The following is a 142591-nucleotide window of genomic DNA, read 5'->3' as shown; positions in this document are numbered from 1 at the left end:
TTGTATCACAGATTGAGAAACTAGGTTCTAGGTATCCATTGTAAATAGTTACCCATGATGTTTAGACTGTACACTATTTGGGGCAAGTCCTGTCTTCCTGTGTTTAGAAAACACCTGCCTAACATGTATGGGGAGCTAACACAAAAACAGCTCTCTCCACAAAAATCTCTTAAATAAAACTACTGCATATGCACCAAACCAAATGCATCATCTTAAATAGAAGTCAGCATTATGAGTTTGTTTTCAATCAAATTCAGCCCTGGTCTACACTTATCGGGTGATTCGGCAGCAGTCAACAGGCATTACTTAAGCTATGTCTGCGCAGTGTCTTCACTACACTGATGCAGTGCTGCACCACTTGAGGGGGTGGTTTTACTGCATCAACTTCTGAATCAACTGAGCGGGTCTCCACTGACCACTCAGTTGATCCAGATGGTCCATCTGACAGTGGCAACTTTGCCACCATCAGTGTAGACATACATTCATACATCTGACTTCAGTATCTTAAGATACTTAGGGCCTTTAGTCTGTTTTACCAGATAGGTAAGCTTAGGAGGAAAGAAAAACTCACATCTCTGAATCACTGTCATCCAGCAAGACATTGGTTGGAACAGTGGTCAAGTGGGTGAAACGTTTGGAAGATATCAAATCATCACATATATAATCTTTCAATGCAGAGCCTGAACATGAACTAGTTGTCATTGCATGTTCATGCGCATTAGGCTGTTGTTCTTGCTGAATATATATTAGATCTTGGGAATCTTCAAAGTGGTCAAAAGCTGAAGTCTTGGCTTCATTGGTATCAGTCATTCTGAGCTTTCAATTTGTTCTAAAATAAAAAAATTAAAAAGATTTACACACTTAAGAATGAATATGTCCTAGATAATATTTTATCACCAGATTGTTTTTTGTTACAACTACATTACCTTAAATACATAAATATTTCCACATCTGAGAGACTGATTCAGGAAAAATAGGACATCCGAAAGGCTTATCAGTATCTTAATTTTCTTCTATTAACTTCAAGCTATTTTGTATTAGAGTTCAGAGTAACTATCAGCTTTCAGCTGTGTAGGGTATAATTTATTTTCTTCACCCGCAGCCAAATAACTAACATGCCATATTGCATGCAGTGACTAGTCTGAGAAACATTAGTATTAAGATGAGAAGATGGACATAGCCCATCTTTAGGATTCTGCAAAATTATTACAAATACCCTAGTTCTAAGACAACATTACAACAAACATCCCAGTTCTAAAACATTTGTCCAACAAAAAGTGTTTTATGTAGTACCCTGAAGGTGTTTAATAACACAAATATCCTTCCTACCCTTTCCCAATATTGAGCATGTAGGTGTTTTGGAGGGGTAAAAAAGTCTTTGCAGATAATCACCTGTTGTATTGCCCAGTGACATTTCAAAAAAAGTTGTACTATTTAAAGAAGTGTGTACACTTAATATTTAGCTATGTGTTCAAAAGAGTGCTTTGCAAACATCCAATTAGACTTACAACAGCACTGATGTAGAAAAGTATTCTTGTCCTACAGATGAAAAAGAATGTTAGAGGTGCAAAGTTGTGATGCCACAGGAGGGAGCCATATGGATAATGTGGTTGCAATCCCTGCAGATAAAGGGGAAGGAGATGTAGGGAGTAGAACCTGCTATGACTAGTTTAAGACATTTAGGGAATTTTATTAAATCTTATTTAAGATTCCCTCCCCGACAAGGGACAAGAGTAGAAAAGTACAAGAAAAGCAAATGCTAAATCAGTTAAGGTCAAATGGTGTTTTTCTTCTGGGACAGTACTTTTTACTAACTCTTGTTACAAATTAACTGGGCTATCACAATACTAGAGATTAATACTGGCAGAGTGTTTGCTACTAGATGCATCTTTTAAAAAGTGTAAATTTCATTTATGAAGTTGAATAAACGATACATAAATTTAACTACTTCTAGTACTCAAGGCCCTCAGAGATAAACACTGCAATGACCTTATCAGTAGATAACTGTTTTTCAAAGAAAAATGACTTTCAAATTATAGTAAAGAAACAATATTCCCCAATGGTACTGCAAGCTTTTTTAACTCTACTAGACAGGCAAGATGAAAGAAGGGCAGATAGAATGATGGTATAGTAGGCCAGATGGAGCACCTGAACAAAGTGAGGGAGTTGATACCATTTAGTTTAAAAATCGGACTAGGTTTGACATCTTGTTTGTGTCTCAGCTAACAGACTTTTAAGCTTTTTGGGGTAGGATTCATCTCCCACTGCATGTCTGTACTGCATTTAACACAATACTCCAGCCCTAACCCAATTAGATCAACTGTGTACAACTGCACTGTTATCTTTAGTAGAACTGATCCCCATTGTTAAGCATGGAGTTCATAACTAGTGAAAGATGTTTCCAGAGAGTCAAACATTACTTTATTTGTATTGCATTACCTAGAGGCCTCTATTGGAAATAAGGACCCCAATGTGCTAGGCACTGTACTCATAACAAAATGATGGTCTCTGCTTCAAGGAGCTTAACCCAAGTACAAGATGAGGTACATCAAGTGAAAGAGAGAGAATGGTCATAAGGTAACAAAAATAATGGGTAGTCACAACACACCAGCTGCTTAGCTATGGTGCTTTTGATAAAACTTACCCGCCTATACAAACATGCAGCAACACAAGACACTCTTTCCTGCAGTTCCACAACAGTTTTCTCCCCGCACTGGTTGAATAGCCTGATCCCTTTGCTGAAAGCAACTAGCTGGATTACCCCTCCTGCCATAGAAACAACAAGGTTAAAAGTGGAACCTTTGAGAGGAGGGGAGAGGAGTCCCCGTCCCGCTCAAAAAAATATTTCTGTGGCTATCCCAGGGTTTGTGTTTCCTCCCGCAAACTGGTAACTGCTTCCGAAAAGTGCTGCTGTCTATGGCTATCATTCTTTCACTGTTACAGCACCAGCCAGCCAGGATCTCACCGTGTGCACAGCACTCCATGTCACCCGCCTGTCAGCAGCATTTTGCACGTGGGTCAGGCACGCGAGAGCCAGGACTTGCCGCAGGTTACAGTGAGCCCAGGGCAGAGCAGGGAGCAGAGGAACCCAGCGCCCTCTGCCCGCCCCAGGCGCTGGCCGCTTAGGGCACTCGGCGAGGAGGCGCATTGGCGCCACGTTGAGGAGACCTTCAGCCAGGCCGGTTCCCCTCTTCTCCGACGTGTTACACCGGCCCCAAGGCACCTGGCCAGGGCCGGGGAAGCCCCTCTCGTGGAGTGAGCCGCGCCATTAGCAGGAGCCGAGACGAGGGCGCCTCAGCCCAAGTCAGAACCGTCCCCCTCCTTCCCGCCATTGCGCTGTAAGCCAATGGGGGAGCCCGCGCCACCCCACCCCCCCGGGACAGGGAGGGACCAAGGTCATACAGGCCGCCCGCCCGCCCAGCCCCGTAGAGAGGAGCGGGGCTACATCTAGACCCGCAGCTAATCATGGCCCTCCCACAAAAGACGCCACGGACCCTCCCGCTGGCTCCCCGGCCGCCCCCGAGGGCTCCCGCCCAGGCCAGGGGCCCAGCGCCACGGATGTAGAAAGCGGCCCAGGCTCCAACACACTCACCCGTTCTCCCCGGACCTCGCTCTTTGTGAGGCTACGCCAAGATGGCCTCAACTCCCAACCGCCCAACGACACCGCGCCTGAAAAGGCCCGTCAACGGCTGTTTGGCTACTTAAATAGCACACCCGCTCTCGCGAGAGCTGGCTGGCCTGATGGGAAGAAGGGAACAGACGGCTGCCCCTGGGCGCCATCTTGGGAGAGGCATCGAGGATTTCTGTTTTTTCTGTTCTCCGCTCCCCAGACGTTGTAAGCGTGGCAGTAGACGGGCGGCGCGGGAGAGCGTGCGCGCGCAGAGCCCAGCTGGCAGAAGACAGGCGGCGCAGCCTTTCCCCAGGACTCTGGTAAGTGGAATGAGCGGCCGCTGCACGCAGCTGATTATTATACTATAGGCCAGGGGTGGCCAACCCACAGCTCGCCCCATGCGGCTCTTTGGTCATACACATGCGGCTGGGGGCTCTTTGCATGCCGCCCTTTGCTGTTTGTTCTTTGCCGCTCTTTGCAATTGACAAGCTTTTCGGTGGAGGGTAAGAGACAGGGGAAACTGACAAGTGACATTAACAAGCTTCCTCTGAAATTGAGGGATCAGCTGGAATTTTCGGGGGAGGGTAAGAGACGAGGGGAAACTGAAATGGTAAATACGGCTCTTCGTCTCTGAGTGGTTGGCCACCCCGCTGTAGACACTGGCTGGGGTAGCGCAGTTACCCTGTGTTGGGCGCTTCCTTATCCCCGCCCGGCCAGGAGTGCTGTTGGAGTCCAAAATCCCTGGATTTGGGGGAAAGGCTGGTAGGGCAGTGACATCGCTAGTGCTTCAGGGTACTACAGGAAAAGCCTGGCTAGTTCGCCACCCTTCCTGCATCCCGTTAATTACATGCTTTACACCCTTGTCCCTAGAAGGGGAGCTCCCCTCTTGGCAAAGGTTTAAAGGAGTGTGTGTGAGGCTTTGATTGTTACTAAAAGTTTGTTCTTTCTCCGAGAAGGCCTGTGCTACACTATGTCTATTAGCAGAGGATGAAATGGAACCGGGAGACTACAGCTGTTAATGTAAAGTGAATAAAGTACATTGTTGTGTGAGGCATTAACCTTACTGTCATAAGATTGCCATTACTGTCATTAAAATTACTGTCATAAGAACAGCCACACTGGGTCAGACCAATGGTCTATCTAGCCCAGTATCCTGTTTTCTGACAGTGGCCAATGCCAGGTCCTTCAGAGGGAATGAACAGAACAGGTATCATCAAGTGATCCATCCTGTCACCCATTCCTGTCTTCTGGCAAACAGCAATCCCTGCCCATTTGGTTAATAGCTATTGATGGACCTATCCTCCATGAATTTATCTAGTTCTTTTTTGAACCCTGTTATAGTCTTGGCCTTCACAACATCCTCTGGCAAGGAGTTCCACAGGTTGACTGTGCGTTGTGTGAAGAAATACTTCCTTTTGTTTGTTTTAAACTTGTCTATTAATTTCATTTGGTGATCCTAGGTCTTGTGTTATAAGAAGGAGTAAATAACACTTCCTTATTTATTTTCTCCACACCATGTCTTGGCATGTTTGTTCATTTATCCACTGACTTGCAGAACTGAATAATTCTCATTTGAAACTTTGCTTTTATGTTTTGTAGAGAAGGGGTTGCTTTGTTGCTTTCCAGCTCTGATGAGTTTATTAATCACTTTTTAAAATGCCCTTTAGGTTATTCCCTTTAGGTTATCCCAGGTCCTTGGAACCCCTATTGCTTGGATTTCTACTAGTGACTTGTTTACACACACACGCACACACTTTTTAAACTCATTTAACTACCGATATAAGCTATATTAACACTAAGGTGTTTATTGGTGGAAAAGCATCCATACTAGGCTTTACATCAATTTAACTATATTGATTTCTAAAGTGATATCGTTAGTAGGTAGGAAAAGCATGTAGACAAGCTCTAGGTAGTTGCCCCTGCACTTTGTACCTTAACGTTGAGCAACCTCTGACTTGTTCTGATAAATTTGAAGCTAACATACAGAAACTGATCAATCAAGCGAACAAAAACAAAGATTTTCTGTGCTGTCAGGGATCTTATGAAGACAGGATGGAAACAATATAATTGAGAACTTTTGTAGAGATAAAAATCCTGCCTGACCCTTTAACTTCCTGTCTCCTTACCCTCACATCCTCCTTTGACCAGCAGCTCCAGATCAGCTTATTCTACATCACAAAATTCCTCGTCTAACCACTACTGGTGTTCTTCCATACTACTCATCTGGCCCTCTTCCTTTCCCTGCTTCCCAATGCTTTCTTGCCTGCCAGTCCATCAGACTATTCTCTTCTCTAAGACCTCTCCTTCCTCTCTCCCTTCTCCATTGTGTCAACCATTGAATCTGTCCACTCCCCACAATCCTTGACTCATTCAACCACCTCCCCCATTGCAAGGTTCATCCATCCAAGCAACCTCAAACCCTGACTGATCCCCCCCATACCTGTTTCTTGTGTTCCTGCTCTCCCCCAGTTGATCATCTTCACAGAAGTCCTGTGGCCATGCAGACTTTCTCCACTACAATTGTACTGTCTCCTTCTACAGCTCTGCCATCTCCCTATCCACCCAGGAGTACTTCTGCACCCTCATTGAATCCTACATGCAACCCAGATGCTTCTTTGCCACTTTTGACTTGCTCCTTAAACATCACAGTCCCCTAGCCTCACATCCCTCTCTGTTTAGAAAAATCAACAAGCTTTGACAGGACATTCCCATCAACCTTCTCCTTTTCTTCAGTCACTGGCAGAAAAGTTTTGTATCTGCTCTCCTCTTCTAACCTCTCCATCTGTTCCAGTAATCCCTTCCCATCCTACTTCCTGGTCTTCCTTATGCTCACCCTCTCACCCCCTCTCTCACCTGTCTCCTCCACCTCTTTCTTATCTAATATCTTCCCTTTGTAATTCAAGCATGCCTTAGTGCAGTGTTTCCCAAACAGTGTGCCAGGGCGCCCTGGTGTACCATCAGGCCTGAGCTGGTGTGCCATGGACTTTTTTGAAAAAATATTTGAAAAGTTCTGAATTGGCTCATGAATATTCATGAGTTCGTTTGGAGACTATATGATGGTGTGCCTCAAAATAATTAAAGGTATCAAGGTGTGCCATGGCAGAGAAAAGGTTGGGAATCACTGGCATAGTGTTCCCTATTGTAAAACCCACCCTTGTTTCCACTTGTCTCTATTGCCCAATCTCTTTTCTTTCCTTCATCTCCAAACTCATTGAACCTGCTATCTTCAACTGCTATCTGGAGTTTCTTTCCTCCACTTTGGTCCTACACCCTCTCCTATCCAGCTTGTGCCCTGTACACTCCACTAAAATGTCTCTCACAGTTTCCATGGACCTCTTCCTGGCCAAATCTGAGGGCATGTACTTCACCCACGTCCTCCTGGACCTTTTGGCTGCCTTTGATGCTTTGATCATGCTCTTGGTGAAATCTTGTCATTTTGTTTTTTGTAACTCCATCCTCTTGTAGTTCTCCTCCTATTAATCTAATAATTCCTTCAGCGTTTTGTTTAATTGGTCCTCATCTCCTCCTGACCACTACCACTCCCTTTGGGGATCCTGCAAGATGCCATCCGTGGCCTCCTGCTTTTCTCACACGCACCCTATCACTACATGGTCTTACCCAAAAAGCCCAACTATGACTACCAACCTTATGCTGATGACTAACAAACCTACTTCTCTATTTTGGAGCTGTCTACTGTTGTCTCAGCTAAAATCTTGGTCTGTCTTTGACAACTCATGTTTGTCCAGCTGTCTTCTTAAAAATCATCATGGCAAAACAGATCTTTCTAGGAGTCACCTTTGCTATTGCCCACTCTCTAGATCTACACATCCAGGCTGTGTCTAAAATTTCTCCCTACATTTCTGAGATTGACCTTGTCCCTCAATCCATACTGCTAAAGCTCGTGTCCAGGCTCTGTTTCCTTGTGGCTTGACTATTGCCACATCTTCCTTTCTAGCACTGATAAATGCAATATTGCCCCCTTTCAAGTCCATTCAAAATGTTGCTACTAAAGTCATCTTCTTGGTTAATTGCAGTAACTAAAATTGCAGTAACTAAATGCCCGCTCACACTTTTTTCATCCCTCTGGATTTTTTCCCACCACCTCAAGCACAAGATACATGTTTTTACCTTTTGAGGCCCTTCCTGGCTTAGTATCACACTACCTATCAGTGCTAATAATTATTGAGGTCTCAACCCCTGACCTCAGTACCGGGTTTATAATAGCGCCAGGGTACTATCCAGTCTCTCTGCTCCAGTCTCGCTGCTCCCGAGGGGCCGAAGTGATCCCTGCTCCAGGACCGGCCGTGCTGCTGGCTCACATGGTCAGCTTCCAGTGGGGCAGTGATGGGGCACGGGGTGCTAGGTGGTGGGGGAGGTTTGTGTGTTTGGGGATGCTGGGCATAGGAGGTCTATGGGGGGCGCTGAGCAGTGGAAGGGATCTGTGTGTGTGTTGGGGCGCTGGGCAGTGGGGGGGTCTGTGTGGGGCACTGTCAGTTATGGTGTGTGGCTATGGGTGGGGGGTGTGCAGGGTGCTGTGCAATTGTGGGGGATCTGTGGGTGGGGGTGCACTGGGCATAGCAGGTCCAGGGGGTGCTAGGCATAGGGGTCTGGGGACTCTCAGCAGGGGTGTGTGCTTGGCATAGGGGTCAGGGGAGAGTGTTTCTGGCGGAGCGGGGGGGCGCTGGGTGGGGAAGCGTGGTGCAGTGCGGGCCACCCCCTGAGGGTAAGGGGCGTGCTGGCAGCACAGGGCCAGGCAGGCCAGTGTGCGTCTCATGGCTGCCGGTTCGTAAACAAGGCCCTTGCGCTGGGCTGGGCGAACCAGAGCTGCCTCGCTGCACCGTGCCCCACTGTCCCCTCACTCCAGAAACCAACCCCCCCAGCACTATGTCCCATTGCCCTTATGGGGATCCACAAATATATTTGGCACCAGGCCCACAAAAGGTTAATGCGACCCTGAAGGAAGACGGTAAGGGAGTCATCATTCAGCAGCAGGAGGAGATACAGTTCCTGATCAGTTACTTTCTGCAGGGTCGGAGGGGAAAACATTTCAACTGGCTTCTCAGCAGAAGCCCAGCCAGTCAGACACATCCAGCGTCACAAGGGTTTTGCCCACTCAGCTAGCCATCCTCGAAACAGGTTGGCTACTGAAGTCAAGGCAGTGGTAAGGAAGAGAAAATTGAAAAAAAGTGAGTGACTTTATTTTTGCTACTTTTATTGAGGTGAAGAATATAGTTTTTCATGTGGCTGGAGAGAAAGCACTGTTCTGCTTCCTTCTGATTTCCTTGTTGTGTGATGAAAAGGGAAGTGATCTAAAACCCAGTGATGTCAATGGGAGTCTTTCACTGATGTCACTAAGCTTTGGATCAGCCCGGATGTAAGCAGCTTTCTCCTTTCACTTGGGAAATTGTTGGTATAAAGTATGCTCATCCCCCTTTTTCTACTCTTCAATCTTTGCCATATTCCTGCCACAACTCTTTAATCTTTGCTGTGCCCTCTATGTGTTTGCAGACTCAGGAAGACAATGGCACATGGGCTTACTTTTGAAAAGGAATATTGGTAACTATAAAGACTGGAAACATGTTTTTTAATGAAAACTTGCATTGTACAGAAATGGATGGCTAATGCCCCTGTACTCACTGGGAAAAACTCCTACTGGCGGGTAGGCAAGTAGACTTTTTTCAAGCCCCACTGTATGGATTTCTGAGACTTGTTTCCTCTTTGTGGGCAGAGGGGCAGATGTGACTAAGGAGTTAATGATTGCTATTGTTGACTTACAAGCTGGACCCTGACCACCTCTTCCTGGTGGCCTGCTCCAATCCCTTGCTTGTGTGCTGTAGTAGGACTGATTAAACTGTGGCTACTTTGAACTTGTGAACTGTGAGCAATAAACTGTCCTGAAAACTTAGCTTCAGGTAGTTGCTGACAAAACAATTGTTACATACCAGGCTACTGTAGGAGAGGTACCTCACTCTCTCCAGCTGTTCTCCATCTACAGAAACACTGCAGCCACTGATTTCTTTTGTAGGGGAAAGCCTTGGAATCGTGCCTACCCAGAGGTCCAATTTGACCTCACAGTGAACCGGTACTTTTTTTTTTGTTTGGAAGGTGTGTGTGTGTGTGTGCGCGCGCGTGTGCGTGCGCCTGCAGGTGGAAGACTGCCATTTTGAGCTCCAGAATCTCAGCTCTCATAGAAAAACAAAGCCCCAATCTTTGGCTCCATATGGCAGACACTTGCCCATATGCAGAGCCCCTTGAAATCAGGGGTCTGATTGTATGGAGCAGTTGCAGGTTTGGGGCCAAAGGCCTTATGGGCTACAGAGCTCTGAATCCTCTCTAGAACTGCATGCTATGCACGTTGTCATTCCAAAACACATGAGGCAATTAGCATTATAAGCACATACATTGCAATCTATCATTTGAAGCAACTTCTGTAGAGTTTATATATTCTTAACTTAAATTGGGAAAAAAATAAGTTGCATATCAAAGATTGGTCTAAAATTGTGCAATGCCTTTTTAATCACTAAACCACTGCATTTGTTAACAGATCAGTAAGTCTTTGCACCTGGTGTACTCTGATGTCTTCAGACGAGAATTTATAAATCATTTGTCCAGTTGACTGAAAGAAATACAAAATGGCCAAAGTTGAAAAGTTTGCTCTTCATGTCCCAAGTCTGGAGGAACTTTCTGGGGGTAAGTAAAGCAATTTATAGTGTTATGGAAATTGTTGCAATAAGAAATGACAAATAACTAAAGTTTTGTATTGTGCTTTTCACCCATGTCCCAATAGAGATAGGCAGAGGTTGGATTTGACCTCAAAGTTTTTCCCATCTGAAATTATTGTAAGCCAGCAAACTGTGTCTGTGTATCTATCCCATAACCTTCAGCCCTGTGGTAAGGACATTTGCTTGGGAAGCAGGAGACCTCAGGATTGATTGAATCCCATCTCTGGAGCAGGAACTTGAACTAGCTGAAATGAAAAATCAGTTATTCACTCAGGGCTAGTCCCAAAGCACTTAACAAACTATGCAGACCACACTGAGTGTTTCTGCCACCAGCATGTTAAAACTACACCCAGTGGAAAAGGGTTGGGAAATGGTGCTCTTTATTTAAGGTAGTGAATTTTTTTTTTTGCCTTACATCAGTTGAAACTTGTGCAGATTGATGGTAAAGCTGTGCAAAATATTTACACTAAGGGCTTGTCTACACTAGCACAAATGCAGAGCTCTTCCTTTTCAGGGTGTGGGAGAAGGGTGAGGAAAAAAACATTCACTACACCAATTCTTCATATCCCACAATATTGGTTCTCAATTGTTTTTCTTCCAACTGGAACCCAAAATCTACTTGTGGTTTCTTGCTAGACCCACCTGCCCCCCCATTACTTGACAGCTTCAAAGGATTGCAAGATTGGGGTCATGGCAAGAGAACCCCTGGTTGAGTGAGAGTGCTATTTTTACCCACTAAGTGCTCAGATTGGAGCAGTGCCAGGGTCACAGCCTCTTGGACCAGTGCTGCCCATACAGCTGAATGCTTGACAGGGAGGAGTGAGGAGTTGCAAAAGGACTGAGTTGGGGGAGTGATGGAGTGGAGCACCTGTAAAGCAACCATGATGGGGGCAGCAGGCTGAATTTGTTCCTATCCCAGCAGTAGGAGAAGTAGGATGGAGAGCAGAGTTTTCCTTTCCTTCCTTTCTTCCTGCTGAGCCCTAATATCCAAAGTTTTGTATTGCTTTTTTTTTCTCTCTCTCATCAACCTTTGGGGAATGACTCAATGGACATCTTTCACAGCCTCCTTACTGACCCACTCACCTAGCAGGAGCTAGAACCCCACATAATGTTGCCAAGTAAATTTTGCTGACTCATAATGGAAAATGGTTTTAACTCTACCATGCTACAAGAGAGGTAGGTCTGAAACTCTGGACAAGGGCAGATACAGGGAAATCCTTCAGGAAATGCTAAGAACAGCCTGGCCTAAGAAGAGAGTATAGGCTGAATTTTATCTTCTCTTGTTGTTGGAGATATCAATAAAGCCAAACCCTGGGAATAAGTTAAGTTTGACCGTGTATGCTTTATTTGGAGCTGAGTGGGAATGCCACCTCTTTACAGAGCAAAGTAGAAATTGCTTCTCCGTAATAAATTCTCTAATCCAGATTCATCCCTGCTTTTACTCAGTGGACATCCCATTATTTATTCCTATGTGGGGTTTGCTTTTGAGTGACTTTGCTATACTTTGGCACTTAGTGGATCTAATGTTGATACGAAACAAAATGAAACGTATCCAGGGTTGTTCAGCAATATTTCTTCCCTCTGTTCTGCATAGGAGGGTTATCTTATTCAGATATGTGACCAAGAAAAAAAGTTCCTCTTTTTTTCCCCAAGTCAGCAATTTGAATCCAGCTCAACTCACAGTGAGAGAAAATTATCTCATGATGCCTTGTTGCTGGGTGTGTGGCACTTCTGAAAATCAGGCAGGTGCCTAAATGTGCATTTATTAAGAAGCCTAGTTTTAGGGGTCTATTTCTGAAAACCTTGGAGGGGGTGTGTGCGTGTGCGCGCATATATATTTTATTTTATTTTTTGTAAAAGGGAAAAATAGAAGCTTCTGTCCTTGAGCAATATGACAGGATAGTAGAAAAGGACTTTTTCCTCTCTCTGAAGCCCTGGTTCAGTGAGATAATTAACATATGTGTAACTTTGAGCTTGTGAGTAGCCTCATTTAAGTTAACGGAATTGCTCATGTGCTTATAGTGACACCTGTGCTTATTTATCTTGCTGAATTGGCATCTTAAAGTATGTGTGTTATGTGGTGTGTTTTCTTGCCAAACTCTAGCTAATTTCTCACTGTTAACAAATTATTTTACTCTTTTCTAGTCCTGCAGAATGGGCTTAAAGAGAACTTTGCTGATGTCCAGGTCTCTGTAGTAGACTGCCCTGATCTGACTCGGGATCCCTTCAGTTTTCCTGTTAAAGGTAACATACTGTTCTAACCGTAAGCCATGACTCTACCAGTATTTCATAGTTGATTCTTCATAATTTGAAATTCTTGAAAATGATGGCCAAGGAAGGGTGGTCTTGGGGGTAGGCCACAAGGCTGGGGGACCTGTTTCTTATTCCTGGCTCTGCAACTGGCTTAATGTAGAGCACTTGAATGACTTGTTCTAGTCAGGCCACATCACTCTTCCTCATCTGTAAAATGAGTTTAATTAACAGGCTTAATTCACTAGTGTCTGTTAAGGGCTTTGACATCCTCAACTGGAAGGGGCTATGTACATGCCAAGTACGATCTTACTACTCGACTTCATTCTAATAATGGGCTCAGTCCCTATTTATTTAAACTCCCACCTTTGCCCTCACACAAGATAGGTGAAAGCATTTATATCTATACCTTCTGCTGTCTTTGCATGATAACACTACAAACTATATCTCATTGGAGAATTGGTGTTCCTTGATTGTTGCCCAGTAGATTTTGTGTGTTTTGTGTGAGTAGTAGTATTTTTTACTTAGGAAAAAAATGATGGTTTTTAAAGAGTTCCTGGAAACTCAAAGGAAGCTTTTGATGAACTTGATGTACTTTTCTGAGTACAAGCACATGAGCTCACACTACTACTCACACACTACTTTTTTGTTCAGAAAACTTTTGAAGAACAAATCATTTGTCCTTGTCCTATTATACTTCAAGTGCACAGAGAGAATTTTAGAGAGATTCGCTTGACAAGCTAATTGGCCTTGTTCTTGTTCCAGGAATCTGCGGGAAGCCTAGAATAGCGGATGTGGGAGGTGTTCCTTACCTTGTGCCTCTTGTGCAAAAAGATAAGGTGAGTTGATTTATAGTCATGGCTTTTTAGTGCACTTTCCAAAGAAAGAAGCATATATAGTCGCATTTTAAAATACTATCCTGGAGAACACAGACCAATGAATGTTGTAGGATTCCACTTGTAAAAATAGGCTTGCATTCCGAAAGCATTATGGGCCAAACCCTGGCCTGTGCTGAGCATAACATGTCAGAAATCCCACAGCAGAAGATGCATGCAAAAATTGTTTCTCTTCTGGTACTTAAATACCATGTGGCTGTTTCTTCAAAAGCTATTTGTGACAAGAGCCAAGGAGGGATGTTGGAGGGAATTACCTAGAGACCAGGGTATGATCTGTATGTTTATGTATTGTATGCTACCTGTTTATGTATTGTATACTACTGGCATCTAGCCACAGCCATCCATACTGATTATTACTATTCTTTGTAAAAACAGACTGCGCATGGGGCCTGTGTGTGGGGCTGGTATAGCCCAAAGTTTAGTTCACATTAATACTTGCTAACGTATTCTCTTTTAGTAGAGCATGGGACCTGCCAGAATCTGATGCTATGTGATATCACTTAAGGATATTTTCAATTTTTTGCTTTAAACAATGTCACTTGCATGGAGATCAGTAATTTGGGCCTTAGAAAGGATGGGGCCTGGCTTGTGCAAGAAGACTTCAGTCCAGCAAATGAGTGGATATGTGCCCAAGCCATGAAGTTTGAACTTGATCAGATGAGATGGCAGTGCTATTCAGATTTGTGTTCAAACCAATTGTGTTCAAACCAATCTGTACAATAACTAATAATGACATTTGGATAAAATCATCAAGAAATTGCAGTGGAATGTAATTAGAATGAGAATTACAAGGCAAGAAAGTCAAAGGTACATAAATGTGTGTCTTTTGTGCAGGTTTATGACCTGAACATTGTTGCAAAGCAAATAGAGTTGCCTAGAGCATTCATTCTTGGAGCTGGAGCTGCATCCTCTAGGATTCTTGGAGTAAATGCTGAGGTTAGTAAACATTAGCTTGTAATGTATAAATATGCAGCAGTTCTCAAAAAATAGCAAACATTTCTACATTTATAACTTCTTGGTGTTTTCTGTTTACAACATAATTATCATTTAACATTTGTCTATAGCACTGTAAGTTTGTACAAAGATAATAAAGACAAGGTCCCCTGCTATGAGATGCTTATTACTTAGATTAAAAAAACACATTTCATTCTTATAAATTCTTCAGGGAAGCATGTGGTTATTATGGAGTTAATGGAAGCATCCCCTAATTGTTGCTATACTGAAATTTGTTATTAGCTGGTCACATTTTTAATGCCAGAGAGGAGGAAAAACATAAAAAATGTCTGCCAAACTGTTGAATGGTAAATTGCTTTAAAATTACCCAGTGTTAGTCCTTATTTTAAATATTACAAAAAAAAAATTGTGTTATCATTCAAGACACTCTTGTTTTAAGACTTAAGCTGTAAGATCAGATAAGGATCAGAAGTTAAAAAATGATTTATTTGATGTGGCCTATGTGTTGAAATAAAGAATGCAGCTTTGATTTGAGGTGAATTGAAAACTCCAGTGTAATATGAAAAATGTTCAGATTGCTACATCTAAGTACAAAGAAGAGTACGTGACTAAACAAATTTTTAGGTGCCTGAAATAAAATCAAAGAAGAAAACTAAATCAATTGAAAGCTGACATCTTAATAGTCTAATACAGAGAATTTAGCTCCTGGTAGTAAATATGGTAATTCAGAAACTTTCAAATTTGCTGCATGTTTTTATTATGTAAAATAAATAGGAAAATATTTTTGTTTTTATATGTAAGTAGTCAAATTAACCATTTAAATTATTATAGACCCTGCCTTACAACAACATTGAGAGTGATATTTTGGAGATATTTTGTCTAACTCTGCTTCCATTGAAGTCTATGGAAGGTTTTCTTTTGAATGCAGTGAGAGCACAGTTAAGCCAACAATATGAACACTGAAAATCCCACCTGAAAACTCTGTCATTTCAATGCTGTCTAACAGAAGCTGAATGCTCAGTCCTGTTCAGCATCATTAAGTTGGGCCCACTGCAGCGATACATTCAGTTGGTTGCCTCGCTGAGAAACAGTCCCATTTAATGTTCTGTTATTTATATAGGGACTTGGATCCAAATCACTAGATAAGAGAAAATGCCTTAATACATGTGTTTCGTACTTAGTACATTTTAAATTGAGAGTTTTCCTTTAAAATAGTTATGCATCTTGCTAATTTTTATGGACCTGATCCTGAGAGGTGCAACTTCTATTGTAGTTCTTCTCAGGAGTGGGCCCTAACTTGGGATGCTTACCTACCGAGTAATAAAAGTCAGCTGACTATAGTGGTTCTCAACCAGAAGTCTTCCAGGGGATACTCAACTCTTCTAGATCAGTATTTCTCAATTTGGGGGTTGCGACCCCCCAGTGGAGTCTCGGGATGGGTTTAGGGGGGGTCAAAGTGCCAGACCAGCATTAGGGGGTAGAAAGCCGGGCACTTGCTTGGGGACCCATGCCACAGTGGGCCCCACAAAGCTAAGTTACATGTTTCAGCTCCAGGCAGCGGGGCTCGGGCTCTTTTATAATAATATGGTAAAAATGAGAAAGTAAGCAATTTTTCAATAATAGTGTACTGTGACACTTTTGTATTTTTATGTTTGTTGTTTTTAAGCAAGTAGTTTTTAAGTTAGCTGAAATTTGGGGTACGCAAGACAAATCAGACTCCTGAAAAGGGGTACAGTTGTCTGGAAAGGTTGAGAACCAGTGGACTAAAACTCAGCTATTTTACATGCTCTTCTTTGCAGTTTATCCCGATTGTTCAAACTGAGAGTGACCAAAAATCTTCTGTAAATGAGAGTTACATTGCTCAGATTAATCCTGCAGATGGAGGATGCCTGCTGGAGAAGTACTGCAACACATACAGTGACTGCGAATTTGGACTGCTGGCCAACCTGTATGCCAGTCAGGGCCAACCTGGCAAGGTGCATATTTGGATAAAATGTCACTTCTGCAGTAGGCGATCGCTGAAGTTAAACTTCTTTGTTTCAGGCCTGCCTTTTCTTTCAGGGGGTGCTGATATTAATATTAATGCCAAAATTATATAACACAAATAATGTCCTATACAAGAAAATGAAGTTGATGTGAGGGACTGAATTTCCCAGAGGATTGTTACTGGGATATGGAACCTATCACCCTTAAATCGCCCATTGTAATCCAGCCCAGATTGGTAATTATGAAAGTTATTGTCATCTAATGCTAGATTGATCTGTGTAAACTGAGGTTTGTGGTCTTAGTTCAATTCCTGGTGGACGAGCGTCTCGCTCAACACAACTGGCACAGGGTGGCCTCAGCAGAGAAGCAAGGACTGAATGGTACCTGGAAATTGAACAACCTTTTTATCCCTAGAGAGTGTGTTCCTTCATGACAAGATTGAGGCCTGCTGGTTGGGTGAGAGAGGGAAGCTTATACCTTTGCTTCATGTGCTGTGCCTGTCGTGTAACTAAATAAAAGACTTCAAAAAGAAATAAATTCTCACATGCACAAAACAAAACTTGTTGAATATTTTAAGAATGCAAAGGAAGCAGCGCTTGTGAGAAAACTTACTTTAACAAAGAGTTTAGGATACACACTTGAGAGTATTTCATAGCAGCTTTGAAATACATGATGTATGCAGTAAACATTCACAGAACATTACAGCACATGATAGGCAAGATGAACGTATGTCTACTCTCCAGGTCATTGAAGTGAAAGCCAATGGAAGAACTGGGCCGCATAACTTTGTGACCTGTATGAGACAAATTGTAGAAAAATCCTATGGAGATAAACCCGTGGGGATGGGAGGAACATTTGTTATTCAAAAGGGGAAAGCAAAGATTCATATCATGGTAAGTTGCTCTTGATTCAGGCTCTTTATCTTTCTAAAAAACATGCGGGACGGTTCAGCTATTCCTTACAATTGTAATCACAGTTTGGCTAATGTTGTTCTCAGAAAAAAAATCTATCCATATTGGTTGAAGAAAACATGCCAGAATCCTGTTAGTTTCAGCTGTATTCAAATACAGATGTAGCTGACATAATTCTGATCCTAGTACGGAGGGCATCTTAGAAGTTGCATTTTCCCAACGTGATAGGACAAATTTAACATGTGGATGCAAGTTACCTGATTCTAAGAATTCCTCATTTGGTACCTGAGGAATGGCAGTGGAGGTAGCCATGGGGTAATTGCTTGTGTTTCTGAATAGAGAAACAGGCGTGGATATTGCTTTTGCTGGTTAAGAAATGGGGCGCAGAAAAGAATTTAAGGCTAGTGAAGGAAAGTAGCTTAGAGAGAGAAGTTTTGGTCCTAGTATCTTCAGTCAACTGATAATGCTTTTCTTATAGCCCCCAGAATTTTCTGCCTGTCATTTAAACACTGATGAGGATGTGAATAATTGGCTCAAATTTTTTGAAATGAAGGCTCCCTTGATTTGTCAGCCAGTACTAATTTCCAGAGATCCAGTAAGTCTGTTTTGTTTGTCTGAGTAATTAACTTGGCTTGTAATGATTCTGTCTTGGATATATTTATTTTTATTTATATTTTCTGTTCAAGAATGGGAATTGTATATGGATTATATTAAAGTTTATGAATGGTGTTGGAATGGGTGGCTCAGGGGACTGGTAATGGAACATAACTAAGCCTTTCACTTTTCACTGGCTTGAATAAAACTCAGGTCAGTTGTGACTGAATGCTGATACTTGTTCAGTGGTAAGAGTGAAATGTTTGGTCCCAGTCCAGTTCCTAGTGTGTAGGTGTCTGCATCCCAAAACCAGCAGCCCAAGTTGCATTAATTGGACATCTAGTTGGCAGTCTCAGAAGAGAGACCAAGGAATGAATGGGCATGGAGACTGTATTATCCTTACCTTCATATGATCCATTCAGAAATGGGCTGGGACACTTTGGCAATACTATGTGGGGAAGTTTATATTAACACTGCACTGTATTTATAGTGTGGGCAAATCAAAGCCTGACAGATGACCTCCTGAGGTCCCTTCCAACCCTAATCTTCTATGATTCTATGTGCTTTACTCCATTGGGTCTCTATTTGGCAGCCTTTGGGCCAGTGCTAAATTGCACATAGCTTCCCAAAAGCTAGTGATGAGTACTATAGGCATGGATAGATATCAACAGCTGTTAATGGAATAGTCTTCTGAATGAAAGCATCTGACATAAAAGTGCTTTTTTATAATGATTAAGGCCCTATTTGAATTGCGGGATGATTGTCAAAAAGTTACAGCTGAATTGCTGAAAAGCCATGGAAAATTGCAGAAAAATATTAATGGACCTTATTATTTGCGGTATTAAAGTCCATTATTATTTTTCTGCGATTTTTCCACTGTCGGCCACATTGACTGTCACTGTCAGCCTGCACACATCGGAGGCTTCCGCTGTCAAAATTGTGGTGGAAGCATAATATTGTGGAATCCCCAATTTCCACTTTATTGCAAGTTAAGTAGGGCCTTGCTAATGATTGTTTATTATTTGTATTAAATTAGTGCCCAGGAAAAATCAATCAAGAGCCTGTTGTGCTAAGGACTATTTGTTTGTATAAAGACTGTCTCTGTCCTAGAGAGCTCACAATTTAGAGCGTGACAAAATGCAACAGGAAGAAAAAACAGACATAAGGATAGAGTGGGAAGATGAAGTAACTATAAAATGTGTTTGTACAGTGCCTAGCACAGTGGGGGTCCTGGTCCATGATGAGGGCTCCTGGGTACTACGGTAATACAAATAATTAATAATAAAATGGGCACATTTTGCCACCAACCTAACTGTTAGTTCTCATCGCTCTAATTTTGTAATATAATTACGTATTAGATCTCTAGGAGGCAAATAGCATTGCTCCAATGGGAACCTCTTTATTTAGGCAGCTGGTGTGCCAGAGCCCAATGCTTATCACACAGGTCATTATCATCTTACTGTTTGTTACCTATGCTTCGTCCTGTTACCTCTCAAAATTGGGCCAGGGACTGTCTTTTTGTCGTGTGTTTGTACAGTGTGTAGCACAGTGGGGCCCTGGTCTCTGATTGGGGCCTATAGACGCTACTCAAGACAAATACTTGAGCCTGGCTTAGAACAACTTGACCTCATGGATAACTGTTGTGTGTTGTAGTGTAGAAGACTGGGAGTCAGGACTTCCAGATTCTATTGCTAGTTCTATCACTGCCTCAGCGTGACCTCAGGCAAGCCACTCTCACTCTGCCTCAGTTTACCGGTCCATAAAATAGAGAGAGTCCTGTACTAGGCTACCTCACGTTGCAAGTCTTAAATAAGTAATGTTTCTAAAACTCTTTGAGACCTATGTAAGAAAAGTACAATATTAACTGCAAAATACTGAAGCATTATTTAAATACTTTCTTTAAAAGAAAATGCTGTGCTCACATAACACACATTTTTCTGTCCCCCAGGGGTTTGATCTGCGATTGGAGCACACCCATTGTTTCAGTCACCATGGTGAAGGAGGACACTACCATAATGACACCACGCCAGAGTGTGTGCAGTATCTGGGTTATTTTTTGCCTGCAGAGCTTCTTTTTCGTATTGATAGACCCAAAGAGTCTCATATGGTTGGGAGAGATTAAATCCATGGATGCAGACTTCATTTGGAATGTAAGGATAGCAATGAAATTTTTAAAATGAAATATTGGATTTGATTATTCTTTTATTCTTTTAAATGACTTTTCAAGAACAAACATGAAAGAAGGAACATATTCAACGTTTAGATTGAAATAGTTATCTGAGTTCAGACAATTACAAATTAATTTGATCCTAACGTTGGAAGCCAAATAGTTTGTATTAGTGATTTATTTTGTTCCATTTTGCTTACTCTAGGCAGGTATTACTAGGTGATTGTCACTGGCTATAGAAAGCCATCACTGAATTAACGAGAGCGCCACATTCTAAATGGAAGAGGGAAAGAGATGCCAGACAAGAACCATGTTGTAAACTACACTACAATTCAGACTCTGATATTGGCATGGCTGCATGCCATTCTAGCCATATGTGCCATCATGGTTATATATGGGTATTGAGATTGCCACTTATTTTAATCAGTGATTACAAGGGCTTGTTTGAAATAAGAGGAAGGTGCTTGTAGTTCCAGTAATGTAACTTCTAACTCAACAGAACTACAGGATGCAATCATACATCTACAGGAGTTGGTGGCAATACTCCCATTGATTTCACTGAGCGCATGGGAGGGCCTATGGGTATGGAAATGCAAACTTGTCAAAGAGGGACTTTGTTCATTGTTAGTGGTGCTTACAAGCTAGCTAGCTACTTATTAAGTCTAGGACCATTTCTAGGGTTGTAAATGTTCATGTTACTATCATACCTTTTGTGCTCTATTCTTTTCTCATACCAGTGTAAATTAGGAGTAACTTTACTGAAGTGAGTGGAGTTACACTGGGTTGACTGGAGGGTCAGCCCCTCTTTGTTTCTAGTTTTGAACAAGGCTGAAGTACAGGAGCACTTTGTCAGCATTCTTTTTTTTTTCTTCATACTGATGATAGTTGTATCACTTGTCCTGCCAATAAAGTTTTACTGAATTGAATTGAAACTGTTTTACTTGCTGTCAAGTGGGAAATCTCTAAGCTGTGAATAAACCCTGATTAGGAGTTTTATTTTAAAATTTTATGAGTCTTGTTATATTTTTCTTTGTGTCTTGTAGCAAAAACACAATACGAAAATGTAGATGTGAAGTGTATTTAATATATTTATAATATCCTACCTGCTATGTGCTAAAAGTATGACCTATGTATAAATCACTAACATGCATATGACTTAAAGCCAAATACTCCTCAGCTTCTGACATATGCGGACAACAATGCATGTAGTACAACAACACGTATATGATGTGTTAATTGAAATGAAGAAAATACCGAACATGTATTCTAGACCTTTAGAGAGTACAGGTAGCTGAAAAGAGAGTTGGTGAAGCTGTCAAGTAGCATTTGTAAACAATTTTCTAGCAAACCTGCAGCAGTGGCTGCTGAAAACTGCTTTGCATAGCATTAACTCCTACTCTGTATCTTGTAACTCACTTTCCCCTCTGAAGGACAAATGACCAAGTATGGCCATTGATGTATGGCTATGCTGCTGCTAGCATGGGTGTTCATGAAATCTCAGGGCCTCCACTTTAAAGTGCTCTGGGCTATTTGTGTTCATGGCAGGAAGTCCCTACAGATCTGGGATGGGCTGAAAATGCCAAGAAACAGCACCAGTCCACTCAGCACAACTACTGCTTGCTTCCCGTACCCCAGCAGTGCGTCTACAAACTTAAGTCAACTTATGTTAGGTCGACTTAAAGCCACCGCAGTAATTTAATGCAGCAGTTCACGTCCACACTGTCCTCTGCCTGGCGATGGTGCACATCGTCATCAGGAGCGCTTCCACTGACTTAAGAGGGGCAGTGTGGCGGACTGAGAACCGAGGCTCTCCCTGCCACGCGCAATGCCCCCATACCGTCCCGGAGCACAGCTGTTCACTCCAGGCTTTCAGCTTCACAGGGGGGAGCTCTGTGCCTGGAGCCTGGGCAGCTGCTGGGCTCCTGAAGGGAACATCTAGCCGGGGGGAGCCCAGCTGGGAACAAGGAGCCAGAACTGACCTGCCGCCGGCTGACAGCCAGAGCTGTGAGCTAGGCGGACAAGAATGACAGCTAACAGTGATAGACGTAACCTGAGTGTCTACATGGAAACGGTCTCGCCCTAACTACACCCACATAAGCCCTAGGCCTCTCGTGGAGGTGGAGTTATGATGTCGGTGCAGCAGGACCCCTACAGCGCTGTAATACACTGATGTAATGAGGTGGACATAACCTGGACTGGTCAGCCTAACGCTACAGGGGAGACTAGGCCTCCGTGTGTTGAAACTTAGATTTCCCTTTCGTGCAAAAAAAGAAAAAAAAAGAAGTGAGCGCAGCCTGAGCCGCTGGTGCTTTCTGCAGGAGGGGGCAGAGCAGCCCCCGTCCCCTCCCCGCTGCAGCCAGCGAGCTGCCAGGTGCTGTGCTGCAGGTGGCTGCAGGTGGGTGGGTGCCTGAGCCCAGCTGGCAGAGGGTTGCAGCCGGGCGCTCGTGCCCAGGCAGTGCCTGACGTTGCCATGACAGCTGACAGCCTCGCTCTGGATTGTCTTTCCCTGCCGCAGGCGGGCCTGGTTGGGGCTGGGCAGCTGCGGCGGAACGAGGCGGCCCCGCACACACAGGCGCAGAACGAGGCCCGGGCTGCAACCTGCTCTAGCCCCGCCCGGCCCCGCAGTTCCGAACTTACCCGAGGCCCAGCCGGAAAGAACCGAACCTCCACTGCCCCGCCGGCGGCGGCCGCTGCTGCCCGGTGGCCACGCCCCGATGCCGTATGTCCCCGGCCGGTACCCGTAGTGTTTGTGCGCATGCGCTGCCGGGCCTGTCGGTTTAGGTGGGCTCCGCGATCTTCCCCGGCGCTGCCCCGCGGCCAGCGGCGCTCCGAGCCCCGGGAAGATGTCGGGGGCCCCGGCGGTGCGGATCAGCATCGAGTCGGCGAGCGAGAAGCAGGTGCAGGAGGTGGGGCTGGACGGCAGCGAGACCTACCTGCAGCCGCTCTCCATGTCCCAGAACCTGGCGCGCCTGGCGCAGCGCATCGACTTCAGCCAGGGCTCGGGCTCCGAGGAGGACGAGCCGCCGCCCGGGGCGCAGCAGGCCCGCGACTGGGCCGCGCCCGGGGAGGCCGAGGACGAGGAGGGTGAGAGAGAAAACGTGGGCGGGGGCGCCGCCGGCCTTCCTCCCCCCTTCCCCTCCTCCCCCGCTGGGACCTAGCCTCCTGAGAGGCAGCGCCGGTGCCTCCCCCCCCCCCGAGCAATGCACTAGCCCAGCCCTTAGCAAGGGGCTGACCAGAAACTACCTAACACGTGTGTGTGGGGGGGAGGGGTTTCCAGCCCCGGCACCTCCCCCTTTGTAACACTGAAAATTAAGGACCCCTGCCCCGATGAGCTGCGTGGTTTATGGACAGCCCCTGGGCCCAGCCGGCCTGCCGTGTTGGCCCTCATCCCTGCGCTGTGCTGTTTGTCTCAGCCACCTTCTGCGCAGTTATGTGGAACCGCGTTACAGTGGCTGGGGATCCTTGTCAGGCTCACCTGTGTGGGACAGCAGGTAGGATCCGTGCCATGGACGGGTTCCACTGTCATGGAAATGCCATTCTGGGCCTACACTAGACTTCGGCAGGCTACACACAGAGTCCAGAGTGCTAGTGTGATGTGCCCTGCCTCAACCTGTGTATTCTGATCACTGGTGTCTGCAGCCCAGCGGCATGGGGATGGTGTGGTCTACCTTGAATGTTGTATCAAGTACATTCTTTCCTCAGGAGCTGACCAAACTGTTGTCATAACTCTTCTCTGGGAGAAACATACTGGTCAAAGCCTAACTGTGGGTATCTGTCACTGCAGCAGCTTGTGTTAGCCTACTGTTAATGTGATCTACTGGTCTGTGCATCCAAGGCCCAGAGCAGTTCAAATCCTGAGCAAGCTCCTGTTTATATGACTTGGCCAATGCACTGGGGCATAGTTTCTCGACCTGTGGTATGTGTACCCCTGCGAGTATGCGAGACACAGGCAGGGGGTATCCAGGCAAAAACAGAGTGAAGGGGAGGCGAGCGGCAGCAGCCCACTTCCCACCCAGTCACAGCTCCCAGCTGGAAGGCAGGCGGCAGCGGCAGGCTCTTGGGGAGGCAGGCAGCAGCCCCCGCTTTCTGCCGGATCCCAGCTCCCAGGTGGAAGCCCGGTGGCAGCCTCCTGTGTCTTGCAAGCTGGGCTCACAGCTGGTTGGCAGGCATCCACGCTCCGGCTCTGAGCTAAGGGACAGCCCCCAGCGCCCTGGCTTGAAGATGGGCAGCAGCCACTTGCCCACATCCCTGGGTCCTAGCCGGCACGGAAGCTTCCTCTGCCCCAGCTCAGACTGAGCTGGCAGCCAGGTGGCAGCCGCCTGCAACTTGCCCAGGTGGCAGCCCTCCCTCCCTGGCTCAAAGCCCAGTGCCCAGAAAATGTGTCAGTTTCACTGGTCTAGCTGAGTAGTGAAATTGACAACTATGACAACCCCAGTTTTCACCAGTTACCCTCTTTTCCTGTCTCTCTCTCTCTCTCACCCTCCTTCCCTGTCTCTCACCCCTTCCTCCTCTCAAATCTATGGCAAAAAATTTGGTGCAGTGCTTTATATTCCCCAGCATTGGCATGCCGCTCAAAGCCTTGTAGCTTTGGCCAACATCACCTCTAGCCCAGGTACATACTTGAGTTGTGCACCCCTGATGTAAAGGTGGTAACCCTACCCACACTAAATCAGACATCTGTCCTATCACGGCCTTATATACTCAGCCCTTCTTCCAACGTATGGCTCACATTAGTCTGTAAACCCTGTGGAAAATTGAATTTAAGTGGTACTTATTAAAATTTTCAGAAGTTAGGGGGTACTTGCTACTTAAAAGGTTGAGAAACACTGCGCTGGGGACTCCAGAGTACAAGCTTGAGCTGAAGAACTAAGATTCTCTGGCTGGGGCTATAAGACTCTTATTCTCTCTGGATTAGGCACAGAGGAGGACGTTTAACATACTCACACTTATATAAATAAAAGACATATTTTAAAATGCACATTTTTCTGATGATTTGCAGGCTGTTTATCCTCTGTCTTCAGTTTAAGAACCAGTCTGTTTGCTACTGGAATATAAAACTTTGTTTTGTTTTTGTGCTTTAGGGTTGGTAAAGTTTCAACCGTCCCTTTGGCCTTGGGATTCAGTAAGAAACAATTTAAGAGGTTCCTTGACTGAGATGTGTGTGCTCTATGATGTTCTCAGCATTGTCAAGGATAAAAAATTCATGACTCTGGATCCAGTTGTGCAGGAGCCACTTCCTCCAAAGCAGGTACAAACTATCTTAATGCTTAATACAGAAGAGTCCATTCAACTGGGACTTTTTACATAACCACAAAACAGGTGTAGCCTAGTGCATTTGTTCTCAAACTGGGGGTCATGCCCACAGTGGTTATGTGAGGGTCGTGAGCTGTGAGCCCCAATCTCGGCCAGGCACAAGCCTATGAGCATGGAGCGCCACCAGCCACAGAGCTCTGAGCCCTGGCCCCAGGAAGGCGTGGGCTATAAGCCTCCGTGCTTCCTCCCAGCAGAGGAACGTGGAGGGAAAACGGTGAGCGGTGACACACGGATACTGCTCACCCACCCCCACCATTCCTCTGTACCCCCCTAGAAGGCTGGGATGGATTGGGGCAGAAGCGAGGAGCAATGCCAGGGCTCCCTGCATCTAGGTCACTTTCCCCACTTGGGCTGTGCTGTGAGGCAAGCATCAGGAGCTGCTGCTCTCTGCCCTTGCCTAAGGGTGCATGGAGGAGCAGTGTTGGTGGGGGGAGTGAGCAGCAACACCAGCCAGTCTGTGCGTGCAGGTCATTTTACCTAGGTGGGCAAAGGAGGGATTGTAGGGGTTAGGGTCGAAGGGGGCACAGTGCAGGGGTATGGGGCGAAGGGGGAGTGGGGAGCCCGCAAGGGCCAGGGGCAAAGCAGGGGCAACCCGGGGGGCTGGGGCAATGGGGGGCACCAATAATGGTCAGGGGGTCACACTCAGAGGCTTGCTGTGTGAAAGGAATCAGCAATACAAAAAGTTTGAGAACCACTGGCCTAGTGCAAGCCTCCCCATGCTGCCCTACTGCAATGCCTCATCTTTCAACTAGAGGGACCATTTCAAGGGGAGAGAGGGGTAGCTCAATCTCATTGATGTGTAAGGCTTGAGGTTGTTTTCAGCTAACAAGTTGTGGGTTGAAACTCATGTAAATGGCTAATGAGCATACCTGATCCTCAAGGACAATGGCTAGTGTAAACATCCGATGGCTCAGGAAGCCAGATGTCCTCTTAGTGATTCTAATTCCAATGAGAACAGCACATTTGCTTTTAGAATTTCTGTCTCATCTGCCACCTATCTGTAAGGACCCCCCACCCCTTCTTCCTCCACCCTACCCCCACCCCGAGTGTAGCCCTCGCATCCTTGATGTAGGTAGAGTGATTAAAGTGTCTCTGCATGTATGTAACGACCATTATCACTGTTTGTCTCATCCAGAGAGAACATGTCTGTATTTGTAAGTGAATAGATAAAGAATTTAAAACATACTATGTAATCGATAAGAAAGCGTATATAATTGACCACTGTAACACCATCAAGTTGAAGCTGATTTATCAGACTTCCCGGTATCATGAATAAACCTCTTCAGTATTGTCTGTGCTGCCTGATTCTTGGAGAAACAATCCTTCGTGCTTTACAGATGTATCTGCTGAGAGTGCCAACAAGCATGCCAGTTAGTGTAGTGTGATACCAGTCTGAAACTAATTTCAAAGTAAGTTACTGAATAGCCCAGCAGATGGTAAGTTTTAGTCACTACCAGTTTCCAGTAATTAGAACTGTGAAGATTTGTTTAAACATTAAAAATATTTATAACAGTTCAAAATTGCAATGTATTTTTGTATTTCCAGAATCCTCAGACTTTACAGTTAATTTCAAAGAAGAAGTCACTAGCTGGAGCAGCCCAAATCCTGTTGAAAGGAGCAGAAAGGTTATCCAAATCGGTTGCAGAAAACCAGGAAAATAAACGACAACGAGATTTCAACTCTGAGCTCTTGAGATTGAGACAGCACTGGAAGTTGAGGAAAGTGGGAGACAAAATCCTTGGGGACCTGAGCTACAGAAGTGCAGGTATGGCAAGTCACCGGTTACTGAGAATGAATCTTAAATCTTGTTTTCATTAAACAATTTTAGATGATTAATTGTAAACACAAAGTTAGGAATTATTGAAGTGGTGAAATACTATAAATAAGAGTTATGTGAGGGAACATTTAATACCCGGAGAAACATCTTGAGATTCAGATACCAAAGATGATGATAAAGCTGCATCACTTTTGGTACATTAAAAGTAGACTGTTTGGAGCACTATAAAAGGTACTTTAAGGAACAATCCTGTAGTAGGGTCAGTTAGATGAATAGTAGCTTTTTTTCATCGTTAATTTCTAATGCCTAGTTTTGCTCTGTTAATTTTTTTAAAAGATATATTGGTCACTTTTTTTATTCTTTTCTAAATTGATACACAATCCCCATATTCCAAAGTACTAACTTTCCAGTACTATAGTGTGGTTTATGAAGTATTAAATGAGTGATTATAAATGTTATTGAATGAAACATATTAGATACTATAACCTGGGAAAGAATTATAGTACAATATACAAAAGGTGATTGATTATGTGGTTGTTCCTACAAGGTTAATATTGCCCTAATGTCTTGATCTAGCAAGTAATTAAGCAAGTGCTGAACTCCACACATGCGTAGTCCCATTTGAAATCAATGAGTATACATGTGCTTAAAGTTAAGCCCTTGTGTAAGTGTTCATGGCCTAAAGGAGAATTGAGCATCACCATGACAAATTGAAAGATTCACTTTATTGTGCCATCTAAAAATCTAATCCGAAGAGTTTTAAGCATTATATGGAAACATGTTATGATCATTCTAAACGGGAAGTAAAATGTTCACGGGACACTGCACCTGCTGGCAAAATCACAGGTACCACGACATTTAAGCCAACAATTCCTCTCTCATTCTTTCCTACCTTCCTCACCCCTCAAAAAAAAGGAACAATATAGCCCATATCCCTCATTTCTTAGATCATGTCACTCTGCTGTATTTCTGAGGCCACATCTATCCTACAGTACTTACAGCAGTGCAGCTGCACCGCTATAGTGCTTGTGGTGGAGACACTCTAAGGGCTTGTTCACACTTACCTGGAAATTCAGCGGCAGTCGACGGGAGTTACGCAAACCTTGCAGAGTAGTTTGCATAACTCCCGTCGACTGCTTCTGCGCGCTGTTCACATTGCTTTGAGCCAACGGGAACAGCGTTCTCGTCGGCTCAGCGCTACACTAGTTGAGGGGGTGGACTTATTCAGTCGAATCCCTCATTGATTGAGCGGGTCTCATTGACCGTTCAATCAATCATGAAAGATCGATCTGGTGGCGGCGAATTTGCCGCCACCAGTGTAAACATAGCCTAAGCTGACGGGAGAGAGCTCTCTCATCAGCTTAATAACTCCTGTCTCCGTGAAAGGCGGTAGCTATATTGGTGGGAAAAGCTCTCCAGCTGACATAGTGCTGTCCACACCAGCGCTTAGGTTGGCATAATTTATGTCGCTCAGGGGTGTGGATTATTGACACCACTGAGCGATGTAAATTATACCAAAGTAACCTGTAGTGTAGACAAGGTTTTAGTGCTAACATATAGAGCCTCTTAAATTGACAATTATGGGGTGGAAATAAGACATTTTACTAAACTGAACATTTTCCCCCCCAAGAAATGATGTCAGTCAAGTGTAAGCAATATTGCTTGCATGATGCAAGGATGAGAAGACTTCTGATCCATGAAAACATTGTCGTGTGAAAGTTTTTAGATGTTTTCATGATACTTTCTATGACGTGCATGTTCCACTTCCCTTTTTAGGATCCCTATTCCCTCATCATGGCACATTTGAAGTGATAAAGAACACAGACATTGATCTGGATAAGAAGATACCTGAGGATTACTGTGCTTTGGATGTTCAAATTCCAAGTGATTTAGAGGGATCAGCCTATATAAAGGTTTGCCAAAAATATTTTGTATAGTTTCTGTACTATTCGTTTAGTTGGAATACAGAACAGGAGCCAAATAACTTTTTCATTTTTTTGTATAGGTTTCTATTCAAAAGCAAGCTCCAGATATAGGTGACCTTGGCACAGTTAACCTCTTTAAAAGACCTCTGCCAAAATCGAAACCAGGTACAACTATGCTCCATTCTTTAAATTCTGGTCTTAAGGATTCAGTTTGCTTTAGACGGGGAATCATATATTATGGAGAAATACTTGCTAATACCTGAAACAAACAACAAAAGGGAAAATAATTTTTCTCATTCTTGGTTTAATTGAAATTCTACACATAGATGCAAAATCAGCTTTTGCAAATGTGACCCCTTCAAAATGTACATATGGATATGATGCTGCTGAAGGTGTTTAAAACTCTTTTGATGACTCTAATGCATATGCTTAGATTCTGAAATAAAGCTGTTAATTACATACTTGTTTAGGAGAAGAGTCAATCATCTATCTTGATGTTAATTGAAAATCACTTTAATATGGGTTCAGTTTAAACCTTTTTCTCAAATTATTTTACAAAATATATATATATATATATATATATATATATATATAAAAAAATATTCCAAGTACACAAGAGGATGAACCAATGTATAATATTCGTGCTTTTGAAGGGGAGGAGCAGCAGAGAGAAAAAGAAGCAGATCAAATGGCTTCTGTAGTGCATGTAGTTCAATTTTTCCTGAAAAGGTTATTAATGGTAACTCAGTTTATTTAATATTCTGTTTCAAGCCAAAATTTAGATTTAGACATGTGATGTCAGCTCGAACCATTTACAAAACTGTTAAGAGCAAGTTTGTGATATTTTTACACACACACACACACACACGAACGACAACCCCTATTTTACAAACTAATTGGGAATTGAGGAGCTCATAAAATTACAGTAGTGTTGCAGTGCATCACTTTCTTCTTGTTTTTCAATCCATTGCAAAGCAATGTCCAATGCATTAAAGACCTTGGAATGTGAAGGCATGTTGACTTGTTTTTCATCAACGTCACTTTTGTTATGTGATTTTACACACACATACTCACTCACCTCCTGGTTGGGAAGAATAATGTTTATAACTGATCATTAAAATCAAGGTTCTACTGTAAATATAGCATTTAGTTGGTATCTATAAATTGGGAACACAGAATGTATCCCTTCAATCTTTTGCATTGCTATTCATTAAAGTCAGGAAGAAACACAGTAGGATTAAAGAAAACTACATGAAATAATCTTTGTGGAGTAAAGTTGAAGTTACTTGCTTATGTAATAAATGTTGAAATTGCAAGTTACCAAAACATTCTTTGCTAAATGGACATTTATATTCAATAAAACTGGTGCATGTTCAGCAGCAGCCACCCACTTATTTAGTGGTGTTGGATGAAAGGAGCATATTAAGCCAGTTCTCTAAGGTTTGCATTAGCTGCACATATAATTAAAGGTGTTGATATTACTCCGTAAAGTCCTGAATGGTCTGGGGCGTGGCTACTTAAGATAGTGCATAGGGAGAGGCAGTCTCTTGACCGCTGATGTCAGCTTGGATACTTTTTTCATATTTCTGAGATTTAAATGTTTCAGTGCATGGCATTTTAAGTGGGGAGTGCTAAGTTCTGGAACTAACTTTCCCATTTGCCTGACATACCAGTGATTTATGTGAATTGATGGTATGCCCTCATCTGGAATATCATAGTCAGTTCTGTCCACTTCATCTCAAATATGATTTAGAAGAGATTTAAAGGTGATCAATAAAAAGGACTAGAGGCATGGAGAGAGAAAACTTTGGGAGTTAAATCTAGTGAGGAGACAATTATAAGGGAAAATTATAGAGGCATGGAGAAGGTGAATCCAATGCTCCTATATACCTTTTCTTATAATACAAGCAGAGGAGGGCATCCAGTTGGAATGAAAGGCAATACATTAAAAACTGATAAAAGGAAATTGTTTTTTATAACACTTATGGAATCTGTGGAATTTCTTTGCCATAAGACATCAGTGAATCTAAAAGCTTAGCAGGATTAAAAAAAGATTAAAAAAATGACCTTTACAATTTCAAACTAAGACCTAAGACTTCATTCTTCAGAAGCCAGTCACTGAGTGTTGGACTTAGAAAGAAAGTTCACCCATGAACAGGTTCTTCCACAACTGTCCATTACAGAGATTCTGCACCCTCTTGTGAAGTACTTGGTGCTAGCCACTCATAGACAGGATACTGTACTAGTTAGGCCACTGGTCTGAGCTCATATGGCAATCTTTGCATTGAGGGTGTAAGGCCCATCTATTTATTCAGGCAAAAATTGTCAAAAATAAGCTTTAGGCATCTAAATCCACACTGAAGGCTTCTAAATCCACACTGAAGCACTTGCCTGATTTTCAAAAATGTTACCGTTTTGATATGCACGGGTTAATTTTACAAGTATAAACCTGTTGTTTTGAAAATACTTACTCAGTTTGCCATCTCTTTGAGCCAGGGACTGTCGTTTTAACTGTATATACAGTGTTCAGCACAATGTAGCAGGGCCTTCTAGGCGCTAGTGCAATACAAATAGTTAATAATATGCCCATGTAGGCTTGATTAGAATTCACTGGTGTTTTGGTTTTATGTTCGCTTACATAATTGAGATAATATTCTAACACTGCTCAGCTCAGATGAGAATAGTAGGCTAGATTTTTCAGTTCCACTTACCGTCTGGTGTCTTAATCATTCTCCAGCAGCTGACATCTGAATTAATAAAATGGGTTGTTTTTCAGGTGCTCCACATTGGCAGACAAAACTGGAGGCTGCACAAAACGTTCTTTTATGTAAAGAAATATTTGCTCAGCTGTCTCGAGAAGCTGTTCAAATTAAATCACAAATTCCTCACATTGTTGTGAAGAACCAGATTATCTCCCAGCCTTTTCCAGGTAAGAAACCTTGGGAGACTGTTATCATGGAGTGCGGAATTCAGAGAATTGTCTATTTTAATTCAGACTTAAACTTTGATTTATATGACTTTTAGGCAGGTCAGTTGACCTCCTTGTTCTTTACTTACACGGAATGAAGACTTGGATTAAAAGACTTCTCTGGAAACTATCTGCATCTGCTCTTTTCTGACTGAAGTGTTTGTTTTTAAAAATGACTCATGGTACACTTGTAGTATTGTTATTATTTCAATAATAGTGGTACCAACAACAAAAGTTGTGGTAGTCCAGTGCACTACCTTGGAATTTGAGGCTCTTTAACCCCTCTTCTCTCCAGAGGTAGGGCTGCGGGAGACTACAAGACGTCTGATTGACTTGTGTTAATGTACCTGAATAGAGTCTAATACCCTTCAATCAGGCTGGTCCAACAATATGGGGACTCTGAAAGCATCCTCTATGCTCTGAGTTGCCTTGAGAATCCCCCACTCCTACTGAGGGTGACCCTGATTCTCTTTATTAAGATTATTTTTCTGGATTTCTTCAAAAAAATATAATGGTTGGTGAAATGAGAATTATTTCTTCCCTGGGTGTGAAGGTTGTGGATCTCTCTAGACATCTAAACTGACTTGTGTCATGCTGGGGATGAGCCGGTGGTTGTGGTACATGTAGGTACCAATGACATAGGAAAGAATAGGCGAGAGGTCCTGAAGGCTAAATTTAGGCTGCTAGGTAAGAGATTGAAGTCCAGGATCTCGATGGTAGCATTCTCTGAAATGCTTCCAGTTCCACACACAGGGCTAATTAGACAGACAGCTGCAGGGTCAATGTGTGGATGAGACGATGGTGTAGGGAGGAGGGGTTTAGATTTATTAGGAACTGGGAAACCTTTTGTGAAAGGGAGAACCTATGCAGGAAGGATGGGCTCCACCTAAACCAAAATGGAACTGGATTTCTGGCACATAAAATTAAAAAGCTCATAGAGCAGTTTTTAAATTAAGGGCTGGGGGAAAGCTGCCAGGTGTGAAGAAGCACGTGGTTCAGACAAAGACATCCCTTAGGGGAGGATCTATTAATGGAGATTCTCTATATCCTAGTAAGGAGGAGAGGATGGAAGATGATAAAATACAGGTAGGATCTGATGGGAAATAATCAAATGACAGCGTCTCATTCAGTTACATCACATAATGGCAGGCAGCTAAAAAGTGACAATTTTTTAAGTGCTTATATACCAGAGGTGGCCAAACTGCAGCTCAGGAGCCACATGCAGGTCTTTTACAGTTAGAGTGGCTCATGGAGCTTCCTCTGCCTCCCTCTCCCTGCCTACCAGACCAGGTGGGGAGCTCAGCGCTTCTACCCTGCAGCAGGGTGGTGGGGCTAGAGTATTCTGCCCAGTGGGGAAGGGGATCTCGGATGCTAAGGTGCGTGAACTTGAGTGCCCCATGTTAAATGAAGATATTGATGTAATAGGCATCACAGAAACTTGGTGGAATGAGGATAGTGAATGGAGGACAGTAATATCAGGGTACAAAAAGGACAGAATAGGTCCTACTGATGGGGGAGTGGCACTCTATGTGAAAGAAAATGTAGTCAAATGAAGCAAAAATCTTAAATGAACCAAACTGTGCCATAGAATCTTTATGGATATGGATGATAATTCCATTGTTGAATAACAAGAATGTAGCAGGAGGGATATATTACTGACCACTTGACCAGAATGGTGATAGTGACTGATATGCTCAGGGAGATTAGAGAGGCAATAAAAAAACTTAATAATAGGGGATTTCAGTTATCCCCATCTAGAGTGGGTGCATGTCACCTTAGGACGCAATGCGGAGATAAAGTTTCTTGACACCTTAAATGACTGCTTCCTGAAGCAGCTAGTCCTGGAACCCACAAGAGGAGAGGCACTTTTTGATTTAGTCCTAAGTGGAGCACAGGATCTGGTCCAAGAGGTGAATATAGCTGAACCGCTTGGTAACAGTGACCATAACATCATAAAATTTAACATACCTGCTGGGGGGAAAGCACCAAAGCAGTCCACCATGGTAGCATTTAATTTCAGAAAGGGGAACTACACAAAAATGAGGAAGTTAGTTAAAGCAGAACTAAAAGGTATAATGCCAAAAGTGAAATCCCATGGAAACATTTTAAAGACACCATAATAGAGGCTCAATTTAAATATATACCCCCAAATTAAAAAACATAGGGGGAGGACCAAAAGAGTGCCACTGTGGCTAAACAACAAAGTAAAGGAAGCAGTTAGAGGCAAAAAGGCATCCTTTAAAAAGTGGAAGTTAAATCCTTTTAAGGAAAATATAAAGGAGCATAACTTGCCAGAGTTCAAGTGTAAAAATATAATTAGGAAGGCCAAAAAAGAATTTGAAGAACAGCTAGCCAAAGACTTAAAAGGTAACAGCAAAAAAATAGTAAGTGCATCAGAAGCAGGAAGCCTGCTAAACAACCAGTGAGGCCCATGGATGATCAAGATGCTGAAGAAGCACTCAAGGAAAATAAGACTATCCCGGAGAAACTAAATGAATTTTTTGCATTGGTCTTCATGGCTGAGGATGTCAGGGAGGTTCCCAAACCTGAGCTATTCTTTTTAGGTGACAAATCTGAGGAACTGTCCCAGATTGAGGTGTCATTAGAGGAATTTTGGAGCAAACTGATAAATTAAACAGTAATACGTCATCAGGACCAGATGGTATTCACCCTAGAGTTCTGAAGGAACTCAAATGTGAAATTGCAGAACTACTAACTGGGGGTATGTAACCTATCCTTTAAATCAGCTTCTGTACCAGATGACTGAAGGATAGCTAATGTGATGCCAATTCTTAAAAAAAGACTCCAGAGGCAATCAATTACAGGCCAGTAAGCCTAACTTTAGTACCAGGCAAATTGATTGGAACTATAGTAAAAAACAGAATTATCAGACACCTAGATAAACATGATTTGTTGGAGAAGTCAACATGATTTTTGTAAAGGGAAATCATGACTCACCAATTTTCTAGAATTCTTTAAGGGGGTCAATAAGCATGGACAAGGGTGATCTAGTGGATATAGTGTATTTAGATAGCCTCTCACCGAAGACTCTTAAGCAAAGTAAGCAGTCATGGGATAAGAAGGAAGGTCCTCTCCTGGATCAGTCATTGGTTAAAAGATAGCAAACAAAGGGTAGAAATAAATGTTCAGTTTTCAGAAAGGAGAGAGGTAAACATTGGTCCCAAGGGGTCTGTATTGGAACCGGTACTTATTGATACTGGACACTTTGTGATCAGTGTGGATACCAGTGAGACACGGTACATCCGATTTGCAGATCAATAAGGTTTAATGTGCAAGGTTTTCTGTAAATATACTAGTTAGATACAAAGCCTAAAATTAACTACAGTATATCATACTCACTAAGCCTGGAGCGCTAAGCAGTCACTAAGAAGGCTGTATACAGGAATGGCTTTCTTCAGGGGCCCCACCGGGAGTCAGTGGATCCTTTGGTTCAACCAGCAGCACTTCCCACAGAGTCAGGTGTTGATGGAGCGCCCTCCTTTATCTAAGTGGTGACGACTTATATTCTTCCATAAACAACCTTCACCTAGTTATCCTTCTCATTATCATATATGCTAATTACCTACATTGGGTTTCCACCCTTAACTACATTCCATTCTCACCATGATAATTGGGGTCGTCAAAACAACATCTGGTGATAGGAGGGGCGGAGTAAAAGCAATGAAACAGTGTACCCCCCCCAGACATTCAAGGATAACTTGTTGTTCCCATCACCATTATCTATGTGCAGCTGCAAGCATACAGTGTCTGTATTTTGTTTTATTATGTGCCGTGGTATGCAAAAACTGAGTCATCTATAAGGTTACAGAGTAGTCCTATTCATCTCTGCCAACTGGAAGATGTCGTGCTACAGGGGTCAGAATAGCCAAGCAAGCAACTGAAGCTATGCTAGGTCTGTAGGACAGTGGTCAAGCAATTCAAATTGTACTGAGCCTCCAACAGTACTGTTCAACATATTCATAAATTATCTGGAAGAAGGGGTAAACAGTGAGGTGGCAAAATTTGCAGATGATCCAAAACTACCCAAGATAGTTAAGTCCAAAGCAGACTGCAAAGAGTTACGAAAGGATCTCACAAACCTTGGTTACTGTGCAACAAAATGGCAGATGAAATTCAATGTTGATAAATGCAAAGTAGTGCACTTTGGAAAACATAATCCCAACTATACATATAAAATGATAAGGTCTAAGTTAGCTGTTACCACTCAAGAAAGAGATCTTGGAGTCATTGTGAATAGTTCTCTGAAAACATCCACTCAGTGTGCAGCGGCAGTCAAAAAAGCTAACAATGTAAGGAATCATTAGGAAAGGGATAGATAATATGACAGAAAATATCATATTGCCTCTTTATATATCCATGGTACTCCCACATCTTGAATAATGCATGCAGATCTGGTTGCCACATCTCAAAAAAGATGTATGGAAATTGGAAAAGGTACAGAAAAGGGCAACAAAAATAAGGGATATGGAACAGCTCCCATAGGAGAAAAGATTAATAGGACTGGGACTTTTCAATTTGGAAAAGAGATGATTAAGGGGGGATGTGATAGTAGTCTATAAAATCATGACTGGTGTGGAGAAAGTAAATAAGGAAGTGTTATTTACGCTTTCTCATAACCCAAGAACTAGGGGTCACCAAATTAAATTAATAGGCAGCAGGTTTAAAGTGAACAAAAGGAAGTATTTCTTCACACAGTGTACAGTCAACCTGTGGAACTTCTTGCCAGAGGATGTTGTGAAGGCCAAGACTACAACAGTTTTCAATAAAGAAGTAGGTAAATTCATGGAGGATAGGTCCATCACTGGCTATTAGCCCGGATGGGCAGGGATGCAAAACCAGCTCAGAAGTGTCCCTAGTCTCTGTTTACCAGAAGCGGAGAATGGGCGACGAGATGGAATACTTGATGATTACCTGTTCTGTTCAGTCCCTCTGAAGCACCTGGCATTGACCACTGTCGGAAGACAGGATACTGAGCTAGATAGACCATTGGTCTGACCCAATATGGCCATTTTTACATTCTTAAATATACTGCAGAGTCTCACTCTTAGCAGACTTCCCTTTTTTTCACTTGATAGAATCATAGAAATTGTATATGAAAAAATCTATTAAGTCACTTGTTGATCCCTGGGCATTTTATTAATTATATCTTGAATTACAAATTGGCAAAATAATCAGATTTTCTTTTCAGTTTTGCAGTGTGACATGATTGTTTGTTTGAATTTCTCTGAAACAGTTAACATTGATTGCAAAGCTAATGATTCTAAAAGGGGATAGAGTAGGGAAGAAAAAACTATCCTGGCTTGTTTCTACTTATTAGCATGAAAAAGTTGAGTATTTTTGCTTTTCATTTACTTTATACAGGTTTGCAGTTGTCTATTTCCTTGTGTCATTCTTCTAATGATAAGAAATCCCAAAAAGCTGCTTCTGAAAAACAAAGTCCAGAGGATCACCTATATGTTCTGGAACACAATTTGCATCAGCTCATTAGAGAGGTAATGCATTTTTAGTTGAACACTGCAGTTCTCTTATTTCCCATTTATAGTCTCTGAGAATGTCATATTACTATACCACCACCAGAGGCCAGTCATTTTCTACTCACCTACGTAAGGCAGCCTCTGTTGCATGTCTGAGAAATGTCTCCATTGTTCACATATGCAAAGCTGATCCCAGGAATTTATGGAATATTGTTTCATGGATGTAGCATCTAGGTTGGATGCTCATTTCAGGAGCATGGTCCATGCAGGCCATTCTTAAAGAACAGTTACTTACCATAATTGTGGTTCTTTGAGATCATTTTCTTTACTTCTCTGTTCACTATTCTTGAGTTTTACTATAAATTCTTGATTTTGTAGAAGGAGCTGTGTCATGGTTGATGCTGTGGCCCCTTATATCCCTTTGGGACAAGGGGGGCACAAGGACATGCATAGCCTTAAAGAACAGTGCTTAGAAAGTTCTGAGATCATATGCCCAGGATGTGTGCATCTCCTAGAGCATGGTTCCATGCAGTCAATCATGAAGAAGCAGAGTTACTGTGGACATGAGAGATGGTTGTATGGTTAGAGTAATGGACTGGGATTCATGAGGTCTTGGTTCAGTTTCCAGCTCTGCTGCCGATTTTCTGTGTGACTTCAGAGACGTCATTTAATTTCTGAGGTCTCACCAATGGTGAGTAGAGTGGGATAATTACTTTCCAGGTCTTATATATGACACTCCTACGAATGCACCCCAGAACATTAGCATTTTCCACAACTGCTTAACATTGACTCTTATTCAGTTTTTGATCCTCTATAAGCTCCTGAATTTTTGTATTACCACCTAGTCATTCTCCATTTTGTAATTGTGTATATGATTTTTCCTTCCTAAGTGAAGTACTTCTCTTTATTGAATTTCATCTTGATTTCAGACCAATTCTCCAATTTGTCAAGGCTGTTTGGAGTTCTAATCCTGTCTTCCAAAGTGCTTGCAACCCCTCCCAGCTTGGTGTCATACACAGATTTTATAAGTATATTCTCCACTCCATTATCCAAGTCATTAATGAAAATATTGAATAGACTTGGACCCAGGACTGACCCCTGTGGGACCCCACTAGATACACCTTCCCAGTTTGACAGAAAACTATTGATAACTGCTCTTTGAGTACAGTCTTTCAACCAGTTGTACCACCCACCTTATAGTAATTTCATCTACACCAGATTTCCCTAGTTTGCTTATGAGATTATCTTGTGGGATCATCAAAAGCCTTACTAAAATCCAGATATCACGTCTACTGTTTCTCCCATATCAAGTTGGGCAGTAACCCTGTCAGAGAAGGAAATTAGATTGATTTGGCATGATTTGTTCTTGACTCATTCATTCTGGCTATTCCTTATTATCTTCTGGTGTTTATAAACTGATAGTTTAAAAATTTGTTCCAGTGTCTTTCCAGGTATTGAAGTTAGGCTAACTGGTCTGTAGTTCTCTAAATCCTCTTTGTTCCCCTTTTTAAGCATAGGTACTATGTTTGTCTTTCTCTAGACCTCACCTATTCTCCATGAGCTCTCGAAGATGATTGCTAATGGTTCCAAGATTGCTTTAGCTAGTTCCTTAAGTACCCTTGGATGAATTTCATCAGATCCTATCGACTTGCATACATCTAACTTATCTAAATAATCTTTAGCCTGTTCTTTACATAGTTTGGCTAGCATTCCTTCTCCGTTGTTGTTAATATTAATTGCATTGCGTATTTGGTCGCCATGAATCATTTCAGTGAAGATTGAAGTAAAATAGGCATTACACACCTCAGCCTTCTTGATGTCCTCAGTTATTTACTTTCTCTCCCCTCTGAATAGAGGACCTACACTTTCCTTCATCTTTCTCTTGTTCCTACTGTATTTAAAGAACCTCTTATTGCCTTTATGTCCCCTGTTAGGTGTAACTCATTTTGTGCCTTAGCCTTTCTAATTTTGTCCCTACTATTTTGTGCTGCTATTTTTTTATTCCTCCTTAGCAATTCACCCATGTTTTCACTTTGTTGTAGGATTCCTTTTTGATTTTCTGGTCATAGAAAAGTTCTTGATGGAGTCATAATGGCCTCTTACTATTCTTCCTATCTTTCCTTCCTACCAGTTCTGAGTTTGTTCAAGTCTGCTTTTTCAAAGTCCTTTGTCCTTATTCTGCTGCTCTCACTCCTTGCTTTCCTTAAACTTATGAAATCTATCATCTCATGATCACTTTCACCCAAATTGACTTCCATCTTCAGATTTGCAACCAACTCCTCCATGTTGGTCAGAATCAAGTTTAAAATAGCTGAAGCAGTGTATAATAACAATAATAATAATTAATAATGACATGATATAGTAATAATAATGACATGAAGCAGTGTATTATAATAATAATTGTTAGCTGTGTGTATTAGAAGAGCAGACACTTGAGATTTGTTGACTTCTCCTTCAGTCCTCCCTTCTAAAAGCTCTTATTTGTTGCAGTTCCACAAGCAAACCTTGAGCTCTACAATGATGCCACATCCAGCTAGTGCACCGTTTGGCCATAAGAGAATGAGAATGGCAGGGCCGCAGGCTTTTGATAAAAATGACATCAGCTCCTTACAACCAAGTGAAGGGCTTCTGGAAAAGATCATTAAACAGGCAAAACACATCTTTCTGAGGCGCAGGTATGTGCACAAGCTATTCTTGATTAATGCCATCGTAAAAACTAGCGTTTTGTGTTCCACACAGGCTGTGAATTAATTTTTGGAAATGTTCTCAAAATGTATTACTATTGTTATTGCAGAATGCTTTTCTAAATTTCATTGGCTCCTAATATTTAAGATTAAAAATCCCATCTTCAAGTATGTGAGTACAGTGACACCTATAAAATACAAACACAGAAAGTTCAATACTTTTTGTAAGATACCCCTTTATCTCTACAGGATAACTATCAATACATTATAATATAAATGTCTCTGCTTTAACAAAGGCACTACATCAGTCTTTTTCAGTATTTTCCTCTGTTCACTGTGGAAAAACACATAGCTGATCTACATGCTGACTTATGTTTAAGACTCTCTTGGGGGTGCATGTAAAGTATAAACAGATACGCCTCCTTTGCAGTTCAGGCACCAAAACAGTTTTGATTTATACCCTTGTGTATGCCCAAACTGCTCACCTTATTATGCAAATAAACAAAGCTTTAGGTGTCATAAAACTTAAGTTGTAAAATAAACTTATTTTACAAGAGTACTTCACAGTGTCGGCTAGATCACACTGTCTGCTCACTTTCCTGTCCTCACTTGGAAAAAAGATTGTGGCAGTTGTAGATTACTGTGGGTATGGTTTTCCTCTATTTTTTTTTTTTAGAACTGCTCGAACCATTGACAGCCTAGCTAGTCGTATTGAGGATCCACAGATTCAAGCCCATTGGTCAAACATAAATGATGTTTATGAATCCAGTGTCAAAGTTCTAATAACTTCCCAAGGTTATGAACAGATATGCAAGTAAGTATGAAAACTGAAATATTCTCTACCTAAATAGGTAGAAGAGTTGTCTCTTAGCTACGATGACTGAGCGCATATAACATTGTGCTGTTCCCTTGAAATCCAATCCAACTTCAGGCAGACCAATGTATGCCCATTATTTGTGTTTGCTATAGGTATTCAGGTATGGAATATTAATGTGTTTGCAGAAAATGAGAGAAAATAACAAATTAAACTTTACATAGATTGAGAGAAGCTTGATTTAAAAGCAACATTCACTTCTGCCAAAACAACTTTCAGAAGAGAAACCCTAAATTTAAAAAGCTGTCTACCTTTTGTAGCAAAAATGTTCATTAATGTAGGAATTTAGTACATAGATATTATCTTTTTCTTCAAATAGTTAACTTTGACAGTATTCCTTTAGAGGAAGAGTCAAATGTTGGGCCTGATTACTAAAAGTGTCTTTAAAATGCTTTTCTCCACTTATACATTAGTAGGCCAGGGAAACTGCTAACCCTCTGAACCAAGAGCTACAATCTTGTTAAAATCTATGGGCTCATCTGTACAAAAACTGGAACTAAAATAAATCACACATTTAGTTATTTCAGTGCAATTGTGTGTGTGGATATTCAGTTCTGTAATACAAGTGTCTATACACAAACTTGCACCAAAACAGACATTTATATTTCAGAATTGTATCCCACGCTCATATTTGCACTGAAATAATTAAAGGCATGAATTGAAACTGGTTTAGTTACTTTGTTTCCAATTGCCCTGCAGGTAAATCCTCCATTGGGTGACCCTGAATTTGTTGAGATCACAGATGAGTCTCATGTGGCTTGTACTGGGTCTTCACCCTCTGCTGGCTTTGTTCTTTTAAGTTGGCAGGGAATTGCAGTTTATGGGATTCTGTGCTCTTGGAGCACTTCAGAGAACAAGAATCTTATGAGCTAGAGTGGGATTGATATTGACAAGAATAGAACTAGCTTGGGGAGAGAGGCTACATATTATGTCATCTGATCTCTGAGGATAAGCCAACATCCACTGTTCTAAGTTAACCAAAATATTTTAAAAACAGAGCTTAACAAACAACCTTTAAAGGTTTCATTTGTTATTCAAATGGAAGCTGTTTGCCCCTCAGTGTCCTAATCAAGAACATGGGGGTGTCAACATAGTGGCTTCCTATTGGATTGTTCTTTAGCATGTGTAAGATGCTTTTAAAAGTGACTTTAATTTGTAATTAGAATTTCTTTATTAATGTAGTTGTGAACTCCCAGCTTCTAGATGATTTTTCAATAAATATACAGATTGTATCTTTTTGTTTAAAAGATCCATTCAACTACAGCTGAACATTGGAATTGAACAGATCAGGGTAGTGCACAGAGATGGAAGAGTTATTACATTGTCCCATCAAGAGCAAGAATTACAGGATTTTCTTCTATCTCAGGTAAACTCGTGTTCAAGTTTGTTCTTTCTGGGATTTTTTTACTTGCATGTATTTGTCCTGTCTCTGTGATTGGGATGAACAGTAATAAATACCATTAGTGTATTTGAAACAAAAGTGTCATTTAATGAAATCAGAAAGATAGAAACTAGGTAGAAATTCCAAATATGCACACAAGAATTTCAAAATAATTTTGCAGGTTGAAGATGACTGATCAAATTCTTTATAAAGAAATGTTTGTGTATCGAGTGTGGGAACTGGTGTCAAAAATTACATGTTTTAGCCAGGTGGATGTGAGTCCAGAAATACTAACAAAAAAGTTCATTGGAAATACATTTAACTGCAAACTTTGTGCTACTCACCATGTGAGCCTTCAGAACACAGTGCTGAGCAAAGAAGCATGCTGCTTTTCTTAATCATAGGATTCTATTTACTTGGTGGGAGTCAGGTCAGACATTAAGGTATTTGTGTGTAAAACAAACTCCCATCAGTAGTGGAGCTCTTAATAGCTAGTATGCCCTTAATTAACATCACTCTCAACATGTGTCAGTGTTTCCAGCCTGACACTACTAAATCAGCTGATATTTGAATAAAGTGTGGTTTCTTAACGGTTTACAATAAGTCTTCTTGGTTTTGTTCAGATGTGACACATTGTATAGTAAAGATGCAAGCATTTCATTAACATACAGCTAGTTTGCCACCTTATAATCTATAATGTGGAACTCTCATCGGACAAAGAAAACAAGTTGGAACAGATTCTGTTGAGTGAGGTTTCATTTTCCCCTAATAAAGTGGTGTTCAAACTGGTCCATAGAGAACTGGCAGGTCACATGGCACTGGCTCCTCCTTGTTTCCAACTATTGAATTACATTAAAAGCGAGCTAAAATGCTTTTTCATATAAGTAATTGCTGTAGTTTCCACTAGAATGTTATACAGTTGTAAAGGGAAGGCGGGTAAGAGGGCGTCCATGTGGGTCAAGTATGTTTGATAACCCCAACTCTAATCTTCCCTAATTTGTCATGTAGAAATGGTTCATTACTGCTTTTCTGCATAATATCCTGTAAATGCTATACAGAAGGGGTTAGATGTCCCATATTCAAGTAAAAGAGACTAGAGGAAGGATACTTCTGAAACCTTAAGCATATACAAGTTGATTGAGTAATTTTGGAGACTTGTGTTCAAAATTAGTTTAAAAACCAGAACTTATAAAAGAACCTCACTGAAACGATACATTTTAGAGAGTCATAGATCTATCCAACTGTGTAACTTGTGCATGCTGAATACCTCTATCTTCTCCACCTCTGAATGAACTAGTAACAGGCATGCATGAAGGCAAGTTTCTACTTGCTATTATATGTATTGAGGTATTTCTTCTGAAACTGAAGGGTGCATCTGAGGTGGAAATCCCTTTTTTTTTTTTTTTTTTTTTTTTTTTTTAAATGACTAATACAGGCCAGGAAAAAATGAATAGGAGCCAGATACAATAAAAACTGTAAGGCACAAAGATAAAAAGAACCTAATCCTCTGTCTTCTTTCAGATGTCACAACATCAAGTCCATGCAGTTCAGCAGCTGGCTAAAGTGATGGGATGGCACGTGTTAAGTTTCAGTAATCATGTGGGTCTGGGACCAGTAGAGAGTATCGGCAATGCATCAGCAATAACTGTGGCATCACCAAGTGGAGACTATGCTATTTCAGGTAGAATTTTGTTGGATGATTGTAATAGAAATATATGAGAACTATAGACTTTCTAGCAGTTTGATTATAGAATCAATCCTGAGAGTTCATGGCTTCATAATATAAAAAAATATTTTGTAAACAAGCTTTTTTTTTCTGGTGTAGAATTAACATTTATGTAAAGCACTGATTCAATTAAGTCTGCTACTCATTGCTGTTTAGTACATGGGATAATCATCTTAAAGTGTTTTTAAAAAATATTGTTTTCAGATTTGTTCGGTAATAAATACAGGAAAAATAGTGTTGCATATTTAAGTTATGCTTCATTATTTGTAATGCAAGTAAATAAAGTAATTTTGCATTACACATAGTGTAAAGCCACTAGAATTCATCATTCATCAGTGCTCTGACCACTAGCCCCATGCTTCCATGTGCACTGATAATGCTGCACTGAAGAACTTTGCTCCCCTCACTAAATCAGTTTGCTTATACTGTTTTAGAGAGAGCTAGACTCCCACAGTACTTTAAAAAAGAATTGCAAAGATGTCTCTGATAGTAGATGCAACAAAAATGTTGGGAGACTTTCGTAACTGTCTCTTTAAAAGATTATATCAGATGAGTACACTGGAAAAGAATTAATCTATAAAATCTTCTTGAGAAGGCACATAAATCATAGAATCATAGAGTTGGAAGGGACCTCAGGTGGTCATCTAGTCCAACCCCCTGCTCAAAGCAGGACTAACCAGGACTAACCTTAGCTAAATAATCCCAGCCAGGGCTTTGTCAAGCTGCAGTTTAAAAAACCTCCAAAGATGGAGATTCCACCACCTCTCTAGGTAACCCATTCCAGTGCTTCACCACCCTCCTAGTGAAAAACTTTTTCCTAACGTCCAACCTAGACCTCCCCCACTGCAACTTGAGACTGTTGCTCCTTGTTCTGTCATCTGCCACCACTGAGAACAGCCTAGCTCCATCCTCCCTGGAACCCCCTTTCAGGTAGTTAAAGGCTGTTATCAAATCCCCCCTCATTCTTCTCTTCTGCAGACTAAACAAGCCTCGTTCCCTCAGCCTCTCCTCATAAGTCTTGTGCTCCAGCCCCCGAATCATTTTTGTTGCCCTCCGCTGGATTCTCTCCAACTTCTCCACATCCTTTTTGTAGTGGGGGGCCCAAAACTGGACACAGTATTCCAAATGCAGCCTCACCAATGCTGAATAGAGGGGAATAATCACTTCCCGCGATCTGCTAGCAATGTTCCTATTAATGCAGCCCAATATGCTATTAGCCTTCTTGACAACCAGGGCACACTGCTGACTCATATCCAGCTTCTTATCCACTGTTACCCCCAGGTCCTTTTCTGCAGAACTGCTGCCTAGCTCATCAGTCCCCAGTCTGTAACTGTGCATGGGATTCTTCCGTCCTAAGTGCAGGACTCTGCACTTGTCCTTGTTGAACCTCATTAGATTTCTTTTGGCCCAATCCTCCACTTTGTTTAGGCCTTCTGTATCCTATCCCTACCTTCCGGGGTATCTACCACTCCCCCTAGCTTAGTGTCATCTGCAATCTTGCTGAGGATGCTATTTATCCCATCCTCCAGATCATTAATGAAGATGTTGAACAAAACCGGCCCCAGGACCGACCCCTGGGGCACTCCGCTTGTGACCGGCTGCCAGCTAGACATGGAGCCATTGATCACTACTCGTTGAGCCCTATGCTCTAGCCAGTTCTCTATCCATTTTATCGTCCATTCATCCAACCCATACTTCTTTAACTTGCTGACGATAATACTGTGAGAGACCGTATCAAAATACGTTCCTAAGATTCAGACTTGGGATAAAGGTCAGTAGGAATTGGTGGTAAAATTTTAGGATTCCGATGCTCATTTAATTTTCTTGGATATAGTTGTTAACTGATGGTTTTCTTGGACCAGGAAAATGTAGTACAAAAGAGCAATGAAAACATGCAGGGAAAATGGGAAACCTTGAGAGCAAGCCAGAAGAAGACTTCATTAGAAGTAGCAGTGTTTTAATTTTTTTCTTGTTTAGTTACAATATGGGAAAATATGGTTAGTATACTGTGTATAAGGATATTTAATATGACTAATTAAAAAAAGTAAAGAGTTTGTCTTTATGTGTTTTCTGTTCATTGCAGTCCGTAATGGTCCTGAAAGTGGCAGCAAAGTTATGGTTCAGTTTCCTCGGTGTCAGTGCAAAGACCTCCCTAAAAGTGATGTGCTGCAAGACAGCAAATGGAACCATCTTCGTGGGCCATTCAAGGAAGTTCAGTGGAATAAAATGGAAGGACGTAACTTTGTATATAAAATGGAGCTCCTCATGGCTGCCCTAACTCCGTGCTAATAGCCTGACATCTTACTAAGGAGGACACTGGATTGCCACTAATTTGTAGTGGTATCAGTCAGGAGAGCAAAGGGAAACCTAACCTGGAGATAATACGTGAAAATAGAACGCATAGTGCATAAGCGTTCGATTTTGCAGTTCTCTACAGATACGTATCTATTGTGATTGTCAGAAATATGTTACTTGCTATGTGAAATAAATACGATTTTTTAAAAAATGTTCCTTTCAATTAAGGTTTAAAAAATACCATTTAAAATAGGACCTCTTTACTTTTCTAGTGTTATGATATCGGCGTGGAGTTCTGAAGGTTGCTATTTATTGCAGAGTCCTAAAATTGCCTTTGCTTTTGGCTACTGAAAGTAGCTAAGAGAACATCTAACTAATTCACACAATCAAAGTTCTGAAGACACTTGAGCTAAGTTAACTACACACATAATACGGCATTCTGGTAATATTTTATAGTGGTTCAGATTCAACTGGCTTTCCCAGTTTTTCTTTATAAAATGAAGCTCAGCAGCGTGTTCATTTCTGTATGGAAAAACCTCTATTCCTGTGTGACTTTACAGTTTTCCTCAGAAGACTTCTAGGCTCTTCTGAGAGATTATGATTTTTGGCCTTTAGAGAGAGTATAGGTTATGTTACCACTGAGCATTTGGGGGAGCAGTCTTAATATTCATAGCATGTTCAGTGGCTTGCTCTTCTGACTGCTAGTGGATTTTTTGGATGGAAATGGGCAAGGAAGGAGACAGCAGAGTCCATAACAAATTATTAAAGCCTCATCATTCAGGTTGTCCTTAGCGAGTGAGTTTCTGTCATGTGCCCTTCAATTGACGTCTCTCTCTGAGTCCCTACTTTTGGCATGGTCCCTGGACATCCTTTCCCCTATTATTTTAAGAAAAAAAGTTTGTTCACCCTGAAAGTGTGGGCATGTATATGTGGCAATGTAGCTATTTTAATGCATATAATATTAATACTCTTTAATGCATGTTCGTTGGCAAATTTTCTACATCCAGTAATCATGGATGAGGTCACTGACCTTGAATGGACCTACCTGAGTGTGATTCAGATGGCCCTTGGTTATTTTGACTTTCTCCAGAAGAAGGCTAAAGGAAGGGTCTTTCTGTGTTTACATCTGAAGCCAGATGCAAGAAATCCCCACCCCTCTCCTAAACTAAATTGGTTTGTATGGACTCCTTGTGTGCAAATCCCAGACTAGGCCGAAGATGGGAACTGTTCTGATGTACACCTGTTATTAAAATTGTGCTTGCAAGCTAACACAGTTCTTGTCTACCTTGGCATTGCAGTTACCTTGCGTGACATCAATGTTCACTCACACAATAGCTTTTTTGGGGTGGTTCAGGTACCAGTAAAACCACTTAGGAAAGAATGGGGGACCATTTCTGGTTGAGATTGACACCTCCCATTAGTTTTGCTTTAGGTTATGGTACAAAGCTTCTCTCTTGCCTGAGGATAAATTGCTAGTGACTTGTTTTGGCATCTATCTTTTGTATATGTTGTTTTATAATTATGTATACTGAGGTGAGTAAGTCAGTACATCTTATAAATCACAAATGTGTGAATTGAACCATGCAATGTGTTGAAAAAAAACCTTTGTTCCATATTTGTGATTAAAACTGTAATTAAAATAACTGCCTTAGAAACCCACATATTGAACAACCAAGCTGCAGCCTGTATTGTCTAACAGAGCCTACCTAAAGCAAATATGTATCACTAGGAGAAGATAGCTGAAATAGTCACTATTACCATCGAAGTAACATGTATCATAACTGATTTATGAAAGTGAAAACATTTTCTTCTTAGTCTCTCTTATTGAAGGGATATTTCACTGGAAGAAATGAAAAAATATCAATTTAAAATAGTTTATACGTGACTGAAACCTTACTGGAAGAAACATATGATTTCTTCATAACACTTAAGGTACATTTTTCCCCCTCTTTTACAAGGGCTTTACAAACACTGATTATTGTCAGATTCCACCTAGAGAAGGAAATATGCTCTCTGCTGAACCAATTGACACACTCCTGAGACCCCAGAGGCACGCTTAGAATGAGGTGGTTCTTGTTTCCCAGTCTTGTGCTCCTACTACTAGCCCATGCTTCTCTATTCATTATAAGAAATGGTGAGAGTGTGCAGTAAGTTGAAAATCATGGGACTTTCTTTGGAATTTAAATTCACATTAGGGATACCACTACATGCAGGGGTGACAAACAAGCATTCCCTGATGTCAGATTGAGGGTGGTGAGGCTACTTTATTTTAAACTAATTTTGCAGGTTGCTACTTGTCACTTTTTGAAAAAGAAAGCAAATGCAAGATAAACACGTGGGCACTACACAAAGGACTTGTGCTTAAGACATTGGCCAAGACTTTTAGATGTGGGGGTGTGATGGAGTGGCCACCCCACATAAGGCCTGGTGGAGGGTGCTGGTGCTTAACCAACTGGTCCTGTCCATGTTCTGGTACCAGCTTAACACTCTGAGCCTGACCCCAAGTTTCCTGGCCTACCTCCAGAAGCCAATTGTGGGGTTCTTTTGGTCAGGACTGCACTGGGTCTCGGGGGGGGAGGGGGGGAGGGTCCTGAGTCTCCCCTGATGAAAGGAGGGCAGGGAAGGGCCTGTGCTGCCTCCGCAGCCAGGTCCACATCTTCCGCCTCAAGGCCCTGCAGAGACTCCTTCATAGTGCAGGCAGTCCAGCATGGAGCAAGCTGGCACACCTCTTCCTTCTCTGCCTCAGAGGGCTCCGATGTGACCAGCAGCTCTTTTATCTTCATCCAGGATGTCTTCTGCAAGACATCTCAGAGCTGCTGGTCTTCTATCAGGACCTCCTTCACACCAGGAGGCTGATTTTGACGACCAGGTCCACAGCAGCTGCCAGGGGAGCGGCTCTCCTCACAGAGTCCCTGCTTACATAATCCCCATCTTGGTGTGTAGGTGGCAGAGTCCTCCTTGGTGTGCCAGAGGCTGGTCCTGGCAGGAGTCACCAAGATTGGAGACGACCTGGACTACGACCGGGGAGACTGGGTGGATCCCCAAGAGCTGGGTTCGTGCATGGGTCTCTCCACCCTTCAAACCCTGTCATGTGCTTGAGGAGGTGAGGCCAGCCTTGTCGCCCACCTCTCTGCTATACCTCAAGTGGGTCCTGGCGGAGGATGTTCCCCATCCACCTCTCACCCTGGGCCCTCCAGATCTTTTAATTGAGCCCCACCCCATGAGCCAACCCTGCCAGCCCCTCCATCCACCCTAAGCTGGCTCCTAGATCTGCAGCCGGTTTGTTTCTGAGCTGTGCCATGTACACACTCGTGCTCCTTACACTTTATTTCCTCACCCTTGTGTCCTGCCCTGACACTTAAATGGCAGGACAGTTTGCTACCTGTCGAGGGTGAGGAACCCTGGTGGGCGAGTCTGTATTCCACCTTGGTTCCATGGTCCACTGGGGATATTAGCTGGTAGCTCCTTTATGGAGCCGTGAGCACAGGCATGGAGCTGGCGCGGTTCACCCTCCATCCTGACAACTGACCTTTCTGCAGCACGAGGGAGACCCTGGTGCATGTTTACCTCGAGTGCCAGGCTGCAGCCCCTGTTCTAGCTCCTCTAGAACCTCCTCCTCAGATTCTGGCTGCATTTCTCCCCACACCTGTTCCTGTACACTCACCCCGTCCATGGCCCCATGAAATTATAGGACCTCCTCGTCAACCTTCGTTTGCACTGGTCAAGATGTCCATTTACAACGGCAGGGAGAGGATGTTGGCTGAGGAGATGCTCTGCGACTGTGGGGCCTATTTCCATTCCTCTGTCTGTTCACGCATCCAGGCAGAGTTCCTCTGGGCAGCGTCTGCTGGCTCCCTTGACACCTTCCAGGAGCAGTGGGCGCTGTCTGAGGTTCTCTGCTCGGTGTCCCATTCTGGTTCCCTTCGTTTAAACCTGTGATCCCCAAGCCTGCTCCTTTTTTCATTAGTTGTCCCCTGCATTTAGTTGTATCCTGGGTTCAGTGACTCCTCCCCTTTAGGGGGAGGGGCCTTTAGCAGTGGGCAGGCTCACATCTGCCCACTTCCTGGGTTACAAATAGTACAATAGCAGGGAGAGGATGTTGGCTGAGGAGATGCTCTGCAACTGTGGGGCCTATTTCCATTCCACTGTCCAATCACACATCCAGGCAGAGTTTCTCTGGACTGTGTCTTCTGGCTCCTTAAACGCCTTTGAGGAGCAGTGGGTGCTGTCGGGGGTTCTCTGCTTGGTGTCCCTTTCAAGTTCCCTCTATTTAACCCTTTGTCTTTCACGCCCATTCCTGTTTTCTCATTTATTGTCCCCTGAATTTAGTTGAGTCCCAGGCTTACTAGCTCCTCCCCTTAGGCTGGGACAGGGGCTGGTCCCAGACCCCAAATAGAAGAAGGCCTGAAGGGGATAAGGTGATGAGGTGAGCTAATTAACTGCCAGGCTGCACCTGGAGGAGAAGCCAGGGAGCAGGGATTAATTAGATGAGGCTCAGCTGGATGGGAACAGGAGGGGCTTGTATAAAGCCTAGTAGTCTGCAGTCAATTCTTGGGTGAAGGGAGGTGGGGTTGGGACGGGACAGGACAGGACAGGACAGGACAGGACAGGACAGGACAGGACAGGACAGGACAGGACAGGACAGGACAGGACAGGACAGGACAGGACAGGACAGGACGGTGCGCGCGCATGCAGTTTACAATTAATCCCTGGGAGTAGGGTATTTGGGCTGGCAATCAAAGGGGAAGGGGCTGGGCCACAAAGGCAGGAAAGGCTGAGTGGGAAAAGCAGCAAGGTTAAGGATAGTGCAGACCTTGGCTGCTGATCAGAGGGGTCTTGCACTGGAACCCAGATTGGAGGGCATGCCTGGGTTACCCTACCAACCAGTGGGGAAGTGGCACAGAGTGGGCAGTGGAGAGTGGACTGCATGGGATGGTTTGCCCTGGGAGACTGATGCCCTAGAAGAGGAGGAATATAGAGACTTGCCTGTGAGTGAGCCCTCTGATTGGGTGTCAAAAGTTCCATTCCTAAACCCATGGTTAGATGCCTTAATAAGACCCTGTCTCAAAAGTGCTGAGTTCCCACAGATGTCAGTGGGAACTCTCAGCTATTTAGCATTTTGTGAAAATAAGGCTTTTAATTTCAGACCCCCCAAATATGAAAATCTTGGCGGTGTCTCCTTTGTTTCTAATAGCTAAGTACATGGAATAGGCAATTCAGCCATTAGGGTTGAGATTTCCAAAGCAGCTTAATAGGTGTGTGACACCTTCTGTTATTTTTAGTGAAAGATTTCTTAATCTCCTGAATTGTTTGGAATCTTGCAGTTAGTGGGCTGGGGTACCTCCATTAGTATATATCACACCTTCCAGTTACTGAAACCCCCCAACTATTTAACAATAAAACTCTAAATATTTTAATTATGCCACTAGTAGGATGTGAGACATAATTCCAGGTTGTTTAGCTTTGCACAACATTACTGGAAACAACAGTACATGTGGAAAAATATTTATTTCATAAATGGGTTTCTGCAAAAAGGGAGATAGAGGTTAAATTTTGATTAAAATGTAGGATTCTTGTAAGTAAGATGTTTAGTAAAAATGCTACCATTTTTAAAAACTACTGCAACTACTCATTTTAAATATTCCTGTGCTGTGTGAAACCCACCCACTGCAGTATTCAGCTGGTGCATTAGAATCTGGACGTGAATGGGTAGCACTTGTAAGTGAAATTGAATAGTCCAGGGGAGAGACACTAAATCAGTACTTCTTTAACCAAACTTCTTCAAATGGTCCCTTTTTAATCCAATACTAAAAAGAAGTAACTCCCAGGTGTAGATGCCAAATAGCCTTTCTTAGTGCGTTACTGTGCACATATGCATTTCTTGAATATTCCCTGTAGTAGCTAAGGGAGCAAATTTTAGCAGTTGATGAGATGACATTTTGGTATTACCTGTATGATCTTGCCAGTCTCTTATTTTATGTTTTGTTCACTGATGTCCCGCATCAGTACTACATGCACTTGGATTGCCTTAGTGATCGACTTCACCTTAAGGCTTAAATCTTTAAGGATAAAGCCACAAAAGCGACCAAAATGTTGGCACAGCAAAAGCTGTAGTCTGTTTTGTGTTCTGTAATGTTATCAGTATTATGCTGTATGTATATATGGTCACTGTAAAGCACTTTGTGAGGAAGGATAGTATACAAACAGACCAAAACTCAATTACTTTGTGTACCATGTGGGTTTTTTTTTCTTTTAGTCAAAGATTTTCCCTATGTATTTTCTGCAAAAATAAATTTCAGGTGCACTTCTCTCTTTCAGGGGATGAAGCTCTAGACCCTACATCTCTGAAGTAATAAATGCTTGTCCACATCCATGTAGTGCACTGTAGCAGATATAAGGGACAAAAAGTATCTGTGTGATGCCCCCTGAATATGATATGTACTCAGTAGGTGCCAGTGAGGAAATTAATGCAGTATAACCTGCCCCACACAGGTAGTTAAAGCTTTTATAAAGCTAATCTATGGGTTTTCTTTTATGGCTCAGCTACTTTCTTGTTGGCCAAAACTTGTAGTCCAATTTCTAACTATTCCTGGCTTGGTCTGCTCTATTAAGGTTTAAAAGACTGGGCAGTAGGAGTGTCATCAACACAGAATTGTAGAGCAATTTTATTATTCAAGTGAATTTTATATTTTAATGATTCTGTGAATTTTATCTATGGATTATGCAAATATATTTGTGAAATAGGTCCTAAAATGGGTTCTTAAGGAATCCATTTTGAGGCACTTAGAAGAAAGGAAGTTAATCAGGAACACTGAGCATAGATTCACCAAGGGCAAGTCATGTCTGACCCACCTGATTGCCTTCTATGATGAGATGACTGACTCTGTGGATGTGGGGAAAGCAGTGGATGTGATATACCTTGACTTTAGCAAAGCTTTTGATATGGTCTCCCACAGTATTCTTATCAGCAAGTTAAAGTAGTATGGGTTGGATGAATGGACTATAAGATGGATGGAGAGCTGGCTAGAACATCGGGCTCATCGGATAGTGATCGACGGCTCGATGTCTAGTTGGCAGCCAATAACAAGCAGAGTGCCCCAGGAGTTGGTCCTGGGGCCGGTTTTGTTCAACATCTTCATTAATGACTGGAGGATGGGGTGAATTACACCCTCAACGAGTTTGCAGATGACATTAAGCTGCGGGGAGTGGTAGATAGGATACAGAGTGACTTAAACTTAAATTGAAGGATTGGGCCAAAGAAATCTGATGAGGTTCAACGAGGACAAGTGCAAAGTCCTGCACTTAGGATGGAAGAATCCCATTCACTGCTACAGACTGGGGACCGACTGGCTAGGCAGCAGTTCTGCAGAAAAGGACCTGGGGGTTACAGGGGACAAGAAGTTGCATATGAGTCAACAATGTACCCTTATTGCCAAGAAGGCTAATGCATATTGGACTGCATTAGTAGGAGCATTGTCAGCAGATGGAGGAAAGTGATTATTTCCCTCTATTCTGCACTGGTGAGGTCTCATTTGCAGTATTGTGTCCAGTTTTGTGCCCCCTCACTACAGAAAGGATGTGGACAAATTGGAGAGAGTCCAGTGGAGGGCAACAAAAAAGATTGGGGGCTGGAGCACGTGACTTATGAGGAGAGGCTGTGGGAACTAGGCTTGTTTAGTCTGCAGAAGAGAAGAATGAGGGTGGATTTGATAGCAGCTTTTAACTTCCTGAAAGGGGGTTCCAGGGAGGATGGAATGAGGCTGTTTTTAGCGGTAGTAGATGGCAGAACTAGGAGCAATAGTCCCAGGTTGCAGTGGGGGAGGTCTCGGTTGGATATTAGGAAAAAAAATTTTCATTATGAGGTTTGTGAAGCACTGGAATGGGTTACCTAGGGAGGTGATGGAATCTCCATCCTTAGAGGTTTTTAAGGTGTGGCTTGACAAAGCCCTGGCTGGGATGATTTAGTTGGGGTTGGTCCTGCTTTGGGCAGGGGGTTGGACTAGATGACCTCCAGAGGTCCCTTCCAACCCTAATCTTCTACTAGTCTAAAAGTAACAAACATTGACGCTTCAGTTGTGATTGTCTTCTACGGATCTTTCTTTACAGATATTAATCTTCCTGACAGCAGCAGCAGTTTTACACCTTAGGAATCACATTATCAATTAGTGAAATGCAGTGCAGCACAACTGCGAGTGATGGATACTAAGTCCAGCTGATACTTCAGGGAGCTGGCAAAATGTAATTACTTGAATTGTAATCTGGTTAGAACAATAAGGCTATCCCCCCAATGCTTATAGAAAGTGCCACGGGATTTTTCATGAATGCACTTGGGTAGACTTAAAGTTCATATCTCATCTGAAAGTTGGCATCTCAAGTAGCACAGTCCTCCCCACTCCATGCTGGCCTGTTCATTCAACAATAATGGGGAAAATTCCCACTTCCTGAATCCTCAACAATACTTCCTGCACCACTTAGGCAGTTTTTCAAGCAACACCCAAGTCCAGACCTGTCCTTACACTGTATTTTTGGAGTTTTAGGGGATCAGATCAAAACATGGTATGGTGGCAGGACTGCATAATGTTACCAAATGTTTTTTTTTTTCTTTCCAAGTTGCTTAGCTGGTTACATTTTTTGAATGAATTCTTTCTCATGTTTTAGGTACCATCTCTGTAGACCGCAGCAATTCTCCATAAACTTATGACATTCTTTTGTGGTGAATTTTTTTTTTTTTTTTTTTAAAAGAACAATGTTGAAACCTAAAATGAAAGGAAGGATTGTCTAGTGGTTTGGGCAGTAGCCCAGAATTTGGAAGAGCTGGGTTCAAGTCCCTGTTCTACCACAGCCCTTCTATTTGACCTTGGGCAAGTTACTTAAGGCCAAATTTGTAAAGGTATTTAGGTGCTTTAAGAAGCAGATAGGTGTCTACTGGGATTTTCAAAAGTGCCTAGCTTCCATTGATTTCAGTACATAAAATAGCAATAATAGCACCTCTGAACCTTCCAGGAGTGTTGTGAGGATGAATACATTAGAGTATGAGGTGCTTAGACACTATAACAATAGGACCATATAAGTATTCAAGATTATAGGTATCATTTGAGAAACAGACTGATCCAGGTGTCATTTTCAAGGTTTATTTCACAATATGGTATTCTTCTCTTCTTACAAAAGCAAAACAAGATAATGTTAAACTTACTTACGTAAGGAAACTTTAGTGCTTTCTGTTTCAAAAAGCCAACATTATTCTACCCAGAAGACCTGCATATATAGTAACCTTAATTCAGCACATGAATACAGACCAGTATTTGTTAATTCATTTAATATTTGCTTACAAAAAATAAAAGCAAAGGAGGCTTTGCTGTCATTTAAAACTTAAATTGTGAAAAAACACCTGTTAAGCAGCTCTCCCATGCAAGATAGACTCTATCTATTTCTAGCCTGAGTTTGTGGAAGCCATGGTGCTCTATACCTCTTTGGATTAAGTTCCATGTCACTTTTCCACCCCACCAGCAGCTTTACATTTTCTGACTGTTCTAATCATTGTCTATTGACGGTGTCATCTTCTGTACCTTTGCACTGGTCATTGTTTAACAACTTTCCGTAAGAATGTTAAGTGTGCATTAATATCATGGAACAATGTAAACAATCATAAAGACAGTGAGTGATGGAATTTCAACCATGTGGTCATTGTCTCAAATTCACTTTTGTCTCGTGATGAATTATAACAGTCTTGAGAGGCTTCAGCAAATTCCTTTTGCCTGAAGATAGCAGCATAAAGTGCAGCATATGGTAAACTGTCCTTACATATTTTTAAAATAATTTAATCCATTAATGTATAATTGTAGCGTGTTAAAGAATGCTGAGGTCTAGTGTGCTATCTATTTGTGAGGGGAAACTTGCACTAGCTGGGATACTCGTTAGCAAAACAGAAATGTCTGTTAAGGCCCTGAGCGTGTTCTCTTTATATTTCCCAGTATTACGTGGCCAACGTAGTATGGTTGGTTTTTTGTTTTTGTTTTTTTTGAGAGAGATACACAAGCTGTAGACCTTATTATAGAGCCGATAAACAGCTCAACAAAGTCAGCATTTGGTTCACTTTGACCTTGTCCAGTACAAATGGTAGAACTGAAATCTTCACATTTCCAAGGGGCTCCATACATACTGTTCTGATTCCATCTCCAGTTGAAGTTTGTCTTATTTGCAAGTCAGGAAGTTTCTGTATCAGTCGTGTTAAAAGACCGTATAAAAACTTTACCTTTTGTGGTAAACCTCCCCACTTTCCTTTACCATTATTTTCTTTTGAGGTAGAAATGTTATTTGTTGTTAAACAGTCCTTGGCTAACACTCAATGGTTTGCAGTTCAACCTCTTCAGCTGCTCTTGCTGCAAATAGAAGGATAATGTTATTGATCTGAATCAACTAGAAGACTGATATTCCAAAATTAACAAGTCAACTAATGTTAATATCAGAGCCCTTCTGAACCTTTAGACATTAGTACAAACTCGCTTAGGTATGATTACTCTGGGATCGTAAATGATTTTTAAATTTAGTAAAGGTATTTAAAAATATTTTAGTTAACCACATACAGTGCCTCTCACCATGTTTAAAAACATAAGCAATATTGGATTGTTCAAAAAGAAGACCATTAAGACCCCATAACTGTTGTGTCTAACTATACACCATCATTCCAATATTTGGCCAGACAGATAAGGGTTGCACTTTATTCTGAAGTTTGCAGAAATCTGGCTCTGCTGGAAATTCAGTACTGGCTGGTTTCCGAGGTGGGGACCTTCTCTGAACAAACTCCTGAATTCAGGACTCTCAGCAAAAATAGCATTAGGTTGCAAATGCTTTGATGGAAGATGGGGGAAATGGGTGAACTCTTAGAACTGAGTTTTATTTAGACCAGCGGTTCTCAAACTTCATTGCACTGGGATTCCCTTCAGACAGGGAATTACAACAAAAATTACTACACAACCCCGGGAGGGAGGGCTGTAACCTGAGCAGCGCCACCCATGAAGCCCTCGGGCTTTGGCTTCACCCGGGGTGGTGGGACTCGAGCTTCAGCTTCATCCCCGGGCCCCAGTAAGTCTCTAATGCCAGCCCTGGTGATTCCACTGAAATGGGTTCATGATCCACTTTGGGGTCCTGACCCACAGTTTGACAACTGCTGATTTAGACCATTTCCCTGGTTGGGGTACCGAAGCTGATGGATCCTTGGTTGGATATGATACAACAAATTATGTCTGAGGCAAATGTCCTATTTTGTGCATCTGTGCCCCGAGGGGAGTATCTTGCACAAAATGACCCTCCCATAAGCGGCCGAATAGATATTCATCTTAGGTAAAGAGGGCAATGCACACAATGAAAGTGTTTTCAGCTGCAATGGAAGTCACAGAAATATTTAAGTATGCATGAAAACCTTTTGGGGTCTTACAGGCATAGAAGAAAGAGATGGAAAAGACCACCTGGGCCAAATTCATCCCTTGTATAAATCATTGACTTTAGCAGAGTTTAAAAAAAAAAGATAATTTGGACCACAAAGCCTCAGATATTTAAACTATCTTTACCTGTCTGGAAAAAGGTCTGTATTTTTCCTGCTTAGTCACAATTAAAAAATTTAAATTGTGCTCAGATAGGCAAAAATACAACCTTTTTACCAACAGGAGGAAGTCACTGGAAGGTCTGCACTGAGAAGGAAGATGGTTGAGGGCTTGAAACTAGTGAAGGGTTGGGTGGGATCTGGATAGAGAAGGAAGCATATTTGCTGTAGCATAAGCCAATGGCATATCATCTTGGCTTGTTACACAGCCAGTACATCCATGAAGTTGCCTGAAGGTCTTTCCACCAGTTCAGAGTTGTTCTCTGTAGTACATTTCCCTGTGTTTTCTTTTTATAGTCTAATTATAAGTAGGACTTTTAACAATAGCTAGCATCCTTCATTGGCCTATATAGAGGCTTGATCTTGAGGATCAGTAACCCTCATTGAAGTCAGTGGGAAGTATCAATTCTCAGCACCTCCCAGGACCAAATCACACGTGAACAAATGTTCATAATTTAGGCATGGAAACCTCATTACTTGATGATGTCCATGCACAGAAAGTTACCTTTAAGCTTGTGTCTCTTATTCTGGAATAGATGTACAGATTTATTACAGAACCACATGAAGCAGACTAAAACTGCAGACACAGCTGTGAGAAATGCAAAGAAGACAGCTACAAAATGTAAATCTTCATAGATAATCTCTAAGGGGGGAAAAACATAACATGAAGTTGGTCATGAGTAAATACACATTTCAATGATAGAATAAAAGAACTACAGGATAGTTCATACCATAAATACTTAATACGATAGTGCCGTAGATGGTGGTTCCCAACTCTTCTGTTACGGTGACAACATAATAGCCCGCATCTCTCACGCCTACATTCAGAAGCTGTATGGAGCCGTTTTCATAAGTGTTCACTCTGTCCTTGTAACTGTTGGATATGTTACTATAACTCCCTGGTTTCCACTCCACAATTTTGTTGGTGCCCCAACTCGACACATGCTTCCACTCAATGGTGGCGATGCCTTTGCAAGAATATTCAACAGAAAGGAGAATATTTTGTGTCACGGTGGCGTTTATGTTGGATTGCGGGACAAGTAAAGATACTCCTCCTTGGGCTGAAAAACAAATGAGGTTTGGGCAGTGAGTGCCGATGCAGAACCACTGCAAGCATGATGTACAGTGATGGAAGTTTGTACATTAGAGTGATCAGCATCACAGTGGTGAATGGGGAGGAACAGATCAGATTCCAGGCTAATGCCAGGCTTAACTAATAGTGTAGCATTCCTCCTTTAAGGTACAGGGAATAGAAATACAGATTTTCCGCAGTGACTAGTGATTTTGCGTGCCTCAATCGTTGAGTGCCCGACTGAAGATACCTTGGCTGGGCCTAAGGGTGGATGCTCAGCATTTTCTGAAAACTGGGCCCCTTTAAGGTGTCTCAAGTTGGGAAGCCAGAATCGCTATTTACTTTTAGAAATCTTGGCTTTAAATTATATATATTTTAAAATTGTACAGTGTATTTAAATGTAGGGACAGAATAGCTGTTGTTTTTGCTTCTTGGTTTGTTTTCAGTTTATCTATCTTAGGTACTTACATGGCCCCATCACAGTAGTATCTGAGTGATTCACAATCTTTGTGTATTTATCCTCACAACCTGCCTGTGAGGTACGGAAGTATAATTATTCCACTTGAGAGATGGGGACTTGAGAAACTAAATGACTTGCCCAAAGTCACAAATGAAGTCTGTGGTACAGCAGGAAATTGACCTTGAGTGTCCCAAGTCTAGCACCCTAACCCTGAACCATCCTTCCTCTCTATAAACACAGAATCAGCTATAGCAGCAATTCTCAGGCTTTTCAGAGTGAACACCGCACCTTAAAACAGATTGTCATGTATTACCTCTCTTTCCATCTGTGATTACAGTGACACTTGCCCTATCAGTCATGATCAAATCACATCCCAATGGCAACTACAGTAAATGCTGACATGGGAAAATAATCTTAGGACTATTTCAGATATTTTAAGCTTCTTTTAATACAATTTAGCGGTTGAAAATGAGGAAGAGAAGGCTGCACCATGCTGGCTTTCTTTGCAACATCAGTAAGTTATTTTGCTGATCAGTTTGGGAATCATGAATCTATAGATATTTCCATGTGCAATAACTAGATGGCTCTGCTTCTTCTAAGGACTAAGATAAAACAAGCAGCAAAAAGCTTCAATTTTTCCATGGATTTGCTTCTACTTCCCATCAAGGTATGGGGTGGTATGTGGTGGAGATGCAGCTTCCTCTTAAAAATCAGATGTTTATGCAACTGGTTCATTTTAAAAGGAGCTGTTTCAGGTGAATTTCAATTTGTCCTCCCCTCTATCCCAATTGCCAGGGAAAAACCATCCACAAACAAGTTCTGTCCCGCCCTTTCCAGCTCTAATTTCCTTCTTCTGGAATTTGACAAAATGATATACTTGATCTTGTGCTCTACTGCTGCAATTTTAAAATGATTTAGCAGATCAATTCCATTATAAAAAAAGCACTGCCACATGCCCTTGGAACTGCAGTTAGAATCCATGCTAAGCAACAGTTAGGATAAATTCTTCTATCAAAGAAAACCACTTGTGGAGTTCCGTACTGTTTACACAGATTGCACCACACAGCAGTGAATCTCATTTCAGACCATCGTCAACATATCACTTGAATGTGGGTGCTATGGCTTTGGCTATTAGAACTGGATATTGTGGATTAGTGGGGGGAAAAAGGAAGCTGAGAGATCGGGAGCAGGGAAATAATCCAAAAGACCGTCAATGAAAGGGAGAAACCTGAACGTAGCACCGCCTAAAAATGACTTTGGGCTGATACTGGACAGCACATTAAACATGTGATTGTAATGTGATATAGCAACACAGGGCCAATGCAATTTTGGGCAGCACAGACAAAGGTATATTTTAGACATGGTAGGGGTCTCCTTATTACCAGAAATTGATAAACTGGAAAGTTTTCAGAGAAAAGCAACAAAAATGGTCAGAGGGCTGGAGGGATTGACAAAGGAGCTAAATATGCATGGCTCCACTAAAAGATGACAGCCTATGTATATCTGAAGGATGTATACACCCAGGTGAGAACAGAGGGATTAGTTAGGCTGCTAACAGAGGGGTTGAGTAGAAAGGAAAAATTGAGGTTAAGCGTCCTGATGGAGAGATCTGTCAGACTGTGGAATAATCTTCCTAGGAATGTGGTGGAAGCCCCATTACTGGGGACATTTAAACCAAGATGGGGCAGTGCACAAGTTATTGTACTACTCTAGGGATCAATCCTGCAGTGGCCAAGGATGGGACTAGGTCACCTACTGTAATAGGTCTGTTCCATTTCTGTAACCAGCAGTTTTGCAACTTTCCACCTAGAGGCCTCGGACAATAAGAGTTTCTCTCTGGTGTTTAAAACATACATATAGTCTAGAGCTAGCGAAGAGTCTGATTGTGCAGCCCTTACTTGCTACTGAGTAACACTCATGAGAGTATTCCCATCTTTGGGGATCAGCTCTCTAATTATGATCTGCTTGGTAGTCTCAGGCTGCATTTTCCAGCACTTGAATCTTGATTCCCATCTGTTGGAAAAGGACTGAGGCTATGTCTACACTACACATCATGATCGACGCAAGTTACATCAGCATTAAGCTGCCGCAGTTAGTATATTGCCTGTGTGCATGCATGCTTGCCTCCTTGTAGTGGTGCTGTGCGTACTCCCCAGGAGTGCTTGATTCAGTGCACCATGGGTAGGTAGCCCAGTGTGCAACCTGCCATCATCCAGCTCACTGTCTTAGGAAGTTTGGCAATGCACAAAATGAGTCACTCAGGGGTGACTGGGAGCAGAGGCTCAGCTTCCAAGTGTGCAGCTGTCTCCATCTCATAGTGTCATCTGTATCCATAATTTCTATGGCTTTTAAAAAAATCTCATGAACCCGCACAACCCTTGTTGCGATCTGCCATCTCTGACTGAAGCATGCAGCCTGTGCACCTCTGCACTATTGGCAAAAGCATTGCAAGCACAGGATGCACAGTGCTCCGGTATTTGCAGAGCCATAAGAAGAATGGAATGAGGTTGGAACATGACAATTCTTGGAGGATGGACATAGCAAGAACCAGTTCAAGGTGGCTGCTGGTGTTCACAGATTAGCTGCAGATGGTGAAGTGGCACATTTGGTGTCAAGAAATTAGCACTAACTGGTGGGATCACATCATAATGCAGGCGTGGGATGACAGTGGCTGCAGAATTTATGGATGTGCAAGGCCATATTCCTGGATATGGATGCTATGCTCTTCCCCGCTCTCCAACACGGGGGCAAAATGAGAGCTGCGCTGACAGTGGAGAAGCGAGTGGTGATTGTGCTATGGAAACTTGCAACTCCAGATTGCTACTGGTCAGTGCAAAATCATTTTGGAGTTGGAAAATCCACTGTGGATGCTGTTGTCGTGTAAGTGTGCAGGGCCATTAAGCATCCACTGCAATGCAGAACTGTGACTCTTGGCAATGTGCAGGACATAGTAGATGGATTTGCAGCAATGGGATTCCTGAACTGTGGGGAAACATGTCTCTATTTTAATACCAGACCACCTTGTCACAGAGTTCAACAGAAAGGGCTACTTTTGAGTGGTTATGTAAGCACTGGTGAATCACTCGGGAAGCTTCACCAACATCAGTGTTGGCTGGTCAGGGAAGGTGCATGATGCTTGCATCTTTAAAAACATAGGACTATTCAGAAAGCTACAAGCAGGGACTTTTTTTCCCAACTGGCAGATTACCATTGGTGGTGATGGATGCTAGTAGTGATTCTGGGAGACCCAACCTACCCCTTGTTCCTTAGCTCATGGGGTCATAGACTGGCCGCCTCGAAAGCACCAGAGAACACTACAACTACTGGCTCAGCAAGTGCAGAATGACAGTTGCATGCATTTTTGGTAGATTGAAGGGATGCTGGCATTGTTTACTCATTAGGTTGGATCTCCAAGGAAAAAAAATCCCAATGGTCATTGCTGCCTGCTGTGTCCTGCATAATATCTGTGAAGCAAAGAGGGAAAAGTTGGCACCAGGGTGGAGGGCAGAAGTGGAGTGGCTGTCTGCTCAATTTGAACAGCCAGACACAAGGTCTATCAGAGTTGCTCAGCGTGGAGCTATACAGCTCAGGGAGAATTTGAAAGAGCAGCACTTTAATAGTGAGCTACAGTGATGCCGTGCAGTGTACTGTGCTCAACCTGGCCATGCTGTTTTGGAGCCTGTTAGGAATTGTGTGATGCTTGCTATACTTGTATAATTATTACACTGTGTTTGTCACTGATCCTATGAGTTGTTACACTGTACAGTAACAAGTAAGAGGGTGCTTTTAGAACTGCTAAGCACTCTGCAGTATATGCTGTGAACTAATAAAAATGAATTATTTTCCAAATAATAGAATTTTATTCAATAACAGGACGAGTGCGAAAAAAATCTGTGCAATTTAAAGGCAAATACATTAAAAAACTTTATATTACTGGAACAGAACTCAGCAATGTCCATTTGATTGACACTCCCTGACCTGTGAAAACCATGATTGCTGTATATGTGAAGCTGTGGCTTACCTTAATGTCCCCTGCAGTGGAGCAGTAAGTATGGGGCCCCTTATGCCACGTGGAATGCTGAGGCATGGAATAAGGAGGTACTGTAATGGAGTTCTCCATGGATCACAAATGGAGGCGAGCTCATGGTTATTCAACCTGTAGGTCTACAAGAGTCTGCAGCATCTGTGTTTGCTGCTACAGAAGCCCCATTATGTCCTGGTGCATCTCCCTCTCCTTTTGCTACTGGGACTTCTGGGCCTTTCTCCCATCTGCGGTTTCTTTCTCCAGGCTATCTGCAATGTTCACCCTCCATGCCCTTTGCTCCTGGTTGGAGGGAGCACTGACTTGCAGGATCTCACTGAACATGTCATCCTGAGTCCTCTTCTTTCTCCTCCTTATCTGGCTCTGGTGTTCTGCAGGTGGGGAACCTCTCCAGGTCACAATGGCATATATAAAATGACTTTTTTGGACCTGTCTCATAATTTTTGGGGGGTCTGAGTCATGAATGGTGAACCTTTGGGTTTGGCAATGTTGTTCAGCTTCAATCCAAGAACGGACGTGAGACTGTGACCAAGAAAGGCAGACCCTGAAGTACTTTAATCCTACCAGGGTCCCCTTGTGGAAGATGGGCACCTGTCTGGTAAGTCTGCAAATACTCTGTTCCTTGTTTAAAAGGTGTGTTTTCTCTGTAATGCTTTTGTTCTGAATAAATGATACTTTGCTTTAGGAAAGTTGGCTGGTCGCTGGTTAACCCTGTCATTGCCTCTGAGAGAACAGGACTGCAGGTGTCAGAGCTGCTGAGATAATCATAGTAAATTACAGAATTCTGCAGCCTAAATCCCCAGTCAGGCAGAAATAGACTGCAGGATCCTGCTCTGAGAAAGGTGAAGGCTAGGGGCCTAAGACCCAAGTGGGATGTCCTTAAGGAGGCCACAGAGGAGTCAGAGGTGCAATTACCTTGGGAACTGTGACATATTTGGTGGCAGTATGTGTGGGATCTACGACAGTGGTGAATTTCCAAAAAGTTCCAAGAGCGATGAAAGCAAGTATTGTAGAAGGAAAAAAGGCACAAAGTGTCTCATAACCTCTTTGAGAAAGGAAGAGACATACAGGAAACTTTGGGCAGAAGGGAGGAAGAATTAGGCATGATTTTGTAGCAAGGGGGTCCTGTTAAACTGAGGACAGCCATTATGTAAGGAAACAAGCTGCTTGGAGCAGGGTGGGTGAGGAACTCCATGGTTCTGGAGAGAAGCCATGTGCAGGAGGGGGAACTTGGCTTCCCCAGAGGACTCTGTCTTAAGTCCAGTGAACTCTTCAAAGTGGCATGGAAACTGAGACAAAGAAATGCATACGGGTGTTTATTATTTTGTCTAGGTCTATGTATTTCTTGTGCTATCTAAGTAAAGAGTAATTGTGTCTAGAATCCTATGCAAAGTCTGTCTATTGGCTTTCACTGTCACATATGAAGTGGGTACTCAGGTTTATAGTTCAACTCAAGATAGAACTCTGGGAACAGATGTGCTTAAATTACAGGGGACCTTGAGGGGTCAGCATTAGTCCCAAGTACTAGGCATTTAAATTGGGTGGTCTCAGCTCTCAAGAAGGGGTGGTAGATGGGATCTGCACCCTGTGAGTGTACCCAGAGACCTCAGTAAGGAGCGGTGCCTGGACTCCGTTCAGACACAGGAGACTTGAAAAACACAGAGGGCTCAGGGAAGCAGGCCTCAAACACAACAGTCTGGGGAGCATCCAGCCAGAGAGGGAGCTCTACCAGGGCAGTGTGTGTGTGTGTGTGTGATGCTCACATTTAGTGTTACCATAAGTCTGGATTTTCCAGACAGAGCGTTTTTGTTTTGAGCCTGCTTTCTCTGTCCAGGAGAGGTTTTGAAATAACAAAAAATATTGAGTTTTTGCAGATCAGACAAGGTACAGATCAGAAAGAGGTCTGATTGGTTCACTTCCTGATTGGTCCCGCCCCTGCATTCACAACTGGTTGGTCCATTCCCCTGCAAGCCACAGGGGCTGGATCCTGACCACCCAGTCACCAGGGAGGTGCTGACTGATGTCTATCGCTGCATCCTGGGCTTGTGTCAGCCACCATGACAGGAAGCGATACTGCACCCCACCTCCAGTGAGTACCCCCTGCCATAGGTGTCCCTCCCAGTTCCCCCCAACTGTACCTCATCAGCTCTTCCCTCCTCCACCTCTCCCCACCACTTGCCCCTTTCCTCCCCCGAGTGTCCTTTTTTTGGGAACCTGAAATATGGTAACCCTAGCTCTCATGAGCTTCAGTGGAGCCATGATTTGTTCCTCTGTTAGAAATCAACAATCTTTGGCTGACACTGCCGAGTCCACATGGCTGAACAGAATGGACTGAGATTTTAAGTGCTGTCTAGGGCACTTCGATACATCTTCTGTTACAGCTAAGGTACATTGTCTCAAATTGGGCACTCCAATCACTAGTCACTTTTCAAAATCGTGGCTTACGTTTTTAAAACATGCCAGTAATCAGGCCGTCTTGCCATGCCCCACCAGGAAGTCAGATGCTGCCCTGAGAGGGAGCACCTCCTCCCTTGAGAACCTCTGCTTTAGGGAGCAGAAGGAAGCGGGCAGCATACTGAAGTTTTGCCTAGGGAGGCAATTGTCTTGTATATTTATCACATGGTCTGTCTAGTTTAAGGAAGAAGAAGAAGAAGGCAATTTCCATATTGCACATGGTTCCAAAATTCTTTAATCTGGGCCTGCCAGTAATACTTATAAGAAGGGAGAAATGTTTGCAATTAAAGTCCTATGGCAACAAGCTTTCCTTTCACAAGAAAAGTGAAATAATTCAACGTTATATTATATTAACTCTATTTAATGTTGGATTTGTTTGCAGTTCTTGCAAAAGCAAAACATATTTCCACAGGAATATCACGCCAATATACAGTACTGGCGAGGAGGTATTGCAAATATGTCTCTTGCCTCAGTCTGTAATAAAACTGAAGGCAGCAAGAGATGTATACAGATCAAGGAGTAAGATAGAGCAGGGTGTGGGTGTTATATATTCCCTAACAAAGGTGAGCTTTGATCCAGACGTCTGAGTATTATGCCTTCAGCTATTTAATTTGTGTAGTATTGTCATACATCAAGTATATCCTGCAGAGCCACGGCTCTGAAACTTCTTCACACTGTGGAAAGCTTCCTAAGCTAGAGCCCCTCTTGTGGATGCTGCCCCTCAGAGCCCTCCTGTTCATTCCTTGAGGCAGCTATTGGTGGTACATGGGCCCCATCACTGTGGTATCGGAGCATTTCATGATTTTAAGGCATTTATCCTCACAGCACCTCTGGGAGGGAGGGCAGTGCTATTATCCCATTGTACAGGTGGGGAACTAAAACATAAAATTACTCTGAGAGGAAGCCAGTGGTAGAATGGGGAGTTGTACCAGGGTCTTCCGTGTCTTTGGCTGATGCCATAACCACTGGGCCATTCTTCCCCTCTCATAGCTAGGCTCTGAGCAACTTGTTTAAATGAAAAGTAATATTAGGACACTATGAAGGAAAAGCTGAAAATCAGCTCACTTTAACATGATAAAAAAATCTTAGGGAAATCCTAACAGAGACCTGGACTGGGTTACAGCCAAGCAGCAAATGTCACTACTGAAGATGAATAGATGCTTCACCCTTGTGACAAACAGCTTTGTGGCTCTCCTGGCAGCATTCCACAGACTGCTGAAAATTACTGTCCTAAAGTTGCTCTTTGTAAATAACAACACAGGGAAATTACTGCACATTAAAAATAGAGTTTCATTGTAACAGCAGCGTCAGTGTTCTCAGTGTAATGGCAATTTGAGAGGATGCTGTCAGAATTTAGCTGACTCTGTTAGTACAGTCAGACTATGAAAATTTAACAGATTGTGAGAGGGAAAGTTTTCCAATCCTGTGAGATTTCAAAAAACATTCCTGTTCTGCACTGGAATGAGAGAGTGAAGGAGAGCAATCGCACCCCCACTCCGCCCAAATAGCCTAAAGTTGGGGCACTCACTTAGGATGTAGATCACGCACATTCAAATCCCTGATTTGCCTGAGACTTATTTTACTCTTCATTGATCCTATTTGTTACTGTGTAATTTTTAAAGATTGCATATTTGTCCATCCAATGCTCCGGATATCTTTTTATTAAGGAATAGAAAGAATAAAATATTCTTTGGCTGAAACTGCAAAGTTCAAACAGCCTTTGTAACCTGTCTGCATTTATAAAGCACCTGTCACCTCAGATACAGAGAGAAGCACACAGGAGTAACTAAACACAGGAGATCCCAAAAAGCAGCTTCTTAAACAGACACAATTACCATGTTCCCTCCCAACTGGAACTCTGGTTCTTCAGCTCCCATAACACACATCTCTGCCAATTGAGCTAAACAGAAGCCACCCATTTAGCATAATGGCAAGTCCCCTGTCTGCTTTGTTATGTCACTTGTTCTTTACCAATGAACATACCATGAAGGCAGCCCATGGGCACAGAGGTGGGGGTCCAAGTAACATAGCTACATCTATGCACTGCTGTTCTGGCAGGGTTGTGGTGGCTTCTGAAACATAGAAGACAGCGAAGGCCACTAGAACGCTCACAAAATATTTAAAGGGATACTACCCCCACACCTATATACTTCTGTGGGCAACATTAGCTCTTCCCCACTTGCTTTAATAAATGCACAGTATTGTTATGAAGAGGGTAACTGCACGGTAAATGTATTTCTTTAGCAGAATGCATTTCTGGTGGAATTTTCTGCCAGCAAATTAAATGCAACCATTCTAAAAATCTTTATCTAACACACACAGTCAAGCCTGGCAATCTGAAAAGTAAACATATAAATATATTGTAACATGCAATCAGCGTGGATGTCTTGAACCTGCCCAATCCAAACACGACTCCTTCAGCCTTGAAAGCAAATATCACACCCTAATCCATTTTCTTGTGAAATGACTGCACAATGACTGTGTGTGTACTGGTGTTGAGCTGCTAGGAATAACTAAAAATCCCTTCAACACAGAAATAGGAATACACTCAACTGACAGGAAGACACCATTGCTTGTATAATAGGATCTCCATCTCCTGAAGACTGTAAATGCTGGATTACAAGTCATTCAACCCGCAAAGGTTCAAAATTGAAACTAATGCATTATATACTGGACCTTAACACAGTTACATAAACTGAGTTTTTTCAGCATGCTACTAGACCATGAGTTTGGAGAAAATCTGGCAGCTATGATATATGTCTGGGCATTGTTCATGCAGGAGAAAGCTTTGAAATAAAAATACTGACAGTTAGTAAAATTACCAAAGGGCTAATGGCTACATAACTCCCCTTCTGTATCCTGCGGTAGCTGAAGATACAGAATTTAGTCTTTACAAGGATTACGAACTGAAGGATTGTTAAGTGAAGTGACTTGCCCAGAGTTGCAAGCAAGTCATTGTCAGAGGCAGACACTGGTAACTTCAATTTGAATACCCTCTCTGCTTGTCCTGGGTATTTCTGCTAGCCCTCTGATTGGAAGTAATAGAGGACACATCAGGTCAAATACATACCTGGTATAATTCCATTGGCTGCACTTGAATTACACCAGGGATGAGATTGGCTGCCTGTCTTTAATATACTCGGTGTTTTGTGTCTTTGAGTGAAGCTTCATTTTAGCTTTTCACTGACTGCCACATTTCTCAGTTTAGCTCTGGCCCCTGGTGCTGTCTAAATATGGTTTGTTTGCACTAAATGTTCTTGTGTCCTCTCTTTTGTTTAAAAAGAGAGGAGAAAAATAGGATTAGTAGAAGCCTCCTTCCTCCTCTTTCTCAGCTGGGGGTGGGAATCACATCTGTTTCCAGCTCTGCTGCGTCACTGTTGACTCCATGTGCTCTCTCCCTGCCTGGGAGCTGAATCTCACCCAATGCTGAATGCTCATCCAGGCTCTCACTTCTGCACAAGAAGTAGGGAACAGAGCCTGGGGCTAGATGTCTCAAACCGGTAACACTGTGACAATGCAAACGGCAAAGAGCAGCAAAGTAGATCTGCTTCCCCACAACACACAAACTCCGGTAGCATGAATGAAAAGTGCTGCCAGAACAGCCTGGGCTACCTTTCCAAGGCCAAGCATTGTGTGGACTTACACCCTACACTGCTCCTCCCCCATGCTGGGGTCCCAGAGCCCAGACACCAGCATGAGCTGCGATATCTACACTGCAATTAAACAGCCCCTTAGCCAGAGTGCCGAGAGTCAGCTGCCAGGGGCCAGCTGCGGTGTTTAACTGCAGTGTAGACAATACCCACTGAGTTCACTCTGGCACAGTGTAGCCATTCCTTTGCTCTCAGAGACCTGGGAACTATATTGCTGACACACAGCTTAAAGGGCTGAGAGAGAGCAAGCAGAAACAAAGATTGGAAGAGAGACAGGAAGAAAGGGGGGAGAAGGAAAGGGGAAAAGAAGGAGAGAAAGTGACAAGTAAAAGGAGGTGCAGAAAAGAAGGGAGGGTGAGAAAGAGAAAGCTGAGGAGAGCACAAAGCAGACAGACAAATCAAGCTCACCCAGGACACTTACTCTGTAGAGCCCACCCAGCAGCCAGGCAGAGGGTCACGATCCCCAGTAGGTTGCCTTGTCTCCTGCAGCCCTGTAGAGGCCTCATTAGAAAGAAGAGCAAACCCAGGGGGTTGCATTTAACCGGGTATCTGGTCCAGCATGACAGGCTCCAAGGGCTGCCTGGCTCAGAGCTATCAGGCCTCTCTCCTTCCCCTCCTGGGTTGCTGCCACTGATCCTAGGGCAGAGCCAGTTCAGCTGGTGGCAGCCTCTGACTAAACCAGTTCTCACACTCTTTGTCTCCACTGGAGCCTGAGATTGTTCTGCTGGCTGCACACAAAGCACACACACATAAGCGATAGGCTTCTCCCACAGCTCACACCCTGTGATCCTCCGGTATTGATTGAAGCTGCAATTGGCTGAGGGCAGCAATGAGAAAGGGAACTACTATACCGAGCTATGCTGTAATACATCCAGGAAATGAGCAGCTAATTGGCAGTTCTGCAGAGGAGCCAGCACTGCTGCTCCTCTGCTATGCACTATTCCAGCATCCCCACTTTGGAACTGGGCCAAATTCATTCCCGGTGGAACTCTGCTGACTTCAGTGGCGTTAGATCAGAGTTTGTGCCAGTCACAGTGACAGGGAAACAGACTATTTGGGGTGTAATGTCCTGCCATAGACCTCTAACTCAGCCCTTCACCCCACCGTGGACCAAGGTTCAGACACACTTTGGTGTGACTCCCCTTAGAGACCCTCAGAAGACAAATCCCAATTAAGGCTGCCGTCCCATTTATTACTAGGCGCACCAGATTGTTTTACTGTAATAGTCAGGAACTCACAGGGTGATGTAAAGTACATGAGCAAGCCAGTACAACAGCATCTCTGTGTTCCTCCACACAGGCTTGATCAAAGGATGCTGCAGAACCATCCAACCTCTGGCTCACCCTCCCCCACAGAGATGAGTGACTGCTCTTCACTCCTGAGTCTCCACCACTCATGGGCCATTGTTTCCCCTCTCTCCAGAAATTAATAAGAAAGTGCTTCATGAGTTACTTCGATTGTAAGCTCTTTGGGGCAGGAGCTGTCTTTGTTCTGTGTTTGTACAGCACCTAGCACAATGGGATCCTGGTCCATGACTAGGGCTCCTACACGCTATGGTAATACAAACACTAAAAACAAGCAAAATGAGTTTTCCCATGCTGTAATTAAGCTTGATACACATTTGGGGCCTGATCCTGAAAATTCTCAATCACTTAGGGCCCCATTCTGCCACCCTTTTTTGCTTTGACTATTTGAGGAGTAAGGGACTCCTCAGTGGGTGGCAGAATAATCCATCCTTTCTCTCACAAGTCATCCCATTTGCTTCGATGGGATGACACGCATGAGTGAAGGGTTTGCAGAACTGGACTAAAGGGAGGATTCTTTTGTTCTCTTGCTTGTGTTTTCTTTTCCTTGTGGAATTTAATATTCATGAAAGGCACCAGACTGGCATTTCCAGCCCTAGACACTAAGTCCTCTGATCACAGAACAGGTGCAGCACAGACAACAGGGTGCCACAGTGCAAGTTTCCCTACGTGCCCCAACAGCAGACCTTCACCCTAACTGCAGGGAGCACCTTCAGGAATGAGAAGAGAGTTCATTATCTGTGTACCTAGGGATGCTGGGCTGAAGTCCTGTGAAGTCACGTACTAGCTGGTAATGGCCAGAGCAGTAAGTTAGTCTCAAAAACAGCTACCATCTTGCCTCCTTGAAAGAGTAGCAGCTCTAAACAGGCATCTTCACTGGCAACTGGATGTGTGAGCACCAACTGTGCTTTCCTCCAGCATCAGTGTGGACAAGGTCTCTGAGGTGCCACCTGCTGGAGAAAAAATTAAAAGAACGAAAACCAACAATTTTCTATTTCCTAATTTGCTCATCCCCAGGGAGGGATTCCTAGGATTAAGTGTAGTAGTATGTTAAGTGGATACTACTTCACCGAAGTCTGAAGCTGTTTCCTCATTCAGTCTGAGCCGCAGTGTTGCCATGATTTGTGGTGTGTTTCTTAAAAGCCTCAGCTCCTGGAGTCAGTGGATTATGTGAGACTCGGCTTTCATTTAAAAAAACCCAAACACCTATTTCCAGCCCTCATGAAGAAAAGCTTGAAAACATGACCCCTCAAAGTTAAAAATCAGAAGGTAAATAAAAGCATCCCAAATCTATTATTTTAAAAAATCCTATGATTTTTAAGCTAAATACATGATTTTGGGGCCTAAATCATGATTTTTGAACACTTGGGTTGGTCATATTTCTTGCATGTAAGTGGCTTTCATGGATTCTGTTTGCCTGGCATATACAGAGTAGCACACAGTACTATAGCATGCTACATATGTGTATATAAGGTGTAGAAAAATTATATGTATTATTTGAGAAATGGTGTGTGATCTTGTCACTAAAGATGATAGAGTAATATATGTGCAAAAGGGGGCAGCATTAATGTTACATATACTTTGTCATTTCCTGACTTGAGAATTTAACTGTGCACCCAAAACATTTTTGAGAGAGAATTGTTAACAAAATCAAAGGGAAAATAAAATTATGCAGCCACAATGCCCACATGGGCACATTCTTCAGTGCCAAGGTGTGTGAGTGGTGGCTGGTGTGAAATAAGCAAGGAGCAGTAATGGTGCATTGGCAAGTGAGCATTGACTGCTTTGCTTGATATGCCCACACGGCACAGTCACATGGAAGGACAGCTTTTCACTGGAGGCCAGAAGTTGTTTTTTGCATAGATGCATTAGTGTCAATCAGTGGGCCAATAATGGAGATAAAAACGGAATTTATAAAACTGAGAATAAATGACTACACCACTGATTGCCACAGTGGACAATTAGCACTCCACTAGCATCACAGCTCCAGCTGCAGCAGGGATATGTTGCCAGATCATTTAAAGAATTTTCTCTTTACACCGAAGTAGTTACCTTTAGTAGTCACACATTTCCTATAGTCAAGGGACTGGGGAAGTGTCTAACACAGCAGCTTTTTCTCCAACAGCCATTTCCTTGGTAATCAAATTTCCTAATCCCTGCTAATTCCTCATCTCCCAGCTGCAGGGTTGCCCTTTTGTAAGGACTTTTTTTCTTAGCATCCCTTTCTCGAGGCGGCCATTTATATTTGGCAGAGAAAAGCAACTGCAGCTCTACAGTGGCTATTTTGTAATTGGCTGCTGCTGTCTACTTCATCATCCTCTATTCCAGCTGGGAAGTAATCTTAACTCCTGTTATGTTTTCCCTCTTTTTCCTAAGGAGATGTGTATGGCTTAAGGATGGTTGTACATGGTGTTGTGCATGACTCAGCAGCAAGTTCATTCTTTCAGGACAGGGCATCTGCCTTCCCATTCTCGCACCTGGGCAGTATGTCACAGGACATCATGGTCAACTCTGAACCGGATCTGAACCAACCATGGTAGATGCAGGCATTTAATGCACAAATGGAAAATCAAAGACTATCTGGCATGCGAGTGTGGCTCCCCACGACAGACCATCAAACATATCACATGCCCGATTTATAAATATTAAGGAGGCATCACTGCAATAAATTCTGCCACTCCTGATGTAGCCATCTGGCTTGATTAACTTCAGGAGAAATTGTAGTTGCTGCTCTATACCAGCCATGTGAAAGAAAAAGAAGACATGTGCCACAATGAAATTGAATTGGGTGAAGAAAAGGGATCAACGGATCTGGCACTGGTTTGGGTTTTAGTCCATATGAAGGTTCTCCAGGTTTCTGTGGTCTGTAAGGACCTGAAGTGGAAATTGGGCCCTTTCAAGGATACGATGCCATTCATCCACTAATAGGTGTACGAACACAGCTGTCTAAAATAAACGTGTCTCCTCCCTGGCCAACTAAGGGGATTCAGACCACAGTTGCACTGCAGTGTGTGATTTCCATTTCCATTTCACATATGTACCTCGACTACTTTGCCTGTCTCTGAACCATTACACCAGCCTTTTAGGAGGCCAATGAATTGAGATATTTGGGCCTCATTGTTACGAACAAGGACTTGCAACTGCCTGCTCAATCTCTGGGCAGCTTATGAGCACAGCTGACCCCCAGCAAGGCCGCCTGATTGACTACTCCCATTGATTGGCCAAGGAAGTAAGCAAGCCTGCTCTTAAACCCAACAACAATCAATGATCTCTGGCTGTCAATGTACATGTCCACAGCTGTGACAGCTCCTGTGACAGCCTTGTTCCTGCCCAGCTCCAGTCTGCTCCAGTTTTGCTTCCTGACTCTGGCTCCGCATCCTGGCTTCAGTTCCCGACTCAGCTTTGACTCCGGCTCCTGCTCCTACCACTCGGCCTGGCCACTCATGTCCTGGTTCGTGACACACATTCATTCCTCTTGCAATTCAGCTAAAGTCTATACACTTACATCAGGAACAGGCCCCAACTTGTCTAAGTAAAACATATATGCATCTGTTAAGGCTTATAATTGCGCATATGGTTTTCAAAGCTGAATACCAGAGGGGAAAAATGACCTGAGTTCAAATTCTTCATTTTCATTATTATCTAGCCAAAATTAGTGACTTCTACTCTTCTTTACTGAAAGGGCATGTAGTCGGGTGTTGGTCATCCCTCCCCCTCTGGGTCAGAGGGAGGCCACAGCGTCTTGCTATGTCCCTATCAGCTGACGGGGGGAATTAGCTGATCAGCTGCAGTTTAGGGGAGTCCTGGCACTCAGGCAGGGCAGAGCAACAGAGCAGTCTATAGCCCCAACTCAGGCAGGGCACAGTTTATGGGCTCTGGACCCTCAGGCAGGGATGGGCCAGTGAGCTGCCTGTAGCCCGGGCCCTCAGGCAGGGATGGGTCAGTGAGCTGCCTGTAGCCCAGGCCCTCAGGTAGAAGGCTAAGCACCAAAGCAGTCTAGGGGCTCAGGTCTCTGCTGGGAGAGCAGTGGGAAGGGGAACATGGGCCCACCCAACTCCACCACATCCCAGCCCAGGGCCCTAGCAATGGGGGGGCATTCTGCCACTGGGTCAGCGGGGAATCCAGATGTAACCTGCTGACCAGGGCTCAGGCCCCAGCACAGCTAAATTTCAGTCAGCCACCCCTGGACTGCTTCCTACCCTCCCCTCAGGGTGTACTGGGTCCATAGGGCATCCTTGGTTAACCCAGGGTAGGTAGCCAGCAGCAGTCCTGATGGTTCCTCTGCAGGCACAGGCTCCCTGGCAGCAGGGATCTCTGGGCTCATCAGCAACAGCCTGGAGTGAGCCAGATGCATCCACCTCCCACACTATCTTGGGCCCAACTGAGCTGGAGGCCCTGTCTTTTATACTTCCTGTCTCCGGGGTTGGTTTGGCTCCACCCACTTGGATAGGGAGAGTGGCTCCTCCCCTCTGGCCTGGAGGGAGGCCACACTGCCTCACTACAGGGCACAACCTGGCCATTCAAAATACTCTTCAGGTGACTGTTTTGGACACACCTTTTACATGCTTTTATCTAGTAACATAGGATTGCAGTAGGGGCTCACGGTGGAGGTCCATACATTCCAGTGTCCTGTCTCTAAAACAATGGCCAACACCAGATTTGTCAAAGGAAGGTGCAAGAAACCCTATATTAGACAGCTGTAGAATAACTTGCCCATAGGGAAGTTCATTCCCAACCCCCATCATGATGCTTCGTATCGCTTTAAAGAAAATACTATCTAATAGAACCGTGGATTTTTTCATCATCTTTATAAACTTCCAATCCTTTTCTGAATTTTTTTTAGCTTGTGGCCTCAGTGGTAGTTTGTGGCAGCGATTCCATAGGTTAATTTTGTGGTTGTGAAAAAAAAAAAGTCTTTATTAGTTTTAAATGCATTACCTCAGCTCAGTTGATTTGCTTCAATCTATTATAAAGGGATAGACCAGTCCCAAAGCTCAGATCCACATCTCGAACTCTCCCCAAATGTGAATGTGTTTGGCTCTGGGGTTTAGGTTCAGTTTCATCTCAAATGTTCAACCTTAAAATTACAAACAAATATATGTCTGTATAATGAAAGAAACGGTATTAATAAAAAAAAAAGAGATATCAGCTTCCAGCTTTCTAGGAGAATATTATAAATAATCATGAGTGAAAAATAACTCTGCATGGAATGAAAAATACCTTGGTCCACATTATGAAATACACAATATTAAGTGTATATTTCAATAGGATTAATATAAATTATATTGATTTGTAAACCCGCTTGTTCCTCCATCTCAGGTAGTGGAACAGAAGCCTCACTTTTCTTTTATTACACTGCAAACATCCCCTCTGCGAGGGAGGATATGCACTAACTTGGGTGTACTACAAAGTGTTGCCAGCACAGCTATGTCAGGAGATGTTAGGAGGATGAAAAAATCACACAAATCAGTTGATATAGCTTACGTGTACACAACTGTGCTGACAGAAGAGTGCTTTTTTTTGGCAAAGCTAATGTCAACTGAGGACATCCAATAACAAAGTACCGACCCCAAGAAATTCAATTTATTGTCTTATCCTTACAGAGTACCTTTAGATTAGCAGGGTATATCAGTGGGATTTGCAAGTTTTATAGATAAGTCATTTCACCTCTAATGAAATGCTGTCCCCTGCTAGAAAACTTTCCTGTTACTTTTTTTAGTTCCACTTTTTAAGTTTTCTTGCCTCCTCTGTGTCACATGAGCGCATCTGAAGTTTGTTTGGAAGGGCAGGTTTCTCTTTCTGGAGTCATTAATAATGAAACAGAACCACTTTAACAAATGGAACAATAGTCAGAGAGGAGCCAAAAAGCACCTTCTGCTCTCTGATATACTGCATGAGTGCTTTAAAGTGCTTTGCATAAAGGCTTTTTGCTATTCTCTTTGATTTAATTCGAGACTACGAAATAGATGCACAACCTTGTCATTTGTTAAATAACTAGTCCAAAGTTTACCCTCTGCAGCGATTCCATCCGATTTCTAGAGCCCAATGACAGCATTTTACAGCTATTTTACTTTTAGGAATCTCCTGGGAGTATACAGAAGAGTAGTTAAAAAAACAGTCCATAGCTTTCCCCATGGGATTAATGGTGTCGGAGGCTCACAAAGACTTCTCATCTTTTTCCTAAGAATTTTTCTGTAGATGATGTGAGCTAGCATGGATCTGGCTAAATGAAGGACTGAATCTACAGAAGTCATGATGGCAGCAGCAATGGCTCCGCCAGCAACGGAAATATATGTAATGGAAATATACATTGGGCAAAGATACTGCAGAACAATGGGTAATATCATGCTAGACTCTCCTGTCTGATTCCAGTCTTAAAAAAGAAAAGAACATTAATTAACAGGGAGTTTTTGATTTGCTTTGTTAAATTTTCGTTCCTTTATTCTCTTCTGTGTTGAAATAACTAACAGTAAATTCCGCACTGATTTTTTTTATTTTTATTTTGCAAGGTGCAGTAAGACATACTTATTTCCCCTGAAACAATCAATAACACTGAAGGGAAAGAACATTAGGAACACTGTCAGCATTCCTGGGCGCTTAAAGATCTCTAAATTGTCTGAAATCCACCAAAACTTTCTAAGCTTCATCATGGTTTGAGGTCTGTGGTTTTGGGGTTATGAAAATAGAAGAAGAAATTAAATGAAATTCAACCTTGAAAAACACCGGAATGTACTTCTGGGGGAAAATAATTCAAAGCACAGCATAGAAGGAAGATATCTGGAAAGTAGTATAACAAGAACTTCACCAAAACAATTGGTTAACAAAGAAAAGTCCAATTTGGGGCTGCACAAGCAGAAGAAGGGATGTGACAGGTCCTGTCTCTCTGGCACTGTTCTGTTTAGATACTTAAGCCTGATCAGTGTAGGATCTGAGCATCTCACTAACACCAATGCATTTATCATCTCAATACCTTTCTGAGGTAGGGAAGTAGTAATAGCCTGATTTTTCAGATGGGAAACTGAGGCACAGAGATTACGTGACATGTCGAAGATCACACAGGATGTTTGTGGCAGAACTGGGAACAAATCTCAGCTTTTCTGAGTTTCTTATAGTTTAACCATGAGGCCATCCTTCTCCCTGCTGAGATTGCACATTGAGTACTGTTCTAGGCATGAGAGTTTGCAACGCTGATAATGAGGGGTGGGACGAATTCTGAGACTGAGTGTGTAGTAGAATTGGTTGTCCCTTTAAAGGAAGGCCTGCCCAGTGCCACCTTCTGACCTACAGCTTCCAGACTTTCTGGGAGTTATAGGCAAGGCTACAATGCATGATGGAAAAGAAAGAAGCTATAAGAGGCAGCCTTTCGCAGTGCAGTCAACTCCTGTGATTTTACCACAAGTCTTACAAGATTGGGTGATTTTCTTAAAGCCCCAACTTCATGTAGATTGAAGCTTGTCCTGGGGCATCTGCCCCACACTGACACTGAAGGGGTTAAAGGAGTCCTGGGGAGGCTTGTGGGAAGCAGCCAATAGAGAGGGACTAGGAGGACCAGCCAATCAGAACCCAGCAGGCCCATAAAAACAGAGCTCCAGGGGCAGAGGGGTCAGTTGCTGCAGGGAGCCCAAGGGAAAGGACTAAGTTCCTAGGGTGTTGCGTAAGACTAGCGTCACAGACAGGGTAGCTACTAGCAGAGCGGGGGGGAGAGCTCGCTTGCTTGCTGCTGGCTGGCTTGCTTGAGACCCGGTGAAGAAGGTGCTGGGGCCATGGGGAAGTGGTCTAGGAAACTTGAAGCAGCACTGGTGAGAAGTTAAGGAGATGCAGTGAGATTGCTAGCTACAGGGTCCCTGTGCTGGGATCCGGAGTAGTAGGTGGGCCCAGGATACCCCCCCCCCCCACTTGCTAGTGGGGATTTGGCTAGTATCTAGAATAGCAGTCATAGCAGCTTTGGGTATGTTTACACTGGAATAGAAGACCTGCGGCATGGCTGTGGCTGGCCTGGGTCAGCTGATTTGGGTGCCCGGGGCTCGTGCTGTGGTGCTAAAAACTGCTGTTTAGATGTTCGGGGTCAGGCTGGAAGCAAGGCTCTCGGATCCCTCCACTTGCAGGATCCCAGAGTCTGGGTTCCAGCCCAAGCCTGAATATCTACACAGCCATTGTACAGCCTTGCAACCGAAGTCCCCGTGAGCCTGAGTGAGCTGACCTGGGCCAGCCTCCGGTGTTGAATGGCTGTGCAGACTTCTACCCTTAGTGGTTTAGGAAAACTGGACTAGAGGAGTGGTTCTCAAACTGGGAGATGAGCCCCCCTAAGGGGGTGCAAGGTGGATTGTTGGGGGGTGCCGTGGGTGGAGTTTGGGGTCATGGGGGCAATGCCCCCCCAAACTTATGATGATGGAGCCATCTCCCCCTGCTGGGTGAGGGGCACCGGGCTGAAAGCGGGGCCAGGTGGCGGTGGGGACACAGGCAGCCCTGGGAAGATGTTGGGGGTGGGGGACCCTTGGGGGGGGGTGGGTGGGGGAGACTGCTGCAGGCGGCAGGCCCACCACTGCTGGTGGAGTGGGGAACAGAGCCGGTCCAGCTCCATACATCGCACTTTGCCCAGCTGCTTCCATTTCCAGTCGGAGCACTGCTCCCGACAGCCGCCGCCCGCCTGCCGTAGCAGTCCCCCTGCTGCTGCCGGGCATGCTCCCCACTCCCGCGCTACTGCTGCTGCTCCTCATCCTGTGTTTTTCTGAAAGTGGTGGGAAGGGAGTTCGGGGGAAGAGAGGCCGCCATTGTTACACAAAAGTCTACGGAGGTGGGGGCCTCCATTTTAAAAGTTTGAGAACCGCTGGACTAGAGGATGGGCCTAGTTTCCCTTATGGTGCCACCTATCCGCAGTAGAAACCTCTGCAAACAAGGGGAAGGCCTTGGAAAGGAAGCCATGCCTTGGAGAGGGCAAAGTGTTGTTCTGACCTGGGAGATGGTTGGCACACAAGCATTCAGGGGAGGGCTGAGACCCAGTAAAGAATGGCTGGCAGATTTGGATTTTTCCATTTTGTTTGGATTCTTCTTTGTGACTTGTATCCTGCAAAAGAAGTGATCCTTGCTTGTCTGGATGAGGAGGCTGTGAGGACTCTGGAAATAGATCTGTCCTGGAATACTTCCAAGAGTCTGAAATAAAGGCAAACAATTTAAAAATAACTTGTGCATCACAATTAGGGGCTGAGGTGTCATTTGCTATAGACTTTCATTTTCCCTCCCCCCACCAGAATTTTCATAGGTCTATATGCTCCATTATATTGTCCACTTTTTGCTCAATTTGCAGGATATAATATAATCACAGAATGTTCTACATTCAAACAACTTTGCCCCCTCTCCCCTGAATTTTCTGAAATGACACCTCTCATTCAGGGCAAATCCTGGCTTCGTGAAGGCCATACTCCCAGGCAATAGTCACTCTGGGACTATTGTTGCTACTGCAGCCTCAGGGCTATAATATTCCCTCTGGATGTTGTTCCGTCCTTTTGCAGGGAAAGATGGGTGGTAAATCTGTATAATTACAGATCCATTATCTTGGTCCCCACTCCTGCCTTGGCTTGCCTGCCTCCTACCGCATCCCTTTCCGCTGCAGCCAGCAAAGGTCCCCTACAGAACCAGGATTCCTGGCACACAGGAGTTTATGCTCCTTGTTTGGGCTTCTTCCATTCTGTAGCAGAGCTGCCCTGGTTCCATTGTCCTTGTGGGAAAAGGAGCAGAAGTTTCCCCGTCAGGCACAGAGGGTGTTTTTGGCATAGGAACTCCTTTGTTGTGATTTATCATTTTTACAGCACTCGGTGTACAAGACAAATCAGATTAGCCCTGCTCCAAGACCTTACAATCTAGATTTAAACATGAGCCGAGAGTAATGAACTGCCTGGAGAGGGATGGGCTGAGGCAGGACAAGGGTCACAGCAACAAGAGCATGTTGTTCCTCATACTACAGTAGTAATTATTTGTATACATCTTACACCTGCTTCATTCCTGGCACACTCACTCCTGCTGTTAAACGAGTGATGAAATCTTTTGTAGGTTGGTCTAGCAAAATAAGAACCAACCTTTGGTCTGTTCCTAGATGTGAATCTGAACCAAACCTTTCTGGCAAGATGGAAAAGAAAGAAGTTGCTGTTTAATTGTTTTCCTTCCGCATTTCTAGGTTCCATTCAGGACCTGAAGTAACCAGCCGGGCTAGTGGGTGTGGCCAGATTCTCCATTGTTGTAAAGCTCCAGTGACATCAGTGGTGCTATGCTAATTGAGAATCGGGCCCAGAACGTATATTATGACATTACATGTCCCTGCAATGCCTAGTCTCTTACAAGTTAGGCTGGTTCTAAAGGTCAAAGAGGTTCAGATAATTCTGATAAACATCCAGATGTGGGATGCTCACCTGAATTCGATTCCTCAACTATGAGGTTCACCTGACGTTAATGCTCCATCATAAAGATGCATCCATAAAAATATCTGAACTATTAGAGGAAAGGATTGAAAAAAGACCTTACTACATACAAAAGTTCATATAACCAACTTCCAAGATACACTTTCTAGTTTGCCAATCCATGGTACTTGATATAATTCATTAACCGTAGTACAATAAATATATTCAGTTGCAGAGTTCAATAGTGCGAATGGCACACAACTCCATTGTTTTAGATGAAAACAGTTATCTGTACAAAAGGCTAATATACATTAAACAACATTTGTAACATCTTTGTTTTCCCTATAAACCTGACATTCCCCCTCCCTGTATCATACCATTACAAACTTTTAGCATTCCACCACCACGTCTTGGGAATCCACAGAACTCTGACATTGCCTCCCACCTTTAAGCTCTCATATGGGATTTTTCTAATGTTAAGGGTGGTGGTGGTGTGAGCAGACTGAGGCTGAGAACAGGAAGATTAATTGGTTAACCTCATCCTGCTTAACCTTTCCATTTAAACTTCTGGCTTGTTTTCAATAGCTCCCATGGGTACTCTGTCCTTCTCATTTTATAACGTGGCTGGTTTTGACTAGAAGTTGCTTTGCATTGTCCTGATGCTACAAACCAGCCTTAAAGCTGGCTTACGTGGGGGAGCATAAGTCAGAAGACTCTTCCTTATACCTGAGGTAGGCTTCCTATAAACCTCCACGGAGGTTGCTGCACAGGTCCTCTGGGTCTTGTGCTGTGGAGGCTGTGGTCTAAAAGGCAGTGTTTCTCAATGACTGGTCTGTGGACTGGCGCTGGTCCCTGCCACCTCCCTGCCACAATTTAGGAAGGCAGTAAGCCGGTCCCTGGCATCACAGAGGTTGAGAAACACTGGTCTAAGGCATATGACTCATCCAGTCATATCCTGTGCAGCTCAGTCCAGCCCCTTGATGGAATACGGTGCTATGGGGCTGGGAACAGGCAGTGGCAAATCAAATGAAATCCATCCCACTGGGCTCTAGCAAAACAGCAGCTGAAATATTAGTCATGCAGCCTCTTGAACAATGATGATGATTAAGCGGTGATGATGCAATTTCCTGTATTAGCCACTGAAATAGATACTGGTAACTCAATACTGTTCTAACTCAGTGAGCCTTCTAAACATACAGCAAGAACTTTCCCCGCCGAGTCTCTGGATGTGAGCCACTCAGACTCTCTTTATAGATCTGCACATGAGGCTGCTGTCCTGAACATACCTAAGAACTGAAGGTTTTCTTTTGCGCTAGATCTTTAAGAGCTCAGCTTTGGCTGTAAGGCCCATGGAGGTGACAATGTGAAGACACAAGCCCTGTAGAATACAAGACTAACCGCAGTACCACGGGTACATTCCCCTTTACATTTACACTGTACTGTATCGAGTGCCCTCCCAGTGGGGAGCAGCTGTGATTGTGCCCTCAGGATGTGGGGTGTGGCAACAGAGATCAAAGGTCATCCGCCATTTGAAGGCAGGGTTCTGGACTGCCAGGACAGAGCGGGCTGTGGCTGGCTGTCAGTTATAGCAGGAGCTTGTTGCTGTGCTGTATGGTGTTTAAGTAATAATGTCATGTTAAATATAAGCTCTCTGAGCCTCAAGAAGAACACTATACTCTGCAGTGTGGGGAGTGTCTCTCCTAGTTGGTATAGACAGGGTGAGGGCATTCTCTCTCCTGTCCCTTTGCGAGAGGCTGGTGCCAATGTGGGTGGTAGCCCCCACTCTCCTTGTGTTCTCTGGACACAAGTGCAGCAGTTATTTCTAGCCATGTGTGAGTGTGCTTGTGGCACCCAATGGTGCCTCCCATCTTCCTCCTCCTACCCTGAGCACCATTTCTGGGTGGGGGAAAAAAATCTTACCTAAATGGCTAAAACCTTTTGAAGGCAGTTATTTTGTTTATAGCGATGTTCTGGATCACTTTATGCTGAGCTGTTAGTCAAGTGACCAGTGTTAACCTAGCCGCCAGAGGGGGCCCATGCTGTTCCATGAAAGTAGTTGGAGAACTGCAGTAATAAAGCTTTGCAGAGTTCAAATAAAGTGCAAGCCTGGTGTGTGTCCACAGGGATACAACATTTGAGGAAAGACAAACTGAAGACTAAAATTTCCCACTTTGACCTATGCAGATTTCCCTGGTGACTATTTTGTATGTGATATTAGAGTAAAACAGTCTGAACAAAATGCACAGATGCCAGATCCTGGTTTATGCTATCTCTGCACCTGAAAAAGTACAGCCAGGAGAAGTACAGGATGCAGATGCTGTGTCCTAAACCTGGCTCCTCCAAAACCCATGCAACCTGAATATCATCTCACACCACTGTAAATCAGGTAAATCAGCTCCATGGAGTTACATTGGCATACAGCTGGTCTCAAAGGAGAGTCAGGCTGCATGGAGTTAATATTCTGCAATGATTCCAAGTTGGGCAATTAGTGCACTGGAAGTAAATTCTTCCTGTAGTTTTAGTTATATATGATATTTTCTCTTCTCCTAACCTGTAGTGCGGGTGTGTGCTGTTAAACAGTCAGCCCTTGCAGGTAAAGAAAAGTGCTTCCTTGTCCAACCTGGATAAGGAAGCACTCCTACAGGGTGAGAATTTTGTTCACATGACCAATTGTCTGTGTGTAAATGGAGATGTAATGGCACCTCAGTGGGTCAAGCAATATCCATGCTTTGTGCTCAAAAAAGAGCATCTCTGCTGAGTTGAAAGAGATCCATAAATGGGTTAATAAGGGTCCAGCTGATGGTGTCTCACAAGTAACACTGGACAGGGTTGCAGCTTCCCATGTGCTGGACATCTGGGTAGAGAGAAAATACTATCTATACCGGGACTAGCTTGATTCTATTGGCTGGGTGTGCATCAAGAGGTGAGAGAATACTGTTCCTCCTGCTCAGTGTACCAGTGGCAAAGGGACTCCCATGCCCCCCTTGGTCCCTCTGCCCTTGGTTGAGACACACTTTGAAAGAATTGGAATGGACATGGTTGGGTCCCTGGAAAGGTCCACATCAGAGCACCAGTACATATTAGTAATTGTCAACTATGCAGCCAGTTCCCCAGAGGCTGTTCCCCTTTGCTCAGTGAAAGCTACAGGGATAGCCCCTAGGGCTCCCGAACCTCTTCTGACACATGGGCTTTCCCCAGGGAACTCAGATCACATCAAGGGACTAACTACACCTCCCAGCTGAGGCGCTGAAGCTATTCCCTAGAGAAAAGGCCTACCTAATTATTGAAAAGGAGGTGCTACCGATTAAGTAGGCCATGGGTTCCCTCAGGTATTACCTGCTGGGCAGGCCCCTCTCCTTGATCATGAATCATGCTCCTCTGTTCTGGTTGCATACCATGAAAGACTTGAACCACGTATAATGTGAGGGTACTTCGTGCTACAGCTCTGTAGCTTTAGGGAGCAGCACGGGCTGGGAAAAGCCCCTGCTAATGATGATTTTTTTTAACTCCATGGGAAGTCTGAGATGGAGGCAGCCTCCCCAAGACGACCCTTCCAACTTGAGTGGGGGCGTATGTGAGGGGGCACACGCACATCCTATCAAGGAAGAAGCTAACAAGTTCTTCTGGGTTTGGCCAGCACTAAACTAGACACACATGCAAGGCGTTTTCTGCCTGAAGGGAGGAAGCTTAAAAAGGTAAAATCTGCCTCGGGAAGGGGCAGTTAACTGGGGAAGGCTCCTGTGCCTCAGACAGCTGATTACAGGGATAGATCAACGAAGAGGGAGACGGTCGCTGACCCAGACACCCCTGAGACTGCCTGGTCTAGGTACAGATCAGGTGTTACTAAAAAGAGACGGGAGGCATCAAAGGAAGGATTCTAACCCTGGTCAGGATGATAAAAAGCCTATAGACAAGCTGGGACCCAGAGGGCCCAAGAGACTGAGCATCTATTTTTAGTTTATCCTCTCTTTACTTTGTTCCTTCCTGCATTCAGAGAGGGGGAAATGAATTCATTTTTGGACAAAATCTTGTATACCCCGAGCAAGGCAAGGACTGTCCGTTCCCCCAAACCGTAGTCTTAAGAGGCTCCTACCCACCACAGGGCGGCACATTTCATAGCTCTGCTCTCTCAAGCACATATACACTCATCTTTATCTGGCTGAATTCATTTCGCATCGGAAGAGTGCTATAGAGTAGAAGAAACATTGTGTATACCCAATGCAGTACTGATGAAACAGTAGGTGGCACTCTTCCCTCTGAATAAATCCTATAAAATAAAATAAATAAAAACTATTGCTTACAAACCTCGTCTTTCTCTCATGAGAGGATAACAAAGAAAACCTTGGAATCACACAGATTAATGCTTGTCCTCTTTGCTGTCCCACTCTCTTTTGTCATTTCCCTCATCTGTTATGGCCATCTATTTACAGGGGAAGCTCCCCAGAGCAGGGGCCTATCTTTTGTCTGAAGTGCCTAGCATGCGGTTGGTGCTATATAAATGCTAACAAATAATGGGCAAAATCTTGAAATCCTTCCTCCAGAAAGCTTCCATTGACCTCAGTAGGATGGTGTCTGAATAAGCACTGAGCAAAGACCTCAAGTTTTGGCCCAGCGATAACAATAATAATCATTTAAGGGGCTGATCTTGCATCTTTGAAGTCAATGGGAGTTTTGTCACTGAGTTCAAGGGAACAAGGCTAGGGCTTCATAAGTAAAAGGTTGCTGGAGTCTAATCCAACACTTCTTGAAGCCAGTGGAAGTCATTCCACTGGCTTCAATGGGATCAGGCACAAATGAGTAGAACCTTCACATTCTGATTTGGACTCTGGTATCTGGTGTGCGGACAGGAGAGTGTCTGGGGCCCAATAAGTGACAAAACATTGTTACAGCACTTGTGTGTTACAACATTAAATGATTATGTGCAGTTCAGGTATTCAGGTTTAGCTGGCTTGTTTCCACTGTAACAACCACCACTAAACATCTTAAATCTTTTATTAAAGACATAGAAAAAGAAGGAAAAGCAGTTAAAACACTGATCGCTAAATATCAGATACAAGACAAACTCGCACAAAAAGGGTGAGAGACAAGAATAGCAAAGAGAGAATACGGCTTCTGTCTCTGGTGCTGACTTTCACATGTAGCTTCACTTCTAGATTAACACAGATCCAGCACATGGTCTTATCAGTCACTCTGAGACCTGGTAAACTTCTCCCTATGTTACTCTGTCAAAGGTCATGGCTTTTAGCTGCCTCTCTGGTCACAGGCTCACAGCAGTGTTTCAAAAGGTAGAGTTGTTTGTGCTGGTTAAGCCAAACTCTTATTAGATGGAAGATAGAATGAGAAAGATAGTCCAGACAAGGGACAAGATAGAGACGGCAAATAACACATGAGGGAGGTGGGTGACTGCAGGAACTCAAGTCTTGAGACCCAGGTGGGGTTCAGGGTTTAGCCGAAGCTGGTGAAAATGGCAATTTCATCTGGCTTTCTCTCTGGCCAAGTCTGCTTTAGTTGCCTTTCAGGATCAGGATGATGACTGAGATCCCAGGAAATGATGGGGGAGGCAGCCATGATGGTAAAATTTACCCTCACCCATCCACCAGATAAGCAGTGTCCAAGAAGTGGGAGCAACCACATTTCATTAAAAGAAACCAATTAAAACACATGTGATTTAAACAGTAATCATTTTCTCCCATTTCTAGAATCTTTCTGTTCATTGTTAAGCCAAACCATGATTTTACAGGATCCTTGAAGACCCCTAATGAGAGTTCTTTTAATGTGAACAATCCAGTTTGTTCCTGTCTTTCTCCAACTTTTGCTGACTTTCATAACTACTTTTATGCAACCGATTGAGTTGGACTTCTGTTATCTTGGACAACTCAGAGTTCAGGCATCTGCACAAGAAGGCTAAATTTGCATGTTGCTAAAACTGCTTTGAAATGAAAAACTTAAGTGTCAAATTGTTGTTTTTACCAATGATAAAAGCTAGAACATATCCTACTGGAGCCAGGACCCAGGCCAGCCCTCGTGTCGGGAGGTACATGATGTCAGAAGTCCCATTGATGCCATCTCCAATCCCAGGGGCTGGAAAAAAAGAAATGTAGGAGGAAATTGAGAAAATGAAGAAATTATATGGTTTTCCTTCACTTTAGAGCCACCATAATATTGTTCGCCAGAAGATAAGATGTATGAGACAGAAGCAAAGGTAGAACTTCAAGGACATAATGTCACAGAGTGAATTTGCAAAATGTGGGCCACTAAAGCTAGGCACCTAAATAGATTGGTTGTCAGAGATGCTGAGCGCCTATCACTCAGTTCAGCAAAGCACTTAAGCATATGCCTCAGTTTCCCCACTACCATTGAGATCTGCATCTGAGCCTTCTAGGTTCAATCCAGTTACATCATTTCCCAGCTTAATCATATTCTTAAATCTATCCCTATTCAACAAGGCACTTAGGAACTACTAAGACACTAGGAAGGTTCTTTGATAAGTAATTCATACCGGCCACTGATGTGATGTATGCTTCTGCAGTTGCTGCCCTTATTTAACCTGTATGGCAGCATTATGAAGGATAAAATGATTGAAGTGCTTTCAGTGTGTAAATGACTGTAAGCAGGATTTCTCCATCCTATCCAACTCAGGTGGTTCAGTCAAGTGGCTTTTCTGGTGCCTGGTTGGCTTCAATGGGATTTGTGGGTGCTCAGTGCTTCTGAAAATCAGGCTATTTCTTTGCTGTTGCAGTCTCTGCATTCCCTCAAGCAATGATTTTACACTTACCTTGTGCTTTTTCCTCTTTTTGATGGGTACCATAGGTTTGACAGTGATCCTCAGCTGCCTTGGTTTCCCTTCTCCCAGCTGAGTGTCTTCATAGCACCTGTCAGCCATGCCTCAGGTTTCTCACCACCATTGAGATTTGCATCTGAGTCGTCTGGGTTCAATCCAGTTACATCATTTCCCAGCAATAGATCAAAAGGAATATTCCGCAGCATATTCACTGTCAGGTTCCCTCAACCTTCTCAAGCTTCTACAGTGATTTGGGTCACTGGCACAATGATTTAGGTTAGCTGGACTGAGCTTATAGAACTGCTCCAGACGCATAAATGTCATTAACACTGATAACACCCCAGCCAGTCCCCTATCTTCTGATAAACCCCCTTGTTTGGGATGCAACTTCAGCATAGCTCATCTCCCCTGTAGATTAATTTGGGTGTCAGCTTCAACTGTTGCAGCAGAATTTGCAGGGCCTTCCCCATAAGTAAAGGTGACAGATACTGAATCCAGTCGTTGGGGGCTACCCGATTTAATTCACAACTCAGCTCAGAAGCATTTAATAACACATCCGTGTCAGCCCCCTCCTATAGTTAGGCAGCAGTTCAGAAAGTATGCAGTCTGAGGACCCAGATGTATAAGGTCTGCCCTCACCTGCAGTATCAGGGTGCAACTGGGGCATTTTCTCCATTTCAAGTTCATAATGATGCTCCTTTTCTCTCTGTTCTCTCTTCTTTTTCATGCTGCCATTACTGCCCCCAGTTTGCAAGTTGCTTGGTCTCCAAGTGCAACTTGTCTCTTTGAAGCTGCAGCTTTAATTCCTCAACCTGCCAGCTGCTGATGTAGAGGAGAGCTTGGCTTATGGTGCTGACTTGCTGCTTCTGTTATCCTCTAGGAAGTTGTCTCCAAGATCTCCCAGTCCCGTGGGGCTGTTCTGATTTCTTTCTCCCTCAAACTCCAGTAATCTGGGTGCACCTCTTGAGTTGCCTCCCAGTGGTGGAATATCAATCCTTCTATGGTTCTTGGAGTACAGCAGGTGAACCCAGCTGGTCTTTGTCTATTCTTGAGAGTTTAGCTGCTCCCTCCCTGCTTCTCCCTGCTTCTCCCTCTACCAGCTGACTTTTCCCAAGTTGCTTGGAACTCATCTTTCTTGTTTCCCCCCCGCATTCTTTCCTGGAAAGACAACAAGATATTTTGTAAGAACATCAGACTGTTGTTTGTTGGACTTTATTACGCTGGAAGGGGTGGGACTGGTACGAGGGCCGAGCTGTGAGAAGAGGCAGATCACCGAAGGACCAGAGCAACTGTTGGTGGGTAGCATGAGATAAGGAGAGAGCTGCTATGCTCAGTCAGGAGAGGGCACTCTGTTGGTGAATACGCTCGTCTACACCCTGCTGTTCACGCTTACTGAAAATTCACCACTATCACGATCCCAAACCACTGCAAACCTTGTTTTGCCAGGCTGGGAACTAGCCATCAAAAGAAGACTAAAGAGTTGGGGATAGTGGGGAGGCAACAGGCAGGTTGACCCAGACAGGCCCTTTGGAGGAGACTGAAGGAGCTGGGCCTCATCAGCCTTAGGGAAGAACTAGAACTTGCATTATGCTTTGTTGTATTTTAAGAGGTTTTCTCTCAAGTACTTTTGCTCTAAATCAGTGGTTCTCAAACTTGCCAGACCACTGTACCCATTTCAAGAGTCTGAAGCCTGAACCCCACTGCCTGGGATGGAAGCGTGTAACTTAGCGTTGCAGGGCCCCTTTAGCTTGGGGCCCCAGGCAATTGCCCTCCGTTCCAGCCTCTGTTGTCAGCCCTACGCTTGCAACCCCCCAAAACCCATCCTGTGACCCCCCCCCCCCCCCCGGGGTTTGCGACCCCCCCCCCTCAGGTTGAGAAACATTACTCTAGATGAGTTGAGGTAACCCTGGAAGACCTCTGTGTATCCCTAGGGGTACAGGCGCCCCTGGTTGAGAAGCACTGTTCTAAATAAATAATACTTTGCTTTAAGGATGCTGCTTTGTCTCTAATTACCACTGTCATTGCCCCTGGGGTAGGGTTGCCAACAGCCCCTTATTAGAAGGGACGTCTCTTATTTCTTCATCTCTGTACAATGAGATTGGGAGTTGCTGAGTGCTACAAAAAGCAAGGAATACCCCTGGTGAATGTAGGTGAGTACTGCTTATTATTACTATTATTACTATTAATTAATAGTAATTAATATTAATTATTAATATTATTAATAAAAATAGTAATATCAGGAGGGGCAGGGGGTGCTAGGAAAACAGTTCCTTATTTTTTAAATACAATGTTGGCCATTTCATTGCTCGGGAGGGAATAGAACTGCAGGATCTAAGCAGTCAGATCTGCTCAGCTAATCATGGCTGACACACCAGGAACTGCAACCCAGTGCCTGGTCTGAGAGTGGGAGAAACCCAGGTTTCCACACTAAGGCCATTACTTCTTTCTGAGCCCTAGAAGCTGGTGTGCTTGGAAAGACCAGACAGTACATCACATGCAGTTAGCCCAGTAACCATGACACTCAGCACCTCTGAAAATCAGGCCACTTCTATTTAGGTATCTCAATATGAATTTAAGTACCTCTCTCGAAGCACCCATGTCTGGGAACTTTGGCCATATTGTCCAACTATTTCTTTCATGAATAAGAGCAAGAAAATAAGTGAACAATAAAGGCTTTTGTTGAGAAACAAAGCAAGTGTGTGAGCCCTGATCATTTATTAAATAGCTGAAATCATCAGCAATGACCATCATAGAAGTTGTCTAAATTCTGCCGTCAGACACCTTGCATGGCTGGGGGGAGACCCCAAGCCTCCTGGCACAGATCCTTGCCTTACTCCTCCTCTGCTGCGACACAGCTCCCCCATTCTCCCAGCATGTAGGTGTGAAACCAGAGAATCGGAATCTAGGCACAACATAGTATGCTTAACCATTATTCACAAACATTTGTTATGAAACAGGTAAGGTTGCTACATACCTCACACAACCCACAGAAGCAAGGAAATGAAAAGTTAAGTGCCCTATTAGTACTTACCCACAGGCACAAACCTCACAACTACCATACACTACATTTATATACACATAGTCATCTCTCTGATTTGGTTATGAGGCCAAATCTTGTTTTAGGAAACACTGTACCTGAACAGGGATGAGGTACTCTAGTAGTAGTGATGGCAGGGTAAAGAAATGTGAAAAGAATGGAATAGACCACTGAATTTCTGAACTTCCGGTTTCAGTTCTTCAAAATATTGTAATGCCCTGTGGAAGTACTATCCAGTATAGCAGTGCTTTGAATCAGGTTTAAATGCTGCCAGCAAAATGGACTCCCATTTCCTTTCATCCTACTTGGTAGGCAAACTAAAGGAAGTAAAATTTTAGTTGGTTCCTTCCCATCCCTAGTTCAGGTACCACTTTTTAATCTGTCTCTGGGTTAGTTCTGTTGAACCTTCTGTTTACTTGCTCCAGGTAGGGATGTATCAATTTGCTATAGTTCTATTAACCAATCAGAGAGGTGGGAAAGACCCTGTTAAGTCCCTTAAGGTTCACATTTATGAATGACTGACACCGTTCATTGACTGCAGTGGGCACTGAGGATGCTTGACACTTTGCAGGAGGCACTCAGCGGAGATTTCCCAGGCATTCCCCATTGGGCACCTAACTCCCCTTTGTGCCTTTGGAAATCTCCTCCTCAGTGCTTTGCAGGATCAGGCCATAGTCAATGTTCCTGCCATGCAATGTTCTCTTCAGTTTATTTTCTAAGGCTTTTTCCATCTGCATACACAAATGGGACCCACTCCACTCCGCTTGGGAGGCTGTTCCACAGTTTCAGTGGGAAGACATTCTACATGGTATTCAGACTTATTTGTCTAGTCTGCTAGTTAATAGAGGCCTCCACTTATTCTATTACACTTACATGTTAGAACTGAGTAGAATTGTCAAAAGTTTGGGTGGTGAAGCATGTATGTGTTTCAGTGGCTGACAGACGTTTGTATTTTGTATAGTAACACTCCTCACTTACAAGCAGCTTTCTTCTGAAGATCTCAAAACACTTCACAGAGATAACTAAGATACTGTTCCTATTTCCCCAGCTGGGAAAAGTAATGCATAGATGGGTAAAGTGATTTGCCCAAGGTCACACAGCAGATCTGTGCTGGAGTTGAGAACAGAAACCATGATACTTAGTCCCCTGACCCTAACCCCTAGACCGCACTCCTTGAGGGTATAATGAGATAGAAGAGGGAGGATTTCTGACGTGATATCCCTGTGCTACTGGGAAAAAATAACAAACCCAGAGCGCCAATAAAATTAAAGTAGGTACATAGAAGAACAATTCTCCTACCCAAAAAAATTGAAACCAAATACATGTAGAGGATAGTTTCTTAGGTTAATTATATAAGGAAGAAGCTCAACAGCATTTAAGAAGCTTATTGATCTAAAATATAGATTATAAACCAGAACAGGAATTTAATATTAAACAAATTTACCAGTTGTGGTGAATAATCCCACAAAAATGTTCATGTTTCTGCCTTCCACCATGGCAACCTTGCTTTGGTTTGCATTTTTCTCCTCCTTTTTGGTTTTCCAAGCAGCCCAAATCCCAGTTGCCAATGTTACCGCATAGAACACAATCATGGCTACCAGGCCCGGGATGTTTAGAGCCATTTTCTGCAAAGGCTATATTATAAAATAATTCTGATCCCTGGACTACTGTGAAGCACTTCATAAAAGATTGAAAGTGTTATGATTAGAAAACTATTAAGGTTTTGTTGTTTTTTTGTTTTGTTTTTTTATTTTTTGGATATACAAATGCCCTATTGTGGTGAATTAGCTCACTTTGAATTCCTGCTGTGTGGTAAGAATCTGTAGGAAGAAATAACAGTCGTCACCCAAAGTGTTTGGAATGATTGTATGATCCAAAAGCTGACGTGCACGCAGCATGTCCCAGACTGGCACCCAGTGTCATGTCCCAGTCAGTAAGGGGGTGGGATTTTTCAAAAGCACCTAAATCACTTTGATGCACAAGTCCTACTGACCTACTGCTCCTAAGTCACAGCCTCTTGATTGTAGTTGAACTGAAGTTCACTTTCAAATCAGCCTGAATATTCAGTTTCAATTTAATGATCACTGTCTCTCTTCTCTACAATAGTTTAACCTCGATATCCTGAAATATTAAATAATATTTCAAGAACTGGGCTGTCACAGCAATGGAAAAATAGATATTAAAAAAGAGAGCCAGGAGTTTGGGTATTTTATACTGTTCAAATCATAATCTGCGATATCCCTTTCTCCTCCAAGACCTCTGAGTCAGGGTTTTAATTAACAGCTGAAGGTATGAAGATTTAAATGAATTTTAATTAAAAACGGCTATAAATAAATGTATGTGTTTAAAAAATTTTTTAAAACCCCAATGGCCTTACTTTATTATATTTTGCATTTATAAAGCATCCCCAAGCATTTATTCTCAAGAGCTTTACTATTTATCTAATCTCTATAATCCATCACCACTGAAATGAAATAAAGCAATTGGCCCATGGTGCGAGAGAAGGAGAATTTGGCTAAGGGTGGTAGATTATACCCCATTCTTGGACAGTGAGATACAAGATCTTTACTGCCTGTGCAAAGCTGACAGGGTCTCAGTTTTCAAAGTCTCCTCAGAAAACATCATACCCAGTAAAGCTGCCAGGTTCTCAGTCTGGGGCTGATCCTGCAGACCCTCAGCCATGTGACTACACCCATTGATTTCAAAGGGACTGCTCATATGAATAAATGGGGGGAGACAAGGTGGGTGAATAAATATAATTTATTGGACTAACTTCCGTTGGTGAAAGAAACAAGCTTTGGAGTTCCACAGAGCTCTTCATCAGGTCTGAACTAAACAACACATGAATAAAGGCTTTTTAGGACTGGACCTTTATCCATGGTACATCAGAAAAGTGAGAGGCTAAATTGACCATTGTGGGATTTAAACCTGTGATTCCAGTAAGTAGAAATTTCTCATTTCTAAGTTTTTAGATCATGTTCATCAGCATGGTACCTGAGCACCTTAAGAGTTGGCTTTTTGTGGCTTAATATGGAGCCCAGAGTAAGTCCCTAAATCATTCTGCACCTCAGTTTCCCCATATGTAAATGGGAATAGTAACACTCACCACCTTCCTCGTGGGGGTGTTCTGGGGACGGATTAGTATCTGTACAATGCTTTGAAAATGAGAAGTGCTACATAGGCATTAAGGAGTGTTGCAAGTGATTGTATCTTTGTAATTTTACAGTGAGGCTGGTTCTTCCTAAGTGGAAAACCCTCATTTTTCTCTGCTTATACAACAGCCTGCAGCATGAAATGCATAGCAACTTTGTAAGGCCTGAAATGTGCCAAGTGCATTGAGTGGATTCAGCCCTTTACATTGCTTAAGGGGTTTACATTTTAAGGCGGTGCTAACCAAGTGCTGATTGAGGCTCATGAAATTCTTCAGTAGTGCTCTATGCAAAAGTATGCTGAGCTGAAATTTCAAGTCTGTCCTTGGGAAGTTATGACTATCCCATTGTGATGTCCTAGATAGGTTGAATGTTTAAGGCCTTGGATGTCTTTCTCTCACTCCCCCCACCCCCCTTTAAAAAAAAAAACAAAAAAACCCAAGATATGGAAGTGGAACAACAGCAAAAGAATAACAACTTGGTAGCGAGTGATCTATATAATAATATTTGGTTAAAATGCATTCCACTTGCTTTTTAGCCAAGTATCCCATAGAGTGGTCTGCTGAAATGGATACTGGTGTGAGAGCTGAGTTCTAGTCCTGCTTGTGTCATCACTTAGTTCTGTAACCATGTCACTTGATCTTATGGTGCCCTGGATTCCTCATCTGTAAAACAGGGGTGATGAAGCTTTTACCCAACTTTGTAGAACTAATGAATGTGAAGTGCTATGTAAGTGCTGATTATTACTGTAATATGACATGTAGTTCCATGTTTGCTGGTCTCCTTGCAAGTATTATGGAACTCCAGTGAGAACAAGCAGATTTCTGCTACAAGGCCAGCCCCTGTTCTACCGACACATTGCAGTACTAGCATGCTAATGGTTCTTTCCACCCAGTCCCATTGCCCATAGGGTGAGTGCTTGTTCCAAGCCAATATAGCCCCTTATAAAACCATTCATATGGACCACTGCTGTCTGTATGCCCAAGAGTTGGTGTAGAATCTTATTCCCCACAATTTGCCCCAAAATCTTTCATGCTGATTGGGGGAATAGTTAATGTCTCCAGAAGTATTGTACGGGGGCCTACCCATGGCCATGATTAAGGAGAGGACATCTCAATGCCATTGGAATACTTGAGTTATCATCATCACATACAGAGACAAAGCTCAGTTGTCATTGTTGAGTTAATTTTGGTGGGGTAAATGATCCCAGAGAGTCAAAGATGTTAACATGACCCAGTCATTGTACAGCACTAAACAGTTAAACAAGGTTTGGGGTTATGAGTACAGAGACCTCGACCTGCTTAGTCCCATGGTGAAGCCCTCATTAAAAATCTTTATTATCTCATATGACATACACAGAAAAAGAAGGAAAACCAGCTAAAGCATTTTAAATAGAAAGAATTAAGTAAGACTTTCATTTTAACAATATCCTTTATTGTTTTTCCCTTTAATTGTAGAGAGTGTTTATAAGGAAACCCCCATTGAGAATCTGTCCAAGGGTGTTAAAGATGGTAAGAACTATCCTTTCTAGAAGGAAAAGAGAAAAAGTTAGCTGAGATAGGCTGGAGCTGCTGTTAAATCTGATCCTGCTTCCTTGAAGACAAACACACACACAAGGTGGGGGATAGAAAAGAACAGTAAAGTCAGAAAATGCAGCTTCCATCTTTGGGGATGACTTGTAGTGAGTTGTAACCTCAGGAGTGGAGAAGCAGGGGCATAGCTTATGATCTTATCAGACACTCCAAGACCTGGTAAACTTGTATTAGGCTGTTAAGGTGCTTTTCAGCTGGTCATGGGCTTATAAGAGAGTTGCAAAAGATGCAGTTGTCTTGCCTGGCTAAGACAGACCCTTTATAAACAGAAGGAAAAAGGAGAAAGACAGGAAAGAGAAGAAGTAAGTTGGGGAAGGAAAAGGACACAGGAGGGAGAGGCTGACGGCAGGAACCCAAGTCTCACATTCCAGGACTTAGGACTTAGCCAGAGCTGGTGAGGTGACTGTGTCAACTGGATCTCACTTTCTGGCTCAGTCTAGCCAAAATGTCTTTTAGGATCAGGACAATGAAGACTCAAGGGTGTCACTATGGATTTTGGGGCCAGGGGTGCCATTGGCTATGAGGTAAAGGGGGAAGGCAGTTTTCCTCCCCCAGACTGTTCATAAATCTATGTGCTCCATTATTTCTTCACCTTTTGTGGCGTTGAGGAGGGGGCAAAAACTTTGCAGAATATAATTTAATCACACATAATGTTTTATGCTGATGCAGCTTTGCCCCTTCAGAATTTATCAGAAATGACTCAGCTGCACGGGGTCGCAGGAGATGGTGATTGCCATGGTGATAAAACTCATTCCTTCCAGTCCAGCCATCCTGTACTGGCATTACAATTCTCTCTTTTTTTTTTTAAAGGATCCTAAAAGGGGGTTGGGTGGTGGGGGGTGGAATGGCACATTCCCTCATCATTTCATCCACCAATCAGGCCTAATTTCCAACACCCCAATTTTGGCCTGTTTCCAGTTCCATTCTCCTTCTGTTAGCACAGATAATCTCATCACAGTCCTTGGGTGGTATCAGTAGACCTTTCTGTTTGGACTAAAATTCAGGGTGACTGTCTTTAACCGTGGCTGACTTTTATAAACAATTGTATGTAAGAGGCTGAGTTGGACTTTTACCTTGGACAACTTAGAGTACAGGCCTATGCACAACCCCACACCATTCTGTGGTACCGGGATATGAGCAATAAACATATTGGTGTTTGTGATGATGGTGGCCCCATGGGGTAAAGCAAGGCAGAGCTGGGTGCTGGGCAGAAGTGCACTAGCTGTGGCTTTAACTGGTCAGATTTAAAACCCACTGTGGGAAAAGTTCTTATTGTGACAGGGTCTCCCGGCATGCAATCTGAAAACTGGGAATGCCGTGCCCTCTTCACTCTCCAGCGTGGGCTGTCCCTCACAATGCTTTGTAGTAACAAGCAGCAAGCCACTCCAGGCACTGTTATCACCAATGGCATGCGGAGCATCACACCCAGCTATTGCTAGATCAAATGAATGTTAATCTAAGTTGCCTCTCACCTTGTGATGTTGTCAGGAAGCTACACTTCCAGGGCTATCTACAAGCAGAGACACACCCAACTGGGTTATATGAGTGCCTTGCCTAGCCACTCCCAAACCAACAACAGAGAAGCACCAGCCAATTACCCCCTCACCCACAATTTGTCAGAACTGCACTGAAAGGAGTCTATCCCCAAAATTATATTAATAAATCTGCTCCCCCCCCCCCATTGTGGAGAAGACATGCAACAACTTTTGTTACTGAGCTACCGTTTCTAGACACTCCAATTTGAGACAACACTGGTTGAGATAAAACATTAAACAAGTTTATTAACTACAGGAAAATAAATTTGAAGTGATTATAAGTGGCAAATGTAAAGAGATTAGAAGTACTTACCAAATGAAATAAACATAAGATTGCAGTCTAAGATCTATCACTATTCAAACCACCATTTAAACACTACCAATGTTTGAATTAGCAATGTCGCACCCTTGTTAGCTGCTACAAGTAGTTTCTTAAATGCAGGCTGGGACTGGGTGTGGGTAACCTTCCTGGCCTGAGACTCCCTTCCCCCCTTTCAAAGTCCTTTTGTCTTTGAGATGACCCTTCAGGTGTTGAGTTGGGGAGAGAGAGAAGCCAAGTCATGATGTCACATTCCCCCTTTTACAGTCCGTTTCAGCTTGCTAGAATAATTGGGGCTCGTGACCTGTGGGGTCGTTCTTGTTGGTCAGTCTCCCCCATTGTGAACATACACCTTACAGAGTGAAGCCTCCACCGTAACAAGTCCTGGTAGTGGAATCTATACTTGAATGGGTAAGAGAGAGTCATTAACGCTGTCTGGCCACTCCATTGTTGTGCCTGAAAGGCTGTTTGTGGGAGTTTCCCACCTTGCAACATGTTCTAATAGCATATTCAACCATGTTTCATAACTTCTCATACAATATGACAAGATATTAATGTTCAGCAGATCAAAACTTTTAAAATAATACCAAACAAGGCATACTTTGTACAGAACAGATCATAACTATATGACATTGGTGAATATGGGGTTTCTAGGGTGTTGTTTTCAGACACAGTGTGTCACAATGTTTAAAATTTTATTCTTTAGTTTGACTCTCCCCTCATTGTGGGAGCATGGAGGCCAGGCTGGTGGTGGTAAATCTTGTGCAATAGGAAAAAAGCAGGAAGAGTTGGTGCTGGAAGCATATGTCTTGCTGCTGGTAGTTCCACGTGATTACAGTAACAAGAAAAGTTGCCAATGGGAACTTTTCTCTGTATAGGAGCCTGATTCAACTTCCATTGAAGTCAGTGGGATTCGGATCAGGTTCATAGCCACAACCTCCCTTTTATTTATCGGATATGAGGGATAGGCAACTGAGGAGTCTCTACAAAAGAAATAGCATGCCAGGGTCTGCCACCAAGTGTGGTGTTGCCAAGACTCAACATTTTATTGCACCTGTCACAGTATTTGGTGTTTTTTCCTTAAACCCCAGCTACTGGAATCATGTGATTACACAAGACTCCCAGCTTTAATTTTGCTTAAAAAGTAAATTTCTAGCCTTCATGTTTGCAGTGAAAAGCTTTTATGTTTTAATTCTGATGATTTTAGACTTTTAGAGGGCTTGACTCATGATTTGGGGTTGGGAATACTGCAAGTCAAACCTGATCTTTAGAACTGGGTGAGAAAGTTAGTCTGGCAATCAAAATGATAGGCAGTATGGCATGATAGGCAGTATGTTAAGTAAAACCCAAACTGGCTCCCACTGTAGCTTTACAGTCACACTAACCACAGCTTACGTGGATGTTAAAGTCTGGATTCTTTTGCTTTCTAAGGGAGATTAAAAACACAAGTGCAGTTTGTGATTTTAATTAGAGCAAACCTCCTGCATTCAAAGCATTTCCCACCATTAGGATGATTCATTTTGGGCCAAAGAAAAACAGATAAGCCAAGAGAGAGAATCAAAAGACTCCCATCAGATAAGGTTCATCTGGTGGTCTTTCCGTCTACTTCCTCTTCTATCCTGTCTCTTCTCCTCTTGGTCATTCATCTAGGCAGTAGCTCTCACAGGTTTTCATACCATTGGCAAGTCTAATTAGCTCTTTGTGTCTGCTGTTTGCCATTCTTCAGTAGCAATTCCAGGCAGTTATAAGTGGATGTAAAGTTCTGTAATTCATAAAAGCACCTGGAATATTTCTTAAGTCTTCATTTGCAGTAAGAGACCTGACTTGCAATGTAAGCTCTTGAGAGCTGGGACCACCTCTTTGTTATGGCTTTACAGTGCCTACCACAATGATGCTCAGGCCTGTCGGAGCTACCATAATGTAAATAGTAATATTACCTGGCTAGCTTTTTCAAGTTCACTACGAGAAGAGAAAGTTGTAAAGTCTCTAGGCCACAAGCCTTGTTTCTTTATCAACAGGAAAATTAGAAAGGGAATAGGGAAAGAAACTGAGGAGATATGATCAGGTTGGAAGCCAGGTTTATAAAGATTTGGGTTAAGTTCAGAGCGGTCCAATTGTTTATGCAGTTTAAGCCACGTCACAGACTTTGTCTGGATAGAGTAGAATGATAATCAGTAGCACTCTTCACATAAATGCTTCTTGTATTGTAGCACTGTATCTTAATAATAATCATGGAAGAGGTCTCTTCCCAAGAAACTTGTCTGAATAGCATAACTTTAGCATGGCTGGGATCACAGAAGTAGGAAGTAAATGGTGTAGTAAGTTGGTAAGATTTTTACCTCTAGGGCTGTCTTTCCAATCCAGCCAGATCAGTAATGATGAAGAATCCTTATCTGACTGTTATTCAGAGAACCTATATGCAATGAGTTGGTCTAAACAAACTGTCTACATTAGCCACCAGCATGGTTAGCAGGCTCAGCAGTAAGGCTAAGGATTGAGATTGTTTGTGTCGATTACATTGCTTTCTTTCTGGGTAATATGTTTGTATCTGTATATGGTAACTGTGATGTAATGATAAGTAGCCAGTTCAGCTGGTGCTATAGAAATCTGTATTTAGCATGTATCATGCCTTGTACGTTAAAATCATTGAAAGTTTTGAATGATTTCAGTAGACGCTGGACTGGGTCCTTATTTAAAACTCTTCATCTTCAAACTTCTTTACAAACCTTAGCTAATTAATCATCACAGCTTCATGTGATGTAGGTAAGTGTTGTCGGTCCTGGTTCAGCAAAGCACATCAGCATGTTCAAAATTTGAAGTCAATGAGACTGCTCACATGCTTAAAGTTAAGCATGTGCTTAAATGCTTTGTTAACTGGGGATACAATTGCTCAGTTGCTTACAGCTGAGGATGCGATTAGGTGATTTTTTTGAATTGGGGTCATTGTCCCCATTTTGCAGATAATAAAAATGAAGAGTGTAGTTTAAATTACTTGAGCCAGACCACAAGAAGGCATCATTGTTAAAGCCAGATACAAGACTCAGGAATTTCTGGCTCTCAGACTTCTGTTTAATCTGTGACTAGACCATACCTCTGTAAAATTCAGGAGAGTTAATGTAAAGTATTGATTCCAACAGCCTGGTGGGTGCAATATATAATTTACGCATTGTAAAAGTAGTGGGTGACTTATTCTTTTCTGCATCTGATCTCTCCCCCAATAGATGGCTTTGCCATTTCACTGGGGACCATGTCAAATTCAAAATGAAGCATTCTTGTCTATATACTTTCATGGGCCTGATGCTATCCCCAATGAAGTTTGTAGTAAAACTCCCATTTGCTGCAATGGGAGCAGGATCAGCCTCTGTGTGTCTTATGAATACAATACAATTTGTTAAAGGATTAATCAGGCCCTTTTGTTGAGCCATGTGGAGGTGTAATGTTTGTAACCTCTCACCCCGACTGCATTTTGCATTTTGGTACCAAGAACTCAGAGAAGCATTGCATTATTTCATTATATTAACAGTCCTAACCACTGCAGGATCATATTCCTTCATCATGTGCCCTTAAATCGTTGCGTATTCTGACTTCATTCTTTTTCACAGTGCAAATGGAATTTTTGTTTTATTTATGAACCTACCAAAGGCTTCCAAAAATTCATGATTGGAGAGAGAAGGCTGGAAACTTAACTGCAGAATGCTCAGTGATGCCTTGCATTTAATCATGATTCTCTGGTAGCCCAACTGCTTGTAAATCCACCTGTTTTTCTATCTGGCACAGGGGTGTGCGAATGTACTGTTTTCTTTTATTATGCTGCAAACGTCCCATTTGCGTGGGAGGATGTTTCTCTTAAACAAAAACACTGCTAGGTATGAAACAGTGACTATAGTCCCCAGTGTGAGAAGCATGGTGAAAGTTTTAAAAGGGAACAGCTGAATGTAGACCCCATCCACAAGGGAGCAGCCTGGGTAGTGGATAACAGGGCTGATTTTCAGGGAAGGCTCCCCTGCTAGCAGCCTTAACAGGAACCCAAAGAGGAATCCAGCAGCTGAGCCATATGTGTTGGTGTTGGGAATGAAGAGGACACAGCAGAGCTGGGGAAAGAGAAGGACGTACACTAGCTCGCCACTCAGGAACCAGAGGTCATAAATAGAATGTGAGTAAAAAGCCAGGCCTGCAGCTGCTGTTCCAAACACTACCATGGAGGTTCTCATCATCCATAAAACTTCTCTCTCCGCAGCCTGTAAAATAAGAGAGTGTCGTTGTAGAAATCATCATTAACTCATTTTCAATCCCACCCCGAATCAGATCTCAAGTTTACAATGATCAGATCCAAATGTTAAAAATAGGCAGCTTCTAACGAACCAAACTGGATCCAAATACCTCTGAACATAGGGGTGTGCAATATTTGGATCGAGAACTAAATTCTTCTGCTGAAGTCTATCTCTAATCATGACTAACCTGGGCTGGATTTGAATTTAGTCTTGACTTAGAAAAACTCTACATTCAAACCTCTGAGCCATGTTCATTTTGAAAGACATCTTTGGAATTCGAGTAGCTAATAATAATAACAAAGTACATAGTAGAATTTATGGTAAGAACTTACTATCAAATACTGAAGCTGAGCAACATAGGGTATATCTGCACAGCAAAGAAATAACCCCGGCTGGCCCATGTCAGCTGACTTGGGCTCGTGGGGCTTGGACTGTGGGGCTGTTTCATTGCTGTGTAGACTTCTGGGCTTGGGTTGGAGCGATCTCTGGGATCCTCCCACCCCGCAGGATTCTAGAGCCCAGGCTCCAGCCCAAGCTGAAAAGTCTACCCAGCAAACGAATCAGCCCCGCAGCCTGTGCTTCACAAGTCCGAGTTGACTGGCACTGGCCAGCCGGGGGTGTCTTTTTCTTCTGTATAGACATACTATGACAGGGGGCTGAGCAAGGACTGCTGAGTCAGCCCCCTGTCACACCAGCTCCCATTTAGAGAGGTACATTGGGGCGGGCTGGCTGGCTGGAGGGCAAGCGGTGTATGAGAAGAGGTGGTGGGAGCACAACTTATAAATAAACTTGCACCAGTGGTTACAGAATTGAGGGTCTCTGACGGGCTCTGTGAAAGAAGCAGAAACAGGGCAAACTCACTGACACCCTGCTACGCATACCCATAATCAACAAAATTCACCATTTTCAGTATACAGAACTTCTGCAAACTTCCAGTGTTTTTGCAACCCCAATTTGACTTTGGCAGCATGGACTAGCCTGGTGACCATAGGAATGGGAATCAGTAGCTCCTGGATTCTGTTGCCACCTCTGACTTAGGCTATGTGGACGCTGACGGTGGCAAAGTCGCCGCTGTCAGATCGACTTATCTGGATCGACTGAGCAGTCACTGAAGACCGCTCAGTGATCCAGAAGTCGACATACTAAAACCACCTCCTCAAGTGGTGTAGTGCTGCGTCAACGGGAGTGCGGTTCTCGTCGGCGCAGTGCAGCAAAGACGGCGTGCAGAAGAGAAGCACAGAAGTCGACGGGAGTTATGCAAGTTCTTTGCGTACTTTGCGTAACTCCGGTCGACTGCTGCCGAATCACCGAGATAAGTGTAGACAAACCCTTATATACCTTTATGGACTTGATGCTGTCCCCACTGAAGTTTATAGTAAAACTCCCATTTGCTGCAATGGGCGTGAGATCAGTCTCTGAGTGTTGTGTCAATAACATACGCTCTGTTAAATTAATCAGTCCCTATTGCTGTGAGAAATGGAGGAGTGATGCATGAATTTCACCTTTTGTTACAACACAATTTTTGACATCTAACCACAGCTGCATTTACGTTTCACAACACCTCTACTTAAACGTTTTTACCCCCACTTTAAAGAAGGGGACAACAAGGCTCAGAGAGGGTAAGGCCCAGATTTTTAAAGATATTTGGGCATTGCTGTGCTCGACGTTGCAATGCCTAGCCAAATATCATTTTATGGAAGGATTTCTGCAATTAGGAGCCAAAATATCATTGACAGTCAGTGGGATTTAGACTCCTAAGGGCCTAAATCACTTTTGAAAATGAGATTAGGCTCCTAAATCAGTTGGGCCTTGAAATTTTGAGTACAGCAATGATTAAATACCTTGAAGAATCCGGGCCTAAATGACTGGGCCAAGGTCACATCTCAAATCATGACAGACACATATTCAAACCGGGGTCTCCGGGCTTCCAGCAGAGAGCAGGACTGCATTGGGGAGAGCAAATATCATGTTAAAATCCCAGTCTCCCTAAATTTCATAAACTGTTGACATTTCGGGAATCTGAAATCATACACCTGAAATGGTGGCAAATGTTTTGCACAGATTTTCACCAGTTTCTCCCAGCTGTGAATACTAATGGCGAATCTGTCACCTCTTTCCTAAGAATTTTTCTGTAGATGTTGTGCGCAAACATAGAGCTGGCAGAGAGAAGGGCAGAGTCTGCAGAAGACATGACGGCAGCAGCAACTGCTCCCAAGCCACCAATGGAAATGTATGTCGGGCAGAGATAATGCAGAACAAATGGCAATATCATGGCTGACTCTCCTCTCTCCACTGGAGTTGGAAGACCATAGCTTGTCTGATTCCAGTCTTTAAAACAGAAGGAAAAAAGAGTTGAGAATTAAATATTTAATTCAAGATTTTGTTGCCTTCAGACCTGTGTTTCTACAAAGACCCATCATTGCACTGCTAAGAACTGTGTTCTAGTACTTAGATTACATTGTTTCCTGACTTCAGCTGGTGATCAGTGTTTGCCCTGAAGCACGAGAACTGAAAATCCTTAGAAACCTAGCTAGAAAACATATATATGTTGTTTTACGGCCAAATCCATACACTGCATCAGAAAGGGGCACAGTGGTCCAATACGGCCGGGTAAACTGACAGTGAACTGAGCCGGCTGATCCAGTGCACAATGCGGAGTGCACAATGTGCTTGCATGAGTGTCCCCTCTGCTGCTTCTCGGAACAGGTCATTGATAGGTTTGTCCACCCTCCAGACCTTGACTGCTGAGAGATGGGATCTTTGTACTGATTTCTCTGACAGCTTTAGCCCATATATATCAAATTCTTAACGGAATCTTACTAAGTTATTTACCTCCACAAAGGCTTGATCCTGCTCCAAGTAGAGTTGGTACGATTTTGGGGGGAGGGGAGGAAAATTGTTTGTTTTGGTTTTATCACTGAACCTTTAAATTCCTTTGAGCATTTTCTCCCCTGCACATGATCAATGATACTGACACAAGTCAGTAAAGCTAGTGAGTATGAAACAGTGGGGGGGAAACAAGATTTATTGGTCATTCTTTTTCTTTTGCCACTAAAGTGTATGTATTGTACAGTGCATAGAACATAAACGTGTCAGCCCCTTTATTTACCCAACGTAAAACACATGGAAGACATTGATAATGTAATGAAGATCCCGCAACTGAAATTTAAATATGTATTAGGTACTTGAACACCTGACCCAGAAGCTGGAAGACTCCTGTATTCTGATTTGGGCCCCTAAATAAATGGCCTGATTATCAAAAATGCTAAACATCCAGCAGCTCCCATTGATGGCACTGAAAGCTACTAGATGCTCAGCACTGAAATCAGGCTACTTAATTAGGTGCCTAAATCAGGACAATGGAGCCCTATCTTTAGGCCCCATTTTAATAATCTTGGCCACTGCTTTTAAATCTTGAGCAAAAAAAGGACATTTCTTAAAGACATATGATTTAGTTTTACCTGTGGATGCTGCTACTGCCCCTATGAGCACAGAGGGGATGGCCATTAACAAGCTCCCCAGCCCAGAGAGACAGGAAATGAGCCTTGCTTGTCTTGGTGAGGAGGCTGAGAGAACTCGTTGGAAATAAGTTTGCCACGGGATACTGCCAAGAACCTGAAACATTCAAATGTTAATGCGATGATACAATAATTCTTGCCTATAACTATTATTTTATTTGGTTTGTTGATAGGGCAAGTAGTACCTCCTATTATTAAGGTTACCCAACACTTCCCGTTATAAGACCCTGGTTTCAGTTGCTTATACCTTTAACAAACTTTAACTGTTTGGGCTGAAATTTTCCAGCACAGATGTCGGCTTATGGATGATTTTTTTTTTTTTTTTTTTTAAGTTCAATCAGAACGGTTCAGCTGTTTCCTGAGAATGTGACCACTGAAAAATGCCTTTTTTGCCCATGTTAAAAATTCTGGTGACCCTTTCTTTGGATAGTTCTAGCACCTTGATGCTTGGGAGCAGAGAGTTGAAATGTGGCAGGGCGGTGGCCTTTGCTTCAGGGATGAGCCTGTTGCCAGCTCCATGACTCTGCTCAAATTTGGCCAAGTTATCCGCCTTTGAAAAATAACAGTTCACGCCTGGTCCAGGCTCTCACCTCTCTTAGTGCTGACCAAACTGTGCATGCATCATACCCACACAGCAACTGAGCAGGGCTAAGGGCAAAGCCAAATTTCCTGGTAAGGGTAATGGCCAGGATCATATAATTAAAGACTGTAACATAATACATAAGCGCACGGGGCCGAATTAAGGTTGCAGAGAGAATCTTAATTCTGGCATTTTCTAACTTTGTGTGCTAGACTTTGCAACCATGATAATGTTTTTTCAACTGAGTTATTTTGGTGTGATGGTTTATTTATGTGATGGTAGTAATAGCTTAGAGGCCCCGACCGAGATTAGAGACCAATTGTGCTAGATTCTGTAAACAAGAGACGATTCCTGCCCTGAAAAGTTTACAATTTAACTCGACAACACAGACTAAGGAGGGATTATCTCCATTTTATGGTGGGAACTGAAGTACAGAGAGTTTAAGGACCTGATCAAAATCCCATGGTAGATAATAGGGTTCTCATTGACGTTTTGGATCAGGTCTTATATGAATACCTCAAAATCACACAGGAAGACTGTGGTAGAGCTGAGAACTGAATGCAGTTATCCTGGATCCTAGTCTAGTACCCTAACCACAAGACCATCTATCCTTCCTCTTTATTTCAGGTCCCATGAGATCTCTCTTGCATATTATCACAGAATCATAGAAGATGAGGGTTGGGAGGGACCTCAGGAGGTCATCTAGTCCAACCCCCTGCTCAAAGCAGGACCACCCCAACTAAATCATCCCAGTCAAGGCTTTGTCAAGCCAGGCCTTAAAAACTAAGGATGGAGATTCCACCACCTCCCTAAGTAACCCATTCAAGTGCTTCACCACCCTCCTAGTGAAAAAGTTTTTCCTAATATCCAATCTAGACCTCTCCCACCGCAACTTGAGACCATTGCTATTACACCTGTCACTAAACTTTTATGACTGTACTGCATCCCACAATAACACTAATGACAAGTTAATTGCACCAAAGTCACCAAGGGTTCTCACTGCGACTTTAATTCCATCCATAGTATTGTTTTTCATTACCTGATCCCACGGCACATACAGAAGGATAACATCATGCCATATAAAATGGTCACCAAAGGGCAGGTTGGAAATAGGGCAGGTTCAGTTTGAAATCAGAAGCAGGCATTACAATCATGCTAAAGTGAAGCTTTAATCATGTGAGGATGCAATACATGTGAGAGAGTCCTTCTCTCTCTCTCACACACACACCCCTTATGCTCTCTCTAGTAAAAGGAGAGAGAGAGAGAGAGAGAGAGAGGGAAGGACTATATTCAGCTGCTTAAAAAACAGTGGGACAACACAGTCCCACAGAGCCTAGGGGAAAGATGCCAGCAGCCTTTCCTCGCTCAATGAACCAAAGACAGCAGTGAGTGGGAAATGGGAGCCTGGCCCTGGAGATGTCCACCAGCTGATTTCACTACTTGTGGAACCAGTTGCCTGAGCACTGATCCCTCCACTCCCTCTGAAGAGCTGCTTTCTCATTGCACGACCAAAGGAGAGAAAGTACGTGAGGCTGAGCCTCCCTAACCAGTGTACTCTGCCCTGCCCTGCCCTGAGCACAGGAGTCTCTCCACCCATCCCTCGTGCCAAGAAGAGTGGCTGGGATGAAGACTTTAATTTCCTCTCCCACTTACCAGCAGCTCAATGTACTTCTCCGGTGAGCTAAGCAAAATCAATGCGTTAGCTAACTAAAATCCATGCATTCTCTGTCCTGAAGGAACCTCTGTTCTGTGGACTGGCTTTGGAATAGACGATGAAACCATTTACTGCGCCCAATTTCCAATCTCACCAACCCACCCAAGAAAGATTTCTTACCAGATATAAGAAGTCATCCAGCCACCTTCCCAGATATTCTGTTTGTACTGTCCCAATCCAAGGGGCTTGGTAGACTTCCTGAGCAGCAGTGTAATAAATGCTTTCCGTTGCAGAGTTGAGCAGGGCAAATGGGACGCAGATCCACTGGGATTAAAACGGAAACACTGAATCCCTTCACTCTGGTGACTCTCACTTCTATATTCTATTCAAGATCTTTGGCCTTGCCTTTGGTCTAATTTCCTCCTTCTCTCCCACTCCTGCCTAAACCATCTCAAGTCTGCTGCCTAACTGTCCCTTTTGTCTCCTCCTCCTGCTCTTGTCTTCATTTCATGCCACCCTTTATTTCTGTTACTGTATCTCACGCCCTCTTCTTTTTCCTAAAATATCCCCCCAAACTCATTCAAATTCCTTCTTACCAGGTTTGTTCTACAAGGCCTTTCGGTCCCAGCCCAGTGTAATTCACTAATGCATTAAGGTTAAAATCTTCACTCTATGTATCATATTCTCTAAGTCAAGAATATGGTATGTAAATGTTCAGTTATCAACAGGAAAGGTAGAGTCCACCAGAAAGGGCCACCGTATACGAATTATCTCCATTTTAATGTTGGGTAAACGCAGACACAGAGAGAGAGATTTCACCTCTTTTGTGCCTGGTGCAAAACTGAAAATGTGCTCAAAGAATCATTTGTTTGCCCCCATTCCTGGGCCCAATCTTGCATCTACCTGGTCCATCATAGAAGTGTAGGACTGGAAGGGATCTCGAGAGTCTTCTAATCCAGTCCGCTGCACTTAAGGCAGGACTAAGTATTATCTAGAACATCCCTGACAGGGGTTTGTCTCACCTCTTCTTAAAAATCTCCGAAGATGGAGATTCCACAACCGCCTAGGCAATTTATTCTATTATTTAACTACCCTGACAGTTGGGAAGTTTTTCCTAATGTCCATCCTAAGCCTCCCCTGGTGAAATTTAAGCCCATTGCTTCCTGTCCTATACTCAGAGGTTAACAAGAACAATTTTTCTCCCTCCTCTTTGTAACAAACTTTTTTGTAATTGAAAACTGTTATCATATCCCCCCTCAGTCTTCTCTTCTTCAGACTAAACAAACCCAGTTTCTTCAATCTTTCCTCATAGGTCATGTTTTCTAGACCTTTAATCATTTTTGTTGCTCTCTTCTGGACTTTCTCCAATTTGTCCATATCTTTCCTGAAATGTGGTGCCCAGAACTGGCCACAGTACTCCAATTGAGACCTAATCAGCGTGGAGTAAAGTGGAATACAAAGTAAAGTGGATACATTTGGTATCTTGCATTGTGTAGTTAAGAGCATGGTTGCTTTATTCAAATTAATTGGTGTTTTTAGATAGCCGTCTCATTGGGTTTTGTTTTATTTCCAGCCACTACAATTATAGGCTAGATTCTGCAATCCTTACTCAGATGGAATAGCATTTACTCATGTGAGTAGACTACACCCATGAGTAAGTGGTATTCAACCCAAGTAAGAGTTGAAAAAACTGGCTTTATGTGGTCCTGGGGCCTTTTTGTTTTTTGGGGTCTGAGACCAGTGTCAATGCAGCTACTTTGGACTGAGACTGGTGAAAATGAGAGAGGCATTTTGTCTCTCATCTTTATTTATGCAATATTGAGAAAACAGATAACAGAGAAATACATTTAACGTACCAGACTGAGCGTAATAAAAATCAGTTGTATCACGTCTGTATATGCAACTGAGTACAGTCCTCCCAGTAAAGTGTAGAATGTAACAGTACATGCCGATATGATGATGGCCAAATAGCCACTGATATCCAAAATGACCCTCATTGTTGCCCCTGCAGACAAAGACAGTTTTGAACAATCATAACAGGTTTTATGTATGCAAGTTTCTTATTCTACAAATAAGTGGTGAAATGATACAAATGGCGGTGTAGTCTAGTGCACAGGGCTTGAAGCTACAGATTCTGGAGTTTTATTTCTGGTGCTGCCACCAACTTCCTTTGTGATGTTGGCCAAGTCACTTCACCTCTCTGCACTTCCATTTCCCCATTTGTAATATTGGGATGATAATAAGTGAATACAAGGCATTGCCTAGTACTATGGAAATGTGATTTTAATATTTCTATCAATTTTACTTTCAACATGCACAAGAAGCATTAGGCAAGGGAATAAATAATATATTTTTATGAATTAGAGATAACCACATAACCCACAAAAGGTGATGTCAAGCAGAGCTATCCATGGCTGTCTTTCCCTTGATCTTTCTATTTTGCTACCTCATCTTTCTATTCAATATAACAGCAGAGCAAATATATTTACCTAATGAAGCAAGAATAGCTGCAAACCAGAATATATCTCCTATCAATGGTGGAATAAAGAGAAGGCTTCCGATCATGTTCCCATATGTTTCTTGGAGAGGATCCATCATTGTCACATAATTTTTGGATCTCATTGGATTTACAAAGAAGAGACCACCTATCAAAATGATAACATTGCCATTGAATTTACAACACATTATCTCCTGAGAAATGAGCTAGAACTACCCTCTTGTTCTAAATGATATCTGTATTAAAGTCAGCATTAGTCAACGTTCGCAGGTCATACGACAATAATCTGGTAATGTTCCCCATTAAAATGTCAATCAGTTGATCACCTCACAATTCATTAAATATCCACATTTACCAAGCTTTTTAAAGGGCTTTTCTCATCAATAACCATCTTCTTCAGGTAATGTAAGGCCCTAAAGAGTTTTCACTGTAAAGGGTCTTATATTAACTGAAAAAAATGTACTTTGATCAAAATCGGGCAATAGATTTGTCCTTGATTTTATGAATGCTAGATGCCATGCAACGTACTGAGATAAATGCTGCCCTCAGGGACATAGATGAAATCTACAGCTCCCCATGCCTCCTTCATACTTAAATTATTATATTGCTTTTAACATCAGCACCTCATGAACTGAGCCCAGTCCTACACTCCTTCCTCATATCAGCAATCCTCACTCAAACAAGTAGGCCCATTAAGATTGATGGATACATGTAGTGCCTAATCCTGATGCCTACAGGACTGCTTGTCTGGGGATTACTAACATGAGAAAGGGGTGCCGGACTGGACCTGCAGTCTCGGAATGGGGCTTCTTGTGTTAGTAAGGATTACGCACATGAGAAAGGGTTGCATTGCCCATAGGCTACTGCTTTAGGGCCTGACTGAAATGGAAGCCAATAGGCATCTTTCCATTGCCTTCAATGGGCTTTGAATCATGGTCATAGTGCTCTTCACAGGGCAGATATATCCCAGTGTAAGTGCTGCTCTTCTTTGTCTCTTACTGTAGGATTCTGCTTCCTGGGGAACCTGCACAAATGGTACCACTGCACACCCACTACTCCAGCTCGATGTTAGTTGTACATTATAATGAACGGTATAATGGGTTGGTATATGGCTATATCAAATTGGGACCTGCCCTTGACATTATAATCACCATTTTCAAGAATGTGACTTGCAGCTGGAGTATGTGGTTGTGTCTGCCTAGAGAGGCCAAGGGCAGACCAACAGTTTATTGTAACGCCGGGCACCTCCCCGAAGCAACTAGCACAAGAGTCATCAGTGGTGCTTGTCAGAACAGTGGATTTGCTGGAAAGAATGGCCAGGGTAAAGGAAACTAGTTCTCTTAGTTTGTCTCCAAGGGCATAGGGCTACAACCCCCTGGCTGAGATAATGAAACTGGTCAGTAGGTAACATGACAAAGGGGATGAAACCTTATTTAAAGGCAAGATCTGCTCTTGGTTCTTGCTCTCTAGCTGGATAACAGAGACCGCAGGAGGTAGAGGGCCAAGGGGCCTACCTGCCTGACACACGGACTGGGCCTAAGGCTTCACAAGAAGGGATGTGCACGGACACAAGGAAAAGAGCATTTAGGCTCCTGTTGTTTTTCTAGAGACCCTTATATTCATTGACAGTAAAGGTTATTGTGACTTTAGAAAGCCCAGAGCAGAGCCTGTGTCCCTCATTTTACCTGCCAGGTGTCCCCATATCCGGAGCACCCGGAGAGGAGGACTCGGGGGAAGTGTTCATCAGCATCTGAGGAGGCTTGGGAGGCCAGAGCATTGGTTTCAGGGCCTGGGGCAGTTGGGCTGTGGAGTCCCACACCCTAACAACGGGGGCCAGACAGGAGCTCTGCACCCAGTCTGGGCCTTAGGATATGTCTACCAAGCAAGCCTAACCCTCCTTGCGTCCACACACCAATTGGGCTAACATGCAAGGCTGGAGGGTCCGAGCCTGTGTTAAGCTGGGACCTAGAGTCTGCGCTCTATTGCTTTCCTGTGTGCATGGGGTCCCAGCTTGACTTGGGTCCCGGAAGTCCTCTGGATATATCCCAGAGTTCCTTGGGGGCAATGTCCTTATATTCTCTCTGCCGACAATCTGGTGCAGTCTATTGCACGCTATTGCAAACGGAAGCGGCCCTTCCCTTTGCAAAGGGCAGCAGCTCAAGTCAGTGTTAACCCAGGGTCTGCTGAGCACCAGTCTGCAAGCGCACTATCAGAGAGCCTGCAGGGTTTTCAGCGGAGACCAAGCAGAAGAAGCTTTTTGCAAAGAGCTGCTTCCTGGTCACAAAAGCACAGCTAGATTTTGGTGCCCACTGCCTGGGCAACCCTGCGCACGCAACCCCAGGCAGGCTGGGGGGAGAGCGGAGTGGGGACCAAGCGAATGCTCTGCAAGAAGTAGGAGCAGCAGAGCTCCCAGCTCAACATGGCCAGGGGAGGATGACCCCCACTCCTGGTAGGGTTGCTTTCTAATCGCTGGTAACTGGACCCCTGAGGTGCTGCCTCTATCCTTTCTCTTCCTCCCTTCCGCCCTGCTCTGCCTCTTCACCTGAGGCACCGCCCCTGTTCCACCTCTTCCCCCAGGCTCTGCCCTCTTCTCCACCTCTTCCCTCCAAGAACCCCTATTGCTCTCTCCTTTCCCTCCTCCCCCATCGCTCGCTGGATCATCTCAAAGAGCCTGCCTGCAAGTAGGAGGCAGCCCCGGCTGAAAATGGGCTGGCATGGGTTAATGATCCGGCGCCTCGCCCTGCCCACGGTTCGTGTGCCATTTGGGGTTGCCAGGTTCCTGAAAACTGGGCACCTGGAATCCTAAATGGCACCTGGACACAGAAGCCAAAAACCGGACTATCCAGGTAAAAACTGGCCAGGTGGCAACCCTATGTTCCCAGCCACTTCCCCTCCCTGCAGGGCAGCCGCTTGGACTCTGCTCTCTGGTCCCCTCTCCCCTCCCTGAGGCTGCATATGCAGAGCACCCAAGCAGCGTGCACCATGAGAGTGGTGAGTGGGAGCCAGCCCCAAAACTTCCCCATACTCTCCCAGGGATCCCTTATCCCTGCCTTCTAGGGTGCAGCCGGGCAGGGATGAGGGATCCACTGGGGGTGCTGGATCACACAGCACCCTGAGCCCTGGGGATGCACTCCACTGCTCCGCTGACAGCAGCAGCCAGCCTGGAGTGACTGTGTGTGGTTTTCATCTGAAACCTACATTTTATATCAAACTTCAAAACAAGCAGAATAAAAAAACCCAGCCAAACCAAAACACTTTCATTGACGAGCCCATTTTAAAATAAGAATTGCGAAGTTTCATTGCAATAGTTTGACAGCCCCAGAGACTGATGTCCTAATTATCCTCAGAACAGGTGCACATGGGCATTTTTCTGCCAATGTGACTCAGCCTAGAGGGGGGGAGCCCAATTCTCAGGTTAGATGGTAGTTCTGTAAAAAGCCTTCTCAAACTGCTGTTATTCTACTGAGACAGCCATCAAAGGAGATAATTGTGCAGTTTATTTGCTCTTTATGGGCCTGAGTCCTATCAATAGCACCATCACAGTTAGGCAATTGGGTGGGCAGTAGAGTTTTCTCACAGTGCAGCACATTCGTTAGGGCTAGAGTGTCAACACTGGTGTGGGGGTGGCACTAGGCACTCTGGAGTAGGGTTACTTTGACTCAGGTCTGTGCACTGCAGGGTGGACGCCACAGCCAGAGCTTCAAGCCTGGGTCAGAAAATCCTTAACCTAGAGTTAAAATGCAATGCAGGTACTCAAACCCAGGGTTCCCTGATATGGATCAGCTGACACAAGTCCCCTGAACCTTAGGCTTACATTGCTGTGTAGACATACCCTTAAAGGCCCAGAGTTAGAAGCAGTTACTGGATGCTGACCAGACCCAGCTGGCTTGGAAGCCCATAGGATACAAAGATGGGTACAATTATATCTGACTGTCCACTAGCGGGACTCAGCTAGATCTGCTGCAGCAAACGTGCATTGAGATTAAAGGTATTAGGCGGATGTATTTTGGTGGGGAAATCATGGTGATACTTTTTAGCTCCTCAAACTTTTCAAAGAAAGCATAACATTTTGTTGGGCTAACATTTTGTTGATGTTCCTACTGCTAAAAGGATATTGAAGAAAAACAGTATTCACAGACTATCACATGCAAGTAAAGCACACAACTAAGGCTCTGTTGCTGCAGATTGTTTCATGCAGGTGGATCTCTGCACCTGCACAGAGCTCCACTGATTTCTCCCCTTGCAGGATCAGGGCCTGAATTATTAATCCCTCACATTGTCATCCTGGGTCTATTGTATGCAGAACATAGTCTGGTAAAGGCCAATGATATCTTTTTTTGGTTGTACACTATCTGACACTTCATTCAGAATAATTTAAACAGCCCTGAGTCTTAGACAGTTATCTGGGAGAGACTGAATTTTTTAGATCTATAACACTGGATTTTTAAAAAAAAAGTTTATAAAATGCTTTAAATTTTTTTTTTTTTACCAACAACAAGGGACAAAGCAAATCCTATTGGTGCCTGGACCCACACTAGTCCTCTTGTGGGAAGATAGACAATTTCAGCTGTACCATTGATATATGCTCCTCCGACCCATGTTGCTGAAATAAAAAAAAGAGCAGGAGAAATAGTGATGAAACATAAACTGCCCTACTTCTCTCTTGAAACATGCTGAAAAATACAGGGCCAGATTGGGAACTTCTTTTTCACACCGATGAGTGTTTATGCACACTCACATTTTCTCCAATGGCAGTCATTCTGGAATAAAGTACTAACAATGTGGGTAAGATTATCAGAATCTGACCCTAACAGCTTGTCTACACTACACATGTTCTACTGATACAGCTGTACTGGGAAAGTTATACCGGCAAAAAGCCCCTAGAGGAGATGCAGTGTAGTCTGACAGGCTGCTGGGATAGTAACATCAGCTCCCTGGATAATAATTAGCTATGCCAACAGAAGCACTCTTCTGACAGCATAGCTGAATCTACTCTGGGGGTTTTGCCAGCATAGCTGTGTTGGTGAGGGGATGTGGTTTTTCATACCCCTATCCTACATAGCTATGCTGACAAAACTTTGCAGTGTAATCTGGCCTGAGTAAAATTGTGGAGAGGTGATATTCAAAAGTGAATAGCTACATTTGCAAGGAAAAACTCATTCATGTTCACAATATTTATAGACAATTTGAGTAGGTTTTTTTTTATTTCTATTTTTGCTAATTGTAAATACTGGCCGGAGCAGATAGCAAAAGCAAACAGCATTACATTATTATTCCTTAATGATTTATAGAACATAATTCCAGTGTGTCATGGCCCTTTACAACAGGAAATGTGTGGTTCAGAAAATGAATGCCTTAAAACAACAGGCAGCTATATATTGCATTCAAAAAAGTGAGTCTTCAGCCTGGACTTAAACCTAGCAAACCAAACCTGCTGGCCAGACACATGTCACTTGAGACTGCATTCCCAAATCTCTGATTATGGAGAAGAAAGAGAATAGGGTCAGAAACATAGTGGGGAAATTAACAGGGAAATGCTTTAAAGAACTATATATATACATCCTTCTTTATAGGCCAGATTCTGATATCCTTACTCATGATGAGTAGCCCCGTATCCCATATAAAAAGTAAGGTATTCAGCATGAGTGAAGGTAGCAGAATCTTGCCCTAAATTAGGACCACATTCTATCCTATTGAGTAGTACCATATTCCACAGGGAATCCTACTAATTTAAGTGGAACTACTCAAGGCATTAGGGACTGCTCAGTGTGAGTATGGCTGGCAGAATCTGACCCATAATGGTTAATAAAACTTTAATTGCATATCTCAGTAGACTTTGTCCCAGGCTTAGAAGAGCTAATTTATGTTGTGAATGAGAAAAACTCAACCTAAATGTTTTAATAAGATAAAAGAATTTCCTTTAAGAAAACTTACCAGTTGCAGTGCATAATCCAATGAAAAAATTCATGTTCCTGCTCCCTACTATGACCATCTCACTTGAATTCCCGTTCCTCTGGTCCTTTTTGCTTTTCCGAGAAGCCCAAATTCCAATGGCTAAAGTTATTGCATAAAACACAATCAAAACTACCAAGCCCGGTATATTCAGAGCCATTTTCTGCAGTTTATTTTGGACCACAAAGATGAATATGTATTCAGCAGCGTTCACACACAGTACCAAAAAGAATTATCACCCAAAATTTTGTTCAAATACTGGATGCTATGTCAAGCCAGGGAACACCTTCCTTCTTTCAGGCTCCACCCTTCTTGAGGAAATATTCAATCTTGCCTTTTGGCTGGAAGTAGAGTGGGGTAGATAATAAGGGATTGGGGCTAAGGCAAATAAGGATTGATGTGTAGCATAATGTGAGTCTGACATCAATGAGAGGAAACATTATATGTGGTATGATATGCATTGGTATGTGAATAATCAGTATGCATTTTGCTAGATTCTAGATGTGAGGTCAGCACATATGTTGACGAGAATCTCTGTCTGAACAAAGTTGACTGAAATTTTAAAAAATCATTATATTAAAAAGAAGTTCAGGAAAGAAAAAAAAAATCAAAGCTGAAATGAATGAGTAGCATTCCCTTATTCAAATCAAGCTCACAACCATTTCAATGCTAAAGGCAGGCAGGAGTGCAAGACAGTGTTGTGCTATACCATACACAGCTGTTTCCCTGGAGGCTGTATTTAACAAAGTCCTGTTAGAATGTTTCGCAGGTAAGTAGAAAGAGAAATCTTCCTTTGATCAGTTTAAGAAGCTGTCCTTTAAATGGATAACAAACGTCCAATAAGAACCCCTTACATGGTAGGCTGGGAGTAATTTATATAAAGTTTAGAAGACAATGTTTTAGTTGATCTATGGCTGAAATCCTATTCTGGGCAGTAGACTTTCAGTCTTTCTCCTTCTGCCTATTGAGATATGATCCTTGATGCCAGGTTACATGTTCCTTCTTTGTAGTAGTGGATGTACAGTTCTTTGCTGTGCCACTCCTGAACACCACAATTTATCCTGAAAGTAGATCCTTCATGGTAAATCAAAGCTTGCTTCTTGAACACTCCTTCAGTTGCATTCTTAGCTGGAATTTATAAATCCAAAACATCTTAACTGTTTCTTCTGAACTTGTCACCTCATGCAGAGATCAAGGGGCAGCAATTCTGTGAAACTCACATGGCACAGCTCAAATATGACCTTTAGTTCAACAATACACAGTAAGAACATACATTGATTGTGGCTATGGAGAGTCTTGAAGAGAAAGACCTGAGGAGAATCTTGTGGGGTTTTTTTTTATTATAACATTCTGTAAATAGTCCATTGGCAATCCCTCTGTGTACAATGTTCTCAAAACATTCTGGAAGCAATATGAAGATGTCCTGATAGCACTGATAGTAGAATGAAGGCCAGCTCAAGGCCCTTCGTGCTGCTACGTTTGTGGCCCAGAAATCCTAATCTAACAGCAAATATTTTGTCTGAGTGAGAGATGCGTTCAAAGTGCAATTACACGACAGGTTCTTAACTACATTTTTGACAAAACAGATGAATTTGACATCAAACTGTAATATGAAAAATATATTAGAAATATCAGAGGAAGCAAGATTTTGTAAGCTTAGCTTCAGTCTGACAGGGAGATATGTACAAACAAAACTAGTGTGGTTGTTTTCATTTAAAAAAAGAAAAAGCCTAAAGACCAGATTCTGATACCTTTTCTTAGGCTGAATAGTACCATAGTCTATTAGTGATCTTATTAAAATCAGGTACTATTCAGCCTGAATAAGAATATCAAAATTTGGCCATAATTATATAGGTATAAAAAGCTAGCTGAGAAATACTGTACATTTTAAATATACATTTTCAGTGTGGTATGTTAGTAAGAGGCACTAACTATCACCTCCACCATAGCATCTGTGAAGTTCTAGAAAGTGAAACTGTTCCAGGTAATGAATAGCCTGGTGAATCTGGCCTGTCTTTTTTTGGTTACTGAGTCAAGTTTTTTTTGCTGTGAAGAATTTTCTTGTTACTTTTTGGATAAGTCACTCAGATCCAGCCTGTTTGTGCATTAGATCTAAATTTAGTGTGAAGAAGATGTGTTTGCTGTATTTAAAAGTAAATTCTAGATTAATGGATTCTATGGCCAGAAGGGACAATTGTGATTATCTAGTCTGACCTCCTGTATGACACAGACCATAGAACTCCCACAGAATAATTTCTAGAGCAAATCTTTTAGAAAAACATCCAATCATGATTTTAAAATGGTCAGTCATGAAGAATCCACCATGACCGTTGATAAGTTGTTCCAATGGTTAATTACTCTCACTGTTAAAAATGTATGCCTGATTTCTAGTCTGAATTTCTCTAATTTCAACATCTAGCATTGGATCATGTAAAGAATCCATTATTAAATATTTGTTCCCCGTGTAGGTACTTATAGACTGTAATCAAGTCACCCCTTAATCTTCACTTTGTTAAACTAAATTTGAGTTCACCACTATAAGGTGTGTTTTCTAATTCTTTAGTCATTATCTTGACTCTTCTCTGAACCCTCTGCAATTTTTCATAGCAGTAACTGATGCTAAATACAGAGATAAAATAACCTGGGAGCTGAATCCATGGTCCTCCTATATGGTGAAAGCCAGAAAGAAAATACTAGACTTGCTGCTGGAGAAGATTTTTGGCAGAGCTGGATTAAAAATGTCTCCTCAACCCTGGAAAACATTGAAAAATGAAAAAAAAAATAGTCTAAATTTTCCATGGAAATTATTTTTGGTGCAAATTTTAATACCGGAAAACTTTGGTCAAAACTGAAATATTTCGATTTAGAAATACTGCCACAGTACTTCATGGGAGTTGTAGTCTGTGTGCCTCAAGCTCTTGTTCTCAATGAGCTGTTCACCATGATCCACTTCTTGGAGCGTGGAGGCAGTGCATCATGAGAGTACCTGACCGTGGAGCTCTGCCCATAGAAGAGAATGGGAATATGAGGCAACTGAACTACACTACAGCATTTGCAAATCAAAATATTTCTGTGTTTGGATGAAATATTTTGGTTTCTGGGTGCTCAGTTTTTCAACAAAACAATCTAAATTTTCCACAGAAATCAGATACTTTTAACAGAAATTTTTTATCAAAACCCCACTTTTCTGTTGAAAAACAATTTTGATGGAAAATTTTTTACCAGCTCTAATTTTCAGTGATTTGCTTCACAAGGGCCATGTGCCAGCTGTTCCCACATAAATTGGGTGTTGCTGAGTAATGATGTCCTCCTGGTCATGGTGGAAGATCAAATGTCTATGCTGATTCTCTTAGATCTGTCAGCTGTCTTGAGTCTCCTATCAGCTGCTTGATTATCTTGCTTGGGATCAATGTCAGGGTGACAGGCCTATAAACGTCTGAATCATCCCATTTACCCTTTTTTAAAATTAGCACAACGTTAGCTTTCTTCCAGGCTTCTGCAACTTCCCCAGTGCTCCAAGACTCATTGAAAATCAACAATACTAGTCCATTAAACGCCTCAGTCAGGTCTTTTAAAAGTCTTGGATACAAGTTATCTGGACCTACTGATTTAAAAATGTCTAACTTCAGTAGCTTCTGTTTACCATTCTCCAGATATATAAGTGGAATAGAAAGAGTTGTTATAACCACTGTATGTTGAGATTGCATCATCTGTTTTCCCCCAAATGCAGAAGAGAAATATTTATTGAACATTTCTGCCTTTTCTGCATTATTATTGATAATTTCTATCTAGTAATGGACCAATATCATTGTCAGGATTCTTTTTGTTTCAAATAGATTTTTTTTAAAATCCTCATTATTGTCCTTAACTCTGCTGTCCATAGAGTTCTCTTTGTCTCCCTTCGCTTCCCTTATCAATTTTCTACAATTCATAACTTCTGATTTAGATTCATTACTATCAACTTCTCTTTGTTCCATTTATCTTTTAATTTTTTATTTTTTACAGATGCCTTCACATCCCCTCTAAATCAAGTTGTTCTGTTTTTTTAAGAGTACAGCCTTCTTCCTCAGTTGTGGGATTGTGCTTTTTGTGCATCTATAATGTTTAGAAATTCCAATGGTGTTTTAGTGCAGGCAGTATGAGACCTCCAGCATATGCCACTCAAATTGAAGTCCCGCATAATCACACAGGTTTTTTTCTTATACATTGTAGATGGTGCCTAAGGAAGCAGGCATATACTGATTCTTTTAGCTCTGACAGCAGCTTTAGAAACTATTGACAATGAGGTTCTGTAGATGCATCTATGGGCCTTGTCCAGAGTGGATAGGATTAGCATGTGGAATTCCTTTTGTACTTAGGAAGATTCCAGAGGAGGGCGATGCCTATCTGCCCCAAGGGCTTTCTCTGGTAAGTTTTTTCCTGGGTGCTATTCTGTTACATCTTTTGTTCTGAGTATGTCTCTCAATGTCTCTTTTTTCATTGAACCCAGATTATGCATCCTCTTAGAGATGGCTGAAGCACATTCAAACATTATGGAGGTGAAGCATCTGGAGGAGGTTGAGGGGTATTATTGAAAGGATTTGCTCACCCTGTGCCAAGGAGTTTTGCTATCCAGGAATGATATTGGCTGTATAGTAGGGACTGATTTGATGGAGGATTTAATACTCATTTAAAAGTTGAAGTTACCTGCGGAACCCATTGGAAATAAAATTGCTAATCAAAACTTACTTGCTTCCTTTTGAGTTTTGCCTTTGCTATGTGTGTGTTTAGAAAAATTGGACCCTCAAAATGAAAGGCACTGGGTACAAAATCATGTGAGCCATATCCTGCAAAATAGTTGGATGAATCCTATATAAAGTAGCCTGCAGTCCTAGTATTTGAATCCAGGACTCAATGCCAATAGGTGAAACAGTGGGCCATTTATCTATTGCCCTTATCCTTTAAAAGTTTATGATTTCAGTTAAAGCTACTGGTCTAGAATTTTTGCTTTTAGCCCCAAATCACTTCTAGGAACTTTTTTCCCCTCCAAGTACAAAGGGTGACCTTTAGTAATCCTTTCAGAGTCTGAATGTAGCGTTGGGTGAGCTTCAACCTAGAAAGAGGAGAAGTATAATCCGTTCAGAATGGAACTTGCTTTTATTCAGTCTTTTATAAAGGATGCTGAGATACAACACTGAGACATGAATAATAAATGCAAAATATAGACAGATATATCCTTACCATTTGACCTGGGGCAGCCACCCTCCTTTGTAATTGCAGACATGCTCAATACAAAGCTTCTGGTTATCTTCTTGAGCACTTGCTCCATAAATTCTAGATTATGTGCTCCAACTTTGATCTGTGCCAGAGTATTGTAAACCGTGCCTCAGTTTCCCTCTTGGGTCCCCAGTAACTCCATGCAAGCATGAGCTGAACTTCATCAACATTGTTTATTAACGGAACAGTACAGATACATTCATCAGAGGGATAGATACCAGAGAGGGAGCGGAGTTATTTAAGTTAAGCTTTGTGGAACAGCCTTCCAAGGTGAGCAGTGGGGGCCAAAAACCTAACTGGCTTCAAGACTGAGCTTGATAAATTTATGGAGGAGATGGTATGATGAGACTGCCTACAATGGCATGTAGCCAATGTATGACTGCTAGCAGCAAATATCTACAATGGCTAGTGATGGGATACTAGAGGGAGCGGTCGCTGAGTTACTGCAGACAATTCTTTCTCAGGTGTCTGGCTGGTGGATCTTGCCTACATGCTCAGGGTCTAACTAATTGCCATATTTGGGGTCAGGAAGGAATTTCTCCCAGGTCAGATTGGCAGAGACCCTGGGTTTTTTTTCACCTTCCTCTGCAGCATGGGGCATGGGTCACTTGCGGGTTTAAACTAGTGTAAATGGTGAATTCTCTGTAACTTGAAATCTTTAAATCCTGATTTCAGGACTTCAGTAACTCACCCAGAGGTAAGTGGGTCTATTATAGGAGTGGGTGGGTGAGGTTCTGTGACCTGCAATACGCAGGAGGTCAGACTAGATGATCACCCTGGTCCCTTCCACCCTTCAAGTCTATGAGATAGTCCATAAAAAAAGTTCCCAGCCACAGTCCATATCACCCCCAATGCACATAGTCCTTAAAACCCACTTTGTTCTAACCATATCCTGGTGTATTCTGCCACATCTCTGTCCCTCTGCCAGGTCAGCCACCCCATCCCTTTCTGTGGGGGTGCAACCTTGTTTTTCCCAGTGGGAACTCACACATCCTGTCTGCTGGGAGCATTCTTGCTAGGGGAGATTCTCTTCTTCCCCCTGGCCCTCTCTCTGTACTTTTGGGTCCAGCTCTCCAGCAAGGAGATGTCAGCAGGTAAGCCCCTCTGCTGCTCCCCTGCCCTCCGCCCTCTCTGGCCCTTGGCTCTGGCTCTCCGACTTAGAGACAGCAGGCATTTCCCTCTGCTGCTCCTCCTGCCTTCAGCCTGCTCCAGCTCCCTGGCCCTGGCTCTCTGGCGTGGGAATGCCAGCCAGCAAACCCTTCTTGCTGCTCTCCTGCCTTCAGCCAGGAACCATCTTCTGTCTCCGGCAGCTCTCATCTCCTGCCCTTCTCCTGACTGACTCCTGACTGACTCTGACTTTCCAGATCTTCTTCTTCTTTATGGTCAAGCAGACTCACCTTACCAAGTCTATTATCACCACTTGCTAGATTCGTCGTACGTTCAGGCCTCTACACTCTCTTACCCTCCTGCTTTAGGAGATATTCTTCTGAAATGCCGCTATAAATGATAATGAATCCAAAATGATATCCGCTGCAATAGGCCTTACATCCTGTATGCAGTATATGCTAACATTATTCCCACCAATTCAGCTGTCATAAGGGTTACAAATTCGATATTATTTTTAAATTTCTTAATTCCCATCTCAGGTATGTAAAAGGCTGCTCCCACTCTACCAGTTTTTCCATCTTTTGATCCACCAGTGTATATTCATCAATGGTGACTCCATTTCCCACTCATAAACTTTGTCTGTCTTATAGGATGACTCTTTCTTTCCCTTTATTTTATTAAGTAATTCTAAATCCACAATCAGAGTGACAATTTTCCTGGTATCGTAAATTTTAATCTCTTCTAGTTTTTCCTTTTCACTTAACTCTTTTACCCACATTTTAACCCTGGGAGCATGAGGGTGTTTGTTGGGTTGGACTACATGTTGTCTGCTTAATTCCCAATTTTCCTTGTGTATTTGCCTAGTTTTCTTATCTGCACTATTTCCCTTCACTTCAGCCCAAAATGCCAGATCTGACAGTTTCATTTTTAAATTAATAAACATTTCTCCACTAGTTACCTACATTACAAACAGACATGTCCTAAGAAATGCTCTACCTGCAATTCATAGTGCTTGACCTTGAATTGATTCTGACTTTTTAAGCTCCAATTCAGATGGAGAACTACTTGACACCCATATTCTATGACTGATTTTATTAATGCTCTCTATAGCATCATCAGCACTTTCTTATCTGCTCCCAGCAATACTTTTAATCCTACCTTTACTTTTGTTTGTAATACTTTCTATATGGCCCTTCCAAGTAAGTTTATTATCAAACTGTACACCCAAAATGTTAAACCTGTTAACTACGTGCACCTGTTCTTCATGAAGATATAAATACATTCATCTTTAATCTTTCTGCTGGTGAAGTTCATTCCCTTTGCTTTAGCCTCTCTAGGTCTGTTTCTCACCTGGCCTCCTATAGGCCCTAGGTGCTGCCCTGCCCACTTATTTGGCCCATCTGGGAGCACCTGAACTGGAACAGGAGAGCTGAGCCCACTTTCGTTTAATGGGCAAGCTACTCTGTTACAGGCATGAGCTCTAGAGACATGCAAGCCACAGTGGACTGTGTTCTTACACATTGTCCTACCTCCCTTTGGAGATGATCACAGCCAAGGTTCCCATTTGGATCAGACAAATCAAACTAGAAAATACCTTTAGAATAATAATATTTAATATTTACAGATATTCGTAAAGCAAATGATTGTACAGTGGATAAGACAAACAAATAGTGATTTACAGGAGCACGTACACATTACATTAAACACCTCCTAGGCAGGAGAATTTGTAACAAAGAGATTACAGATATACACTTGGCTTTTCTTACTTATGCAAGTCATCAGACATGTCAGTTTCTTTCTCTGAGTGCTGGCCCGAACAGAGCTGACTCGAGCATCGAGGCAGTCACCAAAACTTTCAGTGACTGTTTATGGGGGCTGATAGCGATGGATATTTTAGATTTGTTTAGGGTTAGCAGAACCCCTGGAGCTGGAGCAGAACCCCTGACACATGTCTGCTGGAGTCTCTCTCTTTCTTATACTCTGAATACCTGATTGTGTAATCACTTATCTGCCTAGCTGCCTCCTTGACCCTTTCCTTACCTGAGGGAATTGTTTGGGTTTTGGTTGATGTTCTGGCTACACCAGTTCTTAATAATAACATCGTACTCACAGTTGTCTGAAGTCATAGAAACTGTCTTCAACAGCCATGTGGATTCTGACTTTCTGAATCAAGAGGCTGCCATCTTCCCTTTTATGTCTGGCTACCTGGCTCTAACAGACTATTCCTGGGCTGGGTGCAGAGCTGGTCAAATAAGCCACAAAGTAGTTGGCATATATTTTTGCAAATAAAAGTGTTGGATTTGGTTCACTGTGATTTGAAAGGTCCTAATATTAATCATTCTTGAATATTTGAGTGGCTTCTGGGAATGAATTTTAACTAAATGACATCTGAAGGTTTCAGAAATATGAGTGTAATGCACGGGCTGTGGTGTGTGTGATTGTGTCTCCCTCTAATAGCTGGCCCCAGCAATTATAACAGCCTGCTGCATACGCACTGCTAAAGGAGTTCCTTCTTCAGGTAAAATGGTAGAGCCTGTGTGTTTGGAGCTAAAAGACCTGGGTTTCATCCCCTCTAGTAACCACAGTGTTTGTATATTCATCAGAACATTTGTATCTGAAGTGTGGAATTTTTCCATCATCTATTCTTCCCTGTTTTAAAAAGTTTCTGTCATCCAACAGGGAGTGGCAATGATACCATGTGACTTAAGTGACCAGTCATATAATACAGATAAGGAATAGCACAACCAGTCGTAGCAGACCGTTCATGAATATTCGATAGGCTGAAATTTGTTTGCCTAAACTACTTGGCAAATACTTATGCCATAGAAATCAGGGTAAGCCCAGGAACAATTTGCAAACAGAAGAAAAAGGTAAATTTGCAAAAAAATTGTATTCACAATGAATAATTTGCCCAGCTCTAGCTGACAGAGCCTGGGTTTCCTTGCTAACAGTTAGCTGATTTTTAGTGGAGCATTGGCACTTTACAGACTACCACAGCCTCCTATAGCACACACAGAAGTGTGAGTGGAGGTTGGCTTCACAGGGGGTAAAGCAGGTTAGAAATTGGACAACTGCCTTCTATACAAGGTCTCCACAATGCTACAAATAATTGCCACTATTTAAGCAACGTGGCTTCTGTCAGATCCTGAAAATACCCTTTGAGCCAGACCTTTAAACCAGTGGTTCTCACACAGGGTTACATGTACCCCTGGGGATACGCAGAGATCTTCCAGGCGGTACAGCAACTCATCTAGATATTTGCCTCGTTTTACAACAGGCTACGTAAAAAGCACTAGCGAAGTCAGTACAAACTAAAATTTCATACGACTTGCTTATATTGCTCTCTACAGTTACACTCTACACTAAAATGTAAGTACAATATTTATATGCCAAATGATTTATTTTATAATTATATGGTAAAATGAGAAAATAAGGAATTTTTTCAGTAACAGTGTGCTGTGATACTTTTGTATTTTTATGTCTGATTTTGTAAGCAGTGAGTTGAAACTGGGGGTATGCAAGACAAATCAGACTCCTGAAAGGGATATAGTCTGGAAAGGTTGAGAGTCACTGCTTAAAGTAACTGAAGACTAGTGCTTATGTACCAAAGTGATATAAATACCTAGGTAGAGCACAACCTGAAGAAGAGCTCTGTGTAAACTCGGAAGCTTGTCTCTCTCACCAACAGAAGTTGGTCCAATAAAAGCTATTACCTCACCCACCTTGTCTCTCTCATACCCTGGCCCCAACACAACTACAACACCACTGCCTACTTAGACAGAGGACTGCCAGAGAATCCATTTCAGTTTTACACATGGCCAGGACAGGGTTTGGGGAGTTTTAACGAGTGTCATTTAGACATCCAACTAGATGAGTTCAGTAAAGCTGACAAATCTTTATATTAGCAATTATTAGATTCAGTCCAGATTCCAACACAACAATCAGCGCTTCAAAGTGACATGCTTGCTACAAAGAGCAGCAATTGAGTGGTAGGCAGTGAATTTTAATTTGAGAAAGTTTGTGTTTGAATGTTTAGCACATGCCAGGCACTCTTGAAAAGAGATTGTCATGTTGCCAGTACCAGAGACTTAGCGTGGGAACTTAGAGAAGACAAAAAGGAATCTGTAACCTCAAAAGTTCTAGATAATCCACCCCCTCCCATCCAGATATCTTTATAAAATGTTTTGGAGTTTTTCTGAAACTCCTGAACATCTCAGGGGCCCCCTGTCCGCACAAATAAAGCACAACACACTATGATTATACATGAATCCCCGCAGGTCTGTGCTTGTCACTGGCATTCTTTGTAGGTGACTTATATTCCAGCAATATCTGTCTGAAAGGCAAGGAAGGAAAGAAGATCAAGTTAATTAAAGTTCCAGAAGGATATCAGGCTTGCTACATGAATCTTATTAAGTTAAAATAAATGTAAAAAAATCTCCTTGTGGAGAGAAATCAAAATATAAAGATGTTTTTATAACAACAGAATGGACTTGGAAGACAAGAAAAGATTTCTGCCTCATTACAGTCCATAGATAACATGGCCCTGAGCCCTGTATGTCCATAGATGGGCTTTAATCCCTAAATTTTCAAAAGTGACTAATGACTTTGGGTGCCTCAATTACTGAGTGCCCAACTTGAGACACTTGATTTTCAGAGGGTGGGTGCTAAGCACTGTCTGAAAATTACACTCTTTTATGTATCTCAAATTCAGTACCTGCAAATTGAGGTTCCCAAAGTCACTGGTCACTTTTGAAAAGGTATTCCTAAATAACCACAGCATCAGAACCATTGTCCCCTCTTTATTTGGGAATAAATAGTCTTATATTTTTCAAATGGGACTTTACTTTTTATTACTTGTCCAACCATTTAAAAAGTCCTTGAGATATGCACCGTTTGCTTACACTTGTGATATCATTATACACTATCAGGACAATTTACTGTGGTTTTGTCAAAAGTGTTTGAATAGGAGCTAAAATTATCATAGAGTCTGAAAAATACTGGTAAAAATAATATTTACTTCATACTCCCTTGCATCACATACTCACCTTTCTTTTCCTCATGCATGTTCCACATATGAACCCAATAAGTCCATTGATGACTTGAATAAGGCAAAGAACAGCTTCAATTGTACCAATCCCCAAGAGAAGAGAAAACAAGACAACATTCCAAATAATAATGTTTTCAGGTTCTTTGCAAATGCTCCATGTTGTCTGATTAAACAAATAATTGTCTCTGTAAGTAGAAAAAATAAATGACAACTTATTATGAAGTGTGAGTCAAAAGACTTCATCTGTTGAGTGTTGTACCTCAAAGGCTGGGCCTGATTCTCTCCTTTTTGGTATCTTTTGAAGTCATTTGCTAAGTGTAAAGTGCGTGTAAAACTCTAATAATGGTCTGGTAGCATTTTATACCTACTTTGCAAAGGTGTAATTGACAACACAAGGTGCAGGGCAATAGAGAATTAGGCTTGCATTATGTGACTGCCTGCATAAGATCCTGTGTTTTGTTTCATGACAATTTTAATGGCAAAATGCAAAAATCCACAAAATATCAAAAATGTGCCCATGATCTGTTGCAATATCTCCCCCAGTTTCATCAGAATTCTTCAGTCCACTGCCATTTTGCAAGATGTTGTCAGGGTTCACTTGCTAAAAGCCAAGGATTTGCATTTCTTTTCAGAGGGGTGTGGGAGAGGGCTAAATCTGGTACATTTTCATCCAGTTGTGTAAAGTTTTAGCCCTTTGACTTTAATAGGAAACATGGCTCAAATCGCATACAGTCCTGTGAAAATATTGCATAGCCTTCACATAGTCTGTTCAATAGTGCATCAGAAACAAAGTACCTGTGTCCTCCAGAACTAAAGTAGGCAGTTTCCTGGAGGAAGAGCCAGAGAACTTGGATCAAGTGACAATGGCTGGGGCCTGCTCACTCAGAATAATACAGACTCAGGATTTGATAGAGCAGAATATCAATTAATTTCAGAAAAATCTGGATTTGCCTTTAGAAGGGTGCAAAATTTGGCCCTTGCAACTGGAAAGAGTCAGTACGTCATACTCACATCAGCGTATCATTCCTGAAAGGATAGATATATTCTCCATCACCAGTGTCACAAAGAGGCCCACTAATCAATCCCAAAGATGAGATGACCACACAGTACACCCCTCCTGCAACTCCCAACACGGCCAGCAGCACGGAGAGCAGCATCTGAAAGGGAGAAGGCTCTGAACATCATCTGTGTGGATACACAGAGTGTTATGGACCCCTCAGACTGTGAATGGAAAGGGAATCCATCTGTATCTATTTTGCACACTAGGCAATAAATAATAACAACCATAATACTGGGCCTGGTTCATTGCTGAAGGAATTTAAAGTTGTTGAATCTTTCCAGATCTGGTGCTGCTATCCACGGGGATGAAGAAAGGTGCAAAATGCACCCCACATCCCTGCAGGGATGGATGAAACCCAGAGCTTTAAGAACCTAGGACTGGATGGTATGTCTACACTGCAACCGAGAGCATGCCTCCCAGCCCACGTCCACAGACTTGCACTAGCTCGAATAACAGTGTGGACATTACAGCGTGGGCAGGGGCTCAGGCCAGCCACCAAACTCAGACCGGGGGCCAGGTGGGCTTGGACTCAGGTGGCTGGGCTCAGCTGCCACCCATGGTCCCATGGCCAAGCTATTGTTTTTAGCATGCTAGCTCAAGCGGAGCGAGTGCAAGACTGTCTACCTGGGCTGGGAGGCTCGCTCCCTTGACTTTAAAGTGAGAAAGCACCATTGTGATCATCTAGCCTCACCTCCTGCACATCACAGGCCACAGAACCTCACCCAGACCCCCATGTAATAGACCCCTAACCTCTGGCTGAGTTACTGAAGTCCTCAAATCATGATTTAAAGAGTTCAAGTTACAGAGAATCCACCATTTACTCCAGTTTAAATCAGCAAGTGACCCATACCCCCGTCTGCAGAGGAAAGCGAAAACCCTCCCAGGAAAATTCCATCCTGATCCCAAACATGGTGATCAGTTGAACCCTGAGCATGTCAGCAAGACCCAACATCCGGACGCCTGGGAAAGAATTCTCTGAAATAACTCAGGGCCCTCCCCGTCAAGTGCCCCATCTCTGATCATTGAGGATTTTTGCTGCTAGCAGTCTCAGATGGGCCACATGCCATCGTAGGCAGTCTCATCATACCATCCCCTCCATGAACTTATCACGCTCAACCTTGAAACTAGTTAGATCTTCCATCCCCACTCTTCCCCCTGGAAGCAGTGTTTTCCCCAAAAAATTGAAATTAGAGGGGTGTTCGAATTTACAGGGTGGTGAGGGCCGAGGGGTGAGACTGAGTTGGCTGTATGTTTTCATGCATTTTCATTGGCAAGGTGATTTGGCGCTAACTCTTGGTCCCACATTTTAAACATCACAAAACACCAATAAACATCAGCATTTGAATTTATGATGATTTATTGTTGCTTATAAATCATAATTTGAAATGATTAGGTCAGCCAACATCGCCAAAACGAATGTGCCGACATTGTCATAACAAACACAACTAGTCTTTGTTCATACTTTTCAAACCTATTATGCTTTTTTGGGTCCAAATATTTTATCATGTATATATGCTGTGTTTTAATGTTTCAATTTCAATTCTAATTTCCAACCAACAACTAAATGAAATTTTTTTCCAATTAGAAAAAATTTAAAACAACTAGATCTAGTTGGAAAATGACTAAATTAGCAACCACTAATTAGTGACCACTAGAGGTGGGGGGAGTCCAGGAGGGGTGTAGGGAAATCCCAGCTTGGAAGGCTGTTCCAGAACTTCATTCCTCTGATGGTTAGAAACCTTCATCTAATTTCAAGCCTAAACTTGTTGATGGCCATTTTTTATGCATTTGTTCTTGTGTTAACATTAGCACTTAATTAAAAAAATTCCTCTCCCTCCCGGGTATTTATCCCTCTGATGTATTTATATCTTCCCTCAGCCTTCGTTTTCTTAGGCCAAAGAAGTCAAGCTCCTTGAATCTCTTCTTGTAAGGAACGTTTTCCATTCCTTGGATCATCCTAGTAGCCCTTTTTTGCACCTGTTCCAGTTTGAATTTATCTTTCTTAAACATGGAAGACCAAAATTGCTCATAGTGTTCAAGATGAGGTCTCACCAGTGCCTTGTATAATGGCAATAACACTTCCCTCTGAAAATAACACTTCCATTTCTCTATTGGAAATACTTTGCCTGAGGCATCCTAGGATTACATTAGCCTTTTTCACAGCCACATCAAATTGGTGGCTCATAGTCATCCAGTGATCAGCCAGTACACCCAGGTCTTTCTCTTCCTCTGTTACTTCCAACTGATATGTGCCCAGATTATAGCAAAAATTCTCATTGTTAGCCCCTAAATTCATGACTTAGCACTTTGCACTATTAAATATCATCCTATTTCTATTACTCCCGTTTTCAAGGTCCTCCAGACCTTCTGGTATGATATTCTGGTCCTTCTCCATATTGGCAATACCTCCCAACTTTGTGTCATCTGCAAATTTTATTAGCACACTTCCACTTTTTGTGTGAAGGTCATGAACAGTAGTGTACTGGGGGGGGAGGGGGGAGGGCCATGCCCCCGGGCACCAGCCTGGGGGGGGCACCGGCCAGGCCCTCCTTGGAGGAGCTGCCCCCTGCTGTCACAGGTGGCCAGGGGCCGCTGGGCTTTAAAATCCCCGGTGGCCGCACCAACCCCAGCTCAGGCCTGCCAGCGGCTGAAGGCTCCCACTGCAGGGAGGGCTCCCACTGCCCCCGTGCTGGGCGCAAGGGGGGAGCCATGTGATCCCAGCTATGCAGGGGCCAGGCAGTCAAATGCAGGGATTCAGGACAGAGCCCATCACGCCCCGCCCCCCCACCGCCGGGCAGCCCCTTCGTACTTACATTTGCGCCACCCTTGTTGGCGGCGGAGGGGGAGGGTCTGTGGGTCTGTTTCCCACTCTCCCCTGCTCCCCACTACATCCGCTGCCCCCACAGTGGGGCTGTTGCTGCTGCCGCTGAAGGGGTGGGTGGCACAAATGAAAGTATTGGCCTCTGGGTGCCGGAGACCCACGGTACACCACTGGTCATGAATGAAAATGTTAATTAAGATTGGTCCCAAGACTGATCCTTGAGGAACTTCACTAGTAACCTCCCTGCAGCCTGACAGTTCACCTTTCAGTATGACCCATTGTAGCCTCCCCTTAAACCGGTTCTTTATCCATCTTTCAATTCTCATATTAATCCCCATCTTCTCCAATTTAACTAATAATTTCCCATGTAACACTATATAACATGCCTTACTGAAATCCAGGTAGATTAGATCTACTGCATTTCCTTTGTCTAAAAAATCAGTTATCTTCTCAAAGAAAGAGATCAGGTTGGTCTTGCACAATCTACCTTTTGTAAAACCATGTATTTTATCCCAATTACTGTTAATCTATGTCCTTAACTACTTTCTCTTTCAAAATTTGTTCCAAGACCTTGCATACAGCTGATGACAAACTAAAGGGCCTGTAATTTCCCAGATCACTTTTTCCCCCTTTCTTAAAAATACGTACTATATTAGCAATTCTCCAGTCACAGGGTACAACCTCCAAGTTTACAGATTCATACCTGAAGGGACCTTTTTTAGTCATGGAGTCCAGTCTCCTGCTTTTTCAGGCAACCTTATCACATAATCTCTATCATAAATTTATCAAGTTCCATTTTAAAACTAGCTGGGTTGTTTGCCCCCACTATTGCTACTGGGAAGCTTTTCCAGAGCCTCATTCCACTGATGGTTAGAAACCTGCTTCTAATTTCCAATCTACATTTATTCACGGTAAATTTATACCCATTTGTTCTAGTGCTAGCACTGTCCTTTAGCCAAAATAGTTCTTCTCCTTCCCTGATGTTTATCCCTTGATGTCTTAAATTGTCTGGGGTTCCATAGCAGATTCCCATCTCTGCTGCAATGCTTATAAATCACTCAACAGTGGCTAAGCAGTTGGTGTACTGAGACTGTTGCTTATTTTACTAGTAATAACATCCCTTTGTTCCTTTGTGCTTCTCCCCATCTAATTTCTGCATCAAGCCATAGCGTCTGCTTAAACTGTAAAATATCTTGTAGAATTACATCCAGTCTTGACTTAGACTGCGAGTGATGGAGAATCTAACACGTCCCTAGATGAGCTGTTCCAAATGTTAGTTATCTTTTCTGATAAATCTGTGCCTTATTTCTAACCTGAATTTGTGTAGCTTCAATGTTCAGCCACTGGATCTTGTCATGCCTTTTTTCTGCTAGATTTAAGAGCTGTTTACCATCAGCAATCTCTTCTCCATGTAGGTACTTATAGACTGTGATTAAATCACCTCTTCAACTGTTTGTTATAATCATCTGTTGCTCTTGTCTTGTATTTAGCTTGTAAGCTCTGTGGGATAGGGACTGTCTTTTCATTCTAGCTGCATTTACAGTGCCTAGCACAATGGAGCCCTGATCCCACATTGGGGCCTTGGGCCGTACTGCAATATAAATAATAAATGTTATTAACAGTAAAGCTCAAGTGTCTATGCACCAGCTATCAGAGTAGGGTAGGGAAGGTTAAGGCAGGACTTTTTGGATCTGAGCTCACAGTCAGGGTTGGTTTGGATGCAGTAGTGAGTCAGCAGCAGAGCGGCAAGTGGAAGGACAGCATGCAGCTGAGTGGTGCCAGCCAGATGACTGTTATTGTCTTAGTTGGCAGAGAAATCAAGGACTCAGGAGTGGGAACAAACCCAGAATACATCCCAGGGGGCTAGGAAGGCATGTCTGCCTGGACTGTGTTGTGCTGGGAGAACAGTCTGAAATTCTGCCTGAGTGAAGGGTGAATGACTAGGCTGGAAGGGTGACTTTGTCGGGGATTCACCAGTGGACCTGAACCCCATTTAGTTTACTTCACCTGCCGTGATTTAGCATGTACTGCAAAGCAACTGAGCACCTGGCCATGCCTTGTGCTGTGAAGTGTTGCCATGTCCATCCAAAGCTTTGTCAGCTCAAAGACAATTATTTAAAATCTGATTACATTCGTTAAATTTAGTAAAGTGCCTTAACGATGTATAAAGATCTCATTATGATTCTTACTAAATATAAACTGAAAGGGACTGATGAAAAATACTTTACTGTTCAGTATGTCTAGTTAGAGGCCACTGCTAGCAAGAAGCTGGACTAGAAAAACATTTCTAAGTCAATTTATCCTTACTAATGACTACTGCAGTACGTCAGAAACCACAATTAACGTACAGGGCACGGAGATCAACTGAGATACCTGCACGGTTTGTTTGCTCTGTAATGTGCATAATTATTGAGGGTCAAATTCTCCCTGGCCTGTGGGTGGGTCTGAGAGAGCAAAGAGAGCCTTCCTATCTCTTCTGTGTGTGTCTCCTGATGGAGAATATGTGTTATAGGTCCCCCTCAGTGATGTGGGTCTGTTACAGCTCCAGCTAGAAAGACTTCGCTTTTTTAGCTCAAGCTGTAATAGCTCAGACTTTCACCTCGAGACATAGGTGTCCTGTTCGCTCCCTGGTGTGTTGGCCAAGATGGCAGCTATCACATCTGCTCTGTACAAGGGTCAGGGACAGCTCTGGTCCTCGCACTTAGGAGAGCACAGAGACTTCTCCCTCCACACACCCATGGGAAAACACATCACCAGAGGGGTGAAGAAGAGGTAGGACCATGGCACTGTCCTCACATGAACAGCCACGAGAAAGGGGCTAGGCTGTGCCCTGCTAGAGGATGGTCTAGTTTGCCAACTCCCCCTGCGCACCAGGAAATTGGAGCAGTGATTTGCTCCACCTGAAGTGAGATAGTGTTGCTTTGTCCTGCTCCACTCTCTACTCCGTATGGTGGCTAAATGCCCCAAATCTCTCCTTGGAATATGAATTAGTTTATATAAACAGCTGCAATATATTAACATTCTTGCTTGGTAGACAAGGCTGCTCCTGTGATGGGGTCAGTAAATCATCATAGGCCAAGAACAGTGATTCTGCAGGTCAAGGCCTATTTCTGTATTGGGGGCAGGGGGACTCAACTGTTAGTGACTGTGTGCTTTGTTGTTCTACCTTTCCATCTGCTCAGCTCCCATTGACGAGCTGTTGTTCGCGGAGCATAGTGATTGCTCTTTTCAGTACATAAATGGTTTCTTACCCCACATCTGTTAGCGCAACATCCAGCTCCACCTGCCCCCAGCATCATAAATGCTGGCAAAATAACCTGTAAATTAAGCACAGATTGAATTAATAGGTGAGGTCTCCATGTACTCAGCTTTAGTTTGACAACAAAATGTGAATTACGTGGGGTCATAGGATGAGGTTACTTTAGCTTCTTCAGGTTCTTCACTGTGTGAATTACACTGAGACTCTCTTGCACATTGGAAGAATGACTTTAGGTAGCTTTATGGTATTTCTACTGACTATAAGGAAGTTCGGTGCAGTGTTAAGGGGACTAAAGGACAAATTCACAACTAGTGTAAATCAACGTAGCTCCATTGACTTCAGTGGCGCTACGTCAGTTTACACTGGTTGAGAATCTGGTCCTAAATTAGAATGAGGGGATTTAAATTGCACCATCATACCCATCATCCCTGATTTTGGCCCTTTGTGTTAGACTGCAAGCAGCTGCAAACAACATAATTAAGTCAACACTCTCTGAGTTCAGCTCAGTTTGATCCATGGTAATTATTAGCTGGAGTCAAGTTGATAGAATGTAGCTAGCAGTCCCGTCCATGACTGTGCCATGGCAGGACGCCCTATCACACCACACAGGGTCTCCCTAGACAATGCTGGTTGTGTTTAGTGAGTTTACAGTTAGAGAGCCAGAAAGAACTACAAGGTCTATCTGTGTCCAGTAACCAGAATAAAGAACCCCCCTTTATGTTCATAACAGCTGAGTCCACTGTTGTTTGTGTAGATCTTTCACGCAGCAACATGGTAGAGAAAAGCATTTAACAAAATAGGAAACTGTGACTGTCAAACCAGGGGATGGAAGGGAGGAAGCACTGGGGGCAGGTCTAGTACCTGAAACTGTTATTAACTTTTTTTTTTAACTGACTAGATTTCAACCTCATGGTGTCTCTTGAACAGCACATAGCAACACTACACAAGTGTATAGGGCAGAAAGTGAAGAATATAATGTCAGTGGGGAATTTATGTAAGCAGAATGCTGACACCTCTATTGTAATTTGGCTAGGAGATTGGGATAAAAAAATCCTCCTGTTGCAAAAAGTGCAGTGTGTTTTTAGTGATCATACAATGCAACCCAGGAACACCGTGTCCTCCAGTGCCCTGCTCAGACATTTTGGAGTATTGATTGAGAGGCAAGAATGCCACCTACTGAATCAACAGGTCTGCTTCCCACACCTCCCTTGTTTTCCTTTAAAATCTGCTATCCAGTCTGTGAGTGGGCTATTTTATCTATGCTTGCAGCAAGTTAATTTGTTTGGCTTCGAGCGCGTGGCTTGTTTGTTGCGTCTCTTTTTTGAGCGTCTGTAACTTTCTGCCTTTTGAATTTAGAATGAAAATTTGCTAGGACGCTGGTGTCAGCGAGATGGGGTCTGTGTGTCAGGTGTGGCTCTGGCAGTCATTTCACAGTTGTGCCATTCTACACACAGATTGACTCATGATGAGTTTGCAGCATCGAGTACTAGTGACAAAATGAGTCATTCCTCCTTTCTTGGATCACTTGATGGTTATCTGTTCTTTTCATTCCCTCTGAAGCACCTGGCTTTGGTCACTGTCGGCAGACAGGATACTGGGCTAGATGGACCATTGGTCTGAACCAGTATGGCCATTCTCATGTTCTTAAAAATTTCGGAATTTGCAAAATAAGTAAATTGAGGCACTTTAAGCAAAATAAAGTTCTTTTTTCTGGTTTTATAAAGGCATATCTTTTAAAAAGCAGCCAGGGAGGACAAGAAGAGAACAAGGTTGAAATGAGCCAAAGCTGGCTACTAAATGGGAAGAATGTTCTGTGGTTTGGTCCCTGGCTTGGTACACAGGAACCTGGATTCAGTTCCCAGTATTAGACTGACGTTCTGTGTGACCTTGAACAAGTTGTTTAATTTCTTCGTGTTTCAGTTCCCTTGCTTTCAAATGGGCATAGTACCTTCCCCCACTCTGTCTGTTTTCACATCTCTTTCTCAGGCTATCACATAATTTCATGGAAAATACATACACTTAACAGCACTGTTTTGCTGATCAATAACTATTCATAGTGCTGTTGACAGTGTTTTGGAGATCAATGCAAACTCTTCTTCTCCTCTCTGTGTCCATTTTTGATGCACACCATCCTGGTGTTAAAACAAAATTGAACAACAACAAAAAAAGGTTCAACCATTTTCCTAACAGCTATTTGGAATTCAAGCAGTGCTCACAAAACAGAGGAGCAATGCTGCGCTACTTGATTGTGACAACAGCTCCAATAAGTAGAAGACCAAACAAGCTTCAGTGCCTCATGAAAGGTGAGAATAAAACCAATGAAAGGCGCAACAAGACAGCACAACTCAATCAATGTGAGAACTTATAACCCGAAACTGAATTTACACAGTGAGCCTCAATGTGAACAGCAAAGAAATGTGTGTGTGTGTGTTCTACACAATTAACGAAAAGATAACATTTTTGTTTCCTCTAATATTTGGAATCTCTAAGTTCTTTCTATGCCAGGATTTTCATAAAGAAGTTATGTTTCTTTATAAAGGTGCTTTCCCCTTAACCCTCTTGAATATGCCTTCTCAGTTTTAGACTTCATACAATTTTAAACTTTTTCCCACAGATAAGTTGGGTCATCTACAAATGTAAAGACAACCTCATGGATTTTTATTTGGAATTGACAGAGGCATTCATAAACCTTCAAAAGTTGAAATAATTAAAACCACAACAATAATGACAAAACTTCTTGCTTACCAGTATCCCAGCTCCAAGAATGCCATGGAAAAACCAGACTAAATCAGTTATCTTCTGGGTCTCTATAACATTTCCATTGGGGAAGTACAGGAGAATATTGGAGATTATAGCACATACAGCTAATGGGAACAACATGACCCCAATGCACTTTGAACACTTTCCAGTGCACATTGTTGCTCACCACTGGGGAAAGAAATGAGAGGGGAAAATATGGGTTATGGTACAGTTTAAAAAATGAGACATCACAAGGTGACAGTTTTCTTTCTTTCTTGGAGAGAACTTTAAAATATGTCACATTCATTATGAAACAAGAGATTTTTAATTAATCACTGATTTAAGAAAGGCACTACTATATAGAGCTTTTCACTTCCAGATCCTCAGGCCAAAACTGGTCCAGGTTAGTAGTAAGCCAATATTGGTTGCTCAGTGTCCTATATGAAATGGCTGTGTCCTATGTAAAATGAATTGGTGGTTTCATTTAAGTTCCTTCCTACTGAACAGCTGTCTACATCATTTAGATCACCACTGTGACTGGGACGAACAAGCACCTTGCTGACAGTGAATAGGCATGGAGATTGAGGCATCCTCTTATAATTAGTTAGGTACATAGATTGCTTGGTTTGGAGAAGGTTGCTTTGCTGTTGCCTGTTCTGTGCTTGTTCTAGAAGAGCCCTTCAGTTTTCAGGACTGTCCGTTTGGTTCCTGTATGAACGCTAAATTTATTTAAAGGCAAACCAATGTGGAGGTACGTTTACTTCTGTGGGTGTTTGTGGAGAGCAGATATTTGCCTGAGACACTCATTAGCTTATAGTGCGATGTTATCTCATCTTCACAAAAATGCAAAGACCGTTGTATTCTGGAAAGTGGCAGCCCAATATTTTCTGTTTGTCGGGCTTGTCCTCTAATATATCCCACTCAATACTAAAAATATGCCTGGAATTTCATACTCAATAGCGAATCTTTATTCTATAGTTAAGATATTGGAGGCCACTAATTTTCCACAGCACACATTTGGCAACAACGACACCAGTAAAGCTCCCGCACACTGCTAATCCTCGAAGGACTCCCTCTAAGGCTTTGTTTACATTCAGAAAGCTCCCCACAGATCAGACACACCAACTCAAAGTAGCACCAGACCCTGCCAGATGCAAAACCTGAAGACCCATCTCTACTGCTACGATGATCAACACCCCACACAACACAGCCTTCAAGATCCAGGGCTCCTACTCATGCCTCTCACAATATGTGACGTACCTCATCCAAATCACTACAATGCCCCAATAACAACAATAAAGGACAAAAAGCCCATGTCACTCATAGGTGAACACTTCACAAAATGATCACTGCATATCTGACCTCTTGGTCCTCGACATCAAAGGAATCCCACACAACTCCTTCAAAAGGCAAATCAGGTTTTAATAAAGACTCTGGATTACAACAGTCTATAACCCAATAACTCCCCCTTTTGACCTGTTAGGTAGAGGTGTTTATAGGCCACTTCACCTTGAATGGTCTCTTAGAATATGTGTTAACGACTTTTGCTAAACAATCTGTTCCACCTTGTGTTTAGCTGAGTACCTTTCCCATACCTGAAAAGAGCTCTGTGTGAGCTGCAAAACTTGTCTCTTTCACCAACAGAAGTTGGATGAATAAAAGATATTTACTTCACTCCAGTGGCAAACACTGGGTATCCGGCGCCTGGGGGCCAATACTTACATTTGCACACCCCTCCCCCCCCCGTCAGTGGCAGCAGTGCCCTGCGGGGGCGTGTCTGTGGGCCTGTTTCCCGCTCTCTCCCACTCTCCCCGCTGCTGTGGGGGCAGTGGATGCGTCAGGTAGCAGGAGAGTGGGAAACTGGCCTGCAGACCCCCCTCTTCCCCTGTGGGGTACGGGTGCTACCGCTGCTACTGCTGCTGACAGGAGGGTGTGAAAATGTAAGTATGAGGGAGCCGCCCAGTGACAGTGGGGGGGGCCGTGATGGGCTATGCTCTGGATCCCCGCCTTTGGCTGCCTGTACCCTGCATGGCTTGGATCCCCGTGGCTCCCTCCTTGCACCCAGCACAGGGGCAGAGGGGGCCAGAAGACAGGAGGCTGGTGCCTGGAGGCATGGCCATCCGTTCCCCCCTGGGTACGCCACTGCCTCACTCACCTTGTCTCTCTAATATCCTGGGAATAACACAGCTATAACAACACTACAAGATAATACCAATGGCGATTCAGGGGTTCATGGCATTGAAATCTGTCCACTAGGATGTGAACTCATAGTTCCAGTCCTTTTCACATAGGATACTGAAAGGAACTTTTGGTCACTGAGAATTTGGGTTGGATTCATACCACTGACCTAGCAATGAAAGGCTCCATATCCCAGGCCAGATAGCATCCTCTCAAGATGAAACCCCATGGAAAGAGACTAAGGGAAGGGAAAGGGAAATTCCATGATGTTTCCTTCACAGAAATGTCTTTATACTATCTCCTCTGTTGTGAGAGGACTACTATATGACCCACTTTAGTACTGTACAGAAGATAGATTGATTGCATTTCAGTGTGATATGCTTCTTCATCAGCTGGTACAATCAGAATGAAATCTTTGGACAACATGTCCTTATCAGGGTTAGTATACTATATACAAATCCACAGTTTTTACAGGCTGCTGCTAAAATATTAAGTGATGAGCACAGACAGATTAGAGGTTTAATACTAAACTCATTGATGTCACCAACACCCCAGGGAGGGAACTCTGATTGATACTGGAACGTGATCTACAAATAGTTCTCCATGACAGGTTTGAAGTTTGAGATTGTGTTTTTGATTTTTTGCATTGTGCTATTAACCTCTAGTAGAAATACACAATGATTATCGTAACTACTATTATTAATAAATATTCATATTACCCTAATTACTGGAAGCATCAAGGCCCCATTGTGCTAAATACTGTATAAAAATAGAGGTAGATACAGGGAGGTAGATCTCTGTCTTCAAGAAGTTTATAATCTAAGAAGAGGAGTGATTTATAAAGTATAGAGGAGGGGGAAATGATCAAATTATGTACAATTTTTGTACACAGATATATATTTTTATATATAATGTGCAAATATTTTTGGAATAACAAAAAAACGCAATATCAAAATTACCCATTTGCCCCACAACTGCATGCCTGAAATGTCCCTCAGTTTAGCCATTATGCATTGGCTGATTTTTCACTGATAATGTGGCAGAAGTGGGTCTTGAGAAGGGATTTAAAGGAGGAGTGGGTAGTAGCTTTATATGTCAATTCAGGGAGGGTCCCATGTATACGGGGCAGTGTGGAAGAAAGCAGAAAGATATTTAAGGGAGGAGCAGACAAGTTGATGGCTGAAGCTGGAATTTTTGGCAGAAAAGAAAAGAGTTAAGAGAAAAGAAAGGACCAGTGAGGAGTGACAGAGTAGTGTATGAATGGATTCCATGAGATGCAGGGTATTGCCATCACATAGTAGAGATTGCCAGTCTTTTTCTCAGTCTACATTTCTACAGAGTGTAATTTTCGTTGATCTCCACTGCTACAAATTTAACAACAAAAGTTAGCATTTATATATACCTTACCTTCTGAGCATTACCTACAGTAATTCAGCTTCAAAACAAGTTATCTGTAACTAAACACTTTAAGAAAGATATGTTTAACCTAGGTAATTCTTGTCTCTCACTATCATTACTTACTAGTTAGACAGTGCCCAAAATTGGGCAAGGCATTTTACAGTCATTTACGAAGAGCACTCCTGGCTCAAAGAGAAAAAAAATCTAAGTAGATAGACAACACACAAAGGAAGGACGAAGAGGAATGGGAAATGGATGTAGATATTTTTCCTTTGTCATTTTTTTCTTTGTCAGCCTTGTGTATTTTCTTTTTAAAAAACATTAACTTTTGCCCATCTGTATTTACTTTGCATTTTATCCTTTGCTCTCTTCCTGTGCATGCCAACCCTTGTCTGTTTTCACTACCATTTTCTCAAAATAAGTTCATACAGCTTAACCACATTTCTGTAAAAGTCAAATCAGGTAGGAAAGTTCCATATTCCCCTTGTGCAGCTTTTGGATATACCCGTAAGGCCAGATCACTGGCTGATGTAAATCATCATAGCTCAATCAACTTCAGTGGGGTAAAATGATTTGAAATGTCTGAATATCACTTGAGACTGCTAGGAGAATCGACCTAAGCACTGACAGCCAAGTTCAGTGAGTGCATCTCCCACTGAAGTCAATGCAGCTTGCACCTGGCCACAGCAGGGCAGAATCTGAGGAAGTTACAAAAGAGAAGACATGCAAGAGAGACTTGAACATCTTGCCAATCTTACAAAGAAGAATCAAATCCACTCACTTCAACTTCAAGGAGCAAGACTCTGTCTGTCTTAAATCAGGCTGCTGCAGTAGCCTTCTCCTTTTTCATTAGGGCTCTCAAAACATTAACTTGTGTAAAGCTGAAGGAAGTAAGAAAATATCTCTGCTTACCTGGCTATACAGGATTAAAATGGCTACCAATGCTTCAGCTCACCAAACAGCAAAATGATTTTTCAGCTGACTTCAAGTTTTAGATTTCCCCTCTCCCTGTACCAGCCTTGGAGAGGTACAGAAATGTTCTGAAGTGATAGATTCCATTAAACAAACAAGAGTTTCTCCTCAAAGAATGAGGAAATACCCAAAACTATCCCTGGTTGGCCAATGCGCAGGCTGCATGTCACCCTGCAGTATTGATTTTTTAAAGGCACTGTTCCACTGGTCAATGCCCCCCTAGGTCACATTGATTTGCTGTAATTCGGTGCAGTCCTTTTTCCTGCCACAGCCTTTTAAGTTGTGTGCGATGTCACAAATTAGGAAGGCCAAGAAAAGATACAAATTTAATGCACAAAATTAATTTGAATGCAGTAAGCCAAGAGAACG

At 42.9% G+C, this 142591-nt stretch overlaps 6 protein-coding genes and 1 long non-coding RNA gene across 19 annotated transcripts in view; 2 read left to right on the top strand and 5 right to left on the bottom strand.

Annotated features, from left to right (window-relative positions):
• The window catches only part of TAF1D (TATA-box binding protein associated factor, RNA polymerase I subunit D), a 46832-nt gene extending 43172 nt beyond the window's left edge, over positions 1 to 3660 (bottom strand). For all 8 annotated transcript variants that reach the window (XM_067568306.1, XM_067568304.1, XM_067568312.1 and 5 more), the window contains exons 1-3: positions 3593 to 3660; positions 2645 to 2766; positions 572 to 829 (exon numbers count right to left, since the gene is read on the bottom strand). In XM_067568306.1, coding sequence (XP_067424407.1) covers positions 572 to 810 — 239 coding nt within the window. In that variant the 5' untranslated portion in view covers positions 811 to 829; positions 2645 to 2766; positions 3593 to 3660. The remainder of the gene's footprint in view (positions 1 to 571; positions 830 to 2644; positions 2767 to 3592) is intronic.
• Positions 3661 to 3791: 131 nt separating this feature from the next.
• CUNH11orf54 (chromosome unknown C11orf54 homolog) lies at positions 3792 to 21097 on the top strand. 3 transcript variants are annotated; one of them, XM_067568240.1, is made up of 10 exons: positions 3792 to 3930; positions 10155 to 10300; positions 12478 to 12576; positions 13348 to 13421; positions 14313 to 14414; positions 16232 to 16408; positions 17162 to 17311; positions 17808 to 17924; positions 19872 to 20073; positions 20296 to 21097. In XM_067568240.1, exons 2-9 carry the CDS (start codon positions 10243 to 10245, stop codon positions 20043 to 20045), a joined length of 951 nt encoding a protein of 316 aa, XP_067424341.1. In that variant the 5' UTR covers positions 3792 to 3930; positions 10155 to 10242; the 3' UTR covers positions 20046 to 20073; positions 20296 to 21097. The 3 variants fall into 3 exon arrangements, with proteins under 3 accessions (XP_067424341.1, XP_067424327.1, XP_067424334.1); XM_067568226.1 differs by having other exon boundaries at positions 19872 to 21097; XM_067568233.1 differs by lacking the exon at positions 3792 to 3930 and adding an exon at positions 9160 to 9692 and having other exon boundaries at positions 19872 to 21097.
• Positions 21098 to 22745: 1648 nt separating this feature from the next.
• MED17 (mediator complex subunit 17) lies at positions 22746 to 47131 on the top strand. Its single transcript, XM_067568216.1, has 12 exons — positions 22746 to 23174; positions 25172 to 25338; positions 26949 to 27168; positions 28957 to 29093; positions 29186 to 29270; positions 31882 to 32034; positions 37456 to 37586; positions 40059 to 40243; positions 40929 to 41066; positions 42375 to 42492; positions 44029 to 44188; positions 46317 to 47131. The coding sequence occupies exons 1-12, from the start codon at positions 22934 to 22936 to the stop codon at positions 46520 to 46522; spliced, it is 1941 nt and encodes a 646-aa protein (XP_067424317.1). The 5' UTR covers positions 22746 to 22933; the 3' UTR covers positions 46523 to 47131.
• An 8522-nt stretch (positions 47132 to 55653) lies between these two features.
• Positions 55654 to 70311, bottom strand: VSTM5 (V-set and transmembrane domain containing 5). 2 transcript variants are annotated; one of them, XM_067567364.1, is made up of 4 exons: positions 70227 to 70311; positions 58859 to 59188; positions 58633 to 58770; positions 55654 to 56907 (listed from the first exon to the last, which is right to left on the bottom strand). In XM_067567364.1, exons 1-4 carry the CDS (start codon positions 70309 to 70311, stop codon positions 56864 to 56866), a joined length of 597 nt encoding a protein of 198 aa, XP_067423465.1. In that variant the 3' UTR covers positions 55654 to 56863. The 2 variants fall into 2 exon arrangements, 1 of the variants encoding a protein (XP_067423465.1); XR_010923511.1 differs by lacking the exons at positions 58633 to 58770; positions 70227 to 70311 and having other exon boundaries at positions 58859 to 58923.
• Positions 70312 to 74215: 3904 nt separating this feature from the next.
• LOC137165850 (uncharacterized) lies at positions 74216 to 75458 on the bottom strand. Its single transcript, XR_010923505.1, has 2 exons — positions 75309 to 75458; positions 74216 to 74637 (listed from the first exon to the last, which is right to left on the bottom strand). It is a non-coding gene; the product is annotated as an uncharacterized lncRNA (long non-coding RNA).
• A 1001-nt stretch (positions 75459 to 76459) lies between these two features.
• Positions 76460 to 116545, bottom strand: LOC137165836 (high-affinity choline transporter 1-like). 2 transcript variants are annotated; one of them, XM_067567345.1, is made up of 9 exons: positions 116368 to 116545; positions 114923 to 115036; positions 110426 to 110581; positions 109793 to 109941; positions 108117 to 108260; positions 105646 to 105799; positions 104295 to 104512; positions 101707 to 102151; positions 76460 to 76464 (listed from the first exon to the last, which is right to left on the bottom strand). In XM_067567345.1, exons 1-9 carry the CDS (start codon positions 116543 to 116545, stop codon positions 76460 to 76462), a joined length of 1563 nt encoding a protein of 520 aa, XP_067423446.1. The 2 variants fall into 2 exon arrangements, with proteins under 2 accessions (XP_067423446.1, XP_067423437.1); XM_067567336.1 differs by lacking the exon at positions 76460 to 76464 and having other exon boundaries at positions 100809 to 102151.
• Positions 116546 to 124349: 7804 nt separating this feature from the next.
• Positions 124350 to 142317, bottom strand: LOC137166458 (transmembrane 4 L6 family member 1-like). Of its 2 annotated transcripts, none has more exons than XM_067568195.1 (6): positions 142163 to 142317; positions 137681 to 137863; positions 134928 to 134993; positions 128807 to 128952; positions 127794 to 127980; positions 124350 to 127081 (listed from the first exon to the last, which is right to left on the bottom strand). In XM_067568195.1, the coding sequence occupies exons 2-6, from the start codon at positions 137849 to 137851 to the stop codon at positions 127061 to 127063; spliced, it is 591 nt and encodes a 196-aa protein (XP_067424296.1). In that variant the 5' UTR covers positions 137852 to 137863; positions 142163 to 142317; the 3' UTR covers positions 124350 to 127060. The 2 variants fall into 2 exon arrangements, with proteins under 2 accessions (XP_067424296.1, XP_067424305.1); XM_067568204.1 differs by lacking the exon at positions 142163 to 142317 and adding an exon at positions 142032 to 142141.
• Positions 142318 to 142591: the final 274 nt, after the last annotated feature.

This window comes from Emydura macquarii, unplaced genomic scaffold, assembly GCF_026122565.2.
Source record: "Emydura macquarii macquarii isolate MOO-44397 ecotype Brisbane River unplaced genomic scaffold, CSIRO-AGI_Emac_v2 contig_318, whole genome shotgun sequence".
Taxonomy (NCBI): Eukaryota; Metazoa; Chordata; order Testudines; family Chelidae; genus Emydura; species Emydura macquarii.
The sequence above is the reverse complement of the archived record's forward strand: the minus strand, read 5'-3'. Positions and strand labels throughout refer to the sequence as shown.

Excerpts from the sequence above, each read along its gene's own strand:
- CUNH11orf54 (XM_067568240.1), top strand. The coding sequence starts at position 10,243 with ATGGCCAAAGTTGAAAAGTTTGCTCTTCATGTCCCAAGTCTGGAGGAA. Across the intron at positions 14,415-16,231 it reads TTCTTGGAGTAAATGCTGAG|TTTATCCCGATTGTTCAAAC; the intron begins GTTAGTAAACAT and ends TCTTCTTTGCAG. Across the intron at positions 17,312-17,807 it reads AAGCAAAGATTCATATCATG|CCCCCAGAATTTTCTGCCTG; the intron begins GTAAGTTGCTCT and ends CTTTTCTTATAG.
- MED17 (XM_067568216.1), top strand. The coding sequence starts at position 22,934 with ATGTCGGGGGCCCCGGCGGTGCGGATCAGCATCGAGTCGGCGAGCGAG. Across the intron at positions 37,587-40,058 it reads TGCATCAGCTCATTAGAGAG|TTCCACAAGCAAACCTTGAG; the intron begins GTAATGCATTTT and ends TATTTGTTGCAG. Across the intron at positions 40,244-40,928 it reads CACATCTTTCTGAGGCGCAG|AACTGCTCGAACCATTGACA; the intron begins GTATGTGCACAA and ends TTTTTTTTTTAG.
- VSTM5 (XM_067567364.1), bottom strand. The coding sequence starts at position 70,311 with ATGAGGCCTCTACAGGGCTGCAGGAGACAAGGCAACCTACTGGGGATC. Across the intron at positions 59,189-70,226 it reads TGCTGGGTGGGCTCTACAGA|CCCAAGGAGGAGTATCTTTA; the intron begins GTAAGTGTCCTG and ends TTTGTTTTTCAG. Across the intron at positions 56,908-58,632 it reads TAAGAGACACAAGCTTAAAG|CAAGAGCAGCTGAAGAGGTT; the intron begins GTAACTTTCTGT and ends TTCTATTTGCAG.
- LOC137166458 (XM_067568195.1), bottom strand. The coding sequence starts at position 137,851 with ATGTGCACTGGAAAGTGTTCAAAGTGCATTGGGGTCATGTTGTTCCCA. Across the intron at positions 134,994-137,680 it reads TTCTTGGAGCTGGGATACTG|GTTATTTTGCCAGCATTTAT; the intron begins GTAAGCAAGAAG and ends CTTAATTTACAG. Across the intron at positions 127,981-128,806 it reads TTCAGGAATGATACGCTGAT|AGACAATTATTTGTTTAATC; the intron begins GTGAGTATGACG and ends TTCTACTTACAG.
- LOC137165836 (XM_067567336.1), bottom strand. The coding sequence starts at position 116,545 with ATGGCTCTGAATATACCGGGCTTGGTAGTTTTGATTGTGTTTTATGCA. Across the intron at positions 110,582-114,922 it reads TGCTTTGTCCCTTGTTGTTG|GTGGTCTCTTCTTTGTAAAT; the intron begins GTAAAAAAAAAA and ends TCATTTTGATAG. Across the intron at positions 108,261-109,792 it reads TTTTTATTACGCTCAGTCTG|TGGATCTGCGTCCCATTTGC; the intron begins GTACGTTAAATG and ends TTTTAATCCCAG.